The sequence below is a fragment of the Anolis sagrei genome, chromosome 4 (genome assembly GCF_037176765.1).
Source record: "Anolis sagrei isolate rAnoSag1 chromosome 4, rAnoSag1.mat, whole genome shotgun sequence".
NCBI classification, from domain to species: domain Eukaryota; kingdom Metazoa; phylum Chordata; class Lepidosauria; order Squamata; family Dactyloidae; genus Anolis; species Anolis sagrei.
In genome coordinates, this window is record NC_090024.1 from 195,740,360 (window position 1) to 195,856,277 (window position 115,918).

Consider the following 115,918-nt stretch of genomic DNA (forward strand, 5'->3'; position numbering starts at 1 on the left):
ATTCATACTGCAAATTGACACTTTTGCCTATGCTGGAGAAGCAGGGAAATGCTTAAGGTAAATATTATTTTGGGGGGGGGGGGGCGCTATTCATGCATTCCTCCTAGTCTTAAATGCCATACACACTGTGGACAATGGGTCCCGTCTCATCCCATCCCCCACCCTCCAAGAATAGCTGGTTTTCCTAAGACATAAAATTCCAGGTCATCCTCTCTACTCTCCAGATAGAAAAACCGTGTGGAAAGTTGACGTTCTCAACATTCTTACCTCTTACCACATTCTGCAGAAGTTCTAATCCTCATTAAGTAAATAGATAGGTAGCTGAGTTAACTAACTGGAGATAAATCTTTTTTTTTAATTTTTTAAATAAAAACCATTTTTAACAGGTAAGGCAGTTGGATTACTCACTTCATTGAATATAATACATATAAATAATGGAGCACGAATATCTTCTTGAGGCCTCATTACTTCTTGCGGCCCATCTTTGGTGCCTTCTCTAGGCCTTGGATGTATTTGCGAGGTAGATGGTAGTCCTCTGCAATAGAACCAATCATCAACAAGTAATCAGACTATTATATTCAGCAACAGAAAACCTAGAACATCAGGAGAACCAAGGCAAATTATACCATCTAATTGAGAAAGTGCCATGTTGTTTAACAACACAGCTATATCCTATTCCAGTTCACCCAGGAATAAATTCAAAAGGACTTACTTGCAGGTTAATATGAATAAGATTGTAACTCTAGCTAAAGGTAAAGGTTTCCTCTTGACATTATGTCTAATCATTTCTAACTCTGGGAGGTGGTGTTCATCTCCATTTCTAAGCCAAAGAGCAAGTGTTGTCCATAGACATTGTAACTCTAGCTGATAAATATTATGTGTTTCAATCATCCAGGTCAATCCACATTAAGAGTTATTCCAAAGAGGAAAACAACACTCTGTTTTTAAAGTTCCCCCAAGATATTCTTGCAAAGTTAATAAAATGTGGGCTAGGCAATGCTACTGTTATGTGGATTTAAAAATGGTTAACCGGCCAAACCCACAAAGTCTCACCAAAGGCTCTTCTTCATCTTGGAGAGAAGCAACTGGTGGGGCCTAGTCTTTGGCCTAGTGCTATTCAAAATTTTATCAATGACTTGGATGATGAAGTGTAGGAAATGCTTCTCAAATTTGCAGATGTCACCAAATGAGAAGAGATAGCTTAAGACCCTAGGATAGGATAAGAATTCAAAATATTCCTAACATGGCACTGGGCCAAAACTAAGGACATTGACAGGCTGGAATGTGTCTAAAGAAGGGTGACCAAAACAGTGAAAGGTCTGGAAGCCAAGCCGTAATCAGAGTGGCTTAGGGAACTGGGTATATTTAGCCTGGAGAAGAGAAGGCTATGAGGGAACATGATTGCAATGATTAAATATTTGAAAAGATGTCATATTGAAATTAAAGCAAGCTTACTTTCTGCTGTGGCAGAAACCAAGACATGAAATAGTGGTAATGGAGTATCCTTTCTTTGACTGAAACAGGGTGGGTGATCATCTGTTGGGAGTGCTCAGACTGTGTGTTTCTGCATGGCAAGGGTTTGGACTGGATGGCCTTTGTGGTTTCTTCCTACTCAATGATTCTGTGCTGGCTCTCACAAACCAAAAGGCCCTAACTGGGGGCAATTCCTCCTCCATGAAATTTCCTTTTTCACATATCTCCACCCTTAGGGATTGTTCTGTTTAGGTGCAATTCTATACACATACATTTGGGAGTAAGTCTCACTGAACAAAATAGGATTGTCTTTGACATAGACCTAGATCTTTATCACACTACACTTCATACTATATCCCTCTTTAATTGCCATGGCATCCTGTTGAATGAGGCTCAAGAGTGTTCTCACTGACAATTCCAAATGCCTCTTAACTGAAAATCCCAGGGTATCATAGGACGTTGCCATTGCAGTTAAAGAGGGATATAGCCTTAAAACAGTGTAATGTGACATGCATCATAAACAGCAGGAATAGGAAATCCAGATGTTGAACTGCAGTCTCAGCAAGCACTGACAATTGTGAGGAATTCTGGGAGTTGCAGTCTTGCAACTTCTGGTGAGTCAAACACTCCCATTCATGATGTATGAAATTACATGATTTATCAACTTTTAAAGTCACTAAACATAGAAGTAATAATTGCTAAGAAATCTTATTGTACGATTTCCATCGACACTTACCTAACAGCAAATTAGCAAGGTGGTTGATCTGATTGCCTTGTATCTGGACTTGTGCTCTGTCTTTTGCACCTGGGAGTGGGGTTACAGTGGCACTAGCTTGGACTTTTTGCTGGAGAATATTGGCAACAATTTGTGGATCTAGACCATACAGCTCAAGATTCTTAATTATTGTTACCTGCAAGCCAAAAGAGGAGTATTATATGATGGGTGCAGTAAACACTAATCTAGTTTTTAGATAATTGTTTAACTTTGGACTGTATAACAAGCTAAGCAGTTTAAGAAAGGATGAAAAAAGTTCCTTTGGTCCTATCAGATCAAATGCACCTATATGAGTTTGTCACTGTTAACAAAGGAAATCATTTTTACAAACTTTAAAAGTTTTACAAAGACTGCATATGGTTAACTTTCAAGAAAAAGTTTGCTGGAACAAATTGAACTGCTCTTCTTTTTTGTGGTGGAGGAATCTCTCTCTATTTTTTCCATATTATTTCTGGTACCAAAGATTCTGTTAAAATAATGCCAAGACCACTTCATTAACTGAAGTACAGTAGAGTCTCACTTATCCAACCTTCGCTCATCCAACTTTCTGGATTATCCAACACAGTCTGCCTCCTGCCCGGATCCACAGCTGTTTCAATACATTGCGATGTTTTGGTGCTAAATTTGTAAATACAATAATTACTACATAACGTTGCCATGCATTGAACTGCTTTTTTGTTGATTTGTTGTAAAACATGCTGTTTTGCTGCTTAATTTGTAAAATCATAACGTAATTTGACGTTTAATAGGCTTTTCCTTAATCCTTCCTTATTGTCCAACATTTTCGCTTATCCAACGTTCTGCCAGCCCATTTATGTTAGATAAGCGGGACTCTACTATATTTCTATATCTATTTATACACATAATAAAAGTGAACATATGTATGTATGTAAATATATGTGTAAATGGCTCAAATGTCCACTTTCACAGACAAGCTCCTGCCTCCACAAGTAGCTATAGCTTCCACTACTCAGGAGACACCAATGGCCCTCCCTCCAATGACATTGCAGGTTATAGTGAGTGCCATGAACATGCCCATGAGCTCTGCTGATGTCCTCCACAAACACCATACTGCCTCCACCCAAGTTAAGGCTTTCACATGGGGACTATTTCATCCTAGATTTTATGTATTTTCCTCCACCAGAGACATTCCAGTGTTTCTTACTCTCTCAATTGGTTTGGAATTTGCATGACTCCATCCACTGGCTCTCTGATAACCCTTTCCTATTCTTTTCTATGGTACACAGCAAACAGAGGAATTGATTGGCAACTGAGCATACTAGAGAGGTTTGGGGAGAATTTACCAATTACAGGAGTTGTATAGTTGTATAGTTCGCCTGCAATCTAACAGCACTCTGAACTTCACCAACAATGGACCTGGACAAAACTTGGCACACAGAACCCCCATGACCAACTGAACTTACTAGAGAGGTCTGATGGGACTGGGTCACCATAGTGGGAGCTACAGTTTACCCTACAGCCAGAGAGCACACTGAACCCCACCGATGATGCATCTAGAACAAACCTGCCCAACATAACAAACTTTAAGTACTGAGTTTTTCAGGGCAACGTGGCATGATGTGAGTTGTTGTTCAACCACAACCTTATGCATTTTGTACAACTGAAATACTGACTTTTTTTTCAAGTATTTTATTTGAAGGAGGAAAAATGCCATGTGTTCTTGGTCTAATGAGAATCTACTTATCTCAAAATCTCAGGAAAAAAATGCTATCTATTCCCTTCTCTGAACACAACTGTCTATAATGCAGTTGGGGTAGCTGCCCCTTCATGTCTCCAAAGTCTATCTGAACTTCTACATTGAGGAGAAGGCAAGACTTGCACTGACAGTAGAATAATACAGAAAGCATTTTAGACAACAGACTTCCGGAAATTCTAAGCAAAGTATCATTTACTCCCATATGGACTCTGCAGCAACAGCCATTCATCCTTGTGCTGAGAAGATTTATTCCTTACCTTTTTATTGGATGATCTCTGGCCTATGGTAATTTCAATGGGGTCTATGTTTCCTTTTCTCACAATAGGTTCATGTCCAGCAAAGGTCACCTGATGGAAGGGCTGTAGTTGATCCAGACACCTGCCAGAAAGTTGGCAATGAAATATATGTTTATCTGGTATTACTGGCTTAACCATAGACAGTTGCACTGATGGTTGTCCTATTGTACAACTGGACTTTCTTCTCCCCTCAGTAATCTTGCAGCACACCATGCTGGCCAAACATCTACTCCAGAGGCTTTACTACCTCTCTGCCTTTATTCAACTTTATCCTTTCTGGATGCAATATAAAAGGATCCAGATGGTGGCAGAACAGGGTGATAGGGAAATATGTAGAACAGGAGCACTGCAGAAAAGAATTTTTTTGTTTGTTTGAAAATTGTCATTACTTTCTTATAAAATCTGTATGATTTGTAATAGAAGGCAATAGATCTCTCTCAATTTCATCAAACACTCAGTCTTACCTCACAATAGAAATCAAATAAATAAAACATCACAAATCACTCAACCCAGACTGAAGTGACTCCAGCTAAAAAACAAGCAACAAATCACTTCTAACTTGTAAATAGAATGGCACATATGGAGATCATATTAGTCTATTCCACTGCTTCTTAAATTGTGAGTCCCGACCCCAAATGGGGTCATCTTAGCTTAATGTTGGGGTGACAAAAATTGGCAACAGGAAAGGTTTTGTGAAGGACACCAATTTACACACATATCTGTTAGCAACAAAATTCAGTTTTTTTAATTGTGTCAGAAGCTACTTGAGATACTGCAAGCTGCTTCTGGTGTGAGAGAACTGGCCATCTGCAAGGACATTTGCCAGGTGATGCCCTTATGTGTTACCATCTGTTGGAGAGTTCTCTCATGTCTCGAATGGGAAGCTGGAGCTGACATATGGGAACTCACCCTGTCTTGTGGATTCAAATTGTTGACCTTCAGGTCAGCAGTTCTGCTGGCGCAAGGGTTTAACAATGTTCAGCTGTGCTCCACATAAAAAGAAAACCAGTCTGTTTAGCAAGCCTTGCAAATGCTGGTTTAGTATCAGTAAATTATTGATTTTAATATCTATTTTATATACCTGGGGTCACATAAAAATTTCTCAAGTGGAAAGGAGTTGTGTGTGGAAAAAATTTTAAGAAGCCCCTGTTCAATATTATCAGGCCTGACCTGCATCACTAACTCTCCTGTGTTTCAGAAAGTTCTTTCCTAGATATATCTGGAGATCGCTTATCCAAGTTTTATTGCAAGAGCTATTCAACAGTGGAATCAATTGTCCCAAAGAGTACCGTATTCTCCATTTTAGGACGTCTTTAAATAGAGGTTGGATAAGCATCTTTCAGGAAAAGCTTAGTTGTATACTGCAAGGCAGGGACTTGGACTTGATGACTGTTGTGGTTCCTTTCACTATTCTAGCATTTTATCATCTTAAGTATCATATTAAGCAGTGGATGAATTTTCAGAGAGCATCAGAAATATGGAGCATGCCAAGGTTTAAGTGGTTCTTTAAAAAATCAGTCCCCAAGTGGTAGAGATTTTTTTCTGAACACTAACTGCATGTGTACACTAAAGAGCATCTCTAACTTTCAGTGTAAACATTAAAGGCACTCTTAACAATACCACAATCCAAAGAAAAGCATGACAGATGCCTCCCACTCATGCACCTCATTACAGGAAATATCAAAGCGAATAAAGAAGCAACAGCAATTGCTCCCTGCTCACCTACTCAAGAGATCATCCCATTTGAACTTTGAGATTTCATCTTGCTCCGATTTGTTCAACAGGCAGTCACATAAGATCGGATTCACCTTTACAAAGCTGTAATTAAGCAATGCGGGTTAAAAATACATAAGCGCCACCACAATCTGCTTCCTGAATTGAGAATATAGTCAAGATCATGCAACATATTAAAGCAGAGCTATATGAAGAGGCTTGCAAGTATTGTTTTCAGGGCCATATTTGGTCATAACTGTTCCTTTCTTGCCTGGAAACTCTGGCCCATAGCATTGTTCCACAGAATAGCACTTTGAGAAGCACAACTCTATTAGTTTCTTCATATTTTTAAAAAGCAGCAACAGGACTCTTAAAAGGCAGCTGCTTTTGTACTATTATACAGACAGCTCCTGCTCCAATCTGCACAGCCAGTTATAGGAAATCAAGTCTTATACGATAATTGCTTTTCCATGACTGCATAACATATTCATAACAAGAAAAATCAATTTCCTATTCAGAAACAAAGGCCAAGGTGTCCCCTATTGTAAGCCTACTACTCATCTGAAGAGGAGGGAGCTATTTCAAACGACCCAGGAAAAAATAGACTCCTGTCTCACTTTTAAGAGTAACAATTTAATTACAACATGATTTGATGTGGACTGCAGCCTATTTTCTCAGTGCATGGGGTACAATTGGTCCTCTCCATCCAGAGATTCTGCATCCAGCGATTAAACCATTAATGGCTTGAACATATATATATATTTAATTCCAAAAAGCAAAACTAGATTTTGCCACCTCATATAAAGGACACTGTTTTACTATGCCATTACCGTGAGTTATTTATTTATCTGCCATATTTATATCCCACCCTTATCATGCCAAAGGGGACTCAGAGTGGCACACATAAAGGCACAATTTGATGCCATACAACACATATCCAGAAAACAAAACATATACATTAAAACACCCGCTAAAAAGATTTCATCATTACAATTATTAAAATCACATAATCCAGTATCGTAGTTCAGGCCGTTCCAGTTATCACTGCACCATTCCATATTCACATATTGCAAAATTATCCAAAAGCTTGGCCCAGCATCCATGTTTTCAGTTTTTTTCCTAAAGGTCAGGAGTTAGGGGACTGATCCAAAGTCACTACAGAAGGAGTTCCACAACCGAGGGGCCACCGAGAAGGCCCTGTCTCTCATCCCACCAGTCGCACTTGCGAGGGAGGTGGGACCATGAGCAGGGCCTCCCCAGAAGATCTTAACCTCCAAGAGGGAAATACGTTGGGAAAGGGAAACTCGGCTGGAACCATTGGGGTTTGGAATTAGGTATCCAAACCCTAATGGATACCAAGGGTCAACTATATTACGACCTCTGCATAAGCAAGTTTCAGAGCTTACATACTTTTTGTTGGTTTCATCAACCAATTCATTAATTTTCACATAATTGATGATGGCACTTCTCACTTCACTGCTGGTTAGGGTATGGTTTTTCCTAAGAGCAAACAGAATCCTTTGTTATTTTCTCAATCATGACTTAGAAGCACTGCAAATATTAGCTCTAACAAATCAGAGATTAAAATAAAAGTTTCTGTAGTAAGGAAGTGGATCCCACCTTGAAACATTATGACAAAACACAGTGGCAACTTGACCAAACAAAACAAACTCTTGAAAGTAGCACCCAAAAAAGTGAATATTTTAATCCCCTAACCCTAATAGACCATTTTTCAAAATCTCCTTCAAAAAGCTACAGTTACAGCAATGTTGGAGATTTTGAAAAAAAAGTGTTGTTGGTTTTTTTTCCTTTTTAAGTTTCACAAGAGTGACTCGCAACTTATTTAAAAAGTGCATTTCCTTACTTCCCTCCATATATGTCAATCCACCAATTTGGAGGGCCCTCAAAAGAGATCTATCTGAAGAAAGTGAGGGCAACGGAAACAGCTCTGGAAGGTTGCACACAGTCCCAAGGCCACCCTTTGCCCACTACTGTCCCAATATTTATTTCTCACTCCCAATTCTTTAAGCACTTGATTGCTTTCTTTCTCTCCAAATCTCCTTGGGTCATAATGTGAGGCAATAAGAAGGGTACAATATAGGTGCCAGGCAAGATGTTGGTTTTCTTATATCTCTTACTTATATCCAGATTCCTGGAACAAGGGAGCCATTTTTGATGAGATGCCATAGAGTGGAATGATTTCAGGAGCATGGTATGGCTGTTCTCCATTACAACTTTGACCATCTTGAGCAGGCAATTCAGATTCTTCTGTTTCAGGTACTACAAAGGATCTAATGCTGAAATCCAAAGACAACAATAAGTTTCACAATGTGCTGCTTAGAAACAAGTGCAGTGGTGCACTTTTCCTATTTATTTATTTATTTATTTATTTATTTGCTGTATTTATACCCCATCCTTTTCAACCCAAAGGAGACTCAGAGCAGCTTACAGAACACACATACAGCAAACATTCAATGCAAATTATGCAGTTTACAAGGACAGACAACACAAACAGAGGTAAAGACAGTTTTTCTATCTTATTTCCAGCATCGTGGAGGCTGTGCTCGATTCCGGCCATGGGTGTGTGTGTGTTGTCGCTTCATCTTCCATGCTGAGGAACTTTCCTTCAACTGATGTTCTTAAGGGCACCTTTTTATTACCTCCCTGCTAAAAGCAGTGCCTATTTGGTCTACTTGCATTTTTGCTTTCAACCTGCTAGGTAGACAGGTGAGCTAGTGCTAATGGCGGGTGCTCAAGCAGCTGACCTTTCAGTCGGCAAGATTTTTCTACAGCACAGCAGTTTAGCCTGCTGTGCTAAGCCCAGCCATTGGTAACAAACACCATAAATCCTCAGATTTGATACTGCATTTAAAAAAACATTATTATTAAATCCCCTTTCTGTTCTTTTTAGATATTCCACAAATAAATTCCAATTTCAAAAAAAGTTATTAGAGCTATCCCTTAATAAATACTTTAGTTTATCCATTCTGCTACTTCCAGTGCTTTTTAAAACCAACCTTCACTTGAAGAGCTACCAATACTTTCCCAATATTTAAAAATAATTAAATAATATCATTAATCATGTTTGTTTATACAATTATTTAAATAACACTTCAAAGTTTGAAAAGCCACACAGATGTTCGCTTTTTTTATTTAAATTTTAGATGTCACTTTATCGGATTAAAATAACTCTAACAAATCCAAAAGAAAGAAAGAAAAGAAAAACAAAACCACACATAATAAAACATATACTAAACATTAAACAAAACAACACAAAATAATAAACATAAACAAAACCACATAATAATAAATCATGCTAAACAAACAAAACATTAAACAAAATGACATCCAACTTAAACTGAGGAAAAGTATATAATCCTATATCATTATCTCTTCTAACTTAGATGAAAATAACATAAATATATCCTTACTGCTGTATTATTACTATACTATATTACTATTACTATAACAATTTTAAATACCAATTAAATCCACACTTATATCAATCCACAAAACATAAAAACTATTCACCTATTTAATCCTTACAATCAAGTAACTCAATTTTCACTCCTCAAACATTACTGTTATTAAATCTCCTTCTGTTCTTTTTAGTTATTCCACAAATTCCAGTCTGAAAAAAGAGTTATTGGATCTATCCCTTAACAAATACCTTAATTTATCAATTTTCACTACTTACAATGCTTTTTAAAACCAACCTCCACCTGAAAAGCTACCAACACTTCTCTGCTATTTAGCATAAACTATTTATGGTGCTTTGACTACTGGACAGTGGGGATTTTACGAGTCATTAAATATTTAATAATAATAAATGGTGTTTGTGTTACCCTTCAGAATTCAAAAAGCTGCACATGAATTATCTTATATTTATTCCTGTAAGACAGGCGCATAAATTTGTGGCAAAGGTAGGATTCAAATCATGAATTTCCTGAACCATAATTTGGCAGCTCACAATACTAGCTGGCTGGCTAATCCATACTAATTTAACACTAGCAGGCCCCAAAGTATTTGACTTTTCTCACAATATCTGCGTAATTTTAAAAGCAAACTTTCCCTGAGGCTTACAATTTCAATTCTGGAACTAATAACTGACTTTGGTCCTTTATATTTGACATTATAGACATGTTTAAATATTTGAAAGGATGTTATAAGAAAGAGGCTTGTTTTCTGCTGCCCTCAAGACCAGGACTGAGAGCAGTAGGTTCAAACTTGTGAACTTTCAGTTGAAGGTTTATTGACTGAAATAAAGGCTGCTGATTGACTGTTGTGAATTTCAGCTTCCAGAAACCCCATCCAACATTGCTAATTGTCAAACATTTGAGTGGCTATAGTCTAAAACGGGTCTTTTCCTCCTTGTGACTCCTTTCCGCATGAGAAATTTTTACTAGACCCCAGGTATATAGATATATAAAATAGGAAGAAAAACCAACCATTTACTGATAAGAAATTTGCAAGCATTTGAAAGGCTTGGTAAACGGGATGATTACCCCTTTTATGAAGTACAGATGAAGCTTTTTCTGCAAGTTCACTGTAAACACTGCATGTTGTTGCTAACAACAATATGCAGCATTGCTAAATTTGTTGTGATCCCAACAATGAGCTAAAGGGATCCCATCTGCGATTAGGACCAACAGTTTAAGATGAGATGGTCTAAAATGCCTAAAGAGTCACAGAGGACTTCTCTGGGTAACTAGCTAGCTTCCATATTCTCCTAAGTGATTACTATTATTTGAATGACCACTTGCTAAGTGAGTATCAAATATGATTTAGTAAGAGAGGAAAAACCACCATTTTCATAAACTGTCTATGTGGATCATGGAACATCTGCTTCTGCTGCCATAATTGGCAGGGCACCTGCATAGCCTTGTCTGCTTTTAATATTCTTCACATTCTGGTGGGCATTTGACAAATGAGTGGTGTGAGCTCCCGCTATTAGCCCCAGCTTCTGCCAACCTAGCAGTTTGAAAACATGCAAATGTGAGTAGATCAAGAGGTACCACTCCGGCAGGAAAGTAACAGTGCTCCATGCAGTCATGTTGGCCACATGACCTTGGAGGTGTCTGCAGATGGCTCTTTGGCGTAGAAATGGAGATGAGCACCACCCCCAGAATCAGACATGACTGAACTTAATGTCAGGGGAAAACCTTTACCTATGTTGGAAACCGCTTTGAGTCCACCGCTAGGGTGAGAAAAGCAGTATACAAGTGAATAAACAAACAAATAATAAATAAATTTCAGCTTTAAAAAGTCTCTTTTAATAAGTAATATCCCTGCTAGCTATGTGGTGCACTAACTTTTCTCATTAAAAAAAGTCAGAATGTAGTTTCTTGCACACAAATGCTACACTTGGTAAAAGACAATATCTTTTTTTTATTATTAACATAGACTTCCCAATTGGAGGTGGTTATCATTTTATGCCATATCATCTAATGTCTTTTGAATTGTGATACTGGAAGCAATGTTAGTAAGTGGCAGGTGAGGTCCAGTTTTCTTAGCCTGTCTCCCACTCACCACTCCTATCCTAAGATGTTGGATCTCTAGCATCTCTGGCACAAAAATGCTGGAATGTTACTATTGCTAGGAAAACCTTTATTGCCAGGAATTGAACATACTTCTTATTAGCAAAGAAAACAGAGGAAAGGTCAAGACCATATGACAGTTAAGAGTCAACATCCTTGCCTGTATGTTAATAGAAGCCAGTGAGACAAAGCAGAATATGTGGTAGCCAGGTATATTTTTTCAGAGTTTGCAGAAATAAAGGCTATCTCCTCCCTTGTCAGTATTTATAATATGCATAATAATCAAAACAAAAAAGATTGGGAGGAATAAAATTGTGAAAACATCACCTCTGCATATTCTTTTGAATCAATCTATACTACAGAAAACTACAGACTGGAGTCTAACAGAGCGAATCTCTAGAGGAGCAGAAACACTAAAAAGTCCTTCAGTGGCAGCTTTGGAAGTCACTTCTAGCTAAGCTCCAATTAAGATGTAATCTCAATGTCCTCTTATAACAGGAATGGAAAAACTTTAGCCCTCTGGGTGTTTTGGACTTCAACTCCCACAATTCCTAACAGCCTACTTGCTGTTAAGAACTGTGTGAGTTGGAGTCCAAAACACCCAGAGGGCCCAAGTTTGCCCATGCCTGCTTTATAACCCGTCTTGTCATATTCTTTGACATCACAAATACCCATTGTGACAGAGCCCCTGCACTATATTGCAGGAGGAACTTCTGACATCTTCATCTATCAAGGTGCAGTAGAAATAAGACCTTCTAAAAATTACTGAGAAATGCTAACTGCACAATGCTACATGTCTGTGACATCATAGATGAGTGGGCGAGGCGAGAGTGTAGAATCTCCAGTAGGAAACCAAGACCAGCAGTCCAGAACCAAGGGTTCACCAGACCCCAAGATAATCCTGGAGGACCAGAGGGGAGACGAAGGGCTGCAGTGCATACTCATCAATACCAATCCGCTGCCACTTTTAGCCGAACTGGAAGGAAGACTTGCAAAGCGAGCATGGGCACCGGTAGCGAGAGACGACAGGTAGGCAAACCAAATCCTTATTTTTACATGGAGAGAGAAGGAATTCACATATGGGTTGAAGCAAGAAAAAAAATAAAACACAGAGGGCTGCTAGCCAAACCAGCCTGATCTAATGTCTTTCATAACACTGGACAACACACAATGGGTATGTTTGACCTGCTGATTCCAAAAACGGCACCAGTTTTCCCCTATTAGCTGTAGTTTTTTGAGATACAGAATATATGTCATATACCACACTTCAGTCTGCTCATCCATAAAAATAAGGATATTTTAAGTTAATATATTTCAAGCATGAAGGAAATATTTTAAAAATTAATAGAAAATGTTACAGAATAAGGAAGCTTATTTCAACATCCTGATTCTGCAGAAGGATCTTTTAAAGAGCAGATTAAAATTTTATAAATTCAACCATATCTAAGAAACTAGAGCTGATGCAATCTATGCAATGCAGCTTTCTGATCCGGCACCCCAAATAACCCCAGGAACAGGCCTAAACGCCTAAAAATACCAAGAATTATTTTTGGTTGGGCTGTTTAATCATCACTGTTTTACAACAGAAATGGACAATGGTGGTGGCCTTCCTGATGTTTCCATCCATTAACTCCCATGAGAGGTAGCATAGCCGATGGCAAGGTATTTTGGGAAATGCAAAAACATCTGAAGGGTCACAGTTCTCGAACACTGGCCTACATTTTTTTTCTTTGCTAATACAGTCACCCCTCTTTATTTGTAGTGGTTAAGGGCACGGCGGCTCAGTAAAACTGTAAATATATCCAGAGGTAGGCAAAGCTTCCTTGTGGAACCAATGAAGGGGTGAGGCTCCTTGAAGTGGGGGAGTATGAAGAATGTGCCCTACTGTCACCTCTCGCCAAAAAAAGCCTGGTGCCACCATCCAGACATTTAAACAGTGGTTGCTTGACTCAAAAGGAAGAGGCAGAAGAGTGACAATGGTGAAAACTACTGTTTACTTGATGCCCACACACTCTGATCATTGTAAAATCATAGGGAGACAGTTTAGGAATCTCCTATTATTTTGCATGCCTGGTTTTAAAAAACTGAAGCAATGATGGACTAAAAAGTATAGCCATAACAACAAAAACTAGGAAGTGAATCATGGTATGACAAATAATTACTGAATGAAAATGGTTAGACGTCTCTTGATTTTTTTGTGTTTGCCTTTAAGTAAGGAATAACAAGGAGAAGTTTGAAAGGGCATGCCTGACCCAATGAACCACCAGAAAGGTGGTTGAAATCATCACAGTTCTTAAAATGCACACACATTGTGTTTAGTTCTTCACTTTGTAGTCCTACATACTGGATAGTTGTGCTGTATTGGTTTTCTTGTGTACAGACACATGGACATTTGGTCTAAATTGGCTTTCCTTCAGTGCTGATGTAATAGTATGTGGAAGCTGAAATGTGAGAGGCTGAGGAATGGTAGAAACAAAACGATTTTTTAGGAAGCTGCAACTGAAGATTTGTTTAAAAGATTTGTTCATGTTACATGTATAAAAATATACAACAGTAAAGCATTAACTGAATTAACATAGTGTTTAGTTTCAAATAACTCATATATGTAGTAGGGACTCAGGTCTAAAAAGGATTTAAAGTGTTTGTATCTGTTAGTAGTAAATACGTAAGCAAACAATTAAGAACCTATGATTCCATTCCTAGTATAGTCTGTCAATGGAAGCACATATCGGTGCTGCTGATACCTTTAACATAAACTTTGGGAGAATGTAGCATTTCAAAAATAGAATCCGTATATGAGAACACATTTTTCCACTGACAGAGAGTTTAATATTAAGAATCAAAGTAACAACAGGTGGTGCCAAAACTAAAGAAATACCAAAACAAATTTGCTTTATGCCTGACTCTTGTTGTTAACTATCATCAGTATTGTCTACAGCAGCAAAATAATCCTTCTGCAATTCAGAATACTCTGCCCTGGAGCTTTCCTAGATTCAGCCCATTCGTTTTCTTTTCCCAAGTCAGGAGCCACTTGAGAAACTGCAAGTCGCTTCTGGTCTGAGAGAATTAGCCTTCTGCAAGGACATTGCCCAGGGGATGCCTGGATGTTTTGCCATCCCATGGGAGGCTTTCTCATGTCCCTGCATGAGAAGCTGGAGCTGACAGATGGGAGCTCACCCAGCTTCCCGATTCAAACCACCGACCTTTTGGTCATTAGTGAACTACCTACTTGCACTGAAATTGTATCGATAGCATCACACTGCCCAAATTCAGATCAGCATCACTATTTTTCCTCAGCAGCCTTCCAACACCACTGTAGCAACCCTCATTATTAACACTCTCTCCTATGCCCATTAGATCTATTTCCATTGAGGAATACTGCAATGGGGCAAAATATAGGTGCACAACTGGGGGTGGCCATGGGCAGAGCAGGAAGAAAAGGTAGAGAAGGGCAAGGAAAAGGCTGGGAGGAGGGGGATCCTTTTTCCTCTTGTTTCTGGAAAAGCAAGTTCTTGACACCACCTCTTCCTCCACACACCAGTCTCTGCTTGCAGCCACCCTTTAACCCTACATTGTCTCTTCCCCCCTTGTTTACCTTCCTGCTGCTTTCCAGCCAAGTGCCTCTCCAGCACAGCTCTGCAATCAGTCACTTGCTCAGAGTCATGTGATCAACAGTACAGGGGTGGATTGGGCTGCCTCCTTACCATGGATCGCATGACTAGGCACCTCATCTGACCTCAGGACAAGTGACTTCACCTTACTTGGTTGGAAAGTATCCAATCTGTCCCCTCATCCTTGATCTTATGCCTAGGTTTAGCTGATGAAGAAGTGCTGACCCTGTTCTTCTTTATTAACGGAATAATAAATGGGACCAACTAATATTAAACACACACCCCAGCAAACAGTACTGAATAGTTCATAAAAGTGGTGAAGAGGCCACCCACCAATTCTTCACCCCTTCTGCAATGGACACATGTAGCAAAATAATAGTCTCTTGGAAATTGCAGAGCATGAAGTGGACATTTAAAATCACCCTGAAGCCTAGAAGTAGCACTTTCACTATTAAAATGGTAATGCATCTTGTGTACCAAAATAGGAGTGTGTACAGATTTTATTGCTGGTGTAGACAACCCCTTAAGACCATGGTTCTCAACCTTCCTAATGCTGCCATCCTCATGTTGTGGTGACCCCCAACCATAACATTATTTTCATTGCTACTTCGTAACTATAATGTTGCTACTGTTATGAATCGTAATGTAAATATCTAATATGCAGATATTCACTGGACCAAATTTGGCAGAAATACCCAATACACCCAAATTTGAATACTTGTGGGGTTGGAGGAGATTGCTTTTGTCATTTAGGAGATGTAGTTACTTGGTTTTATAGTTAACCTACAATTCAAAGAGCATTTCGAACTCCACCAATGATGGAATTGAATCAAACTTTGCACAGAACTCCCATGATCAACAGAAAATACTGGAAGGGTTTGGGGGTCATTGACCTTGAGTTTTGGAGTTGTAGTTCACCTACATCCAGAGAGCACAGTAGACTCAAACAATGATGGATATGGACCAAATTTGGCACAAATACTCAACATGTCCAAATGTGAACACTGGTGGAGTTTGGGGAAAATAGGCTTGAGATTTGGGAGTTGTGGTTGCTGGGATTTATGCTTCACCTACAATCAAAGAGCATTCTGAACCCCACCAATGATAGAATTGGGCCAAACTTCCTAAACAGAACCTCCATGACCAACAGAAGAAATAAAAATATTGTGTTTTCTTTTTTAAAAAAAACTAAAAAAAACGTGACATGCATGTTCTATCAATTCCAGACCACCAAACAGTTTGTGTTGCAGAAGAAAAATCACAACCACAAAGACAAAATACCGCTGTACAAAGTTGTACAAGTATAGCAGCACAAACGCAGCCAGTGTGAAAAATGTCTTGTACAAAAGTGAAATGCACTCAACAACTATAACCCTGAGCTCAGATTTAAAGGAGGAATTTTGCTTGTAAATATTGCGTTTTCTGATGGTCTTTGGCAACCCCTCTGACATCCCCTCACGATCCCCACATAGGTCCTGACCCCCAGGTTGAGAAACACTGCCTTAAGACATATGGCAACCCCATAGATGAGAGGCTCCAACTAATCATCTGTGGTTATTACTTCTGTTTTCTTAAATGTACAGCTGTAAACCTGCCTTTGAACTTTCTTCAGCAATGCCCAATACAGTCGCTATCAGTATTTCAGTCCCCTTTAATATACACATGTCCCTACTTTCAGTATTTATATTCTGCAACTGTGCTGCACAAGCTTCAAATTCTGCTGATACACCAACATTCAGCATCCTGAGTGTGCTATCATTTCTTTTAAAAATCACGTGTCTAACCATCGAAATCTAAAAAGCTAAGCAGAACATACTGAACATGATTTATTGATTTGTTGGAAACCATAACTTTTCTGAACAGAGCATGACATTATTCTTTTAGTATATATACACTCCTGCGATCTACTTTTTTGGCACAGAAAATTCCTATTTATTTCTCTAGTGTAAATTATGGATACACCTTTCCTCATAACTTTTTCCCTTAAGCTTCTAGAAGATTAATAAAACCTGTACTTCTGTACTTCATGACAAGATCTCTCTTGTCATGAGAGATCACTACCTGACCTCTGGTTGAGAATTATCACTGTGTTTGGGCTCTGTCATTCTATGTTGGCCCAGCTACCATCACTGGCAACATGGTCAACTCATGTAACTTTGTGAACCTTAGTTGGCCCCTGTAATCAATTATGAATATTTTATGTTCAGATTTTATGTCATTATATAATTTTTATTTGATTATGTTTTTGGTAATTTATTATTGTTAGGTTCTAATGTTGTTTACATATGTGGACTTATTAGGGATTATTATGTCAATATGTATTTGTCTTACTAAAGCATTGAATGTTTACCTTTTTGTATGTTGGAATCCACCCTGAGTCCCCTTAGGGAGATAGGGTGGAATACAAATGAAGTTTTATTATTTATTTATTATTTATATATCCTACTTTTCCTCCAAAAACTGGAACTCTAAATGGTTCAGTTTCAGACATACAAAAAGGAAAAATTGAAACAGAATAAAAAATATTTACAGTGTTAAAACAATTCACATCTCAATTAAAGAAGAAAATGCAATTAAAAAAAACAAAGAGCTATTAAAAACAGTTCAGTTAAGACAACACAGCAGCCCAAACCCATTCTTCAAAATGTTCTGTTTTAAATGTCTGCCTGAATAAAAAGGTTTCGGCCACTGCAAGAAGCACAGCAAGGAGGGGGCCGTTCTGGCCTCCCTTGAAAGGGAGTTCAAAATCCTTGAGGCAGCCACTGAGGAGGCCCTCTCCATCAAATGTGCTTGTCATGGAGGTTGGACTGAGAGGAGGGCCTCTCCAACTGATCTCAAAGCAGGGCTGGATCATGCAAGGAGAAACAGACTGCTAAATAGCCATGGCTTGCCTTTCTCTAATTACTGGTGCCATGAATTCATAGAATCACAGAGTTGAAAAAGACCACAAAGGCCATCCAGTCCAACCCCACATAATGCAGGAAAATACAATCAAAGCATTCACGACAAGTGGTCAGCTAGCCTCCACTTAAAAACCTCCACAGGTGACTCCTCCAAACTCCGAGGAAGCATATTCCACTGTTGAATAGTAATTACCATCAAGAAGTTCTTCCTAATGTTCAGGTGGGATCTCTTTTCCTGCCATTTGAATCCATTTCTCTGTTTTCTAGCCTCTAGAGCAGAAGAAAACCTTGGCCCTTATTTAATGTGACCTCTTTTCACACATTAAAACATGACTATCATATTTCTTCTCGGCCTCCTTTTCTTCAAGGCAAACAATCCCAGCTCCCTCAGCCGTTTCTAATAGGTTTGGCTTCCAAATTTTTGATAATCTTGGTCCCTCTTCTCTGGACACATTCCGCCTTGTCAATATCTTTCCTGAATTGTGATGACCAGAAGTGGATACGGTGAGGTTTGGCCAAAGCAGAATAGAGCGGAACTATAATTTCCATCGATCTAGGCACTATAGGCTGATGCAGCCTAATTCTCAGTTCTCAATTCACACCTAACCCCCATCTGTGGAGCTTACTGATAAGCATACTGGGTTGTCCTACTTGAGGTTATTAGTAGTCTAAATTTATTTGGACAGCAGCATGCTTAGGTTTTTGGATTCTCAAAATTGAAACTTGTTAAGAATATTAACTATATTTTCCATATAGAAGAGAAACTAACTTGCAATTCTGCTTATGAGAAATACCCAGGTTCCTTACAAATGGAACAACTTCTGTGCTAATGAGATTCTTTGTTCTTAAAACATAACTCAGCTCATTAACAACTTTTAAAGCACTTTAGAACACACAATTCTTCAAAATTCTTCTCCATTTTGAAAATTGCCCATTTAGAACTTCTCCGGGATAATAACTCTGTTTCATGCAGGGCTCAGAATCCTACCTGATATGCTTCCAGTCCACATCCACAATGCTTTCCACCCCCTTACTCAGTTCTTTCACCTGAAGGATCTTCTGTTGCTGCATCGACTGCAGGAACTTAGAGAACTAAAGACAGTAAAAAGCCATTCGATTTAGTGTGCTGGGACAACACCTGCAACAATCCAGCAGAGAATCTATGTTGCAGTGGCAATTCTAAGTCAAACCTATCATAGGATTTTCTTCGTAAGATCTGTTCACAGGGTGATTGCTACAACAACAAAACTTTATTTATATACCGCTCTATCTCCCCAAGGGGACTCAGAGAGGTTTCCAAGTAACAGAATCAATACATACAAAGAAAACAGCATAAACATAAAATTAACAAGACAACATAAGCATTAAAAACCACAATAGCACATATATTTAAAATAATCCTGCCTGTCCAAGGCAGTTTAAAAGACCGGGCCAGGCTAATGCAATTTTAGGGAAATTAGGTAGAGTCTATGGCTGTACATTTCCAGGGCCTAATAGAAGAAAGGGATCTGGGTAATTGGTAGAAGAAGATATGGCCAATTCCAATAGCAACTGGGGCAGAGCTAGAACTAGTCGTTCTCAAAAGTTTGTTTAAACCACCAGGTCTTCAGCTCTTACAAAAGGAGGGGAGGGATGGGGCCTGTCTTACTTCTCCAGAAAGGGCGTCCCAGAGGTGAGGGGCCACCACAGAGAAGGCCCTCTCTCTCATCCCCATCAACCGTGCTTGTGACGGTGATGGGAGCAAAAGGAGGGCCTCCCCGGAAGATCTTAAAGTTCACACCAGTTCATAGAGGGAGATGCGATCGCGAAGATAGGCGGGGCCCGAACCGTTTAGGGCTTTATAGGTCATAACCTGCACTTTGAATTTGGCTTGGCAACTTATCGGCAGCCAATGAAGCTGTTTTAAAAGGGGTGTTGTATGCTCCCTATAGTTTGCTCCAGTAAGGAGCCTGGCTGCCGCCCGTTGTACCAGTTGGAGCTTCCGGGCCGTCTTCAAGAGCAGCCCCACGTAGAGCACATTGCATTAGTCCAATCTGGATGTAACCAAGATGTGCTACTGCCCTCTTCTGAGGATGAGCAGGTGTGACGTGACCAAGGCCACCAAGTGGATTTCCATGACTGAACAGGGATTCAAATCAGTCTCCAGAATCGTAGTTCAAATCACTATACCATACTGGCTCATACTGTAGTCCTATGCATGCTTTTTTCATGTCAGTAGTGACTTGAGAAACTGCAAGTTGCTTCTGTTGTGAGAGAATTGGCCATCTGCAAGGATGCTGCCCAGGGAATGCCCAGATGTTTGATGTTTTTAACATCCTTGTGGGAGGCTTCTCTCATGTCTCCGCGTGGGGAGCTGGAGCTCACAGAGGAAGCTCAACCCACTCTCCCCAGATTTGAACTACTGACCTGTTGGTCTGCAGTCCTGCCGGCAAAAGAGTTTAACTCATTGCGCCACTGGGGGCTAATGCTTTATTTTGTATTAAGATCCATTGAATATGTTGGGACTTAATTTTAATTGAACAAGAAGAAACAATAAGGACTTCTGAGTTAGGCAATAATCTACACACAGACTTTATTTGCATGAAATGCATTAACTGACTCTTACAAAAAGTTATTACAGTAAAGCACAAAGAAATATCCACAGAAAACCAGATTATGAACTGCTCAAACATTGTACTGGACTGCACAACTTTGCTTCATCTTGAATTTCGTAATTTTCATTATTATGGGCAAAAAGAAATTATAGATGTATTTACAAATAAGTGATGAGGAATAGAATAGCTAATATGCCATTTTTTGCCTAAAGCATCACTAGTACACATTGAAAACTCCAGCACAACAGAGTTGCCTCCCTTTCCTCCTGCAGGGGCAAGCAATGTGTTGAAACTGTGTAAGGAACAAATACTTGAGAAGTAGGTAAGTTAAAAATCAGGATTTTTCTTCTTAAGTAAAATCATTATTTTTCTTCCCCATCTTTCACAATACAGAAGAATATTTGCTCACCTTTTTGTAGCTGGATTTCTTAATGTCGAGCTGCTGACCTTTTGGGCTATTGGTAGATTAAAAGGAGAAAACAATTATAAATAAGAAAAACGACCAAACATGAAAACCATACTTTAGCACCTAAAATTATATTTCTATCCCATTCCTGATATCTCTGCCTTGGGCATGAATGCACAGAAATTCCATACAAATATATGAAATACAGCTGCCTTCTCCATTTGAAATGACCTTTTCCTTCTCATTAAGCTTATATTGAAATCTAGGTGCTCTTCTTTCCTGTGTGTGATTCAACGGTGCATAACGAGCTTTTCAGATGCATAGTGAGCTTTTCAGAATTAAGCATAATGCTTCATGTGAACAGAATTTTTAATCTTCATTCTTTTTGTACTCTATCTTAACAGACTTTGATCCATGTTAAACCCACTGTAGTAGTAACAGCTAGAACCTAGCACCCTAGCACTTTTACTTCTAATTCTGATGACCAGGGTTCTAGTCACATCCATACCCAGCAAGGATAATTTCCTTATTCTGTTTCAATCTTAAAACCAACCAAACATGTACATATGGTTGGCTCCGGTTCAGTCTCATAATCCCTTTACAAACAACAGTGGTGTTCATGTGAACGCCTATATACGGGACTCTTTACTGACTGTAACTTTATATCTTGGAGCTCCCAACACTTAAATCTATGAGGAAAATCTACGGGCGTTGTGCCTACTTGTGAATCAAATACAGTATTTTAATGTAAAGTTTAACACTATGTAACATAAATTTTGTTCCTGGTTTATGTCATTTCCTAATTGGTTCCATCATAAAAATATGGAAAAGGTTTATTAAACTGCAAAAACTTTGTTTTTGTTTGCACGTTGAAAGGTGGTTAAAAATGTTTTTCAGGGACATCCTGCAGCATATTTTGCTCTAGTTTTTGCTCTAGTTCTCATAGTCTCAACCAATTCAACATAGTTTGTGGCAGCCACAAAAATGTGGTTTCTGAAGTTCAGCAACTACTTTCAAAGTTAAGTACTACACAATTAATCAGGAAAATTTCAAACCAGGAATAGAAAATTTTACAATTTTTGTTACATAGCGCAATTGAAAGCTTTATACACTAGTTACCTGGCTACCCAGTTAATATGGGAAAGTTGGCTGTGAGCTGCTTGCAGCTTGAAAGATTCATGTTTCTTTATCATTTAAAAAAGTGGAGGAAACAATGCTTTTGGAGTGGCACCAAAACTCACTCACTGTAACATGCAGACTTCTGATACTGCAAGTTCAACTGCTTGCAGCTCGGATTAAAAGGTAGCAGGGCTTTAAAAAGACTGCTGTGTTAATACCCTAGAGAGCTACCTCTATTATAGGTAAGCTGGATAAATGTTTTGGCTCCACATGTCACTGAATAGCACTGCATCAACTGTTACAAGGATGGGCAAAGGGTGTCCTATGGCCTATGACTTTTGTGAATTCAGGACCTCCAATGTGGTCTCCAACATTCCCACACCACTGATGCTCTTCTCAATTTCCTGATTGACTTCAAAAATGCCTAATGAAACCAAGAGGGCACTGGACAATTCCCTGACATATTTAAAGTACAGTGGATCCTATTTTCCAAACTGGAAGTAACTAAAAATCACTTTTGGTTTTGTAAGTAAGTCCCCTCCACACCTGAAACAGGCCAAGAAGACACCTGAAACCAGATAAAATAAAATTATGGTGGATTCCTCTGCAGAAATGGAGACTAAAGTTGTTTGATACTTTTGTAAATTATACAGATATTATTACAGACTTTAAAATATTGACCTTGTATTAAGTGCAGTGAGTTGCTAAACAATATTTGCCGTAACAGCCTTCAACTTGAACAGTAAATTGAATGGATTATAATGACATGAGAGCACCACAGCCAGTCATCAGAGAGGATGGTAGCTACAGTCCAGCAACATATGCAAAGCCACAGATTCTCACTACTATACTTACCAGCATGAAAACATATAGTTGCGCAGAAAGGTGCTGGTCAGCAGAGGGAGCTCTGATTTCTTCACTTTGCATTTTAAGGCATGAAAGAAACACTGATGAAGCAACGCATCCATTAGCTCTGCAAAGCAACAAAACAAAACATAAAGAACAGTTCCTTATCAGCTACATCACAAAACAATAACATGGTGCAGCCCATTACAGAGCACCATCACACAGTGAACATCTCCACAGTAACTTATACAGTATGACTCCTGCAGGGACTGTTGGTTCATCTACCCACATTCAACAAAAATGTAGCTTCTCAAAGAATTTTCTAGGTCCTCCAAGCAATGCTATGGTATGCTTCCACCAGAAGTTACTATAGAGTGATGCTAAAAACCTAGCAAACTCCTAGACAGAATACTTATTTACGAACCTTGTAATGACTTTGTGTTGCCCTCATTTTGCCTACTTATATTGACAAGCAAAGCTGAGACTGAGGGTAGTGGTAGTGAAGACTGTAAAAAATTGACAACACTTCTAAGAAAATTAAATTTCTACAGAAAAAGTCAGTACATCAACTGTGATCAAAGAGCTTGATCTGTTCTAAAGATTTGTTCTAAAGTTCTTTGAATATATTTTAATGGATTTTAACTGTGAATTTTTCAATACTGTTTATACAGTATTTAATTCTGTTTTAATGTTTGCTTATTTTAAATTGTATGCTAATGCTTTTCTGTTAAGCTGCTTTGAGTCTCCTTCGGAAGAGATCAAGCGGGGCATAAATAAATAAAATAAAATAAAGTTCATTTATATATAAGTCGGAACAGGTGTATCTCCAGCCAAATTTTTTATTTTAGCTTTGGACAGCATAGGGAGGGTGTGCACTCCTGTAACATTTGTTGTCTATGCCTCTGTTCAGATTTCACCTTAATCTCTGTTCCTTTGATTGGATTTTGAAAATGTTGGGTTGTCATGGTAACAAGGATTGGTGATAGAGCTTCAATGGAAACACCTTTTCCCCATGACAACTCTTACAGGAATGAATTCTCTTTCCTTGAGGTATATTTCCTCTCACTTTCTGCTGTCTCACCCCTCTTGGTAACTAGAACTCGGATGTAAGTCAGATGTTTGTAACTTGGGGACTGCCAGTATACATAGCACACATGATAACTTTACAACTTCTGAAGTATCCCCAATATGGCAGGATGTATCAGTCTGTCTTGCTCCTTAAGCATGCAATTGCTCTCTTCAACTAACAGAGAGCACTAGAAAGAGAAATGCCTATCCACAACTTTTCAGTTATACCTTGTGGACTCCTGTCTTCTATTTCATGAGGAACTTCTGGGCTTTCTTCTCTGACAGTTTCAGCAGCTCCATCTTCATTTGGTACCTCCTCTCTCCTTAGTTCAGCAGACTGAGTAGATTCCTCCACGATTAGATTTCCAAAGTCTCTCTGCAAGGAGGAGTCAACAGAGAAGCTGTTTTCCAACTCTTGGACCTTCCCTTCTTCATCTTCTTGTTCCTCTTCTTCAGCACCCATCACCTTGGAAGGTTCTCCTTCTAAGGGAGCTATGATGGGTGGGCATGACTTGTCACCAAACCCCCTTTTCAATTTAAAAGAAAACAGTAAAATGTTATTCTAAATTCCCATTTGAAGAAAAGAATTGTTCACAGCCAAGAATCAAGACACGACTAATTAACATCTTCTCTGGAAAGAATACCTATTTCAGGGAACAGGAGCAAATATCTGAAGACATGTACAAGTAAAACAATCTGGAAAAGCAAACTCTTCAAGAAAGACTAAGTGGTGATGTGAGCCATCTTTAGATATCTGAAATGTTTTCTGTTGCTCCAGTGGATTAAAATTATATTTAAAAGGAGGTTTAACTAAACAGTGGCTCCCAACCCGTGGGCCATGGACCACAAGACCTAACATAAGGTCCGTGGCTCTAGATTATGGTTTTCTGCGGGCAAGCAGATGGCAACTACTGGATGGCAAATGTTCTGTATCAGAAACCAGAGCTGATGTAGTCTATCCAATACTATTTTCTGAATCAACACCCCAAATAACCAAACCGAATCTAAAGTAGACCAAAACCTGATTCGTAACCCTTTTGGTACTAATATTGGAAAGTGGTCCCTGGTCAAAGTGGTCCCTGGTCAAAAAAAAGATTAGGAACTACTGATTTAGAAGCATTTTGACCAAAGAATGGGCTGCCTAGGATGGTTGTAGGATTGGAGGTTTTTAAGCAGAGGTCACCTGGGTATTTTTTAGTGGTGCTTTAGCTATGGATCTGTGGCACTCCTTATAATTGTACATTTCTGTGACTCTGCTAATGCAATATTGTTACTATGCATGAGAATACATTACTCAGAATAAACCATTCTTACAAAGTCTTCATCAAAACCATGTTCTTCCTGGAGGCGGCTGAAAGCTACTAAAACCCCACATCCTTTGGCTTGTATGTTCCATTTTGTGTTTAACACAGGGCACACTACAGGTTCATTTCAGAAGATAAATTCTAATAACTATAAAACCTATGAACAATTGAAATACATGTATGCAATTTACATCTACAATACATCCATGGAGTCAGGCAAGAAGAACGGGGACAGTTACACTTAAGATATGATTGGTGGTGCAAGATATTTCAAAGGAACTTCTCCCATCACCATCACAACACATGTCACAAGTCAGGAAAAAGTTGTAATGCTTAACCCAAGAGTTCACTGAGGTTCAAGAAGAGACACTTCTTGCTAGAATTCAAAGAGAACCATGAGAACAGCAATTGTGTCAGTATTCAGTATGTATAGATTATGCTACAGCAGAATTCTCTGGTCAATTCATAATTTAAACGTTCCGAGTTGTTATCGTTCTCTGGATTGAACCACACTTTGACTCAGCTATCTGCAAGTTGGCAACCCTTTTTTGTAAACTATCATACAAATTTTGGTTAGGCACCCACCATAAGTGATCCAAATATGTATGAAGCACCGTGAAGCCTTTTCCTTTCATCCCAGCTGCTGCCATCTCTGCAGTGGACATATTAGCTATTCCAATGGCAACAGGGGCACTGAAAAAAAGAAACAAAAAATAAGCAATGCTGAAGACAAATTGCCTGATTCTTACTCCAACAAAATAAACAAGTTATGTACTAGTGTCTCCAAAAAAGAGTCTCACCATGGCATTTGACTAGACCTCAGGAAAACCAGGGGTTGAATTGTCATTCAGTTGTAGAAACTCACTGGGTAATCTTGGGCAAGTCATACGCTGTCAACCTTAGATGAATAAATCTTGTCAAGAAAGTCCTATGATGGGGCCATCATAAATGAGAGCCTATTCAAAGGCACATAGTAGCCTCCCAGAAAAGTATTCAGGTGGTTCAAACTTCATGGCCAAGCTGAGGCTTTGCTGTTGGCCAGCTTGATTAGCATTTAATGGCCTTGCAGCTTCACAGTCTGGCTAATTGCTACTTGGGGGAATTGTTGATTGGGTTTGCGGATAACTAGGATATCTAGAAATGACTGTTTTCCTTCATTTTCTTTTTCCATGGTGAATTGGATGTTTGGGTGAATGCTGTTGAGGTGGTCCAGGAACTTGAGTTCTTCTCCATGGTGCCAAATGGTGAAGGTGTCATCCACATATCTGAACAATGTAGCGGGCTTTTTTGTTGCTATTTCCAGGGCTTGATTTTCAAAGTGTTTCATGTAGAAATTTGCTATGACAGGGCTGAGAGGACTTCACCATAGCTACTCCATCTTTCTGTTAATGCAACATTCTTCAGAAGGGCTGACAGCATTTAGGAAAAAAGAGTTCAAGCAGTGTAAAAGATAACTCACAGAAAGCAATGGTAAGGACTTACAAGTATGCTTCTTATATGTAAATTTGCTTAGAACCAAGGCACTGTACAACCTTCACATCTACAAAAATTTAAAGAAAAACTGAGTACAAATATGCTAGTACTAAAAGTGTCATTGTAGGTCTCTTGTTGCTTTGCTGGAATAGACAAGCAGTGCTATACCTTTGAAAACAAAATTGAAATGACGCTTGTGATTTTTTAATTCAGAACATTTTGTTCGGCCTCAACTTGTTCCTCTGTTGGTCATAACTGGCTCTGATCTTTGGTTTCTTTTCTCAAAACATATGGTACAAATCCATCTACAAAGTTTCAAAAATACATTCACATTTGTTTTCAAGAGAACTCATACCTGTTTCCAGACAAGGTAATAGCACAGAGAGTCCCACGCTCTACCTCAGGAAGACCACAAGACAGCACTATAACCCCTGGGAGCATTAGATCTGTAGAAAAACATATTACAGGCAGTCCCTGAGTTATAAACATCCAACTTACCAATGACTTATAGTTAAGAATGGGGTGAGATGACAGATACATTGACTCCTCAGAAGAGAAATTCACTAATGAGTTATCATGGGGAAAAGGTGTCTCAGCTGAAGCTTTCTCACTAATCCTTGTTTCCACAAAAAGCCACATTTTTCAAAAACCAAGTATCACAGGAAGTGAGGTGAAATTTTCTGAATTGGGAAAAAGACCACAAAATAAACATCACAGGGGCATTAACTCTTCCCTTTGCTATCCAAAGTAGATACTCCAGCTACACAAAGCTGGAGTTACACTTAAAAATGTACCTGTTTCGATGTACATCAAAATTGAACTTAAGAAAAGCCTACAAAGTCTATCTTGTCCATAACTTGGGGATTACCTATAGTTAGGAACTCAGCTATTTTTTTCAGTCATTCCCTTTTCTTCCATTCTTGGCATTTTAAAAAAGGAAAGGAAAAAGTAGAGGAAAAATACATTCCAGATCAAGCATAATTATTATGAATATCATCTTTATTTATATAATACGTTTTTAAAAGACTGGGATTCAAAATAGTTTAGAAATAAAAATAATTACCATATTGTTAAAAACACAAAAACAATATTGAAACAGAATTATACTACCAATACAATTAAAATAATTGAAAACATACACATAAGAGAAAAAGTAATTAGAATGGTACAGTTTAAACCAATATTGCACCCTATTGCCCTTTCCTTAAAAACCTTTGCACTGAAAAGCCTGTAAGAGTGAAAAGTCCTCACATACCAAAAGAAGAATGACAAGAAGGGAGCCATTCTAACTTCCCATGGGAAAGAGTTGCAAAGCCTGCGGACAGCCATTGAGAAGGCCCTATCTTATGTCCCTAACAATTTTATCTGTGAAAATTGTGGGACTTAAAGAAGAAAGGAATCTTAAAGTACAGATAAGCTTATATGATGACATATCTTCTATCAGATTTCCCTTCAGGAGTTGTCCACCCCTTTTATAATATATCACATCCAACTATGGGATACAATGCAGACTCTTCCATGAGGATTTTAGCTTCACTTTCTTACCTGCTCCTCCAGCTAGTTTATGCAACACGGGAGGCCATGTGGAAAAGGCGGGGAGAAAGTGAGGATACAACCACAGAGTGTACACTGTCCAAAAGAGAGAGAAAAAAATACTTTCTGTATTACTCAAGCAGTTACACATAGAAACATAGAGCTGGAAGAGACCACAAGGCCCATCCAGTTCAACTGACTGCCATGCAGGAACACACAATAATTCCAACAAATGACTATCAAGCCTCTGCTTAAAAACCACCAGAGAATCCCTTGTCTTTATTTCTCCCACATTTCTCAGAATATAACAAATAACTAATGGAGGCTTAAGAAGGTTGCTATTTCCAACAAATACTCATTACACTGTATAGATACAGAAAGGATGCTTAAAGTTATGCTGCAATTAATCACAAGTGAAACCCAATTAAAACTTTCTCAGAATAACAAACTGCTCATTTAAATATCTTTCCATACCTGTGGGATACAGGATCTTCTCCATTTCAAAAAGGACAGGATTCTTGCCATTGGCGTAGACTGTGACAGCATCTCCTTTGTGAGCATACAGTTTAACAACATTCAGTTCTTCCTTATTTGGCACAATCTCAGATAACTGTTCAGAAGTCAGGGACGGAAATGCTGCACCAACATCACTTCGCAGTTTCCTCCTGCAAAAGTCAATCACACCTGTGTTATTACACACATCACCTGAAGTAGTCTCGTCTGAAAATTCCACCCACTTCATTTTGTCCTTAGTCCACATAACTTTCCTGCATTAGCTGTGTGGTCCCCAACACCAGGAAGGGAAATTACTTTTTAAATAGGTTGCAGTAAAATAGGTATTGCTCAACATTTTACAATACCCATTGTTCAAAAACAGAACTAGACTCCTATTTATTTCCAGTAAATAGGATCACAGGATCCTAAGGCAGAAAATTTTCCCCCCAAATCTCAACATAATTTGGCATGGAAGATCTAGAAACGGTGTTTATGTGCTGAAGCGGGGGGAGGGGGGGAGAGAGAGAGAGCGCAAAGCTTATTGTGAAGGATACAATAATATTTGGCTCACTTAACATCATGTATTTTTCCACATATGTGGAGCTTGTTTCCAAAAGGTACCAAATCCCTCTGAATACAGGAATTGGGGGGGGGGGGGGGCGTGCTGAGGACATGCATCCTTTTGCTTTAAAATGCAATTTTTCCAAGCCCTGTACTGAAGTGATTTGATACATTTTGACAGTTTTGATCTGTACACAATATTCTACTCCTAACCAACAACTCATTTTTTATTTTTTTATAGATTTGGTATCTTTTGGAAACAAACTCCACATGTAGGTATGGCATCTGGGGTGGCTAAAGTGTAGCTTTTACAGCTATGCCTGGTGAGAGGAGAAGAATTAAGTATAGGAGAATGCGAATCTACGACCTAAATGTTACAACCCTAATTATTTGCATATTTTAACTTGACTGTAGAAAATATAAAACACTATAAACTGATAAACCAATTTTTTTTTTTTGCTCAAACATAACAATTGGCTAAAGTTCTGTGAAAGCGCATTCCAACTATAAGAGCTAAAAATCCAAAGATGCTATGGAGGTTTATTTCCATCTGGAATAACGGCGTTTTGAAATTAGTGTTTGATGAGCTGATTAGTATAGATAAAATACTAATATTTTATCTATTATCACCAGATGTGCAAAATTATGAGGATACAAGAACTGAAATAGACAATGCATCTACACTATAGAATGAATGCAGCTTGACATCACTTGAACTGCTGTGGCTCAAAGCGATGGAATCCTAGGAGTTGTACTTTGGGGAGATGTCAGCCCTCCTTGACAGAGAAGGCTTAAGATCTTGTAAAGCTACAACTCCCAGGATTCCATAGCATTGGGCCATGGCAGTTCAAGTGATGACAAACTGCATTCATACTACAGTATAGATGTACCTAGAGAGGCTGACTAGTGTCACTTAATTGCCTCGATCACACTTTAACAGTCATAAACAGAGGTTTGGTAAAATTAAACGTTGTTTCATGTTAAAAGAAAAATTTAAAGGCCCCTCCACATATCTAATACTGGATCTACACTGCATAATAATGCAGCTTAACTGCCTTGAGCTGAATTATGTGTCTCTACACTGCCACGCAATCCAGTTCAATGCAGTTAAATTCCATTCTCAAACTGCATGATATGGTAGTGTAGACCCAGCCTGAGTCAGAAGATTGTTCATCATAACTTTACATTACTGACATGACAAATTACGACAAACTTTGCATTTCAAGTAACATGTGGTTTGCATTTATGTTCAGGAAGGCATTAACTTGCAATGCCGTTTTCAAAATACACCTTCCTCTTCAATATACAGGAATTTATGTTTTGATGGGTGCTCTCCCCAGCCGTTTTCCACCTAGAGTAAAGTTTCCATGTAAATCCTCATTACGTGAGGTGTGAAGATAATCCTTTATATCATGAAGCGGCCTTAAAGATATTGGGCCTTTCCAAACAGCCATATAACCCAGAATATCAAGGTAGAAAATCCCACAATATCTGCTTTGAACTGAGTTATCTGAGTCCACACTGCCATATATTCCAACTCAAAGCAGAAAATGTGGGGTTTTATTCAGTGGTGTGGAAGGGGCCCCCAGGTGAAACACCTGAGGTGCATCTACACCAGGTCTGGGCAAGCTTGGGCCCTCCAGGTGGTTTGGACTTCAACTCCCACAATTCCTTACAGCTTCAGGCCCCGTCCTTTTCCCCCTCCGCCGCTTAAGCCCAAACTTGGAGGGCCCAAGTTTGCCCATGCCTCATTTACACTCTGGAATTAATGCAGTTGCATGGCTCAATGCTATTGTAGTTTGACAAGGTCTTGAGCCTTCTCTTCCCAAGGTTGCTGGCTCCTCACCAAACTATAAATACCAGGATTCCATAGCAACTGAGCCATGGCAGTTATGAGTCGTGTCGAACTACATTAATCCTGTAGTGTGGATGCACCCCTAGTATTAAAGGAATGGGGGGAGAGAGCTCACCTGTCTGAGCCTTTGATCGCCGTGTTGGATTTCACCCTGAAGGCTTTGGCGAACATGGTCAGAACTCAAGGCTTCCAGGGGCCAGAAGCGAAGACAGGCAGGAATTTTAGGAACTGAAGACCAGCATCTGTTGGTTCAATGGGAAAGACTCAGCTGGGTCTTCTTCCCTCACTGCCTGGGCGCCTCCACAAAATCAGTCCGGGCAGCAACAAGCAGGAACTCTCTCGCAACTGCAGCTGGGACTTCCTGCTTTGGTGACATCACGAGGAAAGCCGGCGCGTGATTGGCTGCGGTTTCTGTGTGTCTGTGGGAAGGGGTCTGCCTCGCTCTCAAAGGCTGCATTCATTCTACAGTGTAGATCAGGCCTGAGCAACCTTCGGTCCTCCAGGTGTTGTGGCCTCCAATTCCCACATTTCCCAACAGCCCGTAGGTAGGCTGTTAGGAATTGTGGGAGTTGAAGTCCAAAACACCTGGAGGGCCGAAGTTTGCCCGTGCCTAATAGATGCACCCTTATTAAATCAGAATGCATATTTAAAGTGATTAAGGGCCCTTCCACACAGCCCTATATCCCAGAATATCAAGGCAGAAAAATTACTCTGGTGATGTACAATATAGTGAGATGAGAAGTGGCTATGACAATATTAGCTTGGATCTACAGTGTTCGAAAACTCAGATACTTCACAAGTCTTTGGGTGGTAAAGTGTAAGCTAAGGTGAAGCCTACATATATAGGAACGGGGCATGATTTGTCAAGGAGTGTCACCCTTGGAGAAAGGCAGGATATAAAGTGATAGAAGGGTGGAATGAGGATTTCACAAGGGATTACTTCACACAATAAAGAGCATGATTTTAGATTGAGGTTCTTGTTATTACCTTCCTTCTCGGTCAGCATCCTCGCACAGTCTAGCACACTTGGGGCATTTCAACCCCTCCTTGAAATGTGTCTGGTTAAAAAAGAAACTTTGTTTACTTATAAATTGGTTAACCAGTTAAAATTCATGAGTAAACCAGGTTCTGGTGAGTGAGCAAACTGGTTCTTAAACCGAGGATCCCAATCCCAAATAAGAGTCCCCTTAGTTCAATAAGAGGGTCCCAAACAATTGGCCAACAACAGAAATTTTCTGAACATCAACTACTGGCTTTTTTTTAGACATTTACATGAATCTGCTGTGCAGTGTTTATAGCAGACTCTGTAGAAGATGCTTCAGCTGTACTTCATAAAAAGGAAAATCAACATGTTTAGCAAGCCTTACAGATGCTGATTTGTTATCACTCAATGACTGATTTTTATACGTATTTTGTATACCCAGGGTCATTAAAAATTATCAGGTCAAAAGGGTCATGAGTGGAATAATTTAGGAAGCCCTGCTCTAGCAGAGACCAGGGGTGCCTCTCCAATGTTGAACCACACTACAAGATTATGGAGCCATCATTCCATTTTACCTGCCCTGATTCCATCCTATGGGGTCCTGGAATTGATGGTTTGTTGAGGCAATGGAGGACTTTGGCCTGAGAAGGCTTAATGTTTCCCTAAACTGCCAGTCCCAGGATCCCGTGGGATGGAACCATAGTGGCTAAAGTGGAAAAATGAATAAAACTCTGTAGTGGTCTCTGCTGAAGTGGGCAGTACATCAAAGAAGAAGGGAGGCAAAGATAGATCAGATTAATGTCTTCTCCTCAGTCTAAAATAAGTTACTGGTGGGGTTCCTCTAGGCACAGTGGTTCTCAACCTGTGGGTCCCCAGATATTTTGACCATCAACTCCTAGAAATCCTAACAGCTGGTAAACTGGCTGGGACTTCTGGGAGTTGTAGGCCAAAACACCGGGGGACCCATAGGTTGAGAGCCACTGCCTAGGGCCATGATGGTGAACCTATGACACGCGTGCCAGCACTGACACGCATTGCTATTTTTGATGACACGCAGACAAATGCAGCCACGTACAAAGAAATACACCTTATAAGAGCCAATTTAATTCCATCCTTAAATTTGTAAAAGGTTCTACAAATTTAACATCTGCATGTTTGAGCATTGTTCAAACATAACTCAGCATGGATTATACATTTTTCTTATTTAAACTATAAATATTGCAAAGTTATGGTTTTTTTCTCAAAGTTACACTCCACCCAAGTTATGCTCAGGTTTTGGGCAAATTTTGACACACCAAGCTCAAAAGGTTGCCCATCACTGGCCTAGGGTCTGTCCTGGACCCAAAGTTTAACATATTTATAAATTACTTAGATAATGGAATAGAAGTCATACTCACTAAATTTGAGGATGACACTAAAACAGAGGGGGTAGTTAGCATCCCAGAAGGGAGGATGAGCATTTGAAATTATCTTGGCAGGTAAGAGAGATGGGCCAAAACTAGGAGCTGACAGTATGATTTGGTGGCTTAAAAAACCAATGCAATTCTGGACAACATTAATGTGAGTATGGTGTCCATATGGAGGGAAATAGTAGTGCCATTCTAATCATGTAGTGTATCCAGTCTGGGCACCACAGCTCAAGAAAGATGTTAATAAGATGGAATGTATTCAGAGAAGGGCGACTCAAATGATTAAAAGTCTGGAAACCAAGCCTTATGAGGAACAATTTAGGGAGCTAACTTTGTTTTGCTTGGAGAAGAGTAAGATAGTAACTATCTTTAAATATCCTGAGGGATGTCATGTAGAAAGATCAAGAGAGCTTGTTTTGTTCCAAATGCTACAGTGAACCAATGGTTTCAAATTACAAGAAAAAAAATTCTACTAAACATTAGGAAAAACTTATTTGCTGCAAAAATTGTTCAACAGTGAAACAGACTGTCTCATAGGATTCTCCACTTTTGGAGGTCTTTAAACAGAAGTTGGGTGGGCATTTTTCAGGAGGAATACTTTAATTATATGGTGCTGGGCATAATGGGAGGAGAGGTATATTAGTTGGCTGTTCCAACTGTAAGATTCTATGTTTTGTGAGAACCACCATCCCGCAATTATCCTCCAATAGAATCCCTGCTCCATTTAAGTCTTTCTATATATGGATACTGCACAGTAACATAAAATCTCTCTAAACATAATTTCAAAGAATTATTTTTCTTTGCCTTAAATTCGGGGATTCCAAAGTTGTAGCCCATGCACTAAATTGCTTTATATAGCTTTTGTTGTTTTTTAACATATCAATTTTTAATTTTGACTTTAAAAAAATGCCCACAGTTTGCTCAAAATTTGAAAACTGTTTTCAAAAGCTGTAAGATACTCCATAATTTCCAAATTGGATGAATTCAACAGGAATTAGCAGATTGTTTGACATATGTGTTGCTCCCTTCCCCACACAGATCCTGAACATAATCTAAAATATTAAAGGCTAGCTGGAAGGTTGTCCTTAATACCCCAAGGCATCAGATCCCATCTGATCTTGGAAGCCAAGCAGGATTTAGGATCGCTTAGGACTTGTATGAAAGACTGACAATGAACACCAGGTGCAGTAGGATATATTTTGGACTAAAAAGAACAGGCAAAACCACCTCTGACTATTCCCTGCCTGAGAAAACCCTATGAAATTTATGGGATCACCAGAAGTTGGCAGACGATTTGCAGGCTTGTCTACATTCTTTTGTTCTCCTTCAACCAAATAATGTAATGCAGCATTTATGCCTCAAAGGAATTCAGTAGGGATGTTATTCTTGTTTACAGCACCAGATGGCTCTCGATTTGCATCAGCAAAACGATGTATGGTATATGTCTGAGAAGCAAATTCACATATTTAATTATAGGTCTTATTCATAAACAGTTTCATACAAGGCAGGTAATTGCCTGTTTATGTTGTTACCTGTTATCACTTGAGGAGGTTTCTAATGATTATGTAACACATTTTTTGTTCCTGGGTTATTTATTCTATCATAAAATCATGGAAAAAGTATATCAGGACATCCTGCAGCACATTTTGTTATAGGTTTTCAATTAATATCTCATACAGTCTCAACCAATTCAACTTAGTTTGTGGCAACCACAAAAACGAAGTTTCTGAAGGATAGCAACTACTTTCAAAGTAAGTTCTGCACAATTAAACAGGAAATAACACTTTCCAACCAGAAACAGAAAAAAAATCCAAATTTTGTTACATAGTGTTATTAATGTCGTATAGAAAAGGCATCACTGAACTGCATAAGGCAATGGGAGTGTTGAACAAAAGGAGGTAAGCTCTTCCAATAGAAGGATGTAAACAGTGCACTATCTCTGCCTAAAATGTTTCATTCAAGATAAAAGCAATGTTGTCAGTTCTGAATACTAAGTCAATTTTTATATGTGATAATAACCATACACACACACACTCCAAAAAGCCCTTGTGTAGCAAAATTTTATATAGAGCAGAGAAATCATATGTATCTGAGATTTTTCTCTAAAAATTAAAAAGCTTGTCCTAGTTATATAAAGACTATCTGCATGCATTATATTTTTCTTTACTGGCAGTGGATTAAGAGCAACTCACTTATTTGTCTAAAACGCTAGAATCTATAGTACGAAGGTTTGCACAACCTACTTTGCTGGGTTTTTTTGTTTTGTTTTTTTTTTGTTAGAGAGCGGAAATATTCCAGTTGGGGACATATATAAAATACTCAATTTCTCCATTTGCGCATTTACATACATGCCATATATATTTTTTAAAACAGGATATATTTCAGTTTTGCCTTTTACTTTCAGTGCTAGAACGTTATACTCAAATTTTCCAAATTAACATCTTCACCTAGACTTTTTCCAGTTGCTGTATTTAAGAAGTGATGAGAACCCTTGTTACTGCTATTGTTTGTTTTATTAATATTATCCAGAAGCCTGTCAATACATCATGCTGCCTTCCCTAACCTGGTCTTCCCCAAATGTGTTATACTATAACTTCTCTTACTTGCAGACAAAATGACTGTCAGCTATACAATATTTATTTTAAACAAAGCTTAGTTGCAATTATTTACATCCTAACACCAGGAGTCACTCCTGACATGACAAAAAAAGAAACCAAAAAAAAAAAAAACCCTAGAAGTATACCCACTGAACTCAGTTCTCAGTAGGCACTGGAAATCAATATAATTTTAACTGATTGGTTGGTTAATTATAAATATATAGGATAAATATATCTGAGTTAATCCTGTTCATAACTGCCTTTACTAGATGGTGCCTTTTACTGACACATTTTCCTTGTACTGAGTTTTCTAAGTCTGTTTATCGAACATCAGACCCCTTCATGACTTATTTTTCATAACTTACTGTCACAAGTCTGTTATATCAAACAGCAAAGTCCCTCATAACTTACATAAACTTATTTTGTAATCCTGAGTTTCTTGGACCATGGCCACCGCAATGCTAGCAAACCAACACAATGTTTGTTACCATGTACTGAATTTTTAGTTCATGTTCTTCTTCAGACAGTTTTTTCCACACAAATCTCGTTTTTTCAAGATACCGCCTTTTGAAGTGAATAGCTTCTATTTTCTCTTGTTTTATCCCCATTTATTTATAAGATACTTCTAGTTTATAAAAATGATGCATTGAAATTATTAGCAGCTTTTATGATTCTCACTGTCCTCAAAACAGGTTTTATTGAACTTTAACAATTTGAGAATTTAGAATTCCAGGTTCACAGCTTGGAGGTGATCCTAGACTCATAGCTGAGCCTGGAACCCCAGGTCTTTGCGGTGGCTAGGGAGCCTTTGCATAATTAAAAATTGTGCACCAGTTGCGCCTGTACCTTGGGAAGTCAGACTTGGCCACGGTGGTCCACGCTCACGTTACATCCCAAATAGATTACAGAAACACACTCTACATGGGGTTGCCTTTAAAGACTGTTCAGAAGCTCCAAATAGTCCAATGGACGGCAGCTAGGTTGCTCACTGGAGTGGCATACAGAGAGCATACAACCCTTCTGCTATGCTAGCTCCACTAGTTGCCAATCTGCTATCAAGCATAAGTGCTGGCTTTAGCCTATAAAGCCCTGAAAGGTTTTGGCCCAGCTTACCTTTCTGAACGTTTCTCCTGCTAAGAACTATTGCGAAGTCTAAGATCGACGGGAGAGGCCCTGCTCTCAGTCCCACCATCCTCACAAGCGCGACTGGTGTAGATGAGAGACGGGGCCCCTCACCTGTGGAACTTTCTACCCAGGCATCCTCAAACTGCGGTCCTCCAGGGTCTCCAACTCTGAAAAGCCCTAACAAGCTTATTCAATTGTCAGGAACTCTGGGAAGTGGAGGCCCAAACAGCTGGAGGACCAAAGTTTGAGGATGCCTGCTCTACCCAGTGACATTAGAAGGGCCCTTCCCTCTTTTCCTTTAGAATGAAACCCAAAACCTGATTATGAGACCAAGTGTTCAAACAGTAGGGGCAGCAATTTAGAATGAGACCCAATTTGTGTGAATCACAATGGACTGACCTGGACTAGGTTTTCAAACCTGCGTGATTTAAACAATGTTTTAGTAATGTTATGTTGGACACAATACACCTATAAGGTCAATGAGTGACCAGTAGTCATAAAAACACTGAAAAACACAACAGAAGGGACTTAAACGGCCAAAACCCCCAAAATTACATTACAACACATGCACAAAACCACACATATATACGCAAACACATATATACACATAGGTAAAGCTCTATATGGTTCTAGCCCAGCTTACTTGTCCGAACGCATCTCCCACTACGTCCTGCCTTGCAGTTTAAGATCATTTGGGGAGACCCTGCTCTCGCTCCCGCAAGCGTCGCAAATATGTTTAGCGGGGACGAGAGACAGGGCCTTCTCAGCTGTACCCCCCACCTATGGAACTCGCTTCCCAACGAGGTAAGATTGGCTTCATCCCTCCTGTCTTTTAGGAAGAAATTGAAGTCGTGGTTCTGGGACCAGGCTTTTGGACAGCAGACATAAATAGCGCTTTGGGTATGGAATTTGACTGGAATGGTGCTACAGCAGTTAATGCTGTTTTTATTGTTTTAATTAATGTTCTATTTATTGTTTTAATTGTTGTTATATTGCTTTGTTATATTTAATGGCATCAAATTGTGCCAAATGTAAGTAATCCTGAGTCCCCCTTCGGGGGTTGAGAAGGACAGGGTAGAAATGCTGGAAATAAATAAATGAATAAATAAAGGTTTTTCCCTCACATTAAGTCCAGTCATGTCCAACTTTGGAGGTTCGTGCTCATTTCCATATGTGTATATACACATATACACGCACAACACACAGGCCGAGTGTCTCGTATGCTTCTGCAAAGGTTTTTAGAGTGGCTTTTAGGTCTTCTTCTGAATGCGCACAGACGACGTTGTCATCAGCATACTGGAGTTCTATAACAGATGTTGTTGTAACCTTAATTTAGGCTTTCATCTCCATCTCCATCGCTATGATACTTCATCTTGTTGATGGGAAGCTTCCCATCGGAGTGGAAATCATCTATCGGACAGATGAAGTCCAAAATACCTGGAGGGCCCAAGTTTGCCCAGGTCTGATAATGAAGTATCATACATATATACTACTAGCCATCCCCTGCCACGTGTTGTTGTGGCCCAGTCTGTGTATGAAAGCCTAAATTAAGGTTACAACAACATCTGTTATAGAACTCCAGTATGCTGATGACAACGTCGTCTGTGCGCATTCAGAAGAAGACCTAAAAGCCACTCTAAAAACCTTTGCCACTCTAAAAACCTTTGCATACGAGACACTCGGCCTGTCATTGAACATCGAGAAAACCAAAGTCCAGCAGTCACCAGCCAACCCCTCTCCAATGCCAGAGATACAGCTTAATGGTGTAACATTTGAAAATGTTGACCATTTCCGCTACCTTGGCAGCTACCTCTCCACCAAAGTCAACATCGACACTGAGATACAACACTGCCTGAGCTCTGTGAGTGCAGCATTTTTGCGAATGGAGCAGAGAGTGTTTGAGAACCAGGAGATCTGTAGGGATACCAAGGTGCTTGTTTATAAAGCTATTGTCCTCCCAACCCTGTTATATGCCTGTGACTGTCTACAGATGTCACATGCAACTTCTGGAACGATTCCATCAGCGCTGCCTCCGGAAATCCTGCAAATCTCTTGGGAAGACAAGCGGACAAATGTCAGCATGCTGGAAGACGCAAAGACCACCAGCATCAAGGGAACCACTGACTGCATAGGGAAGCTGATGAGGAAACACAACATACAAACTATCTACAGACCCACCAAGAAAATCCAATAAATGCTACGTTCAGCAAAGGACAAGAGGGATCCTGTCACTTCTGCAGGAGTCTACCGTATACCATGCAGCTGTGGACAAGTCTACATAGGGACCACCAAATACGAATCAAGGAGCATGAAAGGCACTGCAGACTACTTCAACCAAAGAAGTCAGCCATAGCAGAGCACCTGATGAACCAACCTGGACACAGCATATTATTAGAGAACACAGAAATGCTGGACCACTCTCACAACCACCATGTCAGACTACACAGAGAAGCCATTGAAATCCACAAGCATGTGGACAATTTCAACAGAAAGGAGGAAACCATGAAAATGAACAAAATCTGACTACCAGTATTTAAAAACTCTAAAATTACAACAGCAAAACAACAGAGAGGAAACAATCTGGGACATCTAATCACTTCTCAACAAAAGATTGCCTCAGGCACTGCCAGGCCATCAAATGCCATCAAATAGGAGGGCGACTAAAATGATCAAGGGTCTGGAGAACAAGCCCTATGAGGAGCAGCTTAAGGAGCTGGGCATGTTTAGCCTGAAGAAGAGAAGGTTGAGAGGAGATATGATAGCCATGTATTATTATTATTATTAGTGTCAGGAGCAACTTGAGAAACTGCAGGTCGCTTCTGGTGTGAGAGAATTGGCCGCCTGCAAGGATGTTGCCCAGGAGATGCCCGGATGATTTGATATTTTTATCATCCTTGTGGGAGGCTTCTCTCATGCATGAGGAGCTGGAGCTGATAGAGGGAGCTCATCCACCTCTCCCCGGATTCGAACCTGCGACCTGTCGGTCTTCAGTCCCACTTTAACCCACTGTGCCACCGGGGGCTCCTTGATAGCCATGTATAAATATGTGAGAGGAAGCCACAGGGAGGAGGGAACGAGCTTATTTTCTGCTTCCCTGGAGACTAGGACGCGAAACAATGGCTTCAAACTACAAGAAAGGAGATTCCATCTGAACATGAGGAAGAACTTCCTGAGTGTGAGAGCCGATCAGCAGTGGAACTCTCTGCCCCGGAGTGTGGTGGAGGCTCCTTCTTTGGAAGCTTTTAAACAGAGGCTGGATGGCCATCTGTCAGGGGTGATTTGAATGCAATATTCCTGCTTCTTGGCAGGGGGTTGGACTGGATGGCCCATGAGGTCTCTTCCAACTCTTTGATTCTATGATTCTATGCTAATCAAGGTAGTCGATTGAAACATTCACACCTAGCTCCAGCAGACAAGAGTCCTTTGTCCCACCCTGGTCATTCCACAGAATTATAAACCCCTTTTTCCTAGTTCCAACAGACCTCACTACCTCTGAGGATGCAGGCGAAACGTCAGGAGAGAATGGCCATATACCCCGAAAAAACCTACAACAACCCGGCCTGACGCTGTTAGGAATGGTGGGAGTTGGTCCAAAACACCTGGAGGAAGGGCCCAAGTTTGCCCAGGCCTGATATAGAGGCATATGACTACAGTTACAACGGACAGTTTCTTGTGTACGTGTTGAAAAGCCCTCTTCCGCCATGACCCCATTCCAGGTCAAAGGGAATCTCATTCTATTCTCTCAGCAAGTCCTCGAAGGACCTGCCTGCACGAAAGGGCCGGCCTCTGGTCCCCACTCATCATCATCATTCCCCCCGCCTCCCTCCACCGCGCATGCGCTTAGCGACCCAAGCAGCCGTCTCCATAGCAACCGCGCCCTGAGCCCCGCCCGCCCTCTCCCTCTCTCTCTCTCTCTCTCTGGCGGGCCTGGCTCCCTCCTCAGAACGAAGGCGGCGGCGGCGGAGCAAGGGCCCGCGGGAGAGCGGCGGCGGCGGAGGAGCGGAGGTCCCCGGCGAGGGTGATGGGGCGTGCGGCCCGCGGGCTTCCCCCTCGCCCCCTTCGTCGCCATGATGTTGTTGAGCCGGAAGCCGGAGGGGCCCCTCGCCGCAGGTATGCCTGGCCTGGATTGGGTGCTGGAAGGGAGTGCGGGAGCCTCGTGGGCTCACCTTGGAACCTCTTCTCCTGCACCCCCCCCCTTTAGAAAGTAGTACATTCCACTTCCTAAGCGGCGCAATGGCGGGAGGGCCTTTCCATTCTGCTTGGAAAGGGGGGGGGGATCCGTTCCCAATATACACAAAGGGAAGATGTAGGAGGCCACAGAGAGAGGTTGACCCTCAATGGAGTGGATGTTGAATTTGCATGGAGGAGAACAGCCTCGTGGGAAGAGGGGGAAGGGGACTGACACGTGTATTTGTAATTATTCCAGGCCCGGGTTTCCTCAAGAGGATTGCAGGGCCACGTGTCTATGGTTGGATCTAAACCAAGCATGGGCAAACTTGGGCCCTCCAAGTGTTTTGGACTACAACTCCCACAATTCCTAACAGTCGGTAGGCTGTTAGGAATTGTGGGAGTTGTAGTCCAAAACACTTGGAGGGCCCAAGTTTGCCCATGCCTGATCTAAACTGCTATATAATGCAGTGTCAATGCAATCTTCGTGGGGAGGGAGTTGTTGGAAGGGCCTTTAGTCCGGATTTCTTCAAAAATCAGACTTGGGCCCCATCTAGACTGCTATATAATGCAGTTCAGCTGCATTTGAGCCTGCATTATATGAGTTTTCGCCGACTATGCAGTTCTATCTGCATTATTTGGCAGTGTGGATGGGGCCTTGGTTGGAATATAATAATAATAAATAATAATTTTTATTATTATCATCATCTTTATTTATATCCCACCTTTCTCCCTTACAAAGTGACCCAACATTTAAAATACAGTGAAATACAAAATAAAATCACCAGCAACCAAAATAATACAAAATATAATAAGCAGTCAATAAAACAAACTTAAATCAACATTTAAAAAAAAAAAACGAACAGTAAACTTTGTGGTGTCTTGTCATGTTATTATTACGATCATCTTTATTTATATCCCACCCTTCATTCTTACAAAGTGACCCAAAGTGAAATACAAAACAAAATCAGCAGCAACCAAAATAATACAAAATACAATAAGCAGTCAGTAAAACAACTCAACATTTTTTTTAAAAAAAAGTAAACATTATTGTCTTGTCAGAACGTATGTTTTTAAATGCTTAATATGTATTAAATTTAATTTTAATGGTATTGGAATTGTATGTGTATTAAATATGCATATTGTTTTGAATGGTCTTTTATATAATGTAAGCTGCTTTGGGTCCCGTTTAGGGAGAAAAGTGGGATATAAATAATTATTTATTATTATTACTGTTATTATTTGATACATAACAAGATTAGTACACAGGATACAAGATCATGCTGGGCTTTGTACTTGATCACACGTTGGACACTTTCCAAACTGTTGTTATTGTTGTTGATGTTGTTGTTACTATTTTTGAATATGTTGTTGTTATTATTAAATAATTGCCTATGTATGTAAGCTGCCTTGAGTCCCCTTCGGGGTAGAGAATAGAGTAAATAAATCAATAAATATAGCACTTTTTTTCTTCTTGCACTTCACATAGTCCAATGAGGATTGTACCTTCTCATCCAATGTTTGCTTGAATAAGGCCCCTTCCACATAGTTGAATAAAACCCCACATTATCCACTTCGAACTGGAATATATGGCAGTGTGGACTCAGATAACCCAGTTCAAACCAGATATTGTGGGATTTTCTGCCTTGATATTCTGGGCTGTATGGCTGTGTGGAAGGGCCCAAAGAAGGGACAGTAATTCGGATTTCTTGGCTTTGCTTGGAGCTCCCCCCCCCCTCCCGAAAAATACTCCATAAACGTGGTGAAAATTGGTGCCTTTGATCACCCGTCTACATTGGCCGTTTAATGCAGTTTGAAACCGGTATTGAAGGCAGTGTTTCCGCTGTGGAAGCCGCAGTTGGGAGCTAGCTTCGAACTGCATTAAATGGTCGGTGTAGACGAGGCCTTAATCGGGGAGGATGAGAGTCCTGGGCAGATCTTTCCAGGGCGGCTTTCTTGGGAGGCCAATGGAAACCTCGCCTTGTCCAGAGAGGCTTTTGAAAAACAACAGCAGCAGCAGCAAAGCCACCGGCGCCCCATTTTAACGGCTCGCTTGGCCTCAGGAGGCTTGAAAGGGGCTGCCTTGGGGGGCTCACCATGGCAAACGACGTTACTCTCCATTGTCTCGCCCCGTTTTTGTTTTGTAAGAGTTGCTTTGTTGCGTTTGTAGCGGGAAGGGAGGGGGCCTTGGGTTTGAAATGGTCTTTCTTGGTTTTATTATTATTACTACGTTAGGAGACAAAGCGAGGCGGATTTCTCATCTTGTGGCTGCCAAATTCAGATATAAGGAAAACTCTTTCTTTGGCAGTTCTTTTCTGTTCTGAATTAGTATTGTACAAAACAGGACCCCTCCTTTCCTTGATCAGCAGGAATTGCCATTAAACTGCCTGCGTGCAATCCTTTTTTTTCCTCCAAAAAAGAAGACTGCATTTCTAGACTTGCTCTTCTCCCCCCACAGTATTGCAGATTTTGAGAGTGTCCTTCTATAAAGTGCAGCTCATAAGCACAAGACATTTTCCATAAAGAATGCTTTGTTCTATGTGGCCATCGTTTATGGCTATGTGACATAAGCATAGAGTTCACTTGAGAAGAGTGTAATCTGGTTGGGGTGTAATTAGTTATCTAATTGAGGGTAATCTGGAAACAAACGGAGTAAAAAGAAAATATTTGCATTCCCCTTCTCAAGAAGTGTATTTGGTGTCGAAGGCTTTCATGGCCGGAATCACTGGGTTGCGGTGAGTTTTCCAGGCTGTATCACTGTGTTCCAGAAGCATTCTCTCCTGACATTTCACCCACTTCTACGGCAGACATCCTCAGAGGTTGAGAGGGGTCTGTTGAAAACCAGGAAAACGGTTTATATATCTGTGGGATGTCCAGGGTGGGAGAAAGAACGGTTGTCTGTTTGAGGCAGGTGTGAATGTTGCAATTGGTCACCCAGATTAGCATTTAATGGCCTTGCAGCTTGCTGCCTGGCTGTTGTCCTTTGTTGGGAGGTGTTAGCTGGCCTTGATTGTTTCATGTCTGGAATTCCCCTGCTTTTTGGGTGTTGCTCTTTATTTACTGTCCTGATTTTAGAGTTTTTTTAAATATTGGTAGCCAGATTTTGTACATTTCCATAATTTTCTCCTTTGTTGAAATCATTCACATGCTTGTGGATTTCAATGGCTTCTCTGTGTAGTCTGACATGGTAGTTTTTAGAGTGTTCTCAGATAATATGCTGTGTCCAGGTTGGTTCATGAGCTGCTCTGCTATGGCTGATTTCTCAGGTTGAAATAGTTTGCAGTGCCCTTCATGTTCCTTGATTCGTGTTTGGATGCTGTGTTTGGTGGTCCCTAAGTAGACTTTTCCACAGCTGCATGGTACACAGTAGACTCCTGCAGAGAGAAAAAAGATTCCCCCAGGCAGCAACCAGCTGGGCTTTGAAGCTGCAAGGCCATTAAATGCTATATTTCAGAGGAAGGAACTAGCAAAGCCACTTTGGGTCACATTAAATAGACCTGCGACTTGAATGCACATGCATGCATACATTCTCTCCATTTAATAGGCACTGGTTTATGAATGATGGTAGAACCATGTTACAGAAAATATTGCCAATTTTGCTGACCATACTCATATTTTTATCTCATATTTAAATAGCTATTATAGCATCATTTTCCAGCACAACCTCTCTCTCTCTCTCTCTCTCTATCCCTTATCCAGGCTTGGGGAAAAAATCCCTGAGCACATTAATCTAGGATCTTTCTTAACCCCAATAAGAATTTTGGAGTATTATAGGTTGTAAAATGCTCCATATCTAACAGGGGTATTTATGAATGCAGAATCAAGAGTATCCCATAATACTCAAATACAGAAGGATAAAAAACACATAAGTACACTTTTGTTCTGCGTAGATGCCACCCTTCTTTGATTTTGCAGACAAGCATAGACACAATAACCAATAGAAGTGCTATATATTTGTTGAAGCCCTGTGCTGGAAGGACTGAAGACCGACAGGTCACAGGTTTGAATCCAAGGAGAGGGCGGATGAGCTCCCTCTATCAGCTCAAGCTCCTCATGCGGGGACATGAGAGAAGCCTCCGACAAGGATGGTAACACATCAAAACATCTGGGCGTCCCCTGGGCAACCTCCTTGCAGACGACCAATTCTCTCACACCAGAAGCGACTTGCAGTTTCTCAAGTTGCTCCTGACACGACAAAAAAAGAAAAAACCTTTTATCTGTTTCTTAAAATCTGTATGGAAGGGTTGTAAAAGTTGGGGACGTTGTTACCAGGAGAAATATAACAATGTCATTAAATGCCTGCAATACTTGTTTTGTATGAATTATGCAACAAAATGTAACTTTGGTGAATAAAAATGTCCTATCTGCCTGGATGAAGATTAAAGTATATTGTTAGACTGAAGATTTCAAGATAAAAAAAAATTCAGGGGTGATGATGGAGCTAGTCTGAGAATGTACTGTTTTTAAAAGTGCTAATGGGAAATAAATCTTTACCTTAAGACACTGGTGTAAACTCTTCAGAAGTTGTAATAGTTGCTGTGCTTTATGTGCAAATTTTGTGTATTTCTTAAGAACAAAATGAAAATCATATATATATAACTTGGTGTTAGTTTTGACTGACCATCTTGTTATTTCCAGCCAGGTTTGGAGATGGCTTGTATGATTCCTACATGAGAATAGATCAGATTAGATATTCAGATCCTACAAATGAAGAATGCACTCCTTCTGGACTTCCTTCACTGGGGAGAGCTAATGTAAGTGATTTCAAGCTTTTTATATTCTGTTATCCACAACAGCACAAATAGAAGCATTTTATAACTGGATGCTTCAACAAAGCACAATATTAATACAGCTGTATCTATGAAAAAGGCTATAATAATAATAATAAATATTTATATCCTGCTTTTCTCCATAAACGGGACCCAAAGCGGCTTACAATATTATATAAAAGATCATACAAAACAATATGTATATATAAAATAATAACCTGTAAAAACAAATTTACAATAAGAAATAAATAAGCATATTTTAAAACATTTGTCTAATACAATAATTGCAGGCAGCTCTGTTAACCTTAATATGCTTATCTTCTTCCTCCTCTCTTATATTGGATTCTATTCTTCAGCAAGTGAAAATTCAGAATTACAGTGCAATGTCTTCTTACTTAATAACATATTGAAAGGGTTGGTACGTGTGTGTTGATGAATAACCCTATTCCTGATTTAACAAGTACAGCTTGACAATACATTTTCCAGGGGGCATTGTGTACGGTTCTGTTGGCCATAAAAAGCTTATCTTTTTCCTTCTTCCATTGCTTTATAGCCTGAGGGAAGGGTGTCTGGTATTGGAATTTGTTTGGCTGAATTGGCCAGACAGTAACTAGCATTGTTTGGAAAAAGGAAAACAAAAACTTTTCCCATTATCAACTGAATAAAACTAGTAGTTAATCTCCAGATCAATTCCTGGAGGAAAACTAGCATTTTCTGGTAAGACAGCACAATCGATAAGTATCACAAGACTTTTTTTGCCAGGCAATATACTTAGCACTTTGAAAGTATAATAATATCACTTGTGTCTTTTTTTCTTTTTACCCTTTGTGTATAATTTATTTACTACGTATTATGCACATTTTACATAATAAGAGTTGTGATCATAATCTCTTATAGGTCCCTTCCTTCTCCTCACATCGGCCAGCTGAAAAAGCAATGGACATATGAGAAAATTATTTGTACATGAGCTTTGGATTTTCTGAGATGTTCTGTATATAAATGTGTTTTGTAGATAAATACCAATGTATAACAATATTTCAATATTATAATTGTTTTTATTCTCCCCCAGCATATAATAACATGACTGGCATAAGAGTAGTTCTTTTTCTGTGTCTGGTAAGCTTGAACGGTTTTATGTAGGCTGTTGAATAAGAGACAAAGCTAGACTGATTTTTTATTTTTTTAAAAACCTGCCTGAGGGATAAGTAAGAAATGAAGGCAGTGACTGATCATTATGCTCACTGTCTCTTTGGTTTAAAGCAAGAGAGAGAAAGGAAACACTAAAACCACAGCACACATCTGTGGATCATTTGGCTGCTGCATTTGTACTCAGTGCTCACACAGGGGTATTAACAGTGTGCCTATATGTTTCCTAATGCTTGTTTATATGTTTTTGGTAAATAGACAAGTGCCTAATTATATGACTGAACAGGTGGTTCTGTGTTTACATCCTACAATAATTGGTTCAGTGTTATTTTATTTAAAATAAATAATTTCATGTGCTCTAAGGCATTGCTTTAGGAAACACTAGTGCTGTCTGTCATTGGAATGGTATCTTAATCAGTCATATTTTGTGAGCTTTGGAAACTGACTTGGTTTGATTGCAGCAATACATCCAGCTCTGACAAAATCTTTAACTAAGATCCTCTGTGAATACTTTCCAACAACAAGGGAATTGTTTTCTGAGTAAAACCAGAGATTGTATAATCTGAAAACGGGAAGATCTATAACCCTGTCATGAGATGATTTTTATTGGGAACCTGTGGCTTTACCAGGGTACAAAATGGGTTATAATGGGACGATGAGTCTGCAAGGTGAAATCATGGTGTTATCAGCTGGCATCTGACAAATGAAGTTACCAAAATATTCACAAGTAAATATTTCTTAGCTCTCTTTATCAGATATACATTATGCTCACACCTGTTTAGGGTTTTTTTTCAGTGTACACCTGAGGGAATGACGTCATGTTTACCTTTAAATAAGCACCCAAAAGAATAGATTTCTAATTTGTGAAATGTATTTGAAAGGATCCTCAGCTCTTGGTAGCCCTTTGCATGCACATGGGAGTAAGCACCTTTGGATTCAGTGTGGTTCTGAGTAAATATGCGTAGAATCCAACTGTTAAGTTGCCTATCCAGATTCGTAAACTTTTGTGATGTGCCAAATGAAGTAGCTTTGCACAAATAGAATATATGTAAAGTTAAAGATGGTCAACTACATAGGGAGTGGGGTCCATTTTACTTCCCAGAGAATATCCCATGGACTGCAGCAGCAAGATTCAGAACATCATAAGTGACATGATATCACTTTCAGCTACTGATTTTCTGCCAGTTTTTTTCTTTCTTTGGTGTTTGGGGGAGGTTTTGGTGGCTTTGCAGAGTTAGAAGTAGAAAAGCAGAGCATTTTAAATGCCCAGTAAGGGATAAAAAGTTGTCTGAAAATCAGCCCCCAAATTAAAAAAAAACAAAAAACGAATTAGGGCTGGGAACTGGAGAGGTCTTTTGGGGCATCACAGTGGCCTCGTTAGGGTTTCCAAGGGCTTCATGTGGCCCAAGGGTTACACTATATCCACCCTTATGTTAAAAAAAATCAACTATACTGCCATTATTGAAAGTGCAAAATCCAGCAGTTGTTTAAATGTTCTTATAATTTCTTGTTCTATCAGTATAGATTAAATTTTGAGCATGAAGAATCAATACAGAAATCTGGCTAAAGTTAGTGTTTACTGGCAGATCCTTTGGAAGTTATTTCAGCTTTCTTTCTCCTTATCTTAAAATCATTTTTCAAATTCTCCAAAATTAGTTGTGGAATCATGGTGGGCTGGACTGCAGGAGGATAATCTGAATCTGCTAGAGTTTTGTGTTCTGCCATAAGAAGTGCAGTGTTGTATACACTATAAAATGTATATTTGGTTCAAAGTCTTGTATGCTGACATATAAACAGGCCATTTTGCAACCTATTCAACATTTGCTCTGCAGTGCTCCCTTTTGAACACTCCTGGGAGTAAGTCCCATTGCACTGTGCATTCAGAAGTCTATCTGATCATTATTAAGTGCTATAATGTAGAGGGAGCAGTAGTTTTGTGAGTCCCCTGCTATACTGAGAGCATTCAAAAACTTGAGCTGGTGAACAGTACACACCATTTGTCTTGTCAATCAGTTCTCTTGGCTGCTAACAGCTCGGCTATGGGCTAAATAAACTATGTGGTCCAGTTTTTGCAAGAGGAAGTGTTGGGTGCAGTGTGACAAGTTATTCTGAAGTCATCTGATTGGAAATGGAACTTGATGTTAAAATTATGTGGGTCAGTCTGCCAAAAGTAATCTGATCATTATCTAGCTGGTTGCTGTACATGAGTAATCAGCGACTTCACATCCCTGCTGTTCCAATTCACCCAAGTTCCCAAAATATAAAATTCTAACCAGGTGGGAAACGTATTACAGTGGGAGCATGTACTTCTTAATTTCCCTATAACTTCATTCAGTGTGGGATGAGAAGTTTGAGGCATCCAACAGTCTGTCTAAAGATTTGGAATAAATCCTGTTTACTGGCAGCGTTGCATGAACATCAAGACTAACCTGGCACAACTTCACAGATTGACATGTTACTCAATCAGCATAGGAGCCAAAGTATTAGGTATAGAGAATGTTGGACCGAGAGCAAACCCTGCTTGAATCCATAACATTCTTCAGATGTGTCTTTGGGCCCCTAAGGCAGTGTTAATCACACAAGTTATGTTTAAGCATTTGCAGATATATGTATATGGAGTTAATGCATATTGCATTCATGGCTGTGCACGGAAGCATGTTTACTGAACGTCCTCAGACATCCAGCAGCATAGAAACTTGTAGAGGGCTTGGAATTATGCTCAGTTGAATACAGTAGAGAGTTCCAATGGTCTCATGAGTAGATTTCTAGTCTGGGGAGCTCTGTATTCACTTTCAACCAAGCCTTAGCCCCTCTCCCAGGGTGAGAATGGCAGGGTATAAGTACAATAAATAAGTAATAGTTAGGAAGATATTTGTTGCTGTCGAGAATATGACAATGTTCAAGACAGGATTTGCACCTTCATGTCTCCTCCACCCATTCTGCTCTCCACGTGTTTAAGCAAATTCCAGAACAATACAAAAGTTGCACTCACCAAAGAGGTGATGCAAATAAAAATATTTATATTGAATTCAATGGAAAGTCAAAATGCACACTATTCCTCCATCCCAACACCCTGATGAAGAATAGGAATCAAATTAGACTTGTTATTAAGTGCCGCAATATAAAAAGTTCCTGTTGTCAAGGGATTTCAAACAGCTTTAAGAAACATAAAACAAAATCCAGTTAAAACTTGGCTTTTACAATATTGAAAACATCAAAAGATAAAAACAAAGCACACATTGCATTCCAAACACATAATTGAAGCATCAAAGGTCTGGCTGAATGGAAAGGGTCTTTGCCTTCCAGCAGAAAGAGAACACCGAGATCCAACTGAATCTTCTATGGAAAGGAACTACACAATTTAGGAACAGTCATTGAGAAGGCCTCTCCTTTGTTTCTACCAAACATGCCTGTGATGGTGGGCAGACTGAGAGGAACCTCTCCCCCGAAGATGTCTATATTTGGGATAGTTTGCATAAGGAAAGACAGTCTTTTAGATAATCGGGACCCAGGGCGTTTAGAAATTTAAAGGTCACAACCAGTTCATCAAATTCTGCCTGAAAACTGAAGAGTGAAGTTGTTTAAACGGGGAGATTATGTTTCTTGGCCCCAGCTAGCAGCCTGGCCCCAGCATTTTAGATCTGCCGAAGTTTCTGAACAGTTTCCAAAGACATCTCCTTGTAGAATGTATTAAAGTAATCCAGATGGGGTGTAATCAAGACACGTGTTACCATAGCCAGATCTGACATCTCCAGGAACAAGTATCACTTGTGCACAAGTTTTTAAATGTGCAAATGGAGGCCTAGCCACCACTGAAAGGTGGACATTAAGATCCAGTTCCACATCCTGGAGTAAGTGTAACCCCCATCCAGCAAGAACTGTATTCCTATTTGTTTACCTGTCTTACAGCTGTCCAAGAGCACCTGTACCTTGTCTGAATTAAGTTTCAATTTGTTTACTGGTATCCAATCTACTCTTAACACTTCTAATTCATTCATTCATTCAAGACTCACTTTTCTCCTAGATGGGACCCAAAACAGCGTACACTATACGTTAAAATGATTTAGCTAAAACAATCTGAAACACAATTTGGAATTTCAGGTTCAGTCTTGGAAAAATAACCAGCTACTTTGGAGTTAGGTGGTAATACCAAATGTCAAAATACCAGGTGACCTTGTAGATATTAACTACCTTGGGTAATAGAATCATGTCCAGTGACCAGGGTGTCAAACAAGATTTCCCCAACGAGACTCCCTCTCGAAGGAGGATGGGAACCATTGTTGAAACAGTGACCCGGGTCCCATCTTATAGCCAACCATACGTAAAACCAGATTGACTTGAGTCTAGATAACCATTCTCTCGCAGGAATTCTGGAGCTGGAAGGCCATCACCTGCTGTGAAACCTTGCCCAAGAAAGAGATTTTTTAGAATTTCAAGTATGGCAGAGTTCAGGGAGGGATATGTTTGTTTTTGCATCACCACAGACTTTTTAAAAGGCAAGATGGAAACCTGCAGTGCTGGAGTTAGTTAATCATGACTCCTCTGATCTACTCAGGGATGCCATGGGTCCAGTATAGTGGTTCTCACATATCCAAGGAACCTATCCACATCTTTAGTTGCAGAAATTGAAACATATCCAATAATACAGAACAAGGAGGAGCCAAGTTTACCTCGACCAAACCTGTATCACACTACAGGCCCTTCCATACAGGCCCAATACCCCAGGCTCTGATCCCAGGTTTTCTGCTTTAAACTGGATTATATGAATCCCAATCGCCAGATCATCTGGGATAAACAGAAAACTTGGGATTAGATCCTGGGATATAGGCCTGTCTGGAAGGGCCCTACAGCATCTAAGTCAGAGCTGATCCAAACAAGTTTTGTCTGCAAAAATAGCAGGGCCCACATAGGGGGCATACTGCAAAGAAACTTAGTGAAGGGAACAGTGGAGAATACAGCAATGGTGCTTTTCAAAAACAGCTGTGCCTAAGAAGATATATTGGTAGAGCAGATTGTTAACACCTATCTTCTCAGAATCCCTATAGGCACAATGCCTGAAGCCTCTAAATCACACCAACCATATCACTTCAGTCGGTCATATGGTGGGTGTGATTTAGAGTCCTCAGGCATTGTGCCTATAGGGACAGTTTGCTTACCTACATTCTCCATGCAGGTAAGCAAAGGGAGGGAGGATGATAAATGTCTTTCCTCACATAACCATGCATGCACATCAGTGTTGTCTACACAGTCCTTTTTCCATCTTTACTAGTGTTATTTTCTCAGAGTGCATAATGAGAAATATGCCCTGTGCAGAAAGCAAGGATATAGTGGCCATAATTCGCCACATGAAGGTAAACTCACTGGATAAACAAGAGGTATTCCACTTCAGCTGTAGCTAGCACAATGCTCTACTCCCTTTTACAAACAAGGGCAACAGCCTGATCACATAAAATTGTTGGCCATGTACACAATTTTACTTCAAGACTAGTATCATTTCAAAAATAATCTTTTGTGATTCAATGGGGAGGGAACTAGGAGAGCACTTAGGTGGCATGTCATCACTCACTTGATTAAAACATCTTTTGAATGCCCCAGTGGTTGAACATTACTGTCCTCCTTTGTTTCTTGGCTCTTCATAGGCAAACCTCCAGATGCAGTGACACAGATTATTCACCCAGCATGATGCAGACCAAGTGATATCTGTAGTGTGAACAGTAGCACTAGTCAATGTGAATCCAGTTCTCAGTGGGGTTGACAACCTTTATAAACACAGATTGCTTGTTTGCATTATATGTAAAACCATACCTGGGAATGGAACAGTGGGCTTGCTATCATGCTGCTGAAAAGTCCATGCAACTGCACCTGAAGCTTGAAAGGTGGCTACTCTGTCTGCCTTTAACTTTCACTTTATCACAGCTGTTGCTTATTTGTTACTAGAAGTGAGCAGATAGGATTTAAATGTCTGAAAGTGGGTCCTCTCTCACTTCTGAATGGTAATGTGTGTGTGGAGTGAAGTGGGGGCTTCCTTGCATCAGGGCAGTTTGTCTGACTGCTAGAGCCTTAATGAGAGTAAGGGTGCACTAGTAGACTAGCAACAAGATGAGACAATCAGTTGAGTTACTAATGAATAAGCTTGTGCATAGAATTGGCCCGACTAGATTGAATTGCTGATGCAAAAACCATATATGAACCGAGCCTATCCTTTAGCAGGACTCCTAAGAACATAGGAGGTGTCTAAACCAAATCTGATCATTAGTTTAACTCAGGCATGGGCAAACTTTGGCCCTCCAGGTATTTTGGCCTTTGGAGGTGACGTTCAAAACACCTGGAGGGCCAAAGTTTGCCTGTGCCCGGTTCAACTTATTCAGAGTTTCACACATTCACTGTAGTGGTTTTCCAGGGTTTCAGATGGCACTTTTCTAGTCAGTAGGATTAGAACCTTGGGCTTCTGGAGTTAAACATTGGCTCTGCTTCTGAGCAATATCTCTTATTTATCATTATGTGGTCCTTTTGGCTCTGGTGTGTATGACTGAATTGTGAGTTAAACTTTGAAAAAGAAACCAAGACCAAGACTCTTCTCCTATGCATAAATTTCTTACATAGGTTTTAAAAATTATTTCTGGTCGCAAATATGTGAACATTTTATGCATCATTTTAGAATGAAATATTCTGTAGTACCACCCCCGTCCCACCCCCAGTTTTTCTGTGGAAAAGGAGCAGAAAAATGTTTTTCCAACATTTTCTAGACATTCACATTACTGCTACCCATTGGACCCAAGCATTAAGAAACAAAGTAGTGTTTTAAAAGATAAAATACAAGTCAATTTTTATAAAGAGAAAAATCCTGATCTGGTGACAGATTGTATGGCAGTTCAAATCTAGTTTTTTTCATTAAGAAGACCTTTCCTTTATTCTCACCAAATATATTTCATGTGGTGATGGGACATAGAAAAGATCCTATCTAGTACCCTGTCTTGTACTTTGCACCAAGCAGGAAGGGTTATATACAGTGTGGTAGCCTTCAATGCTCAATGCTTTCAAAGCAAGGATGCATAAAATACAACCTATGGCTGCATGAGCTAGCAAGCCCTTTCTTTCCATTCTCCAGTGCTCTCCCAATTTTTTTTCATGATAGTCTTTAGCATCAAAATTCACGAATGAAATGCCAAATCAAAGATGGCAATTTTATCATGTATTGGATCTCTCCTTTGTCTTTTTTACCCAGGAATGCATAGCCATCCATTGAAACCAGTGGAAGAATAGAGTGACATCTTTTGAAACACTGACCTCATCTAGGAACATTATGCCTGCCTTTTGGACCAGCTATAATTATTAGTTAATCTGTATGGGATATGAAGAGATTTGAATCTGTATTTAGGGATTTCAAGAGGCTCTCACTTGCTGGGAATCTTACTGATCCCACTACAGTGAGTCATTCAGTGGAGGTTGTCCTTGTATTCCTGTGACTGGATTATTTGGTGTGTGTTTATGTCAATAGAAATAATATCACTGAGGATTTTTTCTTTTAATTGTTGAGAATTGACGTATTCCATAGATGGTCCCTATGAAAGTCTTTTCTGTGTGCTCTTTTACTGGTGATTCCATGGGATGTTTGGAAAGTGACAGAGATTTTCCTGTGCTATATTTAGTTGGTGCTCCTTCTATGTGTTTTTCTCCTTCAGTTCTGGGATTGTGTCTGATTCCAAAAAGATATAACTGGTGTTACTGGTAATTGGTATAGACTGTGACAGGTATGCTGGGCAGTAGGACTTCTCTGACAATTTGCTGTGAAACCAAATTTAACCAAATTTAAAAATAGTGTTGTGGTTTCTGCTTGCTCACCACAAAACATAAACACATTGAAGTATTTATTTCCTCACTTGCAGGATATATTAAAGTGAAGAAAGATTACTGAATACACATAATTACAAAATATTTAAGTCATTACAAGAGAATTGTGTGTCTCTGTGTGGACCTTCAGGTTGTCTGCAAAATGGCTAAGAACAGCAGAAAAATATTAAACTTCTGTAGCCCTTGGCACCTCATTTCTTTTACATAAGCAGTGTGGACTCCACAAGTCTGGAGATCATGTGCTGATGTCAGAGATCCTATTGTGTTTCATACAAAAAGAGGGGGCAGCTTCTCTCCACTTCACATACTATCCAGGCTTTGAATTTGTTATGTTAAGGTTCTACAGAAGATAGAATGGTTGGAATTCAGATAGTTGCTGTGCCAAATATTTGAATACCAGACTAATACTGTCTTTGTGCTTCTGAATAAATTACTAAATGAAGCATTATTAAAATGTTTATCATTGTTGAATTTTTCTCTTTCTGACATGAGACAAATCTCCCTCATGTTTTAAGGTTCCATTGAAAGCATTTTTCTAGATCCCTGGTATGATTATTTGTCCATTTAGTGTCGCCCATTTACAGTTCAGATTAGAAAACAACACTCATATGTTTAATGCCTTTTATTGTAGTTTGTTCATTATTTTTATGTTTATTTATACCAAATGAGATACATCCGGTATCCAGTCTATGGGCCAGGAGTTTGTGGACCCATTGTTTATCACAATCAGCCCTTTAAAATATACCCAGAAACAAACTAGAAGCCAGTAGAGGTACTTCAACTGGGGTGTTGTCTGCTCCCTGTAGCCAGCCCCAGTTAGCAACCTAGGTTAGCTCTTTAGACCCATTTCCAAGCACTCTTCAAAGGCAGCCCCATGTTAAGCACAGTTACCTTTAAGTAGCAGTTATCTTTAAGGTAGTGTATAAAGAAATTAGTAAATGTTAAAAGGATCAATACAGTACTTTAAATAATTTGATGTTCTTAATCATTTTCACTTATCTTTCCCTTCTCCCAGGAAATGGGTGGGTAAGGGGAAATAGGCAGAATTTGTGTGGAATTCTATTAATCTGAATTGTTGTTTCAAATTGTGACACCAAGTGAATATCCCTTATTCTTAGAGCAGTACAGAAAAAAAAATAGAGGTGGGGTTTTCCAAGTCAATGTCTCCTGTGACAGTTCTCCTTTAAGTTGTTGTATGTCTTTTTAAGTAAAATGCTGTCTTAAAAATCAATGAGTTGAAACCTATTTATTGAAAAATAGTTAATGGTATTTTGTAACTTGCTTGGCAAAACCAATTGGCTGTCAGGCCATTCAGCAAATGTCATGTTCTCATTTAGCAAGTGTGTGTCTTGGAGTGTGAAAGTTAGATTTATTTATTTTTTTACATAAAAGGAACCTAATGTTTGTTATTGTGCACCAGATTCCATGTGGCACAGCCTGCAGGCAGAATTCCCACCATTCGTGAGATGGACAGCTTAACATTCTGGGTCCAATAATTTCTCCCATTTTGTCTACAGGAAGGAGTCCTAAATAATTTAATCTGAGACATTATGGTTCCTCGTGTGGTGTGCAGCTTCAAAGCTTTTTCTTTTTCTTCTTGCAAGCCAATTGTCAACTACGTTGTTTTAGTTTTGTCTTCTTTAACTGACATCAGAAACTCCTCTTTCAATTCTGCTTCTTCAACTTTGATATATGCCATAGATATTATCTGCCTTTAAATTTTATCCTAACTTGTAGAAATATTACACTCTCCACCCCCAAGCTACATTGCAGCTCAAACAATTTTGCAGAATGAAAAACAGAGTCCCAAGTTCTCTTCCAGATGGATTCTTTCTAACTTCTTAATTCTGCCCCATTTTATTACTACATAATAAAAAGAATCCTCTTGGCATGCTATGGACTACTATTGGGATTTAAAAGGAGGGGGTTTTTTTCTGGAAAAAACACCTTTCTCCTGAAATTCAGATTTTTTTTTCATAAATCAGATTTATTTGGTGATGTTTTATTTATATACAGGCAGTCCCCAAGTTACGAACAAGATAAGTTCTGTAGGTTTGTTCTTAAGTTGAATTTTTATGTCAGTCAGAACAGGTACATTTTAAATTCCAGCTATATGGGGGGGGGGGGGAGCTTTGGATAGCATAGGGAAGGTTTAACACCTCTGTGGTGTTTCTTTTGCTGTCTGTACCCCTGTTCAGAAGATTTCACCTCACTTTCCATCCCTGTGATAATTGGATTTTGGAAAAAAAATTCCTTTATTTGGAAACAAGGATTGGTGCTAAAGCTTCAGTGGAGACACCTTTCCCCCATGATCACTCTTTCAGGAGTGCTTTTCCCTTCCTATGGGTAGATTTTTCTCAATTCCTGTTGTCTCACCCCAGTTGTTAACTATGAGTTGTTTGTAAGTCGGATGTTTGTAACTTGGGGACTGCCAGTATATGGAAAAACATGCTGGGAGTAATTTCTTCCCTTGATTAGCTAAATGCAAATATATAACAGTGAGTTAAAAGTTAAATGTGTCTTTTGGAAGTGTTCTTAACTATGAGTCATTTGTAAGCTGGATGTTTGTAACTTGGGGATTGCCTGTTCAGTGTGTGGTCACTTTTTCAGGATTTTACAGTGTCTGTCATTCTTTCTCTGCAGTTCAGTCTTAGGCCCAATGAAGAGTGTGTTACTAAAACGCTAATTCTCTGGATCATATTTTCTATGAGGCTCTCAAAAGGTGTGTGTCTTAAAATACTGTCTACATTTTCCAGACAGATGTAGCAGTTAATGGTTATTAAGCTGAATATAGATCTCGACATTTTATAAAACCCTGCATTTTTGAGCCAGTGACATAAACTCTCTTTTGGCATTTCAGTGATAGGGATATCCAAGTTATATTCAGCAAGATTTCTTTTGCCATTCTGTTATTTTGCTGCTGTGATAGACATTGGATTGCTGTAAAAGAATTGGATAGCATAGCTTATCGGCTATTTCAGCTTCCCATATATTTTTGATGAAATGTAAGCCACTCTTCATTTACAAGAACTGGTTGTAGTTTGAAATTGAAGGTTACAGTGTAAAACAGATGTTTATGCACTACTCGCAATTGATAAACAATATAGCACAGCGCTTCGTAATGGTATATTAATGCAGAAACAAAAGCAATAGGACCATAAGTGTGTATTTTGCCTCACGAAAAATTGTTATGTCTATGTTACACTGACATCTAGTATTCATAGTGTTTTCTTACCAATTTAGGTTTGCTGTTCTTACTGGGGAAAATATTTCAACCTACATTGGCACAGAATAGCAAAACTTCTTTTTCCAGGGCCAAATCTGGGTCAAGGTGATATTTTAGCAGATAATGCAAAATGTATTGAGTTGCATCTTCTTATACCACTGCAGATGAAAGTGAATGATGAAAGAGCTATCCATACATCTGTAAGAGTAGCATGGAGTCCTTGGTAACCAAATTGCCATTCCCCTGTCACTCTATTTGCCTTTCCATCCTCCCCTTTGGAAAGCCACCTTCATGATGTGCTTCTGCTTCTCAATTATTTTTGCATGTTTACTTGTGTTGTAATGTCTTTTCCCCCTTTCTAGTAAACTGCCTGTGGTTCTGAGCAAAGTCACATCCGTTATTGGCTGATTTATGCTAAGTCTTCAGTATCTGCCCCTTTGCTAATTGAAGAACATTGCATAGCTGCTCATTACGCATGCTAGTGGAAGACTGGTTGCATTTGAATTAGATCAAAATTGTTATAATGTTTAACTATACTTGCTGATATAGTTTATACCTGTAATTGTTATTCTTCCCCAATTTTTAAATGAGAATTCTATACTTAACACGTCCTTTGTTTCATTTTTGCAGGTAGCTACTAACATAATCACAATGAAGGATCATCCTTTGACTGGAAGCCAAGTCAAAGTTGAACAGTTATTTGAAGACTCTGGTAACAGAAGGAGTAGTACTCTTCAGTCCACTGGCATAAATGGCTCCGAAAGGTCTTTTCCAAGTCCAGCGAAAGATAAAAGTATTGACAGTGTAACTGTATCCAAAAACAGTGGCAGTTCAACAAAAGCACATAAAACTGGTAGTCAGTCTCCAGATCAAGCCCTGAAGCAACACAAACAGCAGTTAACAGTCTATGAGCAACAAGAAATACTTAACTTCCCGGAAATTTATTTTGTGGGTCCAAATGCAAAGAAAAGGCAAGGAGTCATTGGTGGTCCAAACAATGGGGGATATGATGACGAACAAGGCAGCTACATCCACGTGCCTCATGACCATCTTGCCTACCGATATGAAGTACTTAAAATAATTGGAAAAGGCAGTTTTGGCCAAGTAGCTAAAGTTTTTGACCATAAACACCACCAGCATTTGGCCTTGAAGATGGTAAGAAATGAAAAGAGGTTTCACAGGCAAGCAGCAGAAGAAATACGGATTTTGGAGCATCTCAAAAAACAAGATAAGACGGGTAGCATGAATGTCATTCACATGCTAGAGAGTTTTACCTTTCGAAATCACATATGTATGACCTTTGAACTCTTGAGCATGAATCTATATGAACTGATCAAAAGAAATAAGTTTCAAGGCTTCAGTTTACAGCTTGTACGCAAATTTGCCCATTCTATATTGCAATGTCTAGAGGGTCTTTGTAAAAACAAAATCATACATTGTGACTTGAAACCTGAAAATATTCTTCTAAAACAGCAAGGACGAAGTGGCATCAAAGTAATTGATTTTGGATCCAGCTGTTTTGAGCACCAAAGAGTCTATACTTATATACAGTCTCGATTCTACAGAGCCCCAGAAGTCATTCTGGGAAGTCGCTATGGGATGCCCATAGACATGTGGAGTTTTGGTTGCATTCTTGTGGAACTGTTGACTGGTTACCCACTCTTTCCAGGAGAGGACGAGGGGGATCAGCTAGCTTGTATGATGGAGCTACTTGGGATGCCTCCTCAGAAACTTCTGGACCAGTCCAAGCGAGCCAAAAACTTCATTAATTCTAAAGGTCATCCTCGCTATTGCACTCTGACCACACAGCCAGATGGGAAGGTGACTCTTAATGGCAGCAGATCGCGTAGGGGTAAAATGCGAAGTGCTCCGGGTAACAAGGACTGGGTTACAGCTCTGAAAGGCTGCGATGACCCCTTGTTTATAGAGTTCTTAAAAGAATGTCTTAATTGGGATCCTTCTGCACGAATGACTCCGAGCCAAGCTTTAAGACATCCTTGGATTTGTAAACGAGTACCTAAGCCACCCAGCACAGATAAAACATCAGGCAAGCGGATTGCTCATTATACAAGCTCTTTCCCAGGGCTAGGTTCCAGATTGCCCCCAGTAATTGGGGTAGCCAACAAACTGCGAGCTAATCTAATGTCCGACACAAATGCCAATATACCTCTATGTACTGTCCTACCCAAATTGGTCAGCTAATAGAGAATTACATATTCCCAGAATACATATGCTGTGTTTTTAATTATCTCCATTAAATAAAAAAGAAGATGAAATGCAAAGGGTGGGGGGTGGGGGCGGAGGACTGAAAATAATTTTTATTGAACAGTATATCTTGTATAAAAAACTGAATCAGAAATAAGCATTTTAAGGGCTATGATTGTTTTATCAAGTCATTTCAGCTGGAATGTAGTGCTTGTTACATCACTTCTGGTAGGTCAGCACATTTGTTTTGTTCAAAGAGGTTATGCACTGTGTAACAGATGGATTTTATAGCACCGTTGTAATAAAACTCAAAAACCACTTAACAGTCTCACTTAAGGGACAGTTTACTGCAAACCAGTTGAAAATAAATAAGCTATGCACCTGAGTGATCAGCTGAAGAAAAATCACAGAATAATGATCAAAGCACAAGTTTTTAATATATTTCTGCTTCATACATTAATGTAATGGCATATAGACCATAACAGCAAAGGAGATGTTATGAAGTGAATGGTCTTGGGGCTCTAGGTTTCATACATTTTGTTTTATTTTCTTCTCATATTGAATTCAGTGGATTCATCTTCGCAATTTGGTATAGGTATATGGAGATAGACATACATCCAGAATTAATTCCTTACTCAGCAGAATAGGTTGATCTTAATTGTAATCATTTATAATGCTTTGAAGGATAGACAGTGCATTTTTCAAGTTCCAGCCTCATAACTAGAAGTTTGGGCAAGTTAGAAATTCAAATGATTAATTGTAAAGATGCACCCTGTGTCCCTGAATAATTTGGTGTTTCTAAAAAATAGCAGTATTTGAATACTGGAAAATATAAAATATGAACAGTAATTTTCATGGTATAGAAATGCTTGCTTCTGGGTTTAATTCTGTGCCATATCTTATACCTTAGGTATGTATTTGCAAATGCAAGTAGTTTTTGCTAGTTCTCTTAAATAGTTTTACATGTAGCAGAGACATGTTTTATGAGCAAGTGGTTCAAGCATATGCTTTTCTCTAAATGAGGCTTCTTGTTGAGAGAAAATGAAATCGTTGTGTACCCAGTTAAAAGAGCTGTTAGTTTAAACTCGTGTTAGATGTTGACCATTTTTTAAATTTCTTAACAGTTACTTACATTCTATTTTCTGCATTTTTTTTTTGCCTATTCTGGAAGGTTGTTTCACGTTTCAAGAATCATAGCCAGTCACTGAGAGACAACATTCTGTAATAACACATATAAGCAAAATACCATGCAAACATTTCTTCTGTTCTGCAGTCCTATGTCCATTTCAGTTTGCACTGAGTTGGGGTTACCTAGATGCCCACTGATTAATGTCACAAGTTTTGTTTCATATACTCATCATGCAGTTGAGTTTTTACTTATTTAGAGATTAAGTACTTCTTGCTTTTGACTTTCGATAGGCAGTTCTGCAGGGATGTTTCATGGTTGTTTCCAACAGTTCAGTGCATTTTAAAACAGAAAGATCTCTTTTAGTCAAGGCCTACTTAACATTGAGCCATGGCATTTAAAATGGTGTCTGGTTTATTCGTTCATTCGCTTCCGACTCTGTGACTTCATGGACCAGCCCACACTAGAGCTCCATTGGCCGTCATCACTCTCAGCTCCTTCAGAGTCAAGCCAGTCACTTCAAGGATATCATCCATCTACTTTGCCCTTGGTTGGCCCCTCATCTTTTTTCCTTCCATTTTCCCCAGCATCATTATCTTCTCTAAGCTCTCCTTCTCATTGTGTGGCCAAAGTATTTAATCTTTATCTCTAATATCCTTCCCTCCAGTGAGCGGTTGGGCATTATTTCTTGGAGTATGGATTGGCTTCATCTTTTTGCGGTCCAAGGTACTCTCAGAATTTTCCTCCAACACCACAGTTCAAAAGCATCTATCTTCCTTCACTCAGCCTTCCTTATGGTCCAGTTCGCACATCCATAGGTTACTACGGGAAATAGCATTGCTTTAACTGTGGATTTTTGTGGTGTCAAACTGTGTAAATGGACCCTTGCTGAGTTCAGTAGGGTTTTTTTCTCATGTAAGTGTGCATAGGATTTAAAGAAAAGAAAACCTTTTTTGGTTATTTTATTTCTTTCTGAGACTATTTGGGGCTTTAAACTTAAAATGAACTGAATTTAGTGAAATGGAATTCAGTTACTAGGGAAATTACCTACATGTAATGTTTTTTTCTGTAGATCTGTTTTCAGAGAGGGGTGGTAGTCCTGTGATTTACCCAACCCACATAAGCTACATTTTCATGCCATTTTGCAGAAGTTTAGAATCCACTAAATACTGCCCATAAAGTTGGTAGTGGTATTGGCAAAAAGCAATTGATATTGAAATTTTCTGTTACCGTTAGATCAAAAACAAGTACATTTTTTCATACACTTCTTTGTATAGGGAGAAATAAAATTTGTATAGGGAGAATTAAAATCAGCATCATGGGTACAGAAAGAAATTACATACAATTGGACAAGATTAGCAGTTTTAGTATGATATTAGAAAGCATCTATATACATTTCTATGTAGCACAATAGCTAAAGATTTCCAGGTAGTTTAAATATGAATGTTTCAATTATAGACATACCAATATCATAAAACATAAAAAATAAAATCTAAACAAAATGGGATATGGTTTGGTTACGTATTCATACTTCATTATAACTAGTGTCATGCCTTCATCAAGAAGCCTGGTAAAATGTAATTTCCCTCCATGATATCTGCGGGTTACTTAAACTTAGCTGTGACAGCTGTATTGGTAACTGGTATAGGTGGTAAAGTTACTGACTTCTCAGTTTCTATCTAGTTAAATTAATCACCAGAATGAAATCCAGGCCACTTTGGGGAACGGAATATATCTTCTTCATAAAGCCCTTATTCACTTTTATTCAAATAAAGAGAATAACAGATATATTAATAAGCAATGTTGCACCCTAATGTTTCCTTTCTTCCAACAAACTCATCAAAACCAGGGACTTTCCAACCATCTTTCCCTTTTGGACTCAAAGGGCTCAGAGATTATGATCTGCTGATCTTAAGAGAACAAGTAAAAGGCTGATTGTGCAATCAAAGCTTTGTGTTGAAAGATTAGCTGCAAAGTTCCCTTGCCTAGAATAGATTGCTAGAGCTGTGGAATCGAAGAGCTTAAATGTCTCTTGAACGATGTGCACTTCCTACTTACTCTATGTAAGAAGCATAAAGCAATTGCTAAAGGATTGTGTGGCTATTTGTTCTAAGAGGGCAAATACACCCTGCCCCCAAGATCCTTGGCTCTTATCCATCACTGTTAATGATGGAAGTCAGTAGCTCTACAGACACTAGGTTTTGTTTTTTTAATCTCTAACTAATGAGTGGGTTTGCTGCACTGAGTCAGAATTGAATTAGATGGTCTATGATGCTGCCCCTAAGAACACACAAGGATTTTCACTTGAGATAAATTTCTATTAATCTGTGTTGTGCTTGATGAGGCTTTTTGCCTGAATTATGACAGTAGAAGCAACACAGGCCACATAATGAACTCAACTGAGTACATATTCGAATGAGAGAACTTTGACTTAAAATGCCCATTGTAATCTGTGCTCTTATTATTAATATTTTCAGTGCCATAAAAGATCTCCAGCCAGGAATGTCCATTGATTATGTTATTTTTTAGCCAAACTTCAGAAAAAGTTTTGTTCATATGGGGAATATTTGTCTTATTTAGGTTCTACTTTATTAGTCATGATACATATTGTTTCCTTTTTTCCAAGGAAATGTCTTAAATCTCTGGAAATGTCAAATGCTCAAAGAAGTCATCAATCGCCTTATAAAGGATTGACAATCTGGTGCCTTTGAGATGATTTTTTTCTGCAATTCGCATGTTTCCTGAGTACTGCGTAATGGCGATATAGCTGAAAACATTTTGTTGGCACCAGGTTGTCTACCCACTTCCATGAAAACAGTGATGACAAAGATACCCTTTTCAATCAGTGAAATTGACTAGTAAGTGTGTTGCTGCTAAAATAACAGTTTAATTTTTCCAGTTCTTATTCACCATGCCTTATCAAACCGATCTGCATCTATTTTCACTTAGTTTCTTGTATGTTGCAAAATGACAGGTTAAAATCTGTCTAACATTCTTGCCAATCTGCTTTGTATATTTTTTATTTTGAATGTTGAAATGAAACAACATGGTGCAAAATATGGTAAATGCTGAGCTGCATGGTAACCCAGAATAATCTCTGCAGGAACACTTAAGAGGCAGAGTACCAATATATACGTGTAAAGTTGTAGCCTCAGGCTGTATGTACAAAATATAGTGCAGCATCATTTTGTGCTTACTATTTTTGACATGTTTGAGGTGCCTAAGTTATCTCAAATCCATTAGTTTTTAGGCTGCACCTTCCTTATAAAATTTTAATGGAGAAAATATATGGATGGATGTATCAATGTAACAGTATGACTGAATGTAACTGAAATAAGTCCAAACACCATACTTAAACTAGAAAAATTAACCTACACATATGCAATTGTGACCTGTTAAATTTTCAGGAAAAATTCACATAATTACTAATTCTACATTAGATTCATAGCCAATTTTCTCCCTTTTTCTTAATTTCTTGTGTCAGTCTGGGCAGTTCACACACGGCTTCAGAGGAAGGCACTTGCAAATCCGCAGTGAACAAATCTTGCCCAGAAAACCCTACTATCACCATTAGTTGCAAATTACTTGAAGGCACACAAGACTAAATAAGCAACCCATTTGTATCATTGTTTATAATGTATGTGTGTTGATCAGCACAAAACAAGAGCGCACACCACTAGAATTCAACATATTGACAATGTTTTCCTACAAGTTTAAAGCCGTTTTGTTTTAAACAAGAGTGGACAAAAGGAAGTCTGGATGTTCTGTGTTTAAAACCATTTCTCATCCATTTCTTTACAATAGCAGTAACTACAAAAAAACCTTCCTGCAAATTAGAATGTGGGGATTCAAGTCTTGTGTCTTTGTCTGAGCAGGGCACACCTGTTCAATTTCAAGATTGTAGTAAAGTGCAAAGTAGATTCCACAAGCCTGAATCTGTTTGCCTCTGCTAGACAAAACAAAAACAACTTGAGGAAGTAGGAGTATTTGGCTAACTCTGAAAAGGGGAGGATTTATGCCCTGCTTACATTTGGCCACTAGCCTTGAAGCAGAATAAAGAATTAAGAAAGGTATTTCACCGCTCTAGCATATGTACAGTTTTTGCATTACACCCAGAAATGGAAATGAGTTTAATTGGCATGGTTACTCGATTATGTACATAACTTGCTTGTTTATTGATGTTTAAGTGAGCAAATGTGCACTTGTTGGTTGCATATGCATGTATCCCCATGACCTCTGGTACAGGTTCCTTTGGCAGCAATTGCAACTGTCAGACTTCTTGGATAAGTTTTTTTTTTCACCATTTAAGATGTATCATTTTATCTGTTCTTCACAACATTGGGCTTGCTCTTGTCAAGCTTGATGGGAATTGTCAGTGAACAGCAGCTTTCAAGTCTAGCCACAGATTCTCAAATTGGATGGACTAGACCATTCAAAGACATTCAGTCTCATTTCTAAATAATTCCAGGGTCTAAAGTTATTGCCCTTCTAGATGAACCTCCACCTCAATCCCAGGTCTTGGGATACCTTTAACATGGACTTGCAATAGCTCTTTGATATTTCCGATGCTGTATATTTAGATATATTCAACAAACTCGGGGGCCTTTCATAAACAGGTGTATATAAACTGAGCTCAGGTTATATTGGAACTGTAGATAGGTGGATTCTATTCAGCTACGTATGTGGTTTCTGGAGGCAGTGGATTGTACCAACGTTTATTTATGCCACTGCAAAGATGGTGACTTTGCTGGCTTATGCAGCCAACAAATGCCAACTAAATCTGGTTTACTTTAGATTGTGAAACAACAATATGTAGAAATGTCAAGAGATGTGTGTGAATACTGCAAGGTACTGTATATATGCTATTTGGGGAGAATAACTGACATAAGCACAGAATTCAGCCTCTGTTGCAAAATTTGGTCACTTTGGTACATTAACACAAGGATTTAGAAAGTGCTCACAACCAAGGACTTTTATCCAAAGTGTAGAGTGAAAAGACCTCTTGGATGTGGAAGTAATTATTTTGAACTCATTGAGATTGCTGTTATGCCATGTCTCCTAATCCATTTCTTCCAAGGAATTGGGTTTCTAGTATACTACAACCAGTTGCAGTAAGTGTGGACATGCATGAGGAAATTTGGGTGCATGTAATTAGGTCAGAAGTGGGACATTCCATGCTTTTCCACACAGCCATATAACCTAGAATATCAAGGCAGATAATGCACAATATCTGCTTTGAACCGGGTTACCAGGGTCCACACTGCCATATAATCCAGTTCAATGTGGATTTTATACAGCTGTGTGGAAGGGGCTTCCACCATCATTCTGTGAATTTCCTCAGTGTTGCAAGTAGCAGTGTTGCTCACTAGAGCTTGCAAAATTTACTTTTGTGGCCTCCCAACATCCAGAATTTTCAGAGTTTAATCATTGGCTACGTTGATTTTGAGATTCTGGGAGTTGTCCAAAAAGTATTTCCAAGCCCTTTGTTTACTTGGGTTAAAGATATGAGGGAAAAGATAGTATGTACATAAACATAACTACCATTACCAGAGTAATATACCTCTATAAGATCAAATACATCTTGCAAACAGATGTATCTAGTGGGCTATAATTGCATGTATATATAAACATTCACTGAATGTAACCATCACATAATATATTAACTGAATTAATGTACCTAAAAGTTTTGGTCCCATACTTTTCACTGTTTACATATTACATGCTGAAGTCACTGGTGAGCGTCCTGTTCACAGGCATCTTCAATGGCACTGTATGTACTTTCAGATACATGATTGCACTCCTTGACATATTAAAGAAAATGTACTGTATCTAGCTTGAATTTCAGCATGTAGCTGATGAACGTGAGTTCTTTTTATTGGTGCTGTGGAACTAGACATCCTAGAATCTTACCATAGCATTCCTATGTTGTCATTCTTCAAAATTAACTCACACAAACCTAGAGTGCTTTATTTATCCCAGTGTTGGAAAGGAAAATCTAGCATGAATCACTCAGTGCTGACTTTCTTCTTGCTTTGGGTACAGTAGGTTACCCAATTAGATTATTTGCACGGTTTGAAGCTGAAGTTACATACTGTACAGAAGTATGCTACACAGCTGTGTAATACAAGATGATGTTCTTAGAGCTTTGTGGAGCTGCAGTCAATCTTCATGAAGTCAGTTACTAAGAAGCCAGTGTATGATAATTTGGATTGCTTTCATATATCAGGACGCTTTAAAATTCTGTGATTTTCTCAATAAAAAACCTAACATCTATGTTTGGCAATAGGTAGATTGCGAAAGCTAAATTCTGAGTTAAAGTTAATTTCTGCTAGAAATAGAGAGTAGCAGTTCCATTCATGAGGGCAAACCAGTTATAATGCACAATGGTTCGGAGGTTCCTCCAACTCAATTTTACAGATATGAGAACAACTTTATTCATTAGCCTGAAAATACAGTTATCTTCCAGTACTTGCCTGTACAAAATTTGTTAATCTTCTACAAAACAGTATAACTGCTGTTGTTTCTCTTCTTTTTTTCTTTTGGAGAATTAGGGAAACAAACCAAAGCCACAGCATGAAAATTATGCTGAAACCATTTCAATGACACATTTTCCCTAACTAAGTAATTGCCAGTACATTTAACCAAAACTTTCTAAATACTGTACATGTCTCTCTTTTTTGGCAGGAAGTCAAGGATGCAAATGTTATATAGTGCCTTTGGGAGAGAACTACCCTGTTAACTGCATATAAAGCATATTATCTAGACCTTCCTACTCCCTTAATCAAACCTTATCACAACACACATTGTAGCTTGCCTTCTAAGCCCCAGGGCTAAAAAGGGTGGGCACTTACCCACCCACATTGCCAAAAAATGGAAATAAATGTTGAGAGAAGAGGAAATAATTTTCCACAGCTTCTGCATCCATTAAATTTCAAAGTAACATTTTATATGCCTTTAGACCACCTGTTGATTTATGGTGATCCCATATCTAAAGAATCCTTCCTTTTAAATATAGCTTACAGTATCTGATATTTGTTGGTGGTCTTTCATCCAAGCTCTAATTGGAGTGCACCCTCCTTGGTTTCGAACACTAGATGTTATCTGGTACTGCTACGGTATTTAAGCTACTTTATTATAATTTGCATAGAAGCTTGGTAAGTTTTGTCTTAGTTGGGAGGACTGAACGATAATGGCTTTTAATGGTTCTATAGACCAGACCTGTGAAATAAAAACATGGACCACCCTAAATTGAACAAACTAATTCCAACCTTGTGAAGAAAAAAGAAAACACCTGTATAGGTAGGGTTGTTGTAGGTTTTTCCGGGCTATATGGCCATGTTCTAGAGGCATTTCTCCTGACGTTTTGCCTGCATCTATGGCAAGCATCCTCAGAGGTGAGGTCTGCTGGAGCTGGGAAAAAGGGGGGTTTATATATCTGTGGAATGACCAGGGTGAGACAAAGGGATTTTGTAAGTTGGGCTAGGTGTGAATCTTTCAACTGACCACCTAGATTAGCATACAATGGGCTGACTGTGCCTGGAGCAAACTCTTCTTGAAAGGTGATTAGATGTCCCTGCCTGTTTTTCTCTCTGCTGTTTTTGCTGTTGCAATATTAGAATTTTTTAATACTGGTAGCCAGATTTTGTTCATTTTCATGGTTTCTTCCTTTCTGTTGAAATTGTCCACATGTTTGTGGATTTCAATGGCTTCTCTGTGTAGTCTGACATGGTGGTTGTGAGAGTGGTCCAGCATTTTTGTGTTCTCAAATAAAATGCTGTGTCCAGGTTGGTTCATCAGGTGCTCTGCTATGGCTGATTTCTCTGGTTGGAGTAGTTTGCAGTGCCTTTCATGTTCCTGGATTCTTGTTTGGGCGCTGCGTTTGGTGGTCCCTATGTAGACTTGTCCACAGCTGCATGGTATACGGTAGACTTCTGCAGAGGTGAGTGGATCCCTCTTGTCCTTTGCTGAACGTAGCATTTGTTAGATTTTCTTGGTGGGTTTGTAGATTGTTTGTATGTTGTGTTAGATTGTTTGTATGTTATGCTGTATAGGTAGTCTGCATTAATACAGAATTCTGCATCAAGGTAACTCAAATTGCAAACCTAGCAAGATAGTAATATAATCTTGCTTTCATTTGTATATATTAAGTATGCAGAAACAGCTAGTAGCAATAAGACCTTGAAGCTAAAATATCCTATTGTTTTAGATCTAACTGGCTGCATACACCATGGGAATGTTCTGCAAAATTCTCATTGTCATTGTGTTGAAAAAAACTTCCCTACAGTTGTTGTATATGGGATAGTATTCATAGGGTCCTTTCCTAAACACCCTAATAAGCCAATACATGCTGCTGAATCACTGAGTAAATATGGAATGTGATTGTGCTGATTTTAAAGGATGCACATCCCATGGTCGTCAACGGATTCTGGAGAAATGTCTGATAAACGATAAAGCCTCAGAATTAATGAGACTTAAAATTATGACATATAGGAGACATGGGGATAAACGTCATTTAGAAAAATGCCAGGGATTTGTATTGCTTTAGTGTGAATGTTGGCCTCTTCCATACCCAGATTATTAGATGGTCATTCAGAGTGTGTGCAATGTGTAACTTTTACCCAGTCATCCCTGGACAACACTTTGAACCCGACTCTGATGAAGCAGTCCTCTCCTTTGATCAGAGATATATTCAAGGCAATCATCAATGGGTAATACTTGGAGTGTTGAACTAGGGCTGTGAGGGATCAAGATTCAAATGTCTACTCAGCAATGAAAACACACTAGATTCCCATGGAAAAGGCACTTTTCTACTTAGGAGAAGCAAATGCCAAAGTCCCTCTGGATAAATCTTGCCAAGAACACCCGTGTCAATCTTTTTAAGCTGGAGTTGATGGAAGGCACATAACAATCACAGGAAAAATCCATTTCACTTCTGAGCTATATAGGTACACTTCCTCGAATAATCAACTTCTCACCAGCTCTGATGCCACTGTGAGCTTTGGTGTAAAGTGGGCATGGGCAAACTTTGGCCCTCCAAGTGTTTTGGACTTCAACTCCCACCATTTCTAACAACCTGAGCTAGAGCATTCCCAGCTGATAGCTGTCCAACCTGAGAAGGAGATCCCTTACCTTTCTAGGCAATTGATTCCATTGCTTAACTGCTCTCATCGTCACGATCTCACTGAAAAGGATCTAGGAGTCATAGGCCCCTTCTTCACTGCCATATAATCCAGTTCAATATATGGATATGTCAGAGTAGAAAGGGCCCAAGATGAACATGCTCAGCCCTTTCAACCTTTCCTCATTTTATCCATATCTCCTGTCATCCTTGTTGCCCTTTTCTAAAATTATCCTATGTCTATATCTTTCTTCAAATGAGATGTTCCAAAGTGAACACAGTACTCCAGATGAGATTCCCACAATTCCTAACAGCCAGTAAGATGGCTGGGATTTTTGGGAGTTGAAGTCTTGGTATGCAAGAATCTAATTCTGTGAGCATGCCTACCCAAAGCCCATTGTGGTCTCTCATATATTTTTCTGCCCTTCACTCATGCAAATTTCTCCTGCCCTCCATGGCTGATATGCCTTGGCTGTCAGTCTTGTGTAGCTGCAGCCCCTCTAGGTCAGGGGTGTCATTTTTATTGAAGACCACACCAGATCGTTGCCTTCAAAGGGTCGTTGAATCCATGGATGGAGTATCCATGGATACAGAGAGGGCCAACTATTCCCCCCCCCCCCGTAGTGGTTGGTGCTCATTAGTTTTTTACTCAGTTTGATTCCCTAGATATTACTGATAACTTTTGATTATCTACCATGCAGAGTGGGGATCATGGGAATTTCAACCCAATAGCACTTACGTCTCTTAGGTTGCAGAAAGATCAAATGACATTTTAACATCAGACATATCTACACTTCTTGTGTCTAAGTCCAAATCTCACTATGACTAAACAGAACAAAATGCAGCCCTATAGATGTTATTGTACTACAACTCCCATCACCTCTAGTCATGATGTCTAATGATGAGGAATGCAGGTATTGTAGTACAGTATCTGGAGGGCCACATAAAATGACATGGTGGGCCGGATTTGAACTGCAGTTGACACATCTGCTCAAGGTAATGTAGTTTAAAATCTGAAATTGGCTGTCTCAATGCACAATACCGAAGGGGAGAAGGTACAAACTAGTCAAGACTGGATTTAAGTGGTTAGGGCCCTGGAGCAAGAAGAAAACTAAGATCTCCCTATGTACTTCTGTATGAGCTCTGTTCTTGCTGTGGTACATCAGGCTTCTTCATGCTATACCAAACCAAGAACTACTCTCTGTGGCTTGAGCCACTCCCTTTCTGGTCTGATGTGTGTGTGGCAACACTAGGCATCTGTTCTGCTGGCAGAACAGAACAAAGCCAGTCACCTCAATTCTTCATCTATGTCTTCACTCTGCAGTTGGAAAATGGGTCCGGAATGAGCCAATGCTTCCAAAGAGATGGATGGGGAAAGAGACCTCTTTGTATTTGTACCCTCTAGTCACCTGCCAATGCATAGCAATCCCACGAATACCTGGCATTGACAGAATCAGAATTGGAAGAGACCAGACAGACCATCCAGTCCAACCTTCTGCCAGGCAAGAAAAGCACAACCAAAGCATCTTTGGCAGATGGCCAACCAGCTGCTGTTTAAAAGCCTCTAGAGAAGGATCCTCCACCACACTCCTAGGCAGCGAGTTTCACTGCTTAACATCTCTTACAATCAGGAAGTTCTTCCTAATGTGCAGGTGGAATCCCCTTTCCTTTAATTTCCTTGGTGGTCTCCCATCCAAGTGTTAACCAGTCTTGACTTTCCTTAGCTTCCAAGATCATACAGGATACCTTTATCCCAGGTTAATTAGAGAGAGATCGACACCCTACCCCAAATATTATTCCCTCAATAGCATAAAAATACAAGAAACTTGTAGAAATGGTAGCATCACCAGCAGCATGAGACCATCAAAGGCTTTGAAACATTTGCTTGATTTGCAATATTAATAATCAAGCCTTCTAATTAAATGTAGAACAGCTTCACCGTTCTGGAGAGTGGGGAACAGGCTTTCAAATCAAACTTTTCCCCCAGAAACTTGTAGGGCCCTCATCACAAGTAGCAACTGCCTTCCCCATTACTCTTTGCTTGTATTTCATGGCATTAATCAGGAATGCTAAATTTTGAGTAGTAAACGCTGCTTTTTTCAATACTTGGCCTATCGGGGATCTTGGTATAATTTATCACACCTCAAATCTTGGCATTTGCTATCCTATTACAATGTTTGGTTACATTTATGCAATTAAAAATTATCCCTGATCTTTGTGAGGTTTTGATGACTGATAATATAAATGGAATGATATTTGAGCTTTGGATATCCGATATTCCTACTATAATGTCTTCAGATTGGAAGAGCTGTATGTGTAATATACACCACTGATGTTCTGTTTCAGTCTCCACTAAATGGGCTGCTAAATACAAGAATAATAAACATTGACAAGTGAAGAAGGTAAGTTATTAGCATATTGTGCAATCTTCCTTTATTCTGAATCATATATGATTATTCCAAGAAAAATGAATCTCCAGTACAAATTTAATGGGCAGTGTTATAGTCTGTCTGTTTTTATAAAAAACTCAATGATGTATCATCTCTCTCTTGAAAGCCAGTTTCTCAGCAAAAGTATTATTTCAACACTGTGGTGTTGAATACTTTGCTTTTGTATGACTTTCTGTTTTCTTACACAGCCATTGTAGTTACACCGTTTCTTGAATATTTTGTGTATATAACTTACTTTTCATTAAAAAATAATGCTCATCCAGACAATAATGGAGGGATAACAATGAGCAAGTGTAAACTCAAGAAGTTGAGTCAAGTGCCAAAAAACGTTCACTCACCGTGACTTCCTGCATAAAGTTACACCCTATTATGTGGAATTTCTTCCTAGTAACATGACATTGGAAAACCCAGATACTGCATACTCAGTTATACTTTTTGATAAATAATAATAATAATAATAATAATAATAATAATACGTTACAGAAAATGAACACATCAAACTACTCTGGGACTTCCGAATTCAGACTGACAGAGTTTTAGAGCACAATACTCCTGACCTCACAATCTTGTTAAAAAACAATGTATGGATCGTAAATGTTGCAATCCCAGGCAAGAGCAGGATTGAAGAGAAACAACTGGAAAAGCTGACATGATATGAGGATTTAAAGATCAAACTGCAAAGACTCTAGCACAAGCCAGTAAAGGTGGTTGCAGTGGTGATCGGCATACTGGGTGCAGTGCCTAAAGACCTTGGCCTGCACTTAAACACAATCTGCGCTGACAAATTACCATCTGCCAGCTGCAGAAACCCACCTTACTGGGATCTGCACGCATTATTTGCTGATACACCACACAGTCCTAGACACTTGGGAAGTGTCTGAAGTGTGATCCAATACAACAGCCAGCAAAGTGATCTTGTCTGCTGTGGACTCATCTTGTTGTGTTTCAAATAATAATAGCTTTATTTCTTGCCCACCTTTCCTCACAGCTCGAGGCAAGTTACAGCATTAGGTTAAAGGTAAAGGTTTTCCCCTGACATGAAGTCCAGTCATGTACGACTTTGGGGTGTGGTGCTCACCTTCATTTCTAAGCCGGCGTCCGTAGACACCTCCAAGGTAATGTGGCTAACATGACTGCATGGAACACTGTTATCTTCCTGCCGGAGCGGTACCTATTGATCTACTCAGATCTGCATGTTTTCAAACTGCTAGGCTGGCAGAAGCTGGGGCTGACAGGGGAAGTTTACGTCACTCCCCGGATTCAAACCTGCGACCTTTCGGTCAACAAACTCAGCAGCTCAGCGCTTTAACCCACTGCGCCACCGGGGGCTCCTAGGTTACAGCATTATTATAACACAAACAAACACAAACACATAATCATTTTAAAACACTCTGTAAAGTTCCCATATTAAAACATAACTCCATAAAATATGTATAATATATACAGAACAAAAACAAGGTATACAGTGGAGTTTAAAATTCACAATTAAACTGTCTGGGTAAGCCTGCCAGAAGAGATAGGTCTTTACTTGTATCTTTAATTCTGACAGCTGTTCCAACAGCTGATGAAAAGGTTCTTTTTTTGGTTCAGTTCCTTATATTTTTCTTTCCCTTTCGCTCTGGCTATCAGATCTTTACACTTCAACTACCAGCTTTTCTTTGGATGTCCACTCGTATATTTTGTCCTCCTTTCAGTTATGTAGTCTTGGAGCATATTACTCTGATAAATATTTGAGCAATTTCTTAAATTCCCATTTCTTTTTATCTTTCCATTCTAAGGCAACGTTTGCTTGGGTAGCTGCTATTATATATTTGCATTTTCAACCTGGTCTTTTAAGTAGTCCCAAATAATTTCCCAGCCTCTGACCATACTTCCAAAAGATGGAGACAACTGGGAGGAGTTCAGCCAAAAGGCAGGTGCAGACATCAGACAGGAACTCAGAGATATTGATCTAAGTGTCAGTTTCAAGACTAAGAGCATTTCCATTGGAATGTGGAACTGAATAAATGATGATGTCTTATAAAGTTTTAGAATTGAGGGCATAGGAATCTACAGTCAAAGGCAAACCCTACCATGCAGACTGGGTTTGCCTGACAGTATATCTTTGTTCTCTGCTTCCTTATTGTATAGTTAAAGAACAAGAGTTTGGCATTTGAAATATAGATTTTTCAATGTTTGTTATAGTGTGTGTGTGTGTGGGCTTACTGCTGCTCTGCTGTTACATCACCTTCCTGATAACCTCACCTTTGGCTCAAAAACAGCCACATGCCAGATTGCTTCGGACTAGCTTTTGCCTGTATATCATACAACCTAATAGATTATCTCTCAACCTAATCACATCCTAAATTACACAATGAAAGGCAGAAAGTTGGTCAAATCAGTTAATCACTAGCAGTGAAGAATGTTAGGACGGAGACACTTGAACCTTTCCTCCCAAAATGTGCCATATATCCTCATTGATGTACCTGGTAACTAGTTAACTACCTTATGATGTTTACATTCACTCACTGGCCTTGGCTGCTTTTGCAGAGCTCCTCATTATACCTACATTTTTGTAGAGTTCCTAATTGCAGTTCTCTTTGCGATTTATTATGGCTGCTAAATGCTACAGGCCATTGTGTAGCATGCCAACTCTGCATAAAGCAATGTTTCTCAAGCTATCTAATGTAAGAGAGACAGCATTTTCTCTGCCACGCGCCAGGAAATTGTAACATATTGATGCCCATGGGCTACAATGGTTTCTTCCTTTCCTGGAAATTTGCCAGGAACCAGCAGTTGATGGATTGTGTTCCTGCACTGGTCCTTGGATTATCAGTTTAAGAATACCACTGAAGTAAAGGGTTTTGCTTAGCTGCCTTTGTAACATAGGGAGATTAACAAGAAAGTAATGTCATCAAAATTTGGAAGAGAATGTTGTTATTATGTGCCAGGCTGCAAATAGTCATTACACCACTGTAATGCTCAAGACACATTTAAAGATATATTGAGATGAACCATGTAATATACAAGCATCTGATCTCCAAAACAAAAGGGCAGCCTAAACAAAACATAATCATAGAATAATAGAGTTGGAAGAGACCACATGAGCCATTCAGTCCAACACCCTGCCATGCAGGAAAAGCACAATCGAAATCCAGTCTTTGGCATCTCCTGTTGAAGGATTCCTTGACCAGTAAATACCTTTCTTAGGATTTCTGAGTGTTTTGCTAGACTGTTCTGGATTAGATGGATATCTAGCAGCTTGAACCCATCCATTCTCATCTAGTTTTAAGAAGTTAAGCAGAATCTTCCTTGGATTAGAATTTGGATGGGAAGCTAGTAGAGAACGCCAGGTTGGGCTGGATTCCAAAAGTTACTGCCAGTCAGAATTTACAATAACATGGTTAGATAGCCTAATAGCATGCCTCCATATAAAGGATTTACCACTTTTTATGTGACTAGTGTTGAACCACATGGATGAATAGCGATTTCTTCATCTCAGAGAAGCTTCACATACTTTGAACTTCTGCATTCAAAACACTTTTAGGGGAAGGGTCAAGTGCTAAGCCATTTACTTGGTACATTATCTTTAATGAGGATGTGTTGACACCTAAAGAAAGTTCTCTTAAGCTGTCTGTGTTATAAATAAGTGTACACTTGATCTCTGGAGTAGTTACAGTTATGCTAGCAAGAGCAACCAGCTCAACTGGGTTAGCAAGCACAGTGTGTGTTCAGGTTAAAGTATTTCCCAGTTGAGTCCACCCTGGGACTCAATTCATCCAGTCCTCAGTGTATCATGAAAACAGGGCTCATTTCATGCCTTGATGATTTTGTTGACATGAGCCGTGTTACTGAAGATGTCCTTTCACTCCCAGGCATTTAAGAGTAGTGTTTGAAGCCTGGGTTGCTGAGATACCAGGAGGCAAGCAAGAAAACAAAAGAAGGGAGTTGTTGCATTTCGCTTCTGTTTTATTTAGGTTTGTATTGGGTTTTAAAAAAGCCATAACAGTCACGGAATTATCTCAGGAACACCCATCAATACGGGGAATTCCTAGAGGTTAAGCAAATAACAATAAGCATCCTGCTACTGAGTCCAGGCAGTCTCCAAACAACCATCTGTGACACAGATGCTAACAATATCCAAGCGAAAGATTTCCTTATTTGCTTAAAGCTAGAAAGTAAACAATAGGCTTATGCATGTTTTAACTCTTTTATTGATGTTTTATTTTCCACTCGAAATCACATGTTCCCCAGCTTTTTCCATGTTTGAGACATTCAACGCTTTTACATTCAAACTGTTCCCACTAAGATGCTTCTCACCTGTGTATCTCCAATGAGTGCTAAGCATCTTAGTGGGAATAGTTTGAACATAAAAGGATTGAATGTGTAATTGTTAAACACTTCTTCCTTCTGCTCGAGTCCATCTCCAGCATGCACACCAGTGGATTACCCACAAAGGAATGTGGACGCAGGGTGCAGAGAAGCCTGTCTATCTTAAGGAATCTCAGGCACTGTAAATCCTGTAGTAATCTTGGATCTCAAAGAACTGTAATCCCCTAGTAAGAGTACATTGATGGGGTGTTAACTCGAATTTCAGTTAATTAATAGTATAGACAAAACTTTTTCAGTTATATATTTCCTTAAACGATAGTGTAATGAGGAGATCACATGAAAATTAAATTTAGGGATTCATGTGCTCACTTTAATATGGAATGAAATGGAAACCAGATAATAGTATTTGCTCTGTCTCACAATATGAATGCAATGTGCACTCTAATGATAGTGATTGGTGAATAACATGACTTCAAAAGAGATTTTATATTGAATACCTGCAACTGGGAAAGCAAATCCAATGCCGAAAAATAATTTTAGCCAATCGGGCAGGAAGAGTAGGGAGATAGAGATGGGAATTTAAAAAAAAATTAAGCATATTACTCCTTAACAAAAAGGAAAGAAAGAATTAAGCTAGGCTACTAAAAAAACCCGGAGAATGGAAAAAAACATAGTTTTGGAGAGGCAGTCAATAACTTTCTAAACAATCACTACGGTTCTTTGAGCTATTGCCTACTAAACAGTAAAACCAACCAATGGTTTGCTGTGAGTTTTCTGGTTGTATGGCCATGTTCCAGAGGCATTATCTCCTGACGCTTCTCCCACATTTATAGGAGGCATCCTCAAAGGTTGTGAGGTTTGTTGGCAAGTGGGGTTTATATATCTGTGGAATGTCCAGGGTGAAAACCAACTATACAACTTCACTGATGACACACAATCCTTTCCACAAACTGTATAGTGAGATTATTGTATCAGATTCAACAGTAGAAGTTCCAGTGAGCAAAGGCCAGCTGTCTTCCATTCCATTTGCAACAGAGAAATGTGGTCTTTTCATTATATAGTTATACTGGAAACCCATTGGTGTTTCCGTGCTTGCTTACTATTGATGGTGAAATTTTTGGATTTATGTCAAATGGTTTTGCTTCACTCCAGGACCAGATTAATCTGATTAAATCTCAGCCTAGTACTAAATCCAAATCAGCCTAATTTGGTTAGAAATTTAGCTAAGCCTTATTGTGGAGGGAACCTGCATGGGATACAGAACTGAAGATACAACTGGTTGTACACATCTACCATCCTACAGGGCCCAAAGTATATGAACGCCAAACAATGTCTGGGTTTTTATTTCCATATTTATTTCAAAGCAGGAACATAATTAAGATCAGACCTGATTTCCTCCTTGTTTCAATGTGTAGGCGCAAAACTGGCAATGGAGATGGTCTGGCATTTTAGAGAATAGAGAAAAGGAGGATTGAATATTGGCAGCACTCTCCTCTTAAGCCAACTGGTGGTGTTTCATGACATTTTTGGCAATGACAATTGTGGAAAGTTAAGCTGCCGTGGGGATCCAATTTAGTATGACTGGGGTCATTCTGAGGCAATCAGCATGGGGCTCCAATTTCTAGCTGCTGCTGTTGTTTTTATTTCATCCTTCTCTGTGTGAAACTGATGAGACCATTTGGTGAAATAGCACTACACCAAACAATTAAGTGTAGTGTGCAGTAGGGGGTGGATGATGTTCATTTTCTCCTCCCTTTTAATGATATGCTTAATCACAACTGTTTCCATCTCTCTATCCTATTTCTAGCAGCTCCACGTGACAGAATGTTTCAAGAATAGCATCTTTGGGGGGAAAATAGCCTTTGAAATATCTCTCCCAGAGAACTGATTCTTCAGTGTCATAGATTTTCCGGCTTAGTGGGACTGGCTAAATTTAGGTCTAAATCTCTGACTAAAATCCTATAAAATTCATGGAATTTGTCATCAAGATGACTTGAAGGCACAATGCACACACTATCCTAACTAAAATAGACCAATTGAATCAATGGGATTTATGTAAGTGTTGACCAATTGACTTAATGCGTCTCTTCTACCTAGACCTAACAACTGGATTTAGAACTTGCATAATTTTACACCATGGACAAATTGGATATTTTTTGTATTTTATTTTATTAATAAATTTTCTTATGTCAGTAGGTCACAGGTGAATAATTTAGACCACTATAGCTCTTATGCACAGATTTAGAACCATTGAAAAAGCTGGGACTTGTGTAGGTTATAACTAAGGGACCATCCAGACAGCCCCTTTAATGCAGGAGTTCCTGCTATTAAAAAGGGGCTATCCAGATGACATCCCTAAGAAAAACGAATTAACTTGCCACAAACCAGGAAAACACCAGTTAGTGGCGAATTAATTTGTTAGTGGGTTTATTCCACGCCTTCTTGGAAGGCGTGGGATAAGCCCACTACTTCCGATGTCTAGACTGCTCCCTCAAAAGTAGTCCCATGGTTTTCTGGGCTAAATTGGTCTGGAAAACTGTGAGAACACAACCCCCTCCCCAAAATCCTCCAAAAGTCCTTTAAAAAAACTTACCTGGTCTCCATTAGAGGGGTGACAGAGTTCTCCTGGCATGTAGAAATGACATGCCAGGAGAAAGAGGGGAGGGGGGTGGAGAAGGAAGAAAATAACTCGTGCTCCCACCTTTCTCCTGGCACGTCATTTCTACATGCCAGGAGAGCTCTGAAAGTCCCCGAATGGAGGCTGGGTAAGTTCTTTTGTTTTTTTAAAGGGCTTTTGGGGGCTTTTGGGGAGGGGGTTAGAATGTCCAGATGTTCTCCTGGAAAGTTCTGAGAGAATATCTGGATACCCACACCAGAAAGCACACACTTTATAGGGTGTGTGTGGACATTTTAAAAATGTGAATGTTCCTGGGATTAATGCCTGTTTGGAAGTGCCTTAAGTCCCACTGAGCATTAAAAAAAAACTACAAGAGTGATTCCCTTGAATTTTCTATGCAATGATACAAAGACAGGAGATCATTCCTCCCAAGTTTCAGAAAAATTCATACATCTACTGATTTTTGGGATTTTTTTAAAAAAAATTGACAAAAAAGTTTTTTAGAAAAGCCACAACAACTATCTTATTGAATGTCTTTAACCAATATAACTTCAATTTAGGTATTTCTTCCAAGTGCAGCACATTTCTCCCCTTTGAAGATTCAACCATTTATTGGAACTCTGGCGGCTGCTAGGAGGGACAAATATCTCCCCTATCCTAATTGGGGCTTTCTGATGCTAAACAGAATTCTGGGAAATGTAGTTTAGGGCAGGGCCTTTTGAATTCACTGCTATAGGGCTCCTTGCCTTCCCAAACTACATTTCCCAGAATTCTGTGCTCTGTCTCTTTCCCAGCTCACTCAGCTCATCCTGCCCTGCCCTCATCCTCTCCTCATGGTGAGAGCCATCCTATCTCTTCTTAATTTAAAGAGGAATGGCAACTTTTTGGGCTTTACCTCATTTGCACTGAAAATTGAAGTGACTTCTGAGAATTCAAATAAAAAAGTATTGGATAAGTTTTGATTCTTAAGGTTTTGCATGGGTGCCCCCCCCCCCCCCGTTTCTTAATATCTGTTTGTATAGATATGACATGATATGACATGATTTTAAAATGACGATTTACACGCTCCTAATAGCTACCCTTCTACTTTTGATAGTTCTCTTATAAATCAGTGGCTTTTGACTGGTAACTTTAGGATAATTCCATCCCATAACATCCTGAGACTGTTTTAAATAATCAGCAATCACGCGTGTCCAAGTAGCATGGGCTTCCAAGTGTAGGGTCGTGGCGGTGGGTCTGTAGGTTATTATGGAAACCTAGTCACGACCTGCATGTTCTTCCACAGTGAGGACATTGTTTTCCAGATGGAAGGCAATCCCGATCAGGGTTGGCTTGATGTGCCTTCCTCTTGATGCGTTTCTCTCTTTCACCCACCATTCGATGGGATTGCTAAGGATTAATTGAACAGCCTCTTCGAATTCCACAGTATTGTTGGTAACAGCTGACCTCTAGTTAGCTCGCTCAAGGGTCAAGTTCTCACTGTCCAAGCCATAGTTTTTAAGGTTGGCTTTAAGCACATCTTTATATTTCTTTTCCTATCAACCAACGTTCCCTTTTTTAGTTGGGAGTAGAGACAGTGATTGGGCATTTGGACAATGTGGCCAGTCCAGTGGAGTTGATGGAGAGGATCATTGCTTCAATGTTGGTGGTCTTTGATTCTTTCAGCTTGCTGATGGTTGTTCATCTGTCTTCCCAAGAGATTTGAAGGATTTTTTGGAAGCAACACTGATGGAATAATTCCAGGAGCTGAGTGTGACATCTGGAGATGCTCTGCGTTTGCAGGCATATAACAGGCTTGGGAGGACAATAGCTTTATAAACAAGCATCTTGGTCTTTTTATGGATGTCTCCATCCTCAAACATTCTCTTCTTCAATTGGAAGAATGCTGCACTCACAGAGCTCAGACAGTGTTATATTTCAGTGTTGATGTTGATTTTTGTGGAGAGCTGGCTGCCAAGGTAGTCACTTCTTCTGAATGAGCACAGACCACATTATCATCAGCATATTGAAATTCTTTAACAGATGTTGTTGTAACCTAGGATTTGGCTTTCTGGCTTTCAGTCTGCTGTTTTAAAAACTTAGAAAATGATGGCAAATTTTCTGTGAGGTGTTGGTAACTGATCATTTGTATCTCTTACAGAAAGCAAAACTGGGGAACTGACAGGCTACAAGATTTTGCTTGGAGCCTGCAAAACCATGTTTATACTCTCATACATTTTAAAATTTAATACTAATATGTGTCAACAGTCCTTCCCCAATCTACTTCAAATGTAAACAAATTAGGCTATGAGAATACGTTGGAAGATGATTGGGAAAGCCTATATATGCCTTGCCTAGCTAGGGGTTGCTATTTTGCTGGTTGCTATGTAAACAGTTTTATTTCTGGCTCACAGCACATACCAGGTTGGAGGTCAAGGCCATGCAATCCTCCATGATTAGCTTATGGTTGCTGTGGCCTTCGCCTACTTCACGTTGGGATGAAACTTCTTCAGCATTAACCAGACGCAGCAGTTGTTCAGCTACGGACATGGCAGTTGCTGTCCAAAGCCTGTGTCGCTGCTGCTCTAAATGCTTCTCCGCAGCCACAGAAAATGGATGGTATTCTCCTCCCCACACACCTCTTCCTCCCCCAACACTTCACCAGAGCTGAAATAGCTGCCACCTGCTAAGGAATGCTGCAGAGATAAGCCGATGACAAGCCAGAGGAATATTGTCCAGCAGGGTGGAGATTATTAGAAACTTGACAAAATCTTTTCTAATTTTAAGCAGCGGGCAGGGGAGTGGAATGGCCAATGGAAGATGAAGCTGCTCAGTGTACTTACAAGCAACATAAAAGGAGGATCTATATTGATCAATCATATTTATCTTCTGCCAAATTAGAAAAAAAAATGAGTGGTTCAAACCAACCGCTTAAAAAACACAAAACACACAACTGCGATGGTGGTTTTGTGCTTGTTGGAATTGTCGTGTATTACGCTTGAGCCATGTAAACATTTCCTATGGGGGGAAAAATCCAATACTGCATTTGATGAAAACAGGATTTTGTTTTTTCAAGAGAGAAAAAGAATGATGGGAATAACCACATTTCCTTTGCTATTGTTGCCATTGGCCCTGCATCACCCCCCCCCCAAAGATCCATACAAATCTAATTGAGTGTGTTGTGATTTGCTTGTTTATACTGGTGCAAATTTGGTTACAGTGGAGCAGCGTTGCCCCATTGCCCTCACTAATCTACAGGTTTTCACACTGAACTGGAGCAAGAAAAGGGGTGGCTGTTGTGCCATAGTTTAATTCTAAAATGTGCTGTACTATAAATGGGTTCTTGACTGCGTTACTAATGCAACACTATAAAAAACAATACACAATGTTGGATTCATGGTAGCATTGTGCTGGAACTGAAGATATTATGGCTTATATTTTCCTACCTGGTATCTTTGGTGATGGTGGACTTAATTTTCTTGGTAGAATGTGTGTTTCTAGGAAAAATTTGATGCAGGAAATATATTTTGTTGGGAAAACATACAATGGTGAACAATACTTTGGTGAACAAGTCTTTGTAGTGCTTTGTGGCATCTAGAGTGTTTCATGTTTACTATCTAGTTGCTGTCCTTACATCACAAAAACCCTGTAAGGTAAGCCAATATTATTTGCCTTCCATATGCTAAATGTGGGAGGCTGGGAAGTGAGGCTGAGAGAATGTGAGTTGCCTAAGGCTATCTAGTGAGTTTATGGAGAAGGTAAGATTTCGGATTCATTCTCTTGGACAATAGGTTATAGCAGCTGTCTAACTATGGACTAACGTACCCATACATTCTGGAGTAATGAAGCTGAACATAAATTGTGCTTGCTACAAACCTAATTACTGACAAAATCTGAGCCATGCCTTCCAACATTTCACAGATGAAAAGCTGGCATATCTGGCCAAACAACATTGGAGTGTGCTCTTGTACTGTATGGAGAACATATAGTACACGAGAGGCTGAAAGAGTTTGCTTTTGCCTAAGACTACTGGGAAGGGCAAGATTCTTCCTTCTCTTCTCTTCTCTTCTCTTCTCGTCTCGTCTCGTCTCGTCTCGTCTCTTCTCTTCCTGATCAAAGTACAAACTATTTTTGCATTTTTAAAATCTGTTTGCATCAAAATAAGCAAGTAGTAGGCCCCATCCACATTGCCATATAATGATAGTTTGAAATTGCATTATGTGATCAGTTTAGTCACATATACATCAGACATGTTAAAAGCAGCTGAAAAAATGGGATTGCTAAAGATTAATTGAACAGCTCTTACTAAATAGAGATACTGTAGTTGAAGATATGCCATAGTTATTGTGTCACTACTGCATATAGGGAGATTTTTGTCAGTATTGATGGTGATGCTGTGATTAAGGGTCTAATACAGACATGGGCAAACTTCGCCCTCCTGCTGTTTTGGACTTCAAATCCCACAATTCCTGGCCTCGGGCCCTTTTTTCTCTCCCCCCCCCCCAGCTGCTGAAGTCAGGAATTGTGAGAGTTGAAATCCAAAACACCTGGATGGCCCAAGTTTGCCCATGCCTGGTCTAATACAATGGTGTGATATCATGAAGCTAATTATAAATCTGTAGCCACATGAAAGTCATAATATGGCTTTCCTCTAAAGGCATTCTCTTCCCCTCCCCATACTACCAACGGTAAGGACAAAGTATAAATTAAGACATTTTTATATTCCCAGTGCATAGGTTCAGACAGAAGCAAATCTAGATTTTGGGAATTACAGGCATTTCCCTCCCATATCTCTCTGTGTAGGGAAACAGGAGGATACCTTTGGATTGGCATGACCAATTCCATGGCAGTGCTTATTCCTGCAACCTGTCCAACCTCACATTTTTTGAATAGATAATATACTATGTTGGCATCTTACAATTCTTGGCATTCCTGACATCCATCTTATTCTCAAACAAGGATCACTTCTGTTATTATTGAACGGATCCTATCAGTCTGTATAACTCAAATGGTATCATTAATTCAAGGTTTTCTCCCCGTCTCTCCTTGTGCATTTGCAGGATCAACTTTTGTGCTTGCAGAAATTGTGGGTAGGATGTTGATGTACAGCAAAGAAATCCTTCACATTCAAAGAAACCTATTTACTCTAATGCCTAAAGGAGGCCCCTTCCACACGACTATATCAAATCCCACATTATCTACTTTGGACTGGATTATATGCCAGTGTGGACTCAGACAACCCAGTTCAAAGTAGATACTGTGCATTATCTGCCTTAATATTCTGGGTTATATGGTTGTGGGGAAGGGCCCAGAGCATTGGCAGACTGTGGGCCCTTCCACACAGTGCTATATTCCAGAATAACAAGGCAGATAATCCACAATATCTGCTTTGAGCTGGGTTTTCTGAGTCCACACTGCCATATATTCCAGTTTATGTGAGTATGGACTCAGATAACCCAGTTCAAAGCAGCTATTGTGGGATTTCCTGCCTTGATATTCTGGGATATAGGGTTGTGTGGAAGGGCCCTGTGTTAAGTGGAATAAGAACAGGAAGCAAAACAGGAGGGGGAAAATCTGCCGTGCTCTGTTACAAATCGATTGGAAAGGGAACAATCGATGCCTGACAAATGGCACTGAATAAATCAGAAGCACTGGGATTTCATTTTCTAAATACTGCTGAACAGTAGACTGAAGAAGAGGAAGATAAGGGCAGACAAGACTTCAAAGGGTTTCATTATCACAGAGTATTTCTTAAACACAGATTGTCTTGCTTTCAGCTAGCTGTTCAAGGAAGATTTGTATTAGCAATGAGTCTGAATCCGAATTTATGCTAGGAGAAAGAGTTCTATATATGAATCTATCCCACTTAACTCTAAATGGGTGTTGGCTACAGGGATTTTTTAAATAAAAAACTGCCATGGTTCCATCAAATCAAGGAAATATATACCTATATATCAGTGGTTCCAAACCTATGGGTCCCCAGGTATTTTGGCCTACAATTCCCAGGAATTCCAACCAGTTTACCATTTGTTAAGATTTCTGGGAGTTGAAGGCCAAAACATTTGGGGTCTCATAGGTTGAGAACCACTGCCATATATCATCTAGCATTGCACAGATGCAAAGTGGGACATGTGTGGCTAAATAACATTGGAATGTGGTGAACATGAACATTTATGTATGGGAAAGAACATGAACACTGAGAAGCTGCAGCAGTTTTTGTCTTATCTTGCGTGGAAGGGCACGATTCTTCACCCTCCTTAACTCTCCTTTCTGCTGTGTTTTTTGAATGTAAAGTACTTTAGCAATTGCTGAACTTAGTTTGCAGCAACTGCAATATACTGAGAATCAAGGAAGAAAGTGGGAGAAGAAGAAAGAAACTACAACATTTAAAAAGCAGTTGAAAATATGGAATGATAGAAGAGTAATTAGGATTGTCCCTACCACATTGGGATAGTTACATGTTTATACTTACTTACTTACTTACTTACTTACTTAGACGATCCCTCATAACTCAAGGATGATTATCTTCCAGATGTGGTGTCTTGGCGGTGGGTTTATAGGTGGCTGTGGAACTCTATCCTTGATCCGCATGTTCTCCCGCAGTGAGGACATCGGTTTCCAAATAGAAGGCGGTCCCGGTCAGGGTTTGCATGTTTCTCCCTTTCGCTCTCCATTCGTGACTCTTTGAATTCTGCAGCACTGCTGGTCACAGCTGACCTCCAGTTAGAGCGCTCAAGGGCCAGGGCTTCCCCGTTCTCGGTGTCTATGCCACAGTTTTTGAGGTTGGCTTTAAACCCATCTTTAAATCTCTTTTCCTGTCCACCAACATTTTGTTTCCCATTCTTGAGTTTGATCGGGCATCTGGACAACATGATCGGTCCAGCAGAGTTGATGGCCAAGGAGCATCGCCTCAGTGCTGGTGGTCTTTGCTTCTTCTAGCATCCTGACATTTGTCTGCCTCTCTTCCCAAGAAATTTGCAGGATTTTTCAGAGGGAGCGCTGATGGAATCGTTCCAGGAATTGTGTATAACGTGAGCAGACAGTCCACGTTTCACAGGTGTATAGCAAGGTTGGGAGGACAATGGCTTTATAAACAAGCACCTTGGTATCCCTACAGATGTCCTGGTCCTCAAACACTCTTTGCTTCATTCGGAAAAATGCTGCACTCGCAGAGCTCAGGCGCTGTTGTGTTTCAGTGTCAATATGGACTTTGGTGGAGAGGTGGCTGCCAAGGTAGTGGAAATGGTCAACGTTTTCTAATGTTACACCATTAAGCTGTATTTCAGAAATACAGCATATTTATGCGTGCACGCTCGCACACACACTCCTGATTTGTTTCAAAATTTGGGAGCTCTTTGAGGACTGTCATGTCTGTGGCAACAGCAATGACAACCTATTTCTCCTTAGCATTTATTTGACAGTGAGGTTGCAGGAGTTCTGTGTAGTCCCATAATACTTCAATAACAAGCATAACATTATCAATATTCTGAACATTCAGTTTAAAACTTATGAAAAGCAATGTGCAACAAAAATACTGATATTTCAAAAAATTAGTCAGATTAATTGCTCAGTAGTTTACTAGACTAACAATGCACAGCACATTTTCTGTATCTAGAAAGCTTCCTGATCTTTTAGCTACTGTCCAAACAATGGATAGAAAAACCTTCTGTAGCTTAGCTGTATGCTGGAGGGCCTGTCAATAAATGCAATAAATGCTAGTATGTGGGCCACACGAATTGGCCTGCATATGTCTCCTTGGATTAAGGCCAGCAACTGGAGCTGCTTATTACTAATGGAGCTAATCTCAGTAAATCTTGTCGGGCAAATACCCTTTGGCTGGCTGGCAGAGGGGTAAGGATTTCGGATTACATTGCAGTTGCCATCACACACGGCTCTGTTCTTTCATGCTTCCTGAGAGGCTGGGAGCGAGCAACCCGATTTATGTCAGCGCAATGTTGCTTTGGGCACTTCTTCCGAATGATGAAGTGATGCTGGCTGAAAACTCTTCGGAGAGAATGAGCAGTCGTGCTGCAGATCTAACCTGCCTTCCGTGATCTATCGAACCCTGAGTCTCCTTGAATGAATGCCACAGTGTTCATTAGCTCCTTAGTAGTTGGCCTTTGCCCAAAGAAACCCATCAAGTAAAGCAATGGTCCTTAGCTTGTGAATAAGTAATTACCAGAGGTGGATGAATCGGAAAAGTCTAAGTGAAGGTGATAATGGACTTAGCAGGTATCATTCGATTCCTATAGGATTTCTTCTGGCAGCAGCCAACCCGGTGTCCAAAGAACCATCTCAAATGTAGATTATTCTTTTTACAAGCTGCTTGCCAAAATAGCTAAGTGCTGGCAGGATCAATGCCATTAAACCAAAGAAGCAGTATATCACTACAATCTCCTTCTCTTGAAAAATTCCAGTGCTTTAGAAGTGTACAACAGGAGGCAATTCATTCATTGCTTCTTTGCTTAGGTCTTCTTTTCCTCTCTCTCAAACCTCATGTTGGAGTTCTGCCTTCCTGGTTTTCTTTTAGTCTTAGCTCAAGTCCCCTCAACCCTCAATTTGCTCTTCTTCTGAAATTGTATAAGATCTGGGGTAGGGGCGGTGTTAATACAGCAGGTCAATCACCAGCTGCAGCTCTTGCCAACCGAAAGATTGACAGTTCGAAGCCGAGTCAGGGTGAGCTCCTGACCTTCAGCCCTGCTCCCCCGCCCACCTAGCAGATCAAAAACAGCAATGTGCGTGGATGAATAGGAACCACATTAAGTGGGGAGGTATTTTAGACATGGTGTTTGGAGGAGAGTTTATGAACAAAAAAAAACTCTTTGGCAAGGAGAAAAAACACAATGGCAAGTTGTCGAGTCCTCACATGGCTCAGAGCAAACTGCTTAACCTGGCCTACTGCTCATATTTTTGAACATTATAGAGTTGCCATGAAGCAGTTTTTCTGTATAATTTGGTTAAACACTCTTGTATGACATTAACTGACATTATCAGGCCAGAACATATAGCAAAAACATGCTCAAATGTGTTAAATGCCAATTCTTATTGTAAGAGCACATTTAAATGAAATGAAGCGAAGCAAAGCTGTGATAGTCATCAGAACAAAAACAGAATAATTTGTTATGAAGAATGGGGTGGTGTGAGTCACTGCCTTGACGACCCAGTATTATGTAATATGGAATTCTGAAATTTTTGACCGTCAGAAGTAATGGTCTACAACTCCTATCCATACCATCCAAAATAAAGAAGTGGTTCAAAACATTTGGGAGGCCAAATGTGTGGCATAATGTAAAATAAACCACGTGTAGTTCACGTTTGATCAGCCCACACACAGCCTTGTTAGAGAAAGAAAATATGCCACACAGATGAACAATGAAGAACAAGTAGTTTACTCTTCATGATTCAGAACAACATATTTACAGTCATGTGATCAGTTGTATCGACTCACATGATGTCATTTTATGAGATATTTAAAATGATCTTTCTTTGGCCATGTAGTAAAAGTCCTTCAGCAGCTCATGAAGCGAGAGCACATTCCAAACTCTCTCTCTCTCTCTCTCTCCCTCTCTTCTTCTTCTTCTTCTTCTTCTTCTTCTCTCTACAAGCACCTGCATACCTCAAGCCTGAAAAAATATAACAGTATCCAAAAATCCCAGGCTCAGCCACCTCCCCGGGCATAGCCCAACCAATCAGCTTCATACATCTTATTTTACAGTTGACACATACACACTAACTGATTTCTTGCATGGCCAACAAAATGTTCCTCAATCTAAAAGTGGGTAGAGTGTGATACAAGTGTAAGAATAGAGAGAGAAATCCCAGAGCAAATCCTTACAGAGGCAAGATACCCAACCTCTGCTACTGTTTTTAGATCAGACATCACACAAATGGTTCCAGATGTGTTGGAACATTGTGGTCATAATCCCCAGCAAATGGTCTCATCCCTAAGGTTGATGACAGTTGCAGTCTAATACATCTGGAGTGTTCCACAAGGCTGCCATGCAGACTTTTGGGGTGGATGAAATGGAGATGGGAGAACAATGAAAGCCAATATATGTTCTTCCTTCCGACTTGAAGAAAAGGGAGGATAGAAATAAGTTAGCAATAATTACTCTGATGCAACCTCACCAGTACACACAGTATACATTGCATAAAACCACAGCACCTCAATTATTAAAATAATAGAATTACTTCAAGCAACGACATCTGGAATAATTACTGTCACCACGTGGAATTGGAAAAAAAAATCTCCCTAAAGGTAGCAACTCCTTATTTCTTATCTAAAACTGGACTTCTTCTGTAAGAATTGCACAGAAGCTTTAGAGTTATGAAAAAAAAGTCACCTGTGAGTGGCCAGCCTTTGCTTCCTGCAGCTGTGCACTGGGGTGTAGATTTATGCTCACATTGCTGGCATCTCTTCTTAGCACTCCAAGTGCCATTCGGCATGTCCAGTAAAGCACTGGCTATGCTAAGGCCATTTTGGGCTTTGGTTCAGGAATGGGACCAACAGTTTCCAGGCAGGGAAGAAAACCACCAGGGGCTCAGACAACAAAGGCAGATGGCGTTGAGCACTATTTAAAACTGAACAACCAGAAAGAACAAACTAAATTTAACTCTTCACACAGCTCCCTGCCCCTTCTGATAATTTGGATTTAATTGAAATTATTATTATTATTATTATTATTATTAACTTTATTTGTACCCCGCTAGCATCTCCCGAAGGACTCGATGCGGCTTACACAGGCCGAAGCCTCAAAACACAATACAATAGTGAACATAACACAACAATAGCAAAGCAAATCAAAACAATAAGCAAAATAACGACAATGGCAGTACATCAAAACATTATTAAAAACTGGTTCGGCCGGCGCACTGGGGTACAAGGGTTAAAAGTGCTGAAATGGCAGGAGGCACGTAGGATTAAAAGTGCGGTGTGCAGCGACGATTAGTTATGCTAAGGTGCTACTAGGACTTGGGGTGGGGATTCCTAGTCTGAGAAGGCACAACGGAACAGCCAAGTTTTTAAATTCCTTCTGAAAGCGGCTAGAGTAGGGGCCTGTCTGAGATCTTTTGGGAGGGCGTTCCAAAGTCGGGGGGCCGCCACAGAAAAGGCCCTGTCCCGTGTCCCCACCAAGCGCGCTTGCGACGTAGGTGGGATCACGAGCAGGGCCTCTCCAGATGACCGGAGCGAGCGTGTGGGTTCGTAGATGGTGATGCGGTCACGCAGGTAGGGTGGTCCCAAACCGTTTAGGGCTTTGTAGGTGAGCACCTGCACCTTGAATTGGGCTCGGAAAATAAATGGCAGCCAGTGGAGCTCCTTAAACAGAGGGGTAGACCTCTCTTGATAATGAGCCCCGGTTAGCATCCTGGCTGCTGCCCGCTGGACCAATTGAAGTTTCCGAGCCGTCTTCAAGGGCAGCCCCACGTAGAGCGCATTGCAGTAATCCATTCTAGAGGTGACCAAGGCGTGGACCACCCCGGCCAGATCAGCCTTCACGAGGTATGGTCGCAGTTGGCGCACAAGTCTCAGTTGCGCAAAGGCCCTCCCGGATACCGCTGACACCTGAGCCTCAAGTGTAAGCGAAGAATCCAATAGGACGCCCAAACTGCGGACCTGTGGCTTTAGGGGTAGTGTAACCCCGTCCAACACAGGTGACCACCCTATACCCCGATCCGGTTTGCGATCGACCAGGAGGACCTCTGTCTTATCGGGATTGATCTTCAGCTTGTTTTTCCTCATCCAGATCGACACAGCGGCCAGGCACTCGTCTAGCACCTGAGAAGCCTCCTTGGAATTAGGTGGAAAAGAGTAGTAGAGTTGTGTGTCATCCGCGTAGAGATGGCACCCAACTCCAAAACTCCGGATGACCTCTCCCAGCGGTTTCATGTAGATGTTAAAAAGCATGGGCGACAAAATAGAGCCTTGCGGGACCCCACAGGTCAAAGGCCAGGGGTCAGAGCAGGCGTCTCCCAGCTTCACCATCTGAGTTCGTCCCTCCAGGAAGGACTGGAGCCACAACAAAACCGTGCCCCCAAGGCCCATCCCGGAGAGACGACCCAGAAGGATACCAAATAGATTTGCCAATTGGTGTATTGGCCTCCAAGCCCAACCTGCTAAAATGATAAAATCCTGAGCTGGATTAGAAACAAATTGCTAACCATTTTGCAACTATAAAAGTTTAAACATACTGCTGAACTATAAGCCTGGACTGTAAACAAACATATATTCCAGCCAGCCATCAGCCCCCCATTCCCTGGGGTTAGTGTTGTCTGAAATCTCAGGGTTTAGCCCAGTGTGCCCAGCTCAGATTGATCCAATGAAGACACGTAAGAATGAAGACAGGACCAGAGATCTTTATCTGCAGATGGCCAAAGCGGATATGAAAGGACAAGGTGATTCCAGTTCTGATATGCCCCTAAAGTTGCAAGTATGGGCATTTTCTAGATATTTTACAGACATTAAAATAGTGAAACATTGTGATGATTGGTACGGTCTCAGGATCCACAGTCTCCTTGGTTAAAGAAGCCATCCATTCCTGGCTGCTGATCAGTTGAAAATTTTAAGGTCCATTCACTTCAGTTGTTGATTGGTGTAGAGATCTGGTGGGAATTTCAATAAGCTGTAATTAGTTAAATTAAAATCCATGTGCTGTCTGATGTGGCTGCCCACTCTGGGGCAGAAGGGTTGGCAAAGAATATAGCTTGGATCATGGGGATAATGGGTGATTGGTGGATTTATCCCTAGTGATTAGGGTCCCACAGTGGTATTTGAGTAGGAACAATGACACCAAGGTCCCTTGAACCGCTGTGGTGGCGCCATGTGTTAAATCCTTGTACTGCTGAACTGCTGACCTGAAGGTTGACTGAACGTCTGACCTAAAGATTGGCAGTTCAAATCTTCAAGATGGGATGAGCTTCCATCTGTCAGCTCCAGCTCCTGCCAACCTAGCAGTTTGAAAACATGCAAATGTGGGTAAATAAATAAGTATTGCTTTGGCGGGAAAAGGCAAAGAGATGCTCCAAGGAATCTTGCTGGTCACACAACCAGGAGGTGACTACACAGTCTCCTTGGCTTGAAATGGAAAAAGCACCTCCCCCGAGCCAGGGATGAGCACCGCTTCCAGAAAGCCGGAAATGAAAGAAGAAGCTTTTGCCTTTGTTTGTGTTAGGGTTAGCATAAAATCATGCTGTGGGACCTACAAATGCTTAGAAAAGTGTTCGTCCTTTCAACAACCAACCTGAAAGAGCTCTGAGTATGCTATATAAACTTCCATGCTATAAGGATGGGTTAAGTGTCCCTTATCTGAAATGCTGGGGGCCAGAAGTTAAGCATTTCAGATTTTTTTTTCAGATTTTCGAATATTTGCATGGATATAATGAGGTATCTTGGAGATGAGACCCACATCTAAACATGGTATTAATTTATGTTTCATACAGACTTTGTACACATAGCCCAAACATAATTTTATACACAATATTTTCAATAATTACTATGTTTAATATGTATTCATTTTACTTTTTAATTTTAAATTTTAATTTTAATGTCATTGGAATTGTTTGTCGTTCTAAGGCATTTAATAATGACCAATATGTAAGCCACCTTGGGTCCCCTTCGGGGATGAGAAAGGCGGGGTATAAATAGGGTAAAAAAAAAAAAAAGAATCATAGAATCATAGAGTTGGAAGAGGCCTCGTGGGCCATCCAGTCCAACCCCATTCTGCCAAGAAGCAGGAAAATCACTTTCAAAGCATCCCCAAAGATCGCCATCCAGCCTCTGTTTAAAAGCCTCCAAAGAAGGAGCCTCCATCACACTTTGGGGTAGAGAGTTCCACTGCTGAACGGCTCTCACATTCAGAAAGTTCTTCCTCATGTTCAGATGCAATCTCCTTTCCTGTAGTTTGAAACCATTGTTCCACGTTCTAGTCTCCAGGGCAGCAGAAAAAAAGCTTGCTCCCTTCTCCCTATGACTTCCCCTCACACATTTATACATGGCTATCACGTCTCCTCTCAGCCTTCTCTTCTTCAGGCTAAACATGCCCAGCACTTTAAGCTGCTCCTCATAGGGCTTGTTCTCCAGACCCTTGATCATTTGAGTCGCCCTCCTCTGGACACATTCCAGCTTGTCAACATCTCTCTTCAATTGTGGTGCCCAGAAGTAGACACAGTATTCCAGGTGTGGTCTAACCAAAACAGAATAGAGGGGTAGCATGACTTCCCTGGATGTAGACATCCCATTGACTTTTTTAGCTGCAGCATCACATTGTTGGTTCATGTTTAACTTGTTGCCCACAAGAACTCCAAGATCTTTCTCACATGTACTGCTGTCAAGCCAGAAGTACATAAATAATAAATAAAGCAGTACATAAATAATAAATAAATAATTTTGTGCATGAGATAAAGTTTGTGTGTATTGAACTATTGAAAGCAAAGATGTTACATCTCAGCCACGCATACAGACAATTTGGAATTTTGGAATTCTGGATAAGGGATACTCAACCAATATTATGCTGAACTTCTGTGATCATGACTAAAGATCTAGCAGTGAGGGTCTGGGGACAACTGATTATGCACAGCACCAGGACATTTAATTTCCCTGAAAACACTAAGTCTCACCACTAGGAACCCTTCCCACCTCCTCATCCTGATGAAAACAGACCTGTAATTCTAAAATGGTCACTGCTGAACCTGCCAGGAGAAGGGAAGAAGTGAGAGTCTTTCCATCTGCTATCTGTCACTGAAGTGCTAATTAATGCAACATAAGGTTTTGGTTTTTTTAAAAACAGACTGTTACAGATGGCAAAAAAACCCCCACAACAACCTACTGACAGATTTCCATCAGGCAGCTATCATTTCAGTCCTTTCACTCCCTCACTCACCAGTGACATTTTAGTAGAATTTGGCAAAGCACTCTCTCTATTACGACTTCCAGAATCACTACAGCGGGCTGGCTAGGGAATTCTGGGACCAGTGATCCAAAATGCAACAATGCCAAGTTATGTTTAACAGCCGTCTGTGTCTCATTGGAAAGGTTTATCGTGGTTCTTAAGTTTCCTTTTTAGTAAGATAGTTAACATGAATAATATTTCTTTATGAATCCGTACAATTTGTTACTCTGAATATGAGACCCCGTGCCCCTGCCCACCCCCACCTATAGCCTCAAAGACATTTTACTCTGTGGCTGAGCTTTCTAAATCCATGGAAAATGAAGCATATAATGGAATTGCTGACATGAAGCTGCCCAGCAGCCGGCCACATGAAGAGAGCTGGGCTTATTATTGTCATCACTGGCTTAGTGAATAGCTAGCTTAGCAGGCTATTCATGCTGCTGGGCTAAGAGGCTGCTTTAGCCCACCGCTTTGAGCACAAGGAGGCACTGGGGGAGGAAGCCCCATGACTTTTAAATGACCTTGCCTCTAGATTGCCAAGGAAATCTATTTAGACCAAGGAAATCATGTTTAGACCAAGACTATTTAAAAAGGGGGGAAAGACAAGTTGATTTTTTAATATTTTTTCAAATGAACACTTAATTGTTGCAACATCTTTGAAAGTGGCATTTTAAGAAATAAAAATCAGGGTTTTTTTTCATGTCAGGAGCGACTTGAGAAACTGCAAGTTGCTTCTGGTACGAGAGAATTGGCCATCTGCAAGGACGTTGCCCAGGGGATGCCTGAATGTTTTACCATCTTGTGGGAGGCTTCTCTCATGTCCCTGCATGAGAAGCTGGAGCTGACAGAAGGCAGCTCACCCCACTCCCTGGATTCAAACCTCCAACTTTTTGGTCAACAGTCCTGCCAGCACAAGGGTTTAACCCATTGTGCAACCGGGGGCTTCAAAATCAAAAGTGAGAACAAGGAACAAAAGGTAAGATGAAGGGAGTAACATGTAGGGCTAATGATCAAATAGGACTTGATTACTTGCCCAGCTTGATCTATATGACTTGATTACTTGCCCAGCTGGAGCCCCTGGTGGTGCAATGGGTTAAACCCTTGTGCCGGCAGGACTGAAGACCAACAGGTCGGAGGTTCGAACCCAGGGAGAGTGTGGATGAGCTCCCTCTGTCAGCTCCAGCTCCCCATGCGGAGACATGAGAGAGGTTTCCCACATGGATAATAACACATCAAAAACATCTGGGCATCCCCAGGACAAAGTCCTTGCAGACAGCCAGTTCTCTCACACCAGAAGCGATTTGCACTTTCTCAAGTCACTCCTGACACACACAGACACACAAAAACCTTGCCAGCTTGATATGCTATTGCCTCAGCAGAAGCACTGACTTTGCGACTTTTGAGTTCCTTGTTCTTGATAGAGGATTATGGGTGATGACTTTGGTTTTGGCATCTATTGTGCTCCTCTTGCATTTTTACCAACAAATTGCTCCTGTGCAGCAAAGAATCCCTACCTTCTTACTTCATTTGATTTGACTAATTTCACAGTCAGGAGAGGACTAAAGCAATTGATCAAACTGACCTGAATATCTTTTCCTTCAATTCATCTGACATAATCTTGGGCAATGTATCTCGTATAACACACGGGGCAGTTATGGACTCTGTTAATTGGTTAGCCTATGTATTCCCAGACTTCAGATCCTTGGGAAATGCTTTCCTGCTTTGACATGCAAGCGATTCTGGGAACGACAAGCCTGCTTATCCAGCTGAAAAGGATCCAAAGGTCACTAGAACTACTGTGGATTATGACAGGTGATGAAAAAGTACACTTCTTTTTAACTTCAGTCCAAGTTACGGTATGTGATCAAAAAGAAAAAAAATCTTTGTAACTTTCCTAAAAGACACTTGCTAGACAGGAGAGTTTTCAACCTGTGCTCTCATGGTGTCCTTGTCCCAAAACAGCAGAAGAGTACCCCAAAATCACCTGGAAGTGACTTTGGGGTGGGTTTTTCTTTTTTTCTTTTTGGGAGAGGGGATTACTTCTGGTTTCAAAAACTGGCAGTGGTGCAGATTGGAAGGAGCGGAAAATGATCTTCTGAGGTTCAATCATGTCCACCTGGACTAGAGCTAACCAGTTACCCCTTATGCTAATATGAATAACAAACTGCTGTTATAATCACAGCCATAAAAATCCACTATAAAAACTTGGCAACTGTAAAGCCAAAGTGCAATGTGTGTTTCTCTATGTCTTCAGGCACCTGTCAATTTGTTGTGATCGTGTTCATTTCATAGGGTTTTCTTAGGCAAGAACTACTCAGAGGTGGCTCCCCATTGCCTTCTTTTGAAAGTTAGCATCCAAATGCTAGGCCTGATCCTGCTTAACTTCCAAGATAGAACCCAAAGTAATACCTAATGTTCCCCCCACAAACAAAGTATTTATGTTGTGAGCTTTCTAGGCTGTGTGGCCATGTTGCAGAAGCAGTCTCTCCTGACGTTCTGCCCACATCTATGGCAGGCATTCTCAGAAGTTGTGAGGTCTGTTGGAAACTAGGCAAGTAAGGTTTATATATCTGTGGAATGTCCAGAGAGGGAGAAAGAACTCTCGTCTGCTTGAAGCAAGTGTGAATGTTGAAATGAACCAACCTGGGCAGAGCATATTATTTGAGAACACGGAAATGCTAAACCACTCTAACAAAAACCATGTCAGACTACACAGAGAAGCTACTGAAATCCACAAGATTCTGGACAATTTCAACAAAAAGGAGGAAACCATGAAAATGAACAAAATGTGGCTACCAGTATTTTACAAAACTCTAAAATCAGGACAGTAAATAAAGAACAACACTCAGAAAACTGGGGAATTCCAGACATGAAACAAACAGGGCCAGCTAATACCTCCCAACAAAGGATTCCCCCAGGCTGCCAGGCAGGAAGCAGTCAGGCTTTGAAGGTGCTATGCTAATCAAGGTGGCCAATTGCAACATTCACACCCGCCTCAAACAGACAAGAGTTCTCTCTTTCACCCTGGACATTCCACAGAAATATAAACCTCACTTGCCTAGTTTCAAACAGACTTCACAACCTCTGAGGATGCCTGCCATAGATGTGGGTGAAACATCAGGAAAGAATGCTTCTGGAACATGGTCATCCAGTCTGGAAAGCTCACAGCAACCCAGTGATTCCGGCCATGAAAACCTTCAACAACACAAAATATTTAGGATTTGACAGAGACATCCCAAATTAATCCTTTGTTGTCCGACTTGTTCAGTTACTTTTAAAATGCCCCATTTATTCTCTCTTTTCCCCACTCTCCCCTCTTGTCCTTTGCTTTCCTCAATTGCTACAAATTGAGTTCAAAGTGCCAAAGAAGTTTGCACTCGTATCATTAGGGGAAAGAGAAGAGGAATGGGCAGAATCGTGCCCTTCCCAATAGGGCCAGGCAAAATAAACTCCTGTACCCACCTCCTAGATTTTCATAGCAAGCTTGTCTAAGGCATTTTGCTACATGAGGCAAAGAAGAGGTCATGTACAAAAGGCTACTGGATTTATAGATGAATCTTACTTCAATACAGGCAGTAGGGCAATAGCCTGAAAACACCAGGCTAGCTTTGAAGAGAAGAGCAGGTTGCATGGCACATGTAGCTCTGCCCATTTTCCACATTAGCTGCACGAGATCTCAGCCTTGTCTTCTCCAATGGCAGAGGTGGCTGTGTTTCACAGTTAGGTTTAGCGATGCGAATTTCCATAATTCTTCCTAAAGTCAGTTTGCAGCTATGCAAAAGCAAAAAACCCACCTAGTCTTTTCTTATTTACATAGATAACTAGCTGTTGCCCTCTCATTTACATTAAATAAACAAATGAATTATTAAAATGTTTGCACCTGTTTCATATGTTGATTGCATAATTCAAATCCTCTCATTGCTTTAAGGATATTAATAGGACCTAATTGGGATTAACAGTATCTTTTCAACTCAATTACCCCTGCTCTGAAAGCAGCATGCCACATTATTTAAAGGGTTTGTTATATTTTAAGCACAAAAGAGAGGCCCTGTGAGAATTAAGCTGCACACGTGCCGTCTTAACCATGCTTATCCTAATCTGCAACGTAATTTTAAAAAATCTTTGTGTTGTATCCTATCCAGATACCAATAACGATGCAATTTATCGCGTGCTGAGCCAAACACTTATCTGGTTGGTAAGAATATATAAAACATGAAACAGAGGCTATCCATTTTTTTTGCTCAATGAGAGGTGATGTGGGGAAGAGAGAGCTTTTGCTAATTGAAATCCCCATCCTTACTTATCTTTAGAGCAGTGGTTCTCAACCTGTGGGTCCCCAGGTGTTTTGGCCTACAACTCCCAGAAATCCCAGCCAGTTTACCAGCTGTTAGGATTTCTGGGAGTTGAAGGCCAAAACATCTGGTGACCCACAGGTTGAGAACCACTGCTTTAGAGGGTGCATAGAATAGAAACCCCACTACATAGTTTCTGGATCATTAAGAGAAAGAGAGACTTTTTTGACCATTTAATCAGATCAGATCCCATTTTAGTATTCTTGTACAGTCTGTCTCAGGTCTTAGGCATCAACAACAGATATGTTCACATGCATGCATTTGTTTGTAGTTGTGTTCCTTTAATTCATATCCAACCTGTGGTGACTCCAAAACCACCGTATCATCACAGGGTTTTCTTGGGATGATTGGTTCAGAAAAGGTTAGCCATTACCTTCCCATGAGGACAAGAAATGTAATGTAATACTAGAAATACTAGAGCAGTGGTTCTCAACCTGTGGGTCCCCAGATGTTTTGGCCTACAACTCCCAGAAATCCTAACAACTGGTAAACTGGCTAGGATTTCTGGGAGTTGTAGGCCAAAACACCTGGGGACCCACAGGTTGAAAACCATTGTACTAGAGTATTATGACTCCACTCATATTATTAAAACATTTCAAAGAGTGGTTGAAAATTTGTAAGGGGTTATAGCAGACCTATCAAAACAGAAAGCAATTGTTTCCATTTATTTTTTTATTGTGTAAGATTGCTTAGACTGTATATTGTTTGTTTTCTGTGTACATGCCTTTGTATCTCCTCTGTCTTCAATTTTTTTGATTTCTTAGTAAAAAAAACAGGCATGCTATACTCTATTATCTGAGTGCCTATATGGATATAGGAACAAAGGTAGGTAGGTTGCTAACTGGCAAGGCATTGGCATATTGCTTAATAGGCAATCCTTCATTGTTCGAGTATAATAGCTTTCCAAGTGCAGTGTCTTGGAATTGGATACCTAGGTGACTGTGGAGCCCTATTATTGACCCACATGCTCTTCCATAGTGAGGATATTGGTTTCCAGGTGGAAGGTGGTCCTGGTCAAGGTTGGCTTGATGCACCTTCCTCTTGGCATGTTTCTTCTTTTTGTCCTCCATTCGTGCCTCTTCAGATTCCACAGCACTACTGGTCATGGCTGACCTCCAGTTAGAGCACTCAAGGGCTAGGGCTTCCCAGTTCTCGGTGTCTATGCCACAGTTTTAGGGTTAGCTTTAAGCCAATCTTTAAATCTCTTTTTCTGTCCACCTACATTACGTTTTTGTTTTTGAGTTGGGAGTATAGTAACTGCTTTGGAGACGATGATTGGGCATTCGGACAACGTGGCCAGTCCAGCGGAGTTAATGGTGTAGGAACATGGCTTCAATGCTGATGATTTTTGCTTCTTCCAGCACACTGACATTTGCCTGCCTGTTTTCCCAAGAGATCTGCAGGACTTTTTGGAGGCAGCACTAATGGAATCATTCCAGGAGTTGAATGTGACATCTGTAGATATTCCTCGTTTCGCAGGCGTATAGCAGGGTTTGGAGGACAATAGCTTTATAAACAAGCACTTTGGTACCCCTACGGATGTCCCGATCCTCAAACATTCACAGAGTTAAGGCAGAGTTGTATTTCAGTGTCAGTGTTGACTTTTGTGGAGAGGTGGCTACAAAGGTAGCACAAAAAATTCAACATTTTCTAACATTACACAATTGAGCTGTATTTCTGGCATTGCAGACGGATTGGCTGGTGACTGCTGGCATATTAAACAGCTGCTTAACAGGATATTTGGAAGACTGCTACTTTCTGTATAAAGCTTTGTTTGTAATCTGTTTCACGGGTCTTTCTACATGGCCCACCACCCAGAGTGGTTTAGTTGTTGGAAACATGGGGGCATTCTCTGTGGTGGCACCCCGACTATGAAATTCTTTCCCTAAAAGAGAGACTGCTTCTTTATTTGTTCAGTTTAGGCAAGCAGTTAAAGTCTCTTCTGCTTACCTTTGGAATTCTTTTTAAAAGTACTAATCCTGTTCTTTGTTATTGTAAGATTGTTTTTACACACTTACACACACACACTCCACTCCACCCATTTTCAGTTTTACTTGTTAGGATGCTTAAAACGTTGACACTGGTTTTAACATTTTAAAGTGTAAGTCACCTTAGATATCCTATCTAGGACAAAAGGCAACTCAGAAATAATTCATAAACATGCAGCCAGGCAGAAACGGAAGCATTATTCATTGCCCTTCATTGTATGTCCAGCTGAAGTTATGCTGTTCATAGAGACATTAAAAGCACTGAGAAAGACGTCAATTTAACTATTGTTATCCATTCCCTATTTCTCCAAGTTGAGACAATAGGACAATGGGGGTAATGAGTATCCAGGTATGGCTTGTTTTGGAGGAACCCAGACTATACAATATTTTGAATTAATATTTGACTTTCTATACAAATATGCAACTTAAACACTGGACGCATTCAGTGTGAAATTCCTGTAAGGCATCAAATCCATTGTTCACATTAGATCCTTATAGAAGTTCTTTGGATGCTTGCCACTGGACAAAGCTTGCCCTTTGTCTGTCTCAGCCAAGGATTTCTCTGTATCACTTTAAGTGCTTAGAAATGTTACTTTTTTAGATGACAAGCCCCAGAATTTCCCCAACCAGTGTGGTCATTGGAAACAACTTTCCAACCTTTGATCATTGTCCCACAACCCTGATTATTTTCCATTTTTATGCATAGATATATTAAATTACATAATCTTATATTGGAAGCCCTCTACATCTAACTCTAGAACTGTCCAGGAATATCTATTGAAAGTGGGGGGAAACCCTGGCAATTCATGGCCATTAGCCATGAATCAGAAATGGTTGGTCAAAGCAATACAGTAGAGTCTCTCTTATCCAACATAAACAGACTGGCAGAACATTGGATAAGCAAAAATGTTGGATAATAAGGAGGGAATGAGGAAATGCATATTAAACTTCAAGTTATGTTATGATTTTACAAATTAAGCACCAAAACATCATGTTTTACAACAAATTGACAGAAAAAGCAGTTCAACACATGGTAACATTGTGTAGTAATTATTGTGGATTTATTTATTTATGAATTTAGCTCCAAAACATAGCAATGTATTGAAATAGCTGTGGATCCGGGTGGGAGGCAGACTGTGTTGGTTAATACAGAAACTTGGATGAGCAAATGTTAGATAAGTGAGACTCTACTGTATATCAATCACAAATACCTGTGTTTTGCTTTTTCAAAATTCATCTCAAAAATGCTGTTTCAACTACATACAGTACCCCCCCTCTCTCTATATATATCATAAATACCATGTAGTTAGAAACTAATTATACAGTTTTTATCTAAGTAAGAACAGAAAGCTACCTGAAATCAGATGCCCATCCAGATTACACAATTATCTTCTACAATAACAATATCCACTTTAACTATACTACCATGGGAACATAATATGAAATCCTGTCACTTCTAGTTTTTGAGGAAACTTGAGTTTCCTGAAAATTCCAAACATTGTTCCCTAAATTGCAGGCTCTGGAATCCATGGGATGGAACCATGGCAGTTCAAGCAGATTTAAAGTGCTATAATTACACAGTATCAATAGCCCTGAATCATTCGTAAGTCCACAATACTCATATCAGCCAACATTTTAAAGATGAAAATTGGGATACGTGTGACCAAAAATTTGAGTGTGGTTAAGACTGCAACAGTTATTAATGAGGAAGGATAGATATGGTTGCATCAGTTTGTTTTCACCTGAGCCTACTGAGAAGGGCAAGATTTCTCCCCGTCTCCCATCCACCACCCAGGTTGCAATTAATTGAATGCAAATTCTTTTTGGATTTTGAACTCACATTGTAGCAATTGAAGTAAGTAAAGGATAAAGTTAGAGAGGTGGGGAGGGAGAAAAAATCTGGAACATTTGAAAAGCAACTGAAAAAGTGGGATGGCAGAGAATTAATCAGGACAATTGCTGTCAAGCCAGGACGAGTGGAGGTTATGCATACTGAGTTATATTTCTGGTCCATCTGCTTTAGTGCCATCTGCTACCCAGACTGAGAGCAGCTCTCCATCAAATTGCAGTTTAGGATTTAGCAACCCAGTTTCTAAGGCACTTTTTGTCTTTTCATATTTTGGGTACATATTTGATTTCCAGTAATCGCTGAACAAAGTCTAAATGTCCTATTCATATTATTGTGTTGAGGCCTCGTGACCTAACCATGTGGGTAGTGGTTATCACAGGTTCAATCAGGGAACTTTGGGAGCAAAGGAAGATATGGGGCAACATAAAAAAGGATGGTTATGGCCCAGACACAAACTATGGGTAACACTGGGTTGCTGTGAGTTTTCCAGGCTGTATGGCCATGCTCCATACTCTCCGGATGTTTCGCCCACATCTGTGGCAGGCATCCTCAGAGGTTGTGAGGCACACTGGAAACTAGACAAAGGACATTTATATATCTGTGGAAGGTCCAGGGTGGGAGAAAGAACTCTTGTCTGCTTGAGGCAGATGTTAATGTTGCAACACTCTCCCCATACCTGTCATTAAGGAATATCTATCCACAAGGCCTTTGTCCAATCAGTCCCTTCTCTATTATAATTTTCTATTATAGTTCTTGCATAAGATTTTGGAACTCACCCCTCTGGCTGATTAGATTTCTGCTATAACTTCATGATGCCACAAAGAGAGATTTTGGTATTCCTTAACAGTAGGACATCACAGTGTAATAACCGGATGAATCAATGTTGCTCTCTGGGGGTCAAGCGGCAGAATTACAGCCTATTGTCAATACCAAGGAAGAAAAAGCAACTGTCTTGCTAATACTAGTGTTGTTATTTTTGCTGACCAATAAATCCTCTGTCTAATTTTCTTTGAAGAGTCAATATAAACCATAGTTCACTGCATTTCCTAGCCAGGAAGGGGCTAAATCCTTTGTGCTGTTGAAATGCTGAGTATGCTTAGATCAAGCAGCTCAGGCATTTTGTGGCAGAAAAGCAAATGGTACTGCCTCCTCCTTCTTACATTCACATATGTCAAGCTCTCTTGCCAGCTAAGTTGTGTTGGCATGCAGTAAAGCAGGACAACCAAACCAAACAAAAGAGAATTCTGCAAACTAATTCCCATCTGGAATGGTGAAAAAATAGAAATGTTCAGGAAGGAGCCCCTTGCATTCTCACTTTTCATGTTCTTTTCAGTATCATTTGACTAAGCTTGCAGCAGCAAGACTTTACATGGTTTTAGGAAAGAGACAGAAAGTAATGTTTTACTAAAGTAGAGCCTCCTAGAAAGCTGATGTTTGAAGGAAATGCACAGGAAATTGCAGCAGATAAGGGAGTCTGGAGTTAGTGCTAAGTCTTTGAGCAGAACCAAATATGACAATTATTTTTGAAATAGTAGCCATGTTGGCAAATGGTTAGGATCATACGTCATACAAAAGAGGTTTTAATCCATTCCTTTCCTCTGTTAAATTACTGATGAACCCACCCTCAGATCATTTCTTTCCAGGTTACATGTAGACAGGGTGGTTTCTTCAGGGTTACAATATATAGGGAACTAGCTGTGCCCTGCCACGCGTTGCTGTGGCCTATAGTAAAACTTATCAAAGTTGAGGTAGATATCTGGACTGTTATGAAAGAGAGGTCCCTACCTATTCTTTCCCCCTTTTCCTCCCCCTTTCTCTCCTTTCTTCCTTCTCTACCTCTTTCTTTCTTTCGCTACTTGGTTTCATCCTTCTCTCTTTCCTTCATTCCCTCCCCCTTTCTTCCTTTGCCTTTCTTCCCTCCCTGTTTGCTTCCTTCTTTCACTTTTTATTTCCTTTTATTTTACCACCATCATAACAATAACAATAATGCAATACATTGCTTCTGGGACCTGACACCTCTCCCATTCCCCCAGGGTCTCATAGGAACAATAGCATAATAATAATAATAATAATAATAATAATAATAATAATAGAAATAACAACCTTTACCCGCCATGTGTTGCTGTGGCCAATCTTCCCTCTTTCTCTCCTTCTTTCCCTCCTTCCTTTCTTCCTTCCCTCCCATCTTTCCTTCTCCTCTTCTTTATCTCTTTCCTTCCTTCCCCCTTTTTCTTTCTTTTCTGCTGTCTCTCTTTTCTTTCCTTCCATCTTTCCTTTTCTTTCCTTTTCTTCTTCCTTCTTTCTCTAACTTTCCTTCCTTCCCCCTTTTTCTTTACCTCCCTTTCTCTTTCTTCCTTCTTTCCTTCCTTCCTGTCTTTCCTAGATTTTGACAGGGCGGGAAGGGGCGGGGTGGGGTTTGGAGGTGGCGTGAAGTAAAAGGAGGTAAGATTGGGGTGGGGGAGTGATGGAGCGTGGGGTTGCGTGTGTGTGTGCAGCGGCGGGGGGAGTGATGGAGCATGGGGTTGCGTGTGTGTGTGCGGTGGCGGGGGGAGTGATGGAGGGTGGGGTTGCGTGTGTGTGTGCGGCGGCGGGGGGAGTGGGGTTGCGTGTGTGTGTGTGTGGCGGCGGGGGGAGTGATGGAGCGTGGGGTTGCGTGTGTGTGTGCGGCGGCGGGGGGAGTGGGGTTGCGTGTGTGCGTGCGGCGGCAGGGGGAGTGATGGAGTGTGGGGTTGTGTGTGTGTGTGCAGCAGGGTGTGTGTGTGTGCGGGAAGCGGCGCGACGGGGCTTGGAGTGGGCATGATTTCCGCAGAGGGAACGTTGGCCGGAAGGCCATGTGCGCGCGCCAGGGAACTTGCGGCTGGACGCCAATGCGCATGCTCAGTTGTTTTGCCGTTTTGTGAGTGTGTTGTTGTGTTGTTTTTCATTTTGAGTAGATATGTTTGTACCTTGTGGGTTGTGTTATGCGCATGAGAAGTTTGGTTAAGTTTCGTTGGGGGATTTTTGAGTTTTGTTGTTTTGCCGGTTTGTGAGTGTGTTGTTGTGTTGTTTTTCATTTTGAGTAGATATGTTTGTACCTTGTGGGTTGTGTTATGGGCATGGGAATTTTGGTTAAGTTTCATTGGGGGGGGGTTGAGTTTTGTTTTTTTGCCGTTTTGAGTGTGTTGTTGTGTTGTTTTTCATTTTGAGTAGATATGTTTGTACCTTGTGGGTTGTGTTATGAGCATGGGAATTTTGGTTAAGTTTCGTTGGGGTTTTTTTGAGTTTTATTCTTTTGCCGTTTTGTGAGTGTGTTGTTGTGTTGTTTTTCATTTTGAGTAGATATGTTTGTACCTTGTGGGTTGTGTTATACGCATGGGAATTTTGGTTAAGTTTCGTTGGGGTGTTTTTGAGTTTTGTTCTTTTGCCGTTTTGTGAGTGTGTTGCTGTGTTGATTTTCATTTTGAGTAGATATGTTTGTACCTTGTAGGTTGTGTTATGGTCACGGGGATTTTAGTTAAGTTTCGTTGGGGGATTTTTGAGTTTTGTTGTTTTGCCGTTTTGTGAGTGTGTTGTTGTGTTGTTTTTCATTTTGAGTAGATATGTTTGTACCTTGTGGGTTGTGTTATGGGCATGGGGATTTTAGTTAAGTTTCGTTGGGGGATTTTTGAGTTTTGTTGTTTTGCCGTTTTGTGAGTGTGTTGTTGTGTTGTTTTTCATTTTGAGTAGGTATGTTTGTACCTAGTGGGTTGTGTTATAGGCACGGGGATTTTGGTTAAGTTTCGTTGGGGGATTTTTGAGTTTTGTTGTTTTGCCGTTTTGTGAGTGTGTTGTTGTGTTGTTTTTCATTTTGAGTAGATATGTTTGTACCTTGTGGGTTGTGTTATGGGCATGGGAATTTTGGTTAAGTTTCGTTGGGGGGTTTTTGAGTTTTGTTTCCTCGTTGGATGCCCCTAACAAATTTATATATATAGATTGATGCTTCCCATTCTGATTGGTATATTCTATGGAGTTATATTTTGGAAGTTTAAATAACAGGAGACATGAAACGTATCTATCAATGCATTTTGTTATCATGGTTCATGATACCTAAGCTATTTAATGTTTTGTAGTATGATGTCAATCTAGGTGAGCAGAAATAATGTTTTTATTGATAGTATTAAATACTCGCTTTTCGGAAAGATCCCCAGTTCTTTAAGATGCTCCTCATAGGGCATGGTCTCCAAACCTTTACTCATTTTAGTTGCCCTCCTCTGAACACCTTCCAGCTTGTAGATGCCTCTTTTGAACTGTGGTGCCCAGAAATGGATGCAGTATTCCAGGTGAGGTCTGACCAAATAGATTATGTACTATGTAGATTTCATTGCGCAGGTGCAAGTTTATGGCCCCCCCATACCCAAGGGGCCAGTACTGGAGTTTCACCTACCAGCATCTGACAAAACATAGAATCATGGAATGAAAGATTTGGAAGAGACCACAAGGGTGATTATATGGCATGCTTCTGCTGGAAGATATCATTGAATTTCACTGGAGGATACCTCTTTAGGAATTTTCTAAGCTCCCCAGCAAGACTCAATGGTAACTTCCAATTTATTTCTCGTGTCAGGGCAGCCAGTCAATTATATTACATTTCTAACAGAACAAAGCAAACAAACAGAGAAAATACAAAATGTGTGTGTTTGGTAGTTGATTAAATGTCCTTTGACCAGTATCTGGCCACTTGGAGTGCTTCTGGTGTTGCTGCAAGAAGGTCCTCCATTGTGCATGTGGCAGGGCTCAGGGTGCATTGCAGCAGGTGGTCTGTGGTTTGCTCCTCTCCGCACTCGCATGTCAAGGATTCCACTTTGTAGCCCCATTTCTGAAGGTTGGCTCTGTTCAGCGCCTTCCAAGTCGCCCAGTCCTCTGTGTGCCCAGGGGGGAGTCTCTCATTTGGTATCAGCCATTGGTTGAGGTTCTGGGTTTGAGCCTGCCACTTTTGGACTCTCGCTTGCAGAGGCGTTCCAGCCAGTGCCTCTGTAGATCTTAGAAAACTATGTCTGGATTTAAGTCGTTGACGTGCTGGCTGATACCCAAACAGGGGATGAGCTGGAGATGTCTCTGCCTTGGTCCTTTCACTATTGGCTGCCACTTCCCGGCGGATGTCAGGTGGTGCGATACCGGCTAAGCAGTGTAATTTCTCCAGTGGTGTAGGGCGCAGACACCCCGTGATAATGTGGCATGTCTCATTAAGAACCACATCCACTGTTTTAGTGTGGTGAGATGTGTTCCACGCTGGACATGCATACTCAGCAGCGGAGTAGCACAGCGCAAGGGCAGATGTCTTCACTGTATCTGGTTGTGATCCCCAGGTTGTGCCAGTCAGCTTTCGTATGATATTGTTTCTAGCACCCACTTTTTGCTTGATGTTCAGGCAATGCTTCTTGTAGGTAAGAGCATGGTCCAGAGTGACTCCCAGGTATTTGGGTGCGCTGCAATGCTCCAGTGGGATTCCTTCCCAGGTGATCTTCAGAGCTCGGGATGCTTCTCTGTTCTTGAGATGAAAGGCACATGTCTGTGTTTTAGATGGGTTGGGGATCAGCTGGTTTTCCCTGTAACAGGCAGTAAGAGCACCTAGAGCTTCGGAAAGCTTCTGTTCTACCATCTCAAAGCTCCCTGCTTGAGCAGTAATGGCACGATCATCAGCATAGATGAAACTCTCCGTCCCTTCTGGCAGTGGCTGGTCATTTGTGTAGATGTTGAACATGGATGGAGCAAGCACACTCCCCTGAGGCAGGCCATTCTTCTGTTTCCGCCATCTGCTTCTCTGGCCCTGGAACTCAACAAAAAAGTTCCTGTTTTGTAGCAGGTTTCCTATGAAGCGGGTGAGGTGGTAGTCCTTTGTGATATTATACATTTTTCTCAGGAGGAGGCGGTGGTTCACAGTATCATAGGCTGCTGGCAGGTCTATGAAGACAGCTCCTGTGATCTGCTGCCTTTCAAAGCCATCTTCTATGTGCTGAGTCAGGTTCAACACTTGCGATGTGCAGCTTTTGCCTTTTCTGAAGCCAGCTTGCTGTGGGATCAGACATGGGTCTATTTTTTCCATAATTCTATGCAAAATAAGTCTCTCCAGAACTTTGTAACTTCCAATGGAATCCATTCATTTCAATAGGTTTTGCTATTATTCACAGTTCCCTGTTGCCACAAGAAGTTCAGGGGTCATACTATAATTACTTAATTTCCAGACAAAAGCAATATATCTTATCGGTGGAGGACAGCATGACACAATGACCTGTGTGTCCTGTTCAATTTGCTGTCCAAGTGCTAATAGCTCACGTGCCTTTTCAAGCCCTCTGCCCTACTTCCTTAATAATCTAGTCTTTAAGCCAATCTTAAGCTTGGCAGCCATTCAAATAGAGAATGCCCAAACAATGGACTGGCATCTGTGAAGCGGACTCATGATTTCTGTGAAAGAAGAGTAGAAATCCCATTCGATAGCTATGATTGCTGGAACTACAGGGTGGACTTAAATACATCCAAGACTCTTTTTTAAAAAATCATTGTAGACTCAAAGTACTGGTAAATCTGGGTAATAAAAAACTGAATATTATGGATTGCTATCTCAGAGTTACCTGAAGCTGTTTATTAGACAAGCATATGTGCTGAAAGACCTGTTAGAGCAGTGTTTCTCAACCTGGGGGTCGAGACCCCTGAGGGAGCATGAGGGGGGTTTCAGATGAGTCACCAAAGACCAACAGAAGACACATGTTTCTGATGTTCTTAGAAATCCTTTCGGCAAAGAAGACTGAAGATCTCTCCGCCTGTCCTTCTCTCCCTTTTTGGTGTTGAAGAACTGCAACTCCCAGAATTCAAAAATAGCCCCCCACCTCAACCCCACCAGTATTCAATGTTGGCCATGTAAGTAGTGTGCCAAGTTTGGTGCAGATCCATTGTGGGCTGGGTTCAGAATGGTCTTTGACTGCATGTGAACTATAAATCCTAGCAACTACAATTCCCAAATGTAATGATCTATTTTCCCCAAACTCCACCAGTGTTCACATTTGGGCATATTGAGTCTTCATGCCAAGTTTGGTCCAGATCCATCACTGTTTGGGTCCATAGTGCTCTCTGGATGTAGGTGAATTACAACTCCAAAACTCAAGGGCAATGTCCACCAAACCCTTCCAGTATTTTCTGTTCATCTTGGGAGTTCTGTGTGCCAAGTCTGGTTCAATTCTATCATTGGTGGGGTTCAGAATGCTCTTTGATTGTAGGCTAAGAAATCTCTTATTAGAAGTAAACATAAACATTTCATTATTTTTTAAAAGAAGGGATACAAAGAAAGTAGGAACCAAACTTCTAAATGAAGGAGTGCATGGAGAAAACCAACTCCAGACAACTCTTTCAGAACAGTTTTGAAAAAGCCATAGTAAAAAGTTGTATAATACCAAATTAGGCAAGTCTGATTTTTATGCTTTTCACAAATGCTGCATCTGTTTCTACATGTTCCTATCTGCGGCAACATTTTGCAAAGCTTGCTCAGCAAATATTACAGGAGGGATTGGCAGCCTGTCCCTACTACATGAACACATAGCAATAAATATGCACTATTGTATTCTACCAATCTTCCAGCCTCAAACAGCTGCTCCCCACCAACACAGGCCACATGGCATGGACACAAGGGATAAACACAAGGACAGCAGTATTACAGGATTAACAATATCACAACATCAGGGTTCATTCATGTTCTCATTTTCTAATGTGATGTGTACCATTCTCTGTTAGCAGAGTTTTTTCATTCCATATAGGACAAACAGGTAGATCACCAGATGAAAGAATAAATGAATATAAATCTGAAAAAGGCAATATACAGAAATGGGTGGTAGAACTCTTCAGTCTCCCAACTAGAGATGTGAAGGTTTGGGAAAAACAGGGTAAGACACTGTACACTTCCTGGTCTTTACATTTCCTGGATTTGGTATCCTTTTCACAACTCTTTTTATGGGAATGGCTATTTTATACCAGCTTGTTGCAACAGAAGAATGGACATGACAATTATTTTCTCTGCTTCACTAATGTTGATAGTTTTTTACATTTTACTACTTTTTTGCTTGCTCCTAGGTAGAAGGCATTTAACTGAGTGCTACAGTAACTGGAAATGACAACTGGAACGGAATATGGACTACGAGATTGGTTATGATTCTACGATAAGACGGAGCGGACTATTTTAGTGTAATTAGATGATTGTGTATTAGTGATATGTTGGTTTTTGCCGTTGTAGCTTATTGTAAATTGTTTTTTATATGTTGTACACCGCCGCGAGTCGCCCTAGGGCTGAGAGCGGCGGTTAACAAATGCAGCAAATAAATAAATAAATAAATAAATAAATAAATAAATAGGTAAAGGTATTCCCCTGACATTAAGTCTAGTCACGTCCAACTCTGGGTGTTGGTGCTCATCTCCATTTCTAAGCCGAAGAGCTGGTGTTGTCCGTAGACGCTTCCAAGGTCATGTGGCCAGCATGACTGCATGAAGTGCTGTTACCTTCCCCCCGGAGCAGTACCTATTGATCCACTCACATTTGCATGTTTTTGAACTGCTAGGTTAGTGGAAGCTGGGCCTAACATTGGGCACTCACCCCAATCCTTGGATTCTAAGCACCAACCTTTTGGTCAGCAAGTTCAGCAGCTCAGTGGTTTAAGTCACTGTGCCACTGGGGCTTTTGCTTGCTCCTTATAAAGTGATTCAACCAAGGAGGTACGGTAAAGCTTCTTTGAAGATCAAACCCTATACGATGACATTTCAAAATGACTCACTGGAAAAGACAATTGTGCATTGTAAGGTAGAAGCCAGTAAGGAAAGAGGAAGACTGCATTCCAAATGAATAGGCTCAGCCAAGATAGACACAACCCTGAGTCTGAAGGACCTGAGCAGGGCTGTTGATGATAAGATGACTTGCAGATCTCTCATTAATTCATAGGGTTACCATAGGTTAAAAATGACAGATGGTAGTTAACAACAACCACTACCACCATTTATTTGTCACCTTTTGTCCACATCAGGGCTCATATGATAGGTAGGAGGCTTTCGGATACTTGTGAATTGGACTCGGAAGCGAATTTGAAACTACAGCAAGTCTTGCAAAGTCAACATTAGTCTCTCCTCTGCCCATTTTTGTAAATTTTAGATTTCTGCTCCCAGCAATGCTGGCTGGTGGCTACCATGTCAATGGGAGAATGTACACATATTGGTTGCAGTCAAAACATGAAAGGCATTATCAAGAATGCTGGCTCTATTTGGGGGAGTAGATTCCTCATTTTGGATAGCTCTTTTCAAGTTCAAACTAAACCCCAAGCTAGATTAATTGTTCCACTGGCAAGAGAGCCACCCATCACAGTAGGCCTCCAGAATGCTCTATTGCTGACCTCAAAGGAATTTCAAAGAAGTATTTGAGTCAAAGAGCTCAGACTCAAGGTACATTTACAGGTTTCTTTATATTACTAAAAGTCTGAATGCATGCATTGGTTATTGCATATTAAATCCACAGGGTGGAGCAGGACAACCGAACCAAGCAAGAGAAATCCATTTAAAATCAGGGCTCATCTGCTTTATAAGCTCAAAGGAAAACGACAGTGACTGACTGCTCAGCAAATGTTTGTATCACACTGTTCACTGCGGATTAACAGCCTTACTTATTGTTAAAGTGTGTGTCTTTCAACAGCAGTTTTGTTAATACTAAATTTGAAACATTTTCCAACCAGTTTTGCTCTGATTCTTCCCCCATTATTTGTATTTATTTCTAGAACTCTAAGATTATGCCTTAGGCATGTAAAGAAATGGGGACCCAATGTGGTATTGTGGTCTGAGTGTTGGACTGGGACTCTAGGACCTTTTCATATAGTCCTTGCCGGCAATCGCTGTCAAAAGAGAAGGCATGCAGGGCAGCTCATGGCACCCTGTGCGCCCTCCCTCCTTTCCCCATCATACAGTGGGGACAGGATGGGTGCGTTGGCACCCCATCCCTGTTCCCATCATATTGGAGAAAGGGCAGCAATGCACATTGCCCTGCTGCCCTTTCCCTCATCATATGAGGAGAAGAGGAAGAAAGTGCGGGTAGCTCCATCGGAGCTATCACAAACACACTTTCCTCCTCTGTAGTAGTGGAGGAAAGTGGGCCTCCCCTCCACTTTGGGAGGAGTATGAGCAGAGCCTGCTGAGCATTGTCCCCGTCCAGGCCTGGCCAAAAGCAGCAAAATGGGCTGTTATAGCCCCGTGTGAAGAGGTCCTAGGAAACCAGGGTTTGAATCCCTACTTAGTCATTGAAGCCCACTGTGTGACTGTGGGCAAGTCACACTCTCTTTGTCTCAGGAGAAGGCAATAACAAACCCCTCTGAAACAAATCTTTCCAGGAAAACCCCATAATATGTTCACTCTAGACCAGGGGTCCTCAAACTAAGGCCTAGGGGCCGAATGCGGTCCTCCAAGGTCTTTTACCTGGCCCTCGCTTAGGGTCAACCTAAGTTTGTAACAACTTGAAAGCACACAACAACAACAACAACAACAACAACAACAATCCTATCTCATCAGCCAAAAGCAGGCCCACACTTCCCATTGAAATACTAATAAATTTATATTTTTTAAAAATTGTTCTTCATTTTAATTACTGTAGTGTTTTTAAGTGTTTTTGCACTACAAATAAGATATGTGCAGTGTGCATAGGAATTCATTTTTTTTCCAAATTATAGTCCGGCCCTTCAACACTTTGAGGGACTGTGACCTGGCCCTCTGTTTAAAACGTTTGAGGACCCCTGCTCTAGACTCACCATAAATCAGAAATACCTTGAAGGCAAACAACAACAACAACAATGTAAAGAAGTAAGACATAAGAACCCCCTCCCCCCCAATTCATAGTGTAATCTGCTATCTTTGTTGTTTTCCTAGAATAGATTAATATATGACTCCTGTTTTTAAAAAAACGATAGTGTGTGAGTCTGAAGTAGATTACAGATCTGTTTCTTGGAATTTACTACATTATTGTGAAATTAATAATCCAGTCAGAAGTTAAGTACATTTTCCTTCCTCTTTGGCACCACCTAGTGTTAATGGCTACATAATGTATTGTAGCATTTGTTATAATGATGAGTTATGTTCTTACATACATTAAAGCAGTGGTTCCCAATCTGTGGTCCATGGACCACCAGTGGTCCGCAAGAATGAAAATATGCCATGACCCCACCATTACTACACTGTTGCCTCGAAACCATGCGGCAACGAGAGTAACTGGTCTCACAAAACCCTCTTATAGTGCCGAGGCAACAGTGATGTCGGGAGGGGAGAGGCTGACTACTCATGAAAGATTACTATTACCACATCAGCTTTAGACTATTAAATATGATTTTCTGTGGGCGAGCAGATGGCGACTAGTCTGGATGGCATATGTTCCGTATCAGAAACTGGAGCTGACCTGGTCTATCCAATTTAATTTTATGAATCTGCACCCCAAATAACCAAACCAAACCTAAAGTTGACCAAAAACGGATTTGTAGCCCTTTTGGTCCTAATGTTGGAGTGGTCCCGGGTCAAAATGGTTCCTGGTCAAAAAGTGGTCCCTGATTAAAAAAAAAAAAAGGTTGGGAATCACTGTATTAAAGGCACCAAATCCCATTTGATAGTGGAAGCCAGTTATGGTCAGCCCTGAATAGAACTTGGATGGAAAATTGCCAGTGAATTCCAAGTGCTGTTAGATTATACTTCAGAAGAAGGAACTGGCAAAAACAGCTGTACATATTCCTTGCCTCAGAAAAATCTGTGAGATTCATGTTATTGCCATAAGTTAATACTGATTTCAAAAATCATACACACGATTTAAATATCTAATATACATTGGCAGACAGTCATTCTGGTCAATGGAGTAAAAAATGCAGCAGCCAGTGTTAGGCAGAGACAGTGAGGACAGGCAGAATCTTGGCAAAAAGGATATTCATACACATAAGGACTAACAAACATGTACACAGAGTCAGATAAACATTTATTTATGACTGATTTGGTTGGGGGCAACCTGACCATAAAGTGAGGCAATCCTGCATTTACCATAATGCAGTACAATCCGATATGTCAAACTGGTACTTTCCCACCAGAATCATAAAAGTGCCGCTGCCGCCGCCTCCTCCTCCTCCTCCTCCTTATTTGAAACACAAGATTAGTACACAGCAAACAAGGTCACTTTGCTGGCTGTTGTACTGGATCACATGTCGGACACTTCCCAAGTGTCTAGGACTGTGTGATGTATCGGCGAATAATGCATGCAGATCCCAGTAGGGTGGCCTTTTGCAGCTGGCAGACAGTAATTTTGTTAGTGCTGATTGTGTTTAAGTGCAGGCCAAGGTCTTTAGGCACCGCACCTAGTGTGCCGATCACCACTGGGACCACCTTGACTGGCTTGTGCCACAATCTTTGCAGTTCGATCTTTAAATCCTCATATTGTGTCAACTTTTCCAGTTGTTTCTCTTCAATCCTGCTCTCACCTGGGATT

At 40.2% G+C, this 115,918-nt stretch overlaps 2 protein-coding genes across 5 annotated transcripts; one reads left to right on the plus strand and one right to left on the minus strand.

Annotated features, from left to right (window-relative positions):
• Window positions 1-391: 391 nt before the first annotated feature.
• On the minus strand, window positions 392-31,644 carry EIF2D (eukaryotic translation initiation factor 2D). Of its 2 annotated transcripts, XM_060772872.2 has the most exons (15): window positions 31,395-31,644; window positions 28,843-29,033; window positions 28,381-28,464; window positions 27,191-27,281; window positions 25,948-26,055; window positions 24,287-24,585; window positions 23,000-23,117; window positions 21,029-21,074; window positions 19,014-19,117; window positions 8,113-8,271; window positions 7,385-7,474; window positions 5,984-6,079; window positions 4,223-4,343; window positions 2,210-2,384; window positions 392-535 (listed from the first exon to the last, which is right to left on the minus strand). In XM_060772872.2, the coding sequence occupies exons 1-15, from the start codon at window positions 31,448-31,450 to the stop codon at window positions 465-467; spliced, it is 1,809 nt and encodes a 602-aa protein (XP_060628855.2). In that variant the 5' UTR covers window positions 31,451-31,644; the 3' UTR covers window positions 392-464. The 2 variants fall into 2 exon arrangements, 1 of the variants encoding a protein (XP_060628855.2); XR_009631329.2 differs by lacking the exons at window positions 392-535; window positions 2,210-2,384 and adding an exon at window positions 5,171-5,243 and having other exon boundaries at window positions 4,262-4,343.
• A 9,668-nt stretch (window positions 31,645-41,312) lies between these two features.
• DYRK3 (dual specificity tyrosine phosphorylation regulated kinase 3) lies at window positions 41,313-61,074 on the plus strand. Of its 3 annotated transcripts, none has more exons than XM_060772866.2 (3): window positions 41,313-41,502; window positions 46,202-46,313; window positions 59,182-61,074. In XM_060772866.2, exons 1-3 carry the CDS (start codon window positions 41,414-41,416, stop codon window positions 60,751-60,753), a joined length of 1,773 nt encoding a protein of 590 aa, XP_060628849.2. In that variant the 5' UTR covers window positions 41,313-41,413; the 3' UTR covers window positions 60,754-61,074. The 3 variants fall into 3 exon arrangements, with proteins under 3 accessions (XP_060628849.2, XP_060628851.2, XP_060628853.2); XM_060772868.2 differs by having other exon boundaries at window positions 41,319-41,502; window positions 46,198-46,313; XM_060772870.2 differs by lacking the exons at window positions 41,313-41,502; window positions 46,202-46,313 and adding an exon at window positions 58,569-58,656.
• The last annotated feature ends 54,844 nt before the right edge of the window (window positions 61,075-115,918 follow it).

Coding starts and splice junctions, on each gene's coding strand:
- EIF2D (XM_060772872.2), bottom strand. CDS start 31,450: ATGTTCGCCAAAGCCTTCAGGGTGAAATCCAACACGGCGATCAAAGGC. Junction 8,272..19,013: donor GTGGACTGGAAGCATATCAG/GTAGGATTCTGA, acceptor TTTGGATTTCAG/CATTAGATCCTTTGTAGTAC. Junction 6,080..7,384: donor GTTGATGAAACCAACAAAAA/GTATGTAAGCTC, acceptor GCTTAATTACAG/CTTTGTAAAGGTGAATCCGA.
- DYRK3 (XM_060772866.2), top strand. CDS start 41,414: ATGGGGCGTGCGGCCCGCGGGCTTCCCCCTCGCCCCCTTCGTCGCCAT. Junction 41,503..46,201: donor GGAGGGGCCCCTCGCCGCAG/GTATGCCTGGCC, acceptor ATTTCCAGCCAG/GTTTGGAGATGGCTTGTATG. Junction 46,314..59,181: donor CTTCACTGGGGAGAGCTAAT/GTAAGTGATTTC, acceptor TCATTTTTGCAG/GTAGCTACTAACATAATCAC.